The following is a 143,667-nucleotide window of genomic DNA, read 5'->3' as shown; positions in this document are numbered from 1 at the left end:
CCAGGGAGGAGACAAAGGTCCTGCTTCTCCTCCCACCCCTCCACTCCCTCACTCCCAGCTCTCCTGTCCTCCTTCCCTTGTGGCTGCTGGACTCCTCTGTGAGTGCCTTCAGAGAGAAAAATAACTTTGCCAGGAAAAAACACAAGAATAGGGTTTTTTTTCCAATGTCATGAGTCGAACTGGCTCAGCCAAACCTTGCAGAGAAGATCTGGGCTGGGCTGCCTGGTGAGAGCAGTGGAAGAGGATCAGGTGCCCACAAAACCTCATGGAGATTTGCTGCTGTCATCATTGCAGGGCAGGCAGGGGGAAGGCCAGAGACCCTGTGGGTTCATCTCATTGGAGTCTGGTTTTTGTTTCTGCACAGAATTACAGAATGGTTTGGGTTGGAGGGGACTTTAAAGATCACCTAGTTCCAACCCCTGCCATGGGCAGGGACACCGTGCTTCCTGGGATGAAGTTCCTAAAGAAGCTGAAGGAAAGCAGCTTTGCCATAAAGATCCAGAGCCCTGAGTCACTCAGTGTAGTGAGAGCAAGAGAGAACCTGTCCACTCCAAGGCCTCTGAGATCCTCCTCTGCTGAACAACCATGAAATCAATGGTTTTAGCTGGGTATTGATTGGACCCAGTGGGTGTAAATCTGACCTTGACCCTCTTTAATCTTGATGGATTGGCCACAACTTCATCAGCACAGAGCTCCGAGGCTGGACTTTGGGAGCAGTTTGACAGCATGTGCTGCATTCTGGTTTTTTTGATCCAGCTGTACTGGAAACATAAATCACAGCTTTGCACTTCAGATGTCCACATCTCAATATATGTGATAAGTAAAACATATAACAATTATTGCCATATACTCAGACCAGGGTACATAAAAAAGGAGTGATTGCAGCTTCCGGCCCTTCCCCATCAAAAAAAGCTGCAGAATTAGGATTGACTGAATACAGGTGCAGGATTCTGACAGTGTGCAAAGTGGTGAGAGGAGTTTTGTGTGTTTGCTGCATGCACCACACTCCCCACTTGGCCATGGCAGCCACTGCTGCCTCTGGCAGAGCCAATGGAGACCTAAAGATCTGACGCACTTAGACATGGAAAGGGAAATATCTGATGTCTTGTTCTCCCCATGAAATCAGCCCAAGCTTAAAAAAAGAGAAACCAAGCCAGCTACTTTGCTCAAGATAGGCAGCCCCTTCCCTCAGTCTGCTGGCTCTGCGTGCTTCTCACTCCACCTCTGATGTTTACTATCACATTGGGCACAAACATATTTGTTGCTAGGAGGAGTCCTGGGCAAGATTAGCTATCTCTAGAGCCAGAGCACAGCATGCTCCCTGCAGAGATTGCTTCAACTGGAAATTCAGGGCTGATGGGAGTGAGGGCTCAGCAGCAGATCCATGTGGAGGCTCTGAGCAGCGACACCAGCGGAGCAGTGTCAGTGAAGCCTGCAGGCCCTGCTCCTGCAGCTCCCACAGGACCCACAGCAAGACCCGGCCCCATGACACCAACCCGTGCAGGGTCAGGGAGGCAGGAGGAGCCCTGAGGGGGAACAGCCACACAACAGCCTTGGGGAGCTCTCCCAAGGCCGCAGAGGCCCTGCTGAACAAGGTGGACCCGTGCATGGCAGCAGCAGCAGAGGAGGAGCTTGCCTGGCCGCAGCTGGTGTCCCCCAGGCCTCCACATGTGGAGCCCCGTCCCCCGGCCTGTGCTGCCCTCCAGGCTCACCCAGGGATCTTGGTGTGATGCCCTCAGCCCCAGCGTGTGTCTGGCACATCTGGCTTCCCAGGCAGCCCACCTGGGAGCCAGGACTGCGCAGCTCTCCTGGGAGCACAGGGGGCTTTGGATGCCCTGTTCCACACCAGCCTAGTCACGGCCTCTTTGATGCCTGGGCAAATGCTTCAGGGGTGATGTTCTGCATAATGACAGCCAGACCCTTTCTGTGCTGATGTAGGAAGGCTTTAGGACTCAGAAATCATTCCCTTGGCAGTAGGTTCAGGGAGAAAACACACTGAAGGGAAAGGAGGCAGTATGTTGCCTCTTTATTATCTCGTGAAAGAAAATTTATATCATACCCCAGAGGGCCCTAAAGCCCTATGGAACACATTGGCACAAGCTTTCATGGGCTTCTGGCTACATCCAGAGCAATCTGAGCTCGTGGGGGGAGTAACTCTGCCCTGGCACAGCACCTTGGCCTTGGCTTTCACAGGTGCCCAGCCCAGTGATGTGAGATGGTCCTTGCATAGTGCTGTGTTCCCCAGCTGCAAAAACTCCCCGTAACTTCAAAGGCTACAGAAATTCCAGTCTGTGCTCCAAGCGTGTTTGTTTTCTTTGGGTCCCTCTCCCTAACTAATTTGCTGTTGTGTTTATTGGAAATAGGAGACACATTCTTGATGAAGTGGGAAGCGCTGTGTTTAATGGAGCCCTCCGAGAAGGTTAGAGCAGGAGCATTTCTTGAACAAACAAGCCTCACACTGCACCATAATCTTCAGGCTGAAATGAATCACGGGCTCCAGATAGCGGTGGGGACTGTGACACGTGCAATTTGCATCAGACCTTCACTAAACAATCATTTGAGGGCCGATGAATGCAAAAGGAGGCTTGGCTCTTATCAGCTCTGATCACACAAGCGCTCGCAGGAAAAAATTATTAAGCATCTACATGAGCAAAACTCTTTGTCTTCTTCAGCTGAATTGCTACTTTCATTTGTCTTTAATAACATGGTATTTGCTCACTCTCAGACAGCCGTTTGCAAGGTTGTTCAGATCCAAGGCTAATTTGCTCAGGCGCTTGGCTCTCCCAGAGTGATCGCTGAAACTCCTGGTACACACAGTACTTTTCTTGAATGTTAAAACATTTAAAGATTTTTTTTTAAAATTTTTTTTTCCTTGTCCGTGCCTTGAGTAAGTATTTACACCTAGTCAGAGACAGCATATAAACAAGTTAATGTTTCGACTGGGGAATGTTTTATACCTCGTTACACAGGTGGAAAAGGGCCCTGTGCAGAGCAGGGCCAGGCTGTTTCCAGTAGGTCATTTTCTTGTTCTGGTCAGCCCTTATTTTAGGCCAGCCCTGCCCCACAGAGGTATGTGCAACCACGCCGCTGGGTCCTGCCTATTTCTGGGGGCTGCTGCTGAGTTTGGATCACACAAAGCCTGGAGTTATTTTCAACCCAGCTTTGGCCATGGAGCAAAAGCAAACAGCTCTCCATGCACAGACTCCTGTGGGGGCACCAGCTTGGAAGTCCCACCAGAGAAGGTTGTCACAGGTGGGTTAAGGGCCTTCTGACCTGAGATTGCCCACAGTAGAACCAAGACTCATCTGATTTTTGCAGTCTCTCATTGCACAAAGGAGAAGAACACTCGATGTCACACCCCACCACATTTGGGCACCAGCCCTTTGAACATCAGGGTGTGCAGCTGCTGATCAGGCCTTGGGCTGGTATTTTTGGTCAGAGGAAATAAGCCTGCTTTGAATGGTAAATCTGTGGTGTGGGTTGTGGCCACTGAACATCTGCTCTCCTTCTTCCTGCCTTGCTGGGAATGATGAGAAAGCCTTGAGCCAGAAGGGATCATTGTATTCTCTCCTCCGAGCTCCAGGATCCAGCAGACCCCATCTGTCTGAGGTCCAGCACCCAGGATCTGGGGGCATGATGAGAAAATGCTCTGCCTGGATCCCCAGAGATGGAGTCCCCTCCCCAGAGTGGTTTTAACCTTCACAGTTAAGGGGAATGCACAAATCCTTTTCCCTGCCTGGTGTTTGACTGGCTGTGCACTCCAGCACCAATTTCTAGATTAAAGACATACTTAATACCTGGTTTTGCTTTGGTTTTGTTCAAGAGAAGGTACTTATGAGCTACAATGTCCTCTCCATCTTCTTCCTGATAAGCTAAACAGCTCGAGCTGTGCAAATCTCACATCAGCCATTTCTTTCAGCCTGTGTATCATTTTTGTGGCTGTTTTTGGCACCTTCCTCAATTTTTCAACTTCCTTCTGAAAACGTGGGCATCAGAACAGTACTCCATGTTCCAGCTTCAGGCTCAGCAGCTCTGACACTGTCTAATCAGCAGGACCATTTCCAGTGTCAGAGCCTCAGAGGAGGGAGAGGGGGAGGGAGGAGGATTCCTTGGCAGCAAGCTGTGCTTCATCGAGGGCCCTCTGCTTTGGGATTCACACTCTTTTCCCAGCTACAGAAACCAGCCTCTGTCAGAGCAGATCTGTTTCCACAAGCTGTCTCCTCAAAGTGCAAGAAAACTTTGTCTTGTACCCTCCAGGACTCCTCACTGGGCTGCCCTGGGCTTCGGCTGGTTTGGTGTTTGCCTCTGCATCGTGCAAATATGTACACGGAAGGCCTGACAGCCACCTTTCACAAGTATTAAAAATCATCATTCTGGCCTAATCCTGCTCTTCTCTGCTTCCTGGCTCTGTAACAGGTAAGCCTGAACAACCCTGAGTCTGAGGATGCCGGCCCGAGGCAAATTTCTGCCCATCTGCCTGGAGGCTGCACAGCCCACAACGGAGCAGCAGGTTATTTATAGCAGTTCCCATGTCCTCAGCAACTCTCTCTTTCGAGGATGGTGTCACCATTGCTGTGCTGCCCTGTCACCATGCCAGGGCTGAGCTCTCACACCAATTTCAAGCCACCCTGGCAGCAAAGGAGCAGATGACTGCGTGGTTGTTGGCATCCCCGTGCCCATTGGGGAGGCAGGGAGTGCAAAGGTTCCTGTGCAAGCCATCTGCAGCCACAGCCTCTCCATTCCTCGCTGCTCAAGCAGGGTTTTTCATCACAGATGGACAAAATCCCAAGGTCCTGTGCTTTGCTTTGCTTTTGGCCCTGCTGCATTTCTGCAGCTTCTCCTGAACTGTCAGGATCACACCCAGGAGCTGATCCCTCCAGGTAAAAGAGGTGTCGTTGATAAATTGTCTTTTTTTTCCCTGGGCCTAAGACTTCCAGGCTGCCATGCAGAAAATCAGGCTTTCCACAGTGCTACATATTTAATCAGTGCATGAAAAGGCAACTCATCCAGAAAGACAAGCAGAGAAGTTCCTCCCAACTCTGTCCTTGTGGCTGCATCCACAGGCAAGGCTGTACAGCCCTGCAAAGCAATAGATCAACCCAGCAAAGCAAGTGAAGTCATGTCTTATTGCAAGAGCCAGGCTTTTCCAGTGCTTTCCTAGAATGGAAAACACTTTCAAATTTCGTTTCCTGAGCACCACCCTATTCATTAGTAAAGTCATGGATCACCTTCTGCTGCCCACCAACAGGCAGCCACTTTTCCATGAAAGCTTTTTCTCTTTTCACAGTGGTCTTATTCTTTGAGAGCAGAAATAAGGCTTAAAATAGCATGTTTTGGAATAAATTCCCTTCCCAGCTACGTGAATGGGAAGTTCAGGTTTCTCTCCCTTGACACCTTTGCTGTTCAGCCCATGTTTCCAACAGAGCAACCAGACCAAGCAGGGACTCTCAGCCCCACTTCTGTATGAAATGAGAGCTGTGGCTGAGACCTGTCAGGAGAGTCACAGCACTTCAGAGATCCCTAATCATGGAATAAGTAGGGAAAACATCAGATCCAGCCAGCTCCCAGCATGGCCACCAAAGGAAACATTGAAGAAATAAACCAAAAATGGAAAAAATCTTTGGGAATTAATCCAGATTTTAGTGCAGATTTGATATACATAGCTGTGAGTAAAGGCTTTACCCGCTGGAGCAATGTGAGATTTTCCTTTTGCCTCCCATTTTCCCCATCCTCATGCAGCTGAGGAATGTGTTCCCCACGCTTGGTGCCCACAGGTGCTCTGGGAACAATAGCAGCCTGGGCTGGATTCAAGATACGCCCAGAAAAATCATCACTCATCGCTGCTAGACATTTTTATGGAGCTCCTCAACTTATCCCTCGAGTGTCTTACAAATATTAACATACAAATCCTCACACTTCCTTCCTCTAAGAGGCTGTTACTGCCTAGACTTTAAAAGTAAGGAAGCTAAGGCTGAGAGGTGAATGGACTGGCCAAGACCACAGAGGAAATGGGTGATCTTTGTGCTATGGACACTCCTGACCAACAAATCCTTAAACTGGCTTCTTGCCCGTGGCAGATAAGACAGAGTAAAGGTTTGAGTCATGATTTTAAGGGGGAGATTCCGCCAGCTTTACTGTCCCCTGCAGAGACCAGCACAGGGCTGGTGGGACAAGGACCCCATGGGCAAGTGGCAGGATGAGAACTCTCCCCCTGCAGCCGCCCCAGAGTTTTCTTAGGAACCCAGTGGAGAATTCTGCACTTTTATTTTTATTAGGACCATTATAAAGGCAGGTGACTGTGGCCTGCCCTAGCCAGCTGGATAAAATTCAAGGGCAACCCAGTAAACCTCTCTGCATCCTCTGCAATGGCTTTGCTTTGTTTAAAGCTGGCACTGATTTAAAGTTCAATATTTCAGGCTCTGCTGCTGCATCTTCCCTGAGATGACAGTGAAGATGGCAGCACTTAGAGGAATTCCTGGCTGCAGCACAGCTCGGGCTGTATGATTTTCATTAGCACTAACAAGCATTAAGCAGCTGACGTCCTGCTCAGGAAAATGACTGAATCTCCAAGTATTCCTCCCAAATCAACATGCTAGGGGAACAACGGGCTCTGCAGCCTTGGATTTCTCAGCTCTGCAGAGGGATTTACCTCTCCCTGGGTTTTCCTTCCCTTGGTCTCTTTTAGTGCTGCTGACATTTGATAACAAGCCTGTGTACGATTTGGAATCTGCTTTTCCAGCTTCCCCAGCTGCCCCAATCTGTTTGGTTTTTTTATTTAAATGAGCCCACGGATCCTGAAGCTGAAAACTGTGTGACACATCATTTTGGTTTTTAAGATAATTTTATGAGTCTCTCATCCCTGCAAGGAACACTGAAAAAGAGAAAAGCACCACAGCAGCACAGAGCCCAGCCCTACACAGTGCAGCCAGCCAGGCAAAGTATCCCATGTATCTTATATTTTAAAAATTAAATGTGATGGAGGTGTTATTTCCTCAGTTAATCTCAAGAGGCTGTAAAGTCTGACTTAGAATTTTGGGGTGGTTCAAGGCTTCTGGGAGTAGCAAGGCAGCAAGAGGCCTGGGTGAGGCTGGGGAGGTGACAGGATGTTTAAATTGAACAGGGGCTGTTGCTCTGCCCTTGGCTGTGCCCAAGTCCTTTTCTCTGCCTGCAGAGGAAGGGCTGGGGCTGCCCTCACGCCACAGCTGAGACAAGGATGCTCTGCTGACCCTGCCTACTCCTGCAGTGGAAGATCTTTGCCCCTCTCTTAGGTTGAAAGATGTAGCTGGGGCTGTGTATTCTCTTGCCATCTGTTAGAGCTGGGGCAGTTCTCCTCTGTCCATGGGGCAGTTTTCTTTATATCTCCCACAGCCAATCCTCCCTCCAGCAGATCTCTGCTGTCCATGGCCACTGAGTGTCCATGCAGGGCTGATCAAATTCCAGCATCCCATGGGGAGATGCTCCGCCCAGGGCAGGAGCCAAGCATTCCTACCTGGATACAATCTGAGCCTGGAACAGCACAGCAGCCTTTGCCCACTGCATTCCCAGAGGAGCAGCTTTCTCCTGCCCTGCATTCCCAGAGGAAGAGCAGGCCCATCTGCAGCAGCCCTGGAGCTGCAGAGGAAAACTCCAGCCTTGTGCAGGATCCCTGCTCCAGCAGAAGCACAGCTGGCACTGCAGGAGGGCTGAGCCCCCATGGGATGGGACTGTGCCACCACCCTGACCACAGGGCTCAGCTCCTGCTCTCACTCTGGCCGTGGTGTTTTGGTTTTGGTTTTTTTATTGGTTGTTTGTTTTGTTTGTTTGTTTGTTTGTTTTCTCTTTGTACTATTACATTAGTATTTTTCATTTTCCTAGTAAAGAACTGTTATTCCTGCTCCCAGATCTTTGCCTGAGAGGCTCTTAATTTCAAAATTATAATAAGTTGGAGGGAAGGGCTTTACATTTTCCACTTCAAGGGAGACTCCTGCCTTCCTCAGCAGACAATTAGAAAGCCAAGACAGCTCCACAGAGCAAAGTCCTTGGGGAATCACTGCCTGCAGTTTGGCTGATATTCCCCCTGGTCTAGGTGGAAGTACCAAGGAGACAGCTGGGAGACAAAGGGAGGTGGGTCCATCTTCTGATCATGATGTTTGGTCCATACATCTTGCATACTCTGCTGCATGCATTCAGAAATTTATTAATTGAGCTGGGTTGGGTGAGTTTATTGCTGTCATCAGTGAAATTCAAAGCACTGCTGCACAGGATTGAGCACTCACCCTCTTCATGGTCAGTGACCATGGCAGAAATTCCCTCTGGTGCTGCTGCCCATCCCATCACCACCAGCAGCCCTTGCCTCACCCTCAGGGTTAGGGGTGAGTTTGGGAAAGCCTGGTGAGTCTGGGAGAAGCTGGTGAGTTTGGGAGAAGCTGGTGAGTCTGGCATGGTTTGTGCTCACAGCTCATCTCTGCCGTCAGTGCTCGCCACAGCTCAGGCTGGAGTCCTGAGGAACGAGGCCACTGCACCTCTCAGAGCAGCCTGGGAACTGCTTGGGATGGTTTTATCCTCACTGTGGAGAAGCTGGTGAGTCTGGCATGGTTTGTGCTCACAGCTCATCTCTGCTGTCAGTGCTCGCCTCAGCTCCGGCTGGAGTCCTGAGGAACGATGCCACTGCACCTCTCAGAGGAGCCTGGGAACTGCTGGGATGGTTTTATCCTCACTGCAGCCAAGCAAGAGGCAATAAATAACACCTCCATCCAGGGAAAAGGCAGGTGTTATGTGTAACAGGGGAATCCAGCCACGCTGGTGAGTGGGACTGGCTTCCAGGGAGAGATGAATAATAACACATAGATCTCAGCTAAATGGCAGCCCTGAGAGGCAGCACTTGAATCTATGTGCTTTTCAAGAACATACCCTTAGATGAAGAATATTTAGTGGCAGGCCAAGGGGACAGCAGTGAAGAAATGGAAGGGTTTTTTTCAGTCTGTCTTAGTGTGAAGAATAAAGTCCGTGTGGATACACTGGAAATGAGGAGAGTCTGAGCACATGCAGAGCAGCCAGGATGGAAACAGCAAGTTTGCCTCTGTGGGGAGTGGCAGGGCTTATCAAGGCTTTAATCAGTCATGGTAAAGCAATGCCAAAGAAGCAGTCAGAGTAGTACCAGGCTCTCCACATCCTACAAGACCTTCCCTGCAAAAAAAAATCAGTAATTCAAGGTGCTGAATGAAGTTGAGAGATGGAGACAGGCAGACACTGGAGTCTTATGAGGGAAGAGCAAGCTGTGGGCTTTGCTGTCAAAGTATCCCAATTCCCAGCTGTGCTGCTAACTTTTACATGCCCTTGGACATCCTTCACTCCATTTTGCATGTGTGTAGTGAGGGTGAGGATGCCACCTCCCTAAAACTCTGCAGAAACAGGATCTATGCTGTGTAGATCACAGACTTTGTGGGGCAGAGCACGAAGAAATGCTGCTCTGTCCTCCATACCCACTGAGGGTCTCCTTGGAGAAGGTGAAATAATGAAGCAGCAAGCATGGAAGTGAGAGAAATCAAATATAACACATTTTTAAGACAAATATGTGACTTCTAGAAGCCATTAGAGGATGTTTAATGACAGACTGAACATGTCCTCTGTCCCATGCTGATCAAAAGATCTGGAAAAGCTCTAATCAACTGCTTGGGAGCTTTTTTTTTTTTTTTTTTTTTTGCCTTCTGTAAAAATGGAATTTAATTAAAAATGGAGAGACAGAGACTCAGCTGACTCAGTGGGACTTTGGCCCCTGCCTCGCAGAGCACTTGAGGACAGTTTCAAGTCCCAGCTGATGGCTCTGGAGAATCAGTTACTGGCTGCAGGATGGATTCCCCACTACGTTTGAGGGCTGTGCTCTTGGGGGTGGATTTAAGCACATGCTTAATCTTAAGCATGTGCCAAGCACCCTGCTAAATGAGGATTTTTCTGAGAAGGTCCTGATGTTATTGTTTCTCCTTGGAGCCTGTCCCTGTGCACATGTGAGCAGGCACATCACAACAGTCTGGAAAAGCAAAGCATTTCTAAATGTTTTCCCAGACAGTAAACTCAGGACAAATTTATTTGGTTTGAACAATTTGGCACTGGTGAAAGTAAACCTCTCCTGGTTTTTATTTCCCTCTGCTTTCCACTTCGAGCAGTATCAAGGTCAAGCTGCCCATGGACTGAGCTCTCCAGTCCTTGGGCAAAGGAAGGCTGTAAATGGGTAAAGGTGTTTGCAGCAGCCCAGGGGACAGCTGGGCACTGCACATCTTCACACACCTGCACTTCTTCTGGAGCCAGGGTGGGGCCAAATTGTTCTCAAGTATCCCAAAGCACCAGCCCTGGACAGCAGTGACTGATGGCAGAGGGTGCTGTGCTCCTTTGGCTGCTGGAATCCCCCTTCCCAGACCTTTAATGGTTCCTGCCTGTCAGAGGGGGTATAAATGGAATTATATCAACCTCATGAGCGAAGGACGAGCTGCGTGGCTGTGCCTGAGGAGATCACTGGGGCCCTACAGCAGGACAGACAGCCTGAGGGAGAGATGGCAAAGGCTGCAAACAGCCTGCAGGAGTTTCTCCCCAGGGCGGTGGTACTGATGGCCTGGAGGATGCTTTAGTCCACTCTCTTGTGCTGGGATTCTTTCAGTGTGCCAAAGACATGTTTAAATCCCATTTATCCTGCAGGTAGCCAGTGGCTCTAGCACCCAGGGTGGGATACTCTCTTTAGGGGGTCTCTCTCATGCTTTCTGCCTGCCCAGCTTGGCGTTGCTGCCCTCCTGACCCGTGCTGCTGCTGAGCCCAGCACTCAGAGCCAAACCCATCCCCGCTGCCTGTTCGCTGAGGGGCACTGAGCCCTGCTGGTGGGGAATGTTGTAATTAACGCTGCAGTGCAGGCTGAAATGTTAACGCTTCTATTAACACACTTCTGGACTTGCTTTTAACACCACAGGTGGCTTTTCAAGAGCTCAGGCTTGATTTAAATCCCATCCACTGCTTATTGCTTTAATTATGGAAATGGACAGAGCAAGGGAGCATGATTCTAGGTCTGGACCCCCACAAAAAACATGAGGGAAGCAAAGTGGCGTGGTTTTATTTTCTGGGTGAATATATGGAGATCAGGGAAGGGACTGGGCATGGATGGCTCTCCACAGCCTGGCCTGGACCTTCCTCAAGGATTTGCCATGAGCATAAAGAGAATCCACCACTCAGTGTTTTCCAGTGGGGCAAAACTCTGTCTGTGGTGGAGCTGGGGTGAGAAATACAGAAATAATACAGAAATATGGAAATATAGAAATAATACAGAAATACAGAAATTATACAGAAATACAGAAATAATACAGAAATACAGAAAAATACAGAAATAATACAGAAATACAGAAATATAGAAATAATACAGAAATACAGAAATTATACAGAAATACAGAAATATAGAAATACAGAAATAATACAGAAATACAGAAAAATACAGAAATAATACAGAAATACAGAAATATAGAAATAATACAGAAATACAGAAATATAGAAATATGGAAATACAGAAATAATACAGAAATAAATACAGAAATACAAAAAATACAGAAATAATACAGAAATACAGAAATATAGAAATAATACAGAAATACAGAAATTATACAGAAATACAGAAATATAGAAATACAGAAATAATACAGAAATACAGAAAAATACAGAAATAATACAGAAATACAGAAATATAGAAATAATACAGAAATACAGAAATATAGAAATATGGAAATACAGAAATAATACAGAAATAAATACAGAAATACAGAAAAGCCTTATCCTTCCACTCAGAGCAGAGAGCTGTGACTAAGCTCTGGCCCCACTGTTGCTGACAAACCTGGATCCCAGCAGGCTGGGAAGCTGAGGAGCTGCAGGACCTCAGCTCCAGCCCCCAGACACGAGCAGGAGCCTCCTCTGGGTCCGTCTGCAGGGAGATAACCAGTCCCAAGGCTTTGCTGCTCTGCTCCCGACTGGAAATCCCAGGAGGAAACAAATCCTCTGGCATGTCAACAGCCCCTCATGTTACCTCTCCCCTAAATATAGAGATGGAATTGCAGGGGAAGAAGTTCAGGAGGGAGGAGAGGAGCAGGGAAGGCAGAGTTCCCCACTAAAGGATGAAGGAAAGGGACTCGTGTTCACTCTGACCCCCAAGCTGCTGCCATGAAGGGAGGTGTAGGGATGCCTCCTTGCCTTTCCCTGCACAGCATTCAGCTTTCCTGCAGGGTCTCTTCACTTTGCATGGGCTGAGGCTGAAGCAGGTGAGGCCAGAGCAAACCCCTGTGGCTGCACAGAGAGGCTGGACAACGGGACACCCCTGCGTGGCCACCACTGCCTCTGCCCCACCACCCTGGTGCCAAAGGGATTTTCCTGCCCCTCAGTGTCCCTGGGGTTGGGGGACACATCCAGCCCTTGGTTTCCATCACCACTCTGCGTATCTCCCACTGCCTGCTCTAGAGGCATCTCACAGCTCCTCCGGAGCCTCCCCCAGCACGTTCCCCCTCCCTTCCACTCTTCCACCGGCGCTGGACTTTGAAGGAAAGCCTTTCCCCCTGTTTTTATCTGCATACCATTCATGGCACTCAGCCCTTGTGCTGTCATGCAAAACTGTGAGGAATGAACTGGTTGATAAAGCAGAGGGAGCCAAAGCATGAAGGCCGTGAACCCCCTGGTTGTATTTCGGAGCCATAAATTACACCCTTCAGCCACGGGTTAAGCAGGTCATTAAAAAGCAAAAAAACATCGGAAAACGTTCAAAAAGCAGCACCCTTCAGCTCTCCCCTCCCTCACTGCAAGGGAGGTACATCCCAGCCCCCTCACCTGTGCTCTGGGATGCAGCCTGCTATGCCAGGTATTTTTGGCATTGCCTCAGCTGTAAATCTTTATTATCCTGCCTGAGCTGCCACCCTGCCAGAAAAGTTTGTTCTGGGATAAACTGAGTGACCCCACGGTGGGAATGTGGAGGGGGGGATGGCAGGGGCTGTGTGGGGCACATTGGCTGGAGCTGGGGAATATCTCTGCAGTGCCAGGTCCATTCCCTCTGCTCTTCCCAAGGTGAGGCACTGCCAAACTCAGGGAAGCACCTTCCCCCAGCAGGGATGTGGGAGGAAGAGGTGCTGAGCAGAGTTAACACAGGTAAGGACCAGAAAAGGCTGGTCCACGGGTACAGCCTGGTACTTTCCAGTAAGTTAGAGCTTATAAATCATTTTGACAAAATAATTAAAGCATGTATATGCTGTGATTTATAACACTGCCTCTCGCTGCAGTACCCTAGACTGGAGTGATGCTGGATACAGGGATGGATCAAACCAAGGGAAAACCTGGCAGAGGCGCAGCTCAAAAGCTCTTCTTACCCTTGCAGTGTAAAGCTCCAAATCCAGAGTGACTCCAAATCAAAGATTCTGCCCAGAATCAACGTGGGTGTAGTGGGTGACTCCAGCTGAGAATTGCTGAGATCAGTCTCCATCAGGAGTAAAAAAGTGGAGCTTGGTTGCCTGGCTGCACCCTCTGTGCTGCTTGAGGGGGAACAGTGAGGAAGACAGAGTAAAAACTGAAGGCACAAAGAGCCACCTTCTTATTAAAGCAGGTATTAAAGCAGAGAGAAAGCCTTTTGCAGAGGCAATTACACAAATGTACGTCTGGGTTGAGAGCTGAGCCTGACCTGCAGCTCTCAGGGATGGGCAGACATTGTTATTAAAGCTCATCAGGACAGACCCCGTGCTGGGGAGGCCAGCTGAAAACATCTGAAAGATATTTACTATTTGACTTTGCTCCATATGTCATAAAAGGGAGAAATAAAATAACTCAGCATCAGGACAGTCCTTTGGGTGGAAGTTGGGCACTGGCACTGGGGGTTTAATAGGGAGGTGACCCAGGGGGTTTGGGCAGAAGGGAATGGCTCCTTCTTCACATGCAGTGATGAACCACATCATGAGGTTTTATTTTTATTGTGGCTAGCCCAAAAATTAATAATCTAAAATTATTGTAGGAGGTTATTTTACCAGAGAAGAAAGAGGTATGTGGGATTCAGACAAACTGTCAGATCTTCTCTAAGAGAAAAAATGTAATTTCTCAGCAGCTTCATCTCAGCCACCCTTTGAGGATCTTGCTTTTCAAAGTTTCCCTTTTTTTTGTCTAGACTTGATCAGTTCAAGTCACACATTCATTTCCCTCTCCCCTTCCAAATCATCTGCTAGTGACTGACATTTCAGTGGAGTGCCATCTTACTGGCATGTAAATGAAACTTTTCAGCATTCTTAGAAGGGGTGGTCGTTTTCTGAGATTCTTGGAATTCAAGTTGAAGATGAAAAAAAAATATTTTTTTTCAAACCTGCAAAACTTAGGATTTTTTTTTCCCCCTAACAGATGCTCTATGCAAATGTTGAAATAAGTATATTAATATCAAGCTCAGCCATCTGCCTAAATAATTTCTCAGGGAAAAAAAAAATTGCAGCATAAGAAACATGAAAAATTAAAGCTGGGTAGCAGATTTAAACAGGGAATATCCTGTCAGGCTGCATGGATTAATGGATGAGGCAGTCAGGACACAGAGCAGCCCCAAATCCAGCAGAACTGGTGGTTTTCCAGCACATGCTGCACCTTGCAGGATCATCCTCTGTCCCAGTAGTTTCAATTCCTGCAAGGCCAGGGGGCTGCTCAGTTTTCCAGAGCATGAAGGGCCTGATCCAGCAGCCAGAGATGCTCAGTTCAGCTTCCATCCCAGGCTCTCCTGGAGCTGAGGAGGAGATCCAGGTGATGGCAGGATGTGAATCACCTGCCCTGCTTTGGGATGGGCTGAATCATATCCTGGGCCCTTGGGAAGGAGTGGGGGGAAGGAGCCTTCCAAATATCCCAGCCTTGCAGCTCAGTGGGTGCCATGCAGTGCCCTGGAGGATGTGGAGAACAAACCTTCTCCAGGAGTGAGGCTGGAGGCTCTGCTGCCTTTCTCTGTGCCAGGACCCTGCCTTCCTGTAGGGATCCTCCATCCTCAAGTGGGGCATGGCAGTGACCAACCCACAATTTCCATATTTTATCCCCAAACCTGCTGGGGAGTGCAGGGGGGGCAGCCCTGCCTGCAGGGAGGGTGTAGAGCACTGCTCACACCAGGCAAACCTCCAGCAAGGCAGAGCCTCCTTAAAAACAATCCTCTGAGCCCTTTCCAGCTCCAGGAAGGGTAGCTGCTGATGGAGCCCCTTGGAATGAGCTCAGGTGGGGGGAAATCTGCAGAGCCTGGGAGTCTGTGAGCACCCTGGGGCAGCAGATCCCCACGAATGGTGCCTGCACTCCTCAGGGCACCTTTTCCCATCCCTGCCTCTGCTGCTGGTGTGTCCCAGTGGGAAGAGCTGTAGGAGTGTCACTGCACCCCCCAAGCAATGTTTCCTGTTCCCAGTGTGCCTTCCTCCACATCCCAGGGTTCAGCATCAGCCTGAGCTCCTCCTCAAAGTGAGGATGGGGAGAAATGTATCAGGCAAGGCATTAAGGGAGTTGGACTGGCTTCCAAAAATCCCCTCTCTCTCCAGAGATGAGAGGAAGGAACAAATAAACAAATAAGAGGACTTTTCTCCCAGTCCTCTTCCTCTTCAAAATCCTGAGAGAGGATTTAGGGGATGAGCAGTGACCGTGAGCAGCCTGTGAGTTGCAGGGTCTCACCCAGCCCAGTGGGGTGAACCCCTTGCCCACAGTGCCCCAGCAGAGATGCCTGCACATCCCATTGCACCAACCCAACCTGGACCTAAATCAGTTTATTCCAGTCCTTGTTTGGGTTTTTACACTAAAAAATAAAGCTGATTCAGGGGGTGTGTGAGTGGAGCTCAGCACCAGTGACTTAGGACATGGGTGGTGGAGACAAAGCCAGCCTTGGTGGCCAGGGCCCTGCCAGGAGTTTTATGGTTGGTGCTTAATCCAGAGGAGAAATTTTCTGTGCTTTTCTGGGCAGATTGGACACAGCATTCAGGAGGCTAATGAGGCACTAAGGAACCCACTGGGCTTGGCTCCCAACTTGTTTTTTTCCAGCTTATTTTTGCCTTGGATCATAGTTCCCAAAACATCCATCTACTCTCACAGCTCAGGCAATTCTGCAGGGGGATGATGGCCTTGGCTCACTTTGGGGATGATGCTGTTTTCTCATGTAGAGGTGAGTCTGTACCAAACATTTCTACCTGACTGATCTCCCTGCTGTCCCAAACAGGGCTGCAGTGTTGGGAGTGGCACTGGGCACCTCCTGTGTGGGAATGAACTGCTCTGGGACAGCACACATGCTGTGGATGATCACAGGAGCCCAGGCTCCAGCCCTGGTCTTGGTTAGGTGACACAGACTCAGCAGATGTGCTTCTAAGACAGAGACAAAAGCCCTTAAAAGCCAAGATTAAAAGGCTCTTCCAGACTCTCCTAGTGTTAGAGCAATGCAGTGAGCTACAGCACCATCCTCAGCAAAATGAAGCTGTAACTCCTGACCAGTCCCTGCTCCTCAATTCCCAGTGCCAAGGGCAGAGCAGAGACCCCCAGACGTTGTTGAGGTTAGAAGTGACTGGATTTGCAGTCACTCAGCCCATTGATTACCAAAATACCAAGGCACAGTCCTGCCCACGTCTGCGTGATCCTCACCTCAGGTGAGATCTCACCCTCCAGAGGGAGGGGGAAGCTGCTCTCTCCCAAAAAAAAGAAGAAACAAAGAGGGTTTGAGAGATGAGAGCCCACACAGGGCTGTGCCTCCAGCTGGAAAGTGAGTCCCACCCCAGCCACATGTGCTGTCTTTCCCTGTGCCATCTGTCCTTCTGCCCCATCCCACCTTCTCTGCTTTCAGCTGCAGAGCTCTGGGGTGAGGCCAGGGCTGAGAAACACCAGAGATCAGGGAGGTGACAGGAGCAGCAGGGAGCAGCTTTTATTTACTGCAAGCACAGGGAATGGGGAAAAGATGAAGCTTTTCTGCCCAGGGACACTTTTTTATTAATTTTTGGGGGATGTGAGGTGGACGATGAAAGAATCTCCCACCCTGTGTGCAAAGGAGATGAGCACTCATGTCTCACCCTCTGGGCAAATCTCAGTGCAGGCAATCAGTTGCCATTCAAAACCATCCCTGGGGTTTCCCTTGCACCTGGAGCCCCTTCCCTCATTCCAAACTCTTTCTCATTTACCCCAGCATGGACAAGAGTAATTGCTCCAGAGATATCAGCATGACCCAAGAGACTCAGCCTCTGTCTGCAAAGTGATGTAAAAAATCTCCCCTGCACACTGTGGTTAAACCAAATCACCCTGGGCTCATTCAGAACTGCATTTTATCAAATGTTAAGCAAGTGAATATAATTTTTTCCCCTCATTTGGGGCTTTCTTGATCTCTGGCCTACAGATCAGTTTCTCTTCCATTAGAATAGGGAAGAAGATGCTAAAATCAGTGCAAAAAGCCTTGGAAAGGGCTTCCAGGTGAGAAGCCTTGGGAAAGAGAAATATTTCAGTGCCAAAGCTGTCACAGGTTTGTCCCACTCACCCCAGATCCTCGCCATGAAGCCTTACTCAGGGTCAGCATTACTCCCATGAGTCATTTTGACTCCTTTTTCCTGGAGGACAGGCAAAGGCTGCCAGGCTGGAAGCAGGAGAGCACACACAGAGCAGGAACAGCACCAAACATCTCATCTAACATCACCAGCAGGTGACAGATTTTTGGTTGCTGCCTTGTTTTCTCTTTTCCATCACCCATTTTCCAGTCCTTTTGCTGTGTGTTCCATTGCATGAGGGGTTTCTTTAAAAGCAAAATAAAAAAGCACATTTTACGCCACTCCACACATGTAAAAATAGAAAAGGAAGCCTTGAACAGAAGCTGCATTTTGTTTGGAGCAGGTTCCTCCTGCCAGGCGTGACGTGATGCTCCTTTCCAAGCCTTGGCATGTTTTGGGAAGGGTTCATCCTTCCTGCAGGCACTCGGGGGAGCTGGGGCCAGAAATCCAACAGCTCCACTCACAAATTCCTGTGCAAACCTCGTGGGCAGCCAGCCAGGGCATGAATCACAACCCAGGTTCAGGCTTCCGGGGGGATTGAGGCTATTTTTGTCCCCTTTTGGCTAATCCAAAAGAGGAGGTGTCCTACTGCCTCTGGCTTAGCTTCTTGAGGATAGATCCCTTTGTCTGTGGCTTCCAAAGCCTTCAGAGATTCGAGTGGGTGGGTTTATTATCCCCATAAAGGATAGATTAAACCAGGCATGTTTAAATCCAGCCCATCACAAGGTGACCATGGAGACCAGAGGCAGCATAAAATATTTTCTACTTTGGGCTCACAGTCCCTAAAGTGCCCAAGTCCCCAGGGGTGTGACAACCTGCCTGGGTCTGACTGTGGTGCTCAGTGGGTAAGGTCAGGTGCTTCTGGAGGTGTGATTCACCTGGCAGCTTTTGGACACCCTCTTCTTGGCATTCACTGGATCTCCATGGCCTGGCAAAGGGAGTTTGGATGATGAAATCCCACAGGACATCCTCCCTGTGTCTGGGAGAAGCAGATGGGGGTGGCAAGGAGACACCCTGACAGCAGCTGGGGAGCCTGCTCCCTTCCCCAGGCAGAGAACTGACTGACCCACTGACAACACCTTTGCAGAGCCCACTGCAAAGGAGAAAAGGAGGGAAAGGAAACACAGGCAGCAAAACATCTCAGCAGAGCTCTGGACTTTTGAGCATACGAACTGTCAGGATATTCCTGAGCACTTGGGTGCATAAATATTAAATAAGCTGCAGCGAGGAGGAGAGACATGTCTGTGCTGTTGGCAACCTGGGGCAGGGAGCAGGGACTTGGCCATTCCACACATCCCAACACAACCTTGGAGCAGGCAGGGCAGCACTAAGCAGCCCTCGGGGGGCTCTGCTGTCACACAGCAGCTCCACGGCAGAGGCTGGCCCCGAGGTTCTCTCTTGTTGTCGGGGCTGCTGAGACACTTAGCAAATCCCATGTAGCTAATTACACTCTGCTTCGATGCCTCACAGCCTCTGGTGCTGTTTCTTATGTTAATTAGCAGTGCCCAGCAGGGAGAGCACATCCCCACCACATCTTGTTCCCCCCTCCCCAGGAGTGAGGGATGGAGAGAGCTGGTGGGAGCTCTGCTCCACGTCCCTCAGAGATGACAGACAGAGGGGGACAGGCTCCACCACACAGCCAGGCTTGCTGCAGACATTTCTGTGTGGCACCAGAAGAAAGTGGTAGAAAATGTCCCTTGTCAGGACCTTGCACCCAGCAGGAACACTCACGGGAAGGGATATGGTGTGAAGGAGGATCAGACTTCCCTTCTCCTTAGGCCAAGTCCTCTGGCTTGGTTGCCATTACACGTGGCAGTGTTTCCTGTGGGCTGAATTGCTCACAGCAATTTTAGGGACCTATCTGTGCATTAATTTAGCCCAGACCAATCCTCTCCTGGCCCTGTGAGGACCAGCTCAGCTGGCAGCACCTCAAGGGCCTTGACAGCACATGAAATCTAAGCAGCACATATGCAGGCACAGGTGGGGGACTGAGTTTGCTGCAAAACCATTAAATCTTGGCTGGGGAGGAGGAGATTGGAGGCAATCTCCATCTGGCACGATCCCAGCTGTGCCTTGGCACTGAGCACACAGCCAGTGGCACAGGGAGGGTTGCACACAGCTGTGAACCAGAGGTGCCCGGGCCCAGGTGGGATGAAGAGCCAGCAGAGTGAGAGTGGGCCCCAGCTGCTGCAAGCTCACATGCAGGGATGTCTGCTGAACGAGCAGAAGGAGCTGGATGCACCTCGTGGGGCACCTGCAGCCAGCACAGCTCTTCTTTGGGCCAGGGGTGGTCACACACAGGGCTCACACCCAGGTCACTGGGCTGGTCACCTCAGGCTGTGCCTTATTTCCAGGGGAGAGGATGGGAGGGGAAGTGTGTGACAATGGTGCTGAGCCCAGAAAGACCTGGGGAGGCAGAGGGGACTGACTGTGGAGCAGTGTTGGGATGAAAGCTGGAGAGCAGCAGAGCAGGGAGCGCTGGCCTGGACCTTCCTCCCCTCATCAACACAAGAGCATCCCCATTGTGTGAGCCCAAGCTCTCCAGACACCTGTGTGTGTCTCAGTCAGCAAAGGCCAGGCATGGTCTTTCCCTCCAAACCACTCCTCCCATGGGGGTCTGCAGTGACCTGACTGTTTTATACCTGCTAAAATCCAGCCAGCCATCTCTTGCATAGTGAAAAACCCCCCAAATGCAGCCTGGAGCTGGCTGAACCCCACGGACACCCCAGGCACCCAGAACAGGGGGAGCTGCTGGGACACCCCCTCATTGGCAAAGGTGCCAGGTCCTGCCCTGGCTCCCTCTCTGTCTGGCTCAGAAAGCTGCCTCTGTTCACCCCACCCCACCAATTCTTTTCCTTTTCTCCTTGGATTAAACAAACCCCGCGGTGTTTCCAGCATGACTAATTCCATAATGACAGCAATATCCCCTGCCTCCCGTGCAGCCCAGGAAGGTGCCAAGCACCATTAACGTGCTGGTACACATTGCTATTGCATAATCAGCTGGATCTTCCTGGGGGAAAATGAGCTGAATTAGACACTCTCCTTTGCTGGCATAGCAGGGACCAATGGGGATTTCCACGAGAGAGATGGTTATAAAAGGAAAATCCATATGATGCTGCCTTGAAAAACTGCTGTTGTCTGGCAAATGCCAAAAGGGAGCCTGTATCTCTCTCTGACACACATTCATGTGGCTGTGGAAGCGAAGGGGCTCTTTTCTTCAGTCCTCCCATGCTCCATGCCTGCTGCTCTCACCCTCTGTGTGCTTCTGTTCATTTCTTCACTCGGGGGCCGAACCTAGGGCAAAAGCTTCAGCAGGGTTTCTTCAACACTGCTTGTGCTGAGCTGAGCTGACATGTGCCCCATGGATGTGTTCCTCAGCCTGGGGTGCCCAAGGAAAGCCTGGAGAGGCAAGCCACATCTGGAGAGGCTGAGACAAGGCACAGACTTCTGGTGAGATCTCAGCACGGTGCCCTGCCCCTCAGGCACCCCAGCTCTGCCAGGAGGGGTGGTGATGTGATCTGGTGTGTGGCATTTGGCTGTCACATAGCAGAGGAAAGGACTAGCATAGTCTCTATCCCATTACCCCAGAGGGATTTTGGACAAGCAACCCGGTAAAGAATGGAATTAACTATTCTGCTTTGCCGAGGAAGACTCTGCCCATGAAGTCTCATTACTGATGCATTGCCGTGGAAATGCGTGGCAGGAGGGAGGGAATCTCACCTGCAGTACTTCCAATGTAGTTCCCTCCTTTGTGCCCGAAATTAAAAGCCAATGACTGGAAATGCAGCCGAGAAAGGCTTTAACTTGCAGCCGTTAAGTGTTGAAAACTGACACACCTGATGATGGATAGTGAAACATCTCTTTAATTTCATTGCTCTTGCCAGCAATAACAGCCTTTGTTGGCTCTGATCTCTGGGCTGGCTCTGCTGAATCGGGGGCAGGCAATTCCCCATCCCCTCCTCCAGAGATCCAAGCCTCTGGGTCCAACATTCCCGTTTATCCTCGCAGTCCCTCTTTGCTCCTCTGCTAGATTTCCCTGACTTGGAAGCACTAACCCCTACCCGGGATGCAGGAATGTTCCAGACAACTCTGTTTATTATTAATAAGTTTCTATACGTGTATGAAAGTCCCTGCAGCTCCCTTGAAATGAACCTCCAGAGGCAGATTTTATACTGCTTCCCTTGGCTTCCTTCCCCCCCTCTCTGCAGAGCGCAACGCAATCGGGTTTCCAGCAGCACGTAGGGGCTGAGGAGAAAAGAGGAATCAAATCAGCTCTTGGGAGCTTTGTTTGGTTGTGACCAAAGGTGTTTCCTAAGTGATGGCTGAGCTGTGAATTGTAAGTGTTACCTGCATTGTTTCCTGCCCACCACAGCTATTGTTTATAGCCTGAAGCTGGCTCACCTCTGTTTTGTTTGGGAGATGAATGTTGGCTAGGACATCATCCAAGTCAACCCAACGCATCTAATAAGATCATTCTGTGGTTATCAAATGCTTGTTGGAGAACCCTGCAATGTTTTTGTAAGTATGATTCATAGAATCATGGAATGGTTTGGGTTGGAAGGGACCTTAAAGCTCATCCAGTTCCACCCCTGCCATGGGAAGGGACACCTTCCACTATCCCAGGTTGCTCCAAGCCCTGACCAGCCTTGGACACTTCCAGGGATGTGGCTTCAATAACATCCCTCAGCAATGTATTCCAGTTCCTCACCAGCCTCAGAGGGAAGAATTTCTTTCTCACATCCAATTTAAATCTACCCCCTTTCACCCTAAAGCCATCAATGAATCTCCCCACCTTAGAGAGAGGACACAGTGAAAGGCAGAACAAGTGGCCCAAGCTCAGAGCTGGGGTGAGAGCTGCAGTCACAGCTCAGCATGGTGCCTTTCCTGGTGATTCCTGTCAAAAACAGGGCAACAAGAAGGTTTTTAGCAAAATCTTTTGTTTTCCTGGGGAAACAGCAGCCTTCCCAGGTTACCACCAAGGCTTTTATTTTTGATTACTCTTCAGCTCAGCCAGGCTGGGTGAATTGTCCTGCAGTGTAAGCACAGTGCTGCCTGTGCTGCTGGACTGTTGGGCACCTTTGATCTACAGCACAGCAGTTACCCAGCAGGAACCCATTGAAGAGCTCTTGGTTCCCTCTCCCATAACCAGTTTTCCCCAGGTTTTGGCTTAAACACATCCAGAGGGCTGTCACTGTGTGTTCCTGACATTCACTTCCACAGCTCCTGAGCTGGACTTGTGGATGTAAAATTCCAGCTGGGTTTGGGCAGGCATATTTGCACCCCTACCTGTTGAAGGAGGGGATGGTTAACAGGCTGGCTGCCTGGACAACATCAGGGGGTTCTCACACACAGATAAACCCCTTCCCTCTCACAAATGGCCCATGACAGGAAATTGGATTGATCTCCACTTTATTTATCGTCACCATCTCTTGCTCTGCTTTGTCAGAGACTGATGACTGCTCCCAGTGTTGCCATCCACCCAGACCTCAAGGAATACTATAAGGCTCTTCGGAGGGATGCAATCACAGAGCTGTGGGCAGTTGGCCAGATTAATTCCTGATTACAGTGTAGAATATATGGCCAGTGATTTCTCAAATCCCACGATCAGCTGTTTTAGGCTGCCATAAAACATAATACTGCTCATATAATGACTAAAATCCATCTACAACACCAGGAGGATTTAGACCCCTCTCCTAGTGCTGGCTCTCCATTCCTCTGGCCTTCTTCACACTCCTTTGGGTGGAAATCCCCCTCCTTCTACCCAGGGGACCCACATGCAGCATTCAGGATGAAAACTTCCAAGCCCTCCATAAACATGATGGAAACACTCTCCTGATTTTGAAAGCCGGGGTAAATCCGTGGTTTTCTGGCACATTTTTCCACTGTCTCTTGCTGACTTTGTCACACTTTGTGGGCTTGCTTAGATGAGCAATTAATTGGTCGAGGCAGGATTGCCTGGGAAAAGTCAAGTGAGAAATGCCTTTCATAGAACATCAAGCTGGATTGAGTGCTCAGAGTCATGGGAGAAGTGCTGTCACAGGACATATTTGCATGGTAAGCCAAAGGAAAAAAAGAAGTGATGAAGATGAACACTGAAGTGAACTGGTTTATACTGGCCAGCTCTGGTGGTGGGAGATCCTCACCAGGACCGGAAATATCAGTGCTATGGCCACCTCTGCAACCTGCTCTGTGCTGTTGGACCCCTCAAGGTCATGAAGGGGTTAAAGCCCTAAAGTCTCCCTTGGTGACCTGTCCTAGGGGACAAGGCAAACCTGTTCCCAGAGGATTACACCCTGTATCTACCCAGCTCAGCAGCTCCCCCGAGCAGGAGCTGTTACTGCTCTGAGCAACCCATGGTTCTCTCACAGGAGGTCTCCCCCAAAACTGCAGCCACTCAAAGCCCCTCCAAGCATGCTGGCACTGCTCTGTGTCCCCAGTGCAGCCGTGGTGGCACCCTGCCCACTACAGGCATGGTGCTCGTGTCCCCAGCCCCTGCTGCCAGCCTGCTCACCATTGCAGGGGTCCCTTTGTGTCCCCCCCAGCAGGTCTGCATTCCTTGCCAGTGGCAAGAGAGGCTTTCTGAGGCCTCTGCTTCCCTCTCTGCCCCTCTCTCAGCACGCAGGATGCTCCCAAAAAGGAGGAAGCATATGTGTGGTTTGGAGGGAAGCAGCGTGGCAGCTTTTGGACACCTCCCTCGCCCGACACCTTCCCTACCTCTCCTATCCTTTTATTCCCGTGCGTGGTGGAGAGCAAAACCTCTCTGCAAGCCTGGCTTATTTTTAGAAGGCTGCACAGCCAGAGACACCCTTTCACTAGCCAAAGTAAGAGGACACCAAATGGTCCTGACCTTTCTCTCCAAGGCCCCATGTCGGGCCCGTGCATTGAGCGGAGCGCAGGTGGAAGCAGGGAAGGAAGGAAGGAAGGAATTTGTGTTTGCTTGGCCGCCTGCCCTCGCCTGGGGCTTGGGTTTATATAAAGAGGATGAGGACACCGTGCAGGGATGAAGGTTTGCTGGCCATCACAGGGTTCAGAAGCTCTACTGACAAGGTCATGGGCTTGAAAACACTTTCAAAAACCTCCCCAGCAGATCTCTTGGAAATGCTTCTTCTTGTCTCTCCCAGGTGCCAGCCTGAACATTCACAGTGACTCTACCTAGAGCTTGTGATTTTTTCCCTGTGTTCTTATGAGACCCCAGTGCTGCAGCTCTGGGGAGCTTGATGCAGTTCCTCATGTATCTGAGCCACTATTTGAAAATAAAAATAGCAAAATAGCAAGGGGTTGATCCCTGTTTGCAGATGGGACTTCTGAGAGGCAGGCAAAAGGAGTTCCAGATTTGCTCTGCCTTGTGTAGACCCTCAGATGTCTTTCCCCTTATTTAAATCCAGTCTCATCAGTCTTGGTGTTGTGACCATTCCCTGGGGATCCTGTTCAGTGCCCCACCACCCTCTGGGAGAAGAATCTTTTCCTAATATCCAACCTAAAGCTCGCTCCATGCAGCTTCAGGCCATTCCCTCAGGTCCTGCCACTGCCCAGAGAAGAGATCAGTGCCTGCCCCTCCTCTTCTCCTCGGGAGGAAGCTGCAGACCATGATGAGGTCACATCTGGTCCCTGCTTTTGCACTGGATTTTGGAAATGAACCACCTGCCATCCTCTGTCCCTTGGACTCACAGCTGTACAGTGGCACTCGTTCCGTTCAAATGACGCTTCCTGCACGTGGAACAGGGTCCTGCAGTGCTTGCTTCTACAAAAACACTGAAAAAAAGGGAAACTCTGGCTCCAAGAAACTTGCAAGATGATTTTAAGACAGGAGTGAGCACACAAGTGCAGATGAGCAGGGTAATGAGATGCCTGCAGTGCCTTTTTCTCTGGCTTTGTCACCTCTGCACCCATCAAAGCCCAGCAGCAAGCACATGGACCACGGGCACAGCAAAGGGCTCAGACGTGTTCTCAGCTTGGATAATTGATAAAAACAGCCCTCAGCCACACCAAGGAGGCCTTCAAAGTGCTTGGAAGTGCTGCAGACAATAGGGAGGCCAGATTCCTGGGAGGGCAGCAGGAGAAGAGGAGGAGCTGCTGCTTCATGACCCATCAGCTCTCCAGAGCATAAGGATGCCTTTGTTTGCTTCTCCTTCAGCCTCCTGTTACCCAGAGTGGGAGAGGCAGGAGACAGCAGAAACCTGGGATTTTCAAACATTTTGTGAGTCAGATGCAGTGGGAAAGGGGGAGAAAAGCATTCCCACACCCTGCCAGGCTGAAACAAACAGGCAGTGCCTGGCTTGGCCCAGAGCAGACACCTGAAAAACACCAGTCCCTGTGCAAACCCGAAGGGTTATGGAGGTCTGTTTGGTTATCTCCCCCAAAATCCATCAGGCAGCACCTTGCCTGGACACACTAACCTGTCTTAGTGGGGTATTGTGATGGGGGCTGGAAGTTTTCCTCCAGGGATGTGCAAAATACTTGGCTTCCACTCACCCAGCCACAGCCTACCCCAACCACGACCTCAGGGTGTCTCCCCATTGTGCTGCTCATTCCCCAGATGGAAAACTTCTCCAGCCCCAGGATCTCTTCTGAGAGAGACAGATGTGACAGATTCCCCAGTAGGTTTACCCAGAGGTTTATCAACTTGGGGAATTTTTTCCACCCCAAATTATTTCAGAGAGAAGTTTTAAATTCCAGCATCTGCCCTTCCCTCCTTTTCCTCCTGTGCAAATGTTGTATGGGACTGGAATTACCTGAAGGCTGGGTTTCCATCCAAATGTCAGGAGGAAGAAGGCAGAAATGCAATTCAGTATCTCCAATTGATTTTATTTCTCAGATATAAAGGAGCCACTGGAAGGCAAACAGATGTGTGTATAAATATGTTCAAAGGGGCTGCTATCATTTAGTGGGTGAAATGATAAGGAGCTTTAGCATGAGGTGGTGCTGGCACAGAACTCCAGGACTCTTTTCCCAGGTCAGGAGGAAAAGCTGAGGACAACTGCACTGACTTTGGCTCAACCCAGTGAAATATTGCAAGGATTGTTTTTAACTTGCAGTCAGCTTGAAGGCAGCAAAAGCAGCTCCAAACCTGAAGGAAAGGATCACATGCCTGAAATCCTGCCTGATTTTTTTTCCAACTATATCATCTAGTCTAATAAAAGACAATAACTCCTCCTCCCAACCTTGCCTTGCTCAGAGCCTGAAAACACCAGAGCTCCAACAATTCCTCTGTAACAAAGGGAATGAGTCATTCATCAAAGCATGCATTTGGAGAAAAAAAAAATTCTGCATATTCATTTATTCTGGTACTTAGCTAAAAAGATTTGGTTTACCTGTAGAAAATTACATTTAAAAAAAAATAAAATCAAAAAGCCTCATCAATGGCTCTTGAAATTCAAAGTCTGGGTGCAAATGGCTAAAAGATATTTTTGGGCATGAATAACATAATTTTTCAGGCATAGGCAAAATAGTGGGAACAAAGGACTTGCTGAAGGATTGCAGCTAGAGCAAGATCTGGGGAAATCATTTCAGCAGACAGATGGATGGAAGGACACCCAAATGTCAGGAAATGGCACCCAAAACCTGACAATATCCAGATTTCCTGGGCAATGAGGAAGCTGCTGCCATTTCATACTGCACATATGGATTGTCTGCACACAAAAAAAAAAAAAAAAGAAAGCCACGTGGCTTTGAGACATTTTCTGGAGTGACAGAGACGTGGTGACCACAAGGTGGGCACATTGTCAGCTGCAGAGTTTTAACAGCACTCCAAAACCCCTTTTAAAAATGGCCTCTAGTCTGCAAAGCAAGCATAATCTCTGCCTTCAATGACATTTCCCTGCATCTTCATAAAGCTTCTTTTTTTTTTTTTAAGTGGGATCTGTGCTGTTTGTAGCTCTAAGCACTGGGAGGTTCTCCCAGGACCAGCACAGCCTGGAGCACAGCTGCAGCAGTGCAGAACATCCCTCCTCCAAGCTGAGGCTGCTGCTGTCTGAACAAGGTGTCTTTGCCCCAGCACCTGAAGAATAGTGGGGTTTTGGAAGCTTCAGTGAATCTTAATTGCACCCATCCAGAAGCAGTGACCTCAGCTGTGCTAACCATAAAACACTGCTCACTGCTTGGGCTTAATGGTGTGTGGCCTGCCAAGGAATCTTTTTTCTCTCCCTTTCAGAGACAATCTGTGGGAATTTATTGGCTTTTTAAAGCTGTCTGATCTTTCACAGAAGGAAACTAATGGAATATCAATGACACCAGGTATTTGTCACAAGTATCATTTATGGAGGAAATATGGGCCTGGCTCAGAAGGGCTCTCCTGCACATGGTTAACCAATTCCACACACAGGTCCAGGCAGCAGCTGGGATCAAACCCAGGCTTCTCTGTGGCTGCAGGCTTATCAGCCACTACCAAACACAGAAAAGCAAAGAGCATTCCTAATTCAGTTGACTAATTCAATTTAAAAACCCGATGAGGACAAGGCAGCTTGGATTTTCATGGGAGCTTTAATTTAGGATGACACCTTTGCAGCTGGAAGGAAGAGCCTTTGGTTGATTTTAAGCACCTTTTGAAAATAACAGGTTAAAAAAAAAAAACACTTTTAAAAATATGAAAACATTCCTTTTCCTATTTTATATTGGCATCTCCATTTTTTTCGGCTCTGACTTTTCACTTTGCCACACCCTGTTTGGAGAAAGGTCTGCTCTTTTTTCATCTATTTTTCTGACAGGTTAAGAGTTATCTAAAAGAAAATGATGTCTCAGAAGTGTTGTGATAGATGTGAGGCTTCAGCTTTTAACAGGAAAAAAAAGAGCTTTTTACAAAGGCTGCATCCTTATGGGGTCACCTAACCCCTGGGGAGCCTCCTGTGCTGGGTTTCACCCCACAGGGCAGCACCAAGTCCCCAAAACTGAGATGTGCAAACATCCTAAGCTCAAACTCTGTTTTTTAGGACACGGATCTTCTTTCAGGTTTTCTCACCAGCCTTAAATCCAGCTTGGGTTCTCAAGAGCCTGCTAAGGACTGTGCCCAGTGATGAGTCTTCTTCTGCAACATGGTGGAAAAACTCCTCTTAATATATAAAATATGCCAGAAAGCAACAAGCAATATGGCTCATTCCTCAATATTTTTTTTTTGGAACGGGGCTTGAATAACAGAGGGGATGGCGGCAAAGGGGAAAAAAGGCCACTTTTGTGCTCAAAGACTGGAGAAATGTTTAAGTACCCAGAGCTTCGTGTTAAATTAGTGCAAAACACGGTGAGCTGCTGCAGGGTTTGAATTTCAGCTACTGCAAACCTCTCTCAGGGGAGAAGTGAAAGGAAAAGCGAAGGTCCCGGGTCTGAGAGCAGGGAACAAATGAAACCCGGGATCCTTTAGCCCCAGGAGGGTGTCAGGAGAAGCTTCCCCAGGACTGCGAGGGAATTTCCCGCAGAGCTTTGACAGCACAGCCAGCAGCTGGCTTGATCCTGCAGGGAATAGGAGCAGGGACCAGTCGGATTGTTTGTGCCACTGAGTGCAGGAGCTTCTGTTGCCGATATTCTCTCAGACCTCGCTTAAACCATGGTGCTCTGTCCCGCTAATCCAACCAAAAGGTGCTAAAAATCCATCCACCATCCCGCCAGGAATTGCTCCTGTCTTGCTCCGGGAAATCCCGGGGCTTGTCCGCCTTCAGGGGAGATGGGTTAGGGATGGATCAACTCTCCCAGCCCTTTGGTGCCTCTGTTCTGTCAAAGCTTCCCAGAAATGAGCCAGAAATTTGGGTGAAAAGAGGGTTCAAAGTGTCATTTTTTAAAAAAAATGCCGTGACCACATTCCGTGGGTTTCGTGATGTTTGTGCAGCGGTCCCTAAATCCGAGCCCAGTGGTGCTGCGGGCTCACAACTGAGCTGGGTCTGTGCAGAACGTGCTGCAGCTCCTGGGACTCAGAGCAGGAGAGAGGGAGGGAGGGAGAGAGCAAGAGGGAGACATGCTGCAGGTACTTGTACACCAGAACATCACGTGAACATGTTTAGTATTTTTCCAGAGGAAAATATCATCCAAGAGGCATAATTATATCTTAGGTTCCTTTTTTTTTTTTTTTTTTTTTTTTTTTTTTAACAGGGCTTTTAAAGCAGTTGTTTTGTTTCATTCTTCTCCTTTTTCTATTTTCGAATTACAGCGTTTGCAGAAACAGGAGGAGGATGACAGCTAACACAAGAGAGAAGCCACGGGTGCCTGAGAGGGAGAGAGATGCTGCTGTTTCCTTCCCATGCCTGGAAGTGTCCAAGGCCAGGCTGGAAGGGGCTCTGAGCAACCTGGAATGACATGATCTTTAAGGTTCCTTCAAACCTAAACTGTTCTAGGATTCTGTGACTCAAAAGCAGCTAAATTTGGGCCTTGTTCTGCAAGCTGACTCCCCCGTGGTAACTCACAAAGGGATTCTTGCTTGATGCTTGCTCTCAAAGGACAAAACCTTGGGAGGAGAGAACTTCTTTGAGTTCCCACCATCCTAGCATGTCCAGAGCTCAAATTTCCCTGGGAAAACATTGAAGAAGCATCTCTGACAAGCTGGATGTTTTGTACACCTCTATCCTGACAGGTGAGATGCTCGCCCACAGGCACCATTGATGATGCTCACCCTCTTCCCAGTCATCACTTGGAATCATTTTGTGCTGCTCCACTGGCTCAGGGCCACAGCTGGATGCCAGCGGAGCTGGGAACACAGCACATTTTCACACACACAAGTGCCCAAAGGCATTTAAGATAGCAAACTCACTCCTTCTAGGCTGTCACCACAGTAACAGGGGGCTTCCCAAAAATAATCAACAACATGATTCTGAGCCGCTCACTTGTCATCTTGGAATTAACAGCTACTCAATATTTTGGCTGGAAAATGAAATACCCAGCAGGCATTGGTGAGTGGGTGTTTCAGAGGGGAGTTTCACATGAGGCACCTTGTCCTTGGTCACCTGTGGGACCTGTGGCAGTGGAGGAGAGATCCCTTCCTGGCACCAGGATTCCGTCTGTCCTACAGCATGAGAACTGGTGACAGCAGGGAGCCATGAAAGCTCTTATGGGTCATTAAGTCGTTGGGGTGTAAAAACCTCTATTTACTGTTTGAGATCCCAGCTCTAGCCATTGCCTCCTGTGGCACAGACACCTTCCAAGGAGGAATTTCTCACTCTTTACTGTCTAGGCACAGAGAGAGTGAGGTTTCCAGTGATGCTTTTATTGCTCAGCTAACAGTGTTAACCTCTTCAGTGAGGATGTGCACCCATCTAGCAATTGTCATTTACTGAAATTAGCTTTGCACTTCAGGATCTGTCAAGTTGCAATTGTACTAAATGCTTTACTGGCTGCAAAGTGACAGTCCTGACACAGCTAATGCCATGACCCTTTGGCCTCAAAGCAGTGTGAGCAGACCCCTTGGTCCCTTTCCTCTCCTCTCCTCAGGATTTACATCTCCTGAGATGTATGTCACTATCATTTTGTATTTTTTTGTTTTAGCAGTTCTTTTTCACAAAGAAAAAGAATTTCAAGCTGTGCATGGATGATGTTTTCAAAATCTCTTCCATATTTACAAAGCTCAGAAGCCTTTTTTTATGTCTACACCTACTTACTTCAACAAGGATCAGAGCTGGGAGTGGGGAACACAGCAGCAGGTATTTCTGGTCTCACAATAAAGTCAGGTTAAACAAGGTGCAAATCGTGTGCAGGGCTGCAGCAAGGACAAGGGACAGAAGTCTTCTCATGCTGTTCTGTAGAGGAGAAAGAGCCCAGTGAGGGCAGTGCTTTGGGGCCAGTCCTAGCTGGACTGAGGGCTGAAAGAGCAGGATACCAGCTGGTCCCAGAAAATATTTAGTAGAATCAGATCTCCTTGTCCTGCCTGTACAGGTACCTTCTGCTGTCACACAGGGTGGTGTTTAGTGTTTGGAGAAGCCACCAGAAAAAATAAATCCCATTGATCTTAGCTCAGAAGGTTCAGTCCTATTCCTAAACCATGGCACTGTAAATTGCTGGAAGATCCCAGCCCAGAAGCCCAGCAAAGAGATTCTGTTTCCTGGAGCTAGGGCAGCTGTTCCCCAAGTGGCACCTCTGGGACGTGACACCACTGAAGCTCACCTGGCTCATGAACATTTGTGATTAATTAAACCCCCACTGACCTCCTGCTTTTCCTACAGATGTTCCATTAGGACCCAAGCAACAGCCACAGTCAAGAACGCAAAGACAATTACGCAGTGGAATTTAAAGAAACCATTAATTACCAAGATGCTCTGGCAGATGATGGCTCCAACAATGCTTATTACAAGAACCTTCATCAAGTTATCTGCTCTTTCATGTGAGCAGAGGTAACGATCCCCACTGAGATGGGAAAAATAATTAAAAACCATACAACAAGATGTTTTATTAATGACAAACACATCTCCATAGCTCAGACAAAATTGGGCAAGCTGTTCCTACACCACAGCTCTCCATCAAGGGTTTGGATTAACCATCACTTTAATAATGGCTTGCTAAAGTGCTATCTGGTTCCCTTGGGTTGGCTTAAAGGAGGAGAGGACAAAGGGAGGATTTATTTATGAGTGGCATCCATTGAAGAACAGAACTATGGCACAGAGTGGAATAGAAAAAAAGCCTTACAAAGAGAGTCCCTGCTTAACTCATTGGTTTTTAAAGAGGGGGTTCAGCAATGCAATAACAAAACTCAAAGTGCTTGAAAAAACTATCTTTAGGAAAAATACTTCCTCAAAAAAAAAACAAAAAAACCCACTTTGGTTTCCCTCTACAGATCTAGATCTGATCTCAGCTGATCTGGTGTCAATGTTTTCAGTGGGAGCAGGAGCAGATCCATCAGGGGATTCACAAGCTTTGGTGAACCTGAGTTCAGTGATGGGCCAGCAGAGCTCAGCCCTGGGACACGAAACTCCTTTTCATTGCCCTTCAGGGAAAGCATGAGGTTGACATGCATGAAAATTGAAGCCCTCTCTTGGTGTCTGACCAAACCCCCATCAGGACAGGCTTTTCCAGACTGCTCTGCCAGCTCAGCCCGGTGCTGCCTGAGGAGTGCGCATCCGCTCCTCCTCCCGCCCTGGGGCTGGCACCAAGGACATGACTCACCACCGAGCACCTTCCCTCTTCCCACTGAGCCCTCATTTACTTAATCACCACAGATTAAAGCGTGTCTAATTAAGGACAGGCGTTAGATGTGATGAGGACCCGGCTCTTTCCCTGTTCACACACTACGGGGCTGGGCAAGCCCAGTGTCCCTCACATGGTTTCAGGCTTTCAAACGGAAACGTTTTGCTCCTTTCCCAATGGAAGTTCAAAGTTTACATTTCACCTAAAAGAAGAGGGTGTAGAAGAACCTATAAAAACCACTTTAGATCCTGAAAGTATTTTAGAGGAAACTTTTTTGTCTGTCACAGGTATTTACATGCATGGGCTGGGTTGCAGCAGGGATGCAGAAGCTTAAACTGGGCTGAAAAGAGAATAAAATATGGTTCTGAGGGCTACAGAAGGAAGCTCACTGGCCACAGGCTCGCTGCCCAGCATCCCCACAGCTCTGCATGGAGACAAGAAAGGACTAGAACCTTTTCTGCGAAGGTTGCTTTGCCCTCCTCACCTGATCTTCAGTGCAGGCACAGCCTCAAGGGTTGTGGCACTGAAATCAGTCCTGCCTCATCCACATATTGCTGGTAGCCATAAGTGAGTCACAGCCTCACTCAGATGCACACTGCACAGCTAGGGAGGCATGGATACTCCTTTTTACTCCATGGACGTCATTTGGCTGATGGAATTGTCAGGTCTCACTGGCTACAAGGTGTGGACACATTTCTGACATCGGATTAAATAATAATAGCAGTATTTGGCTTTTCTAAGATACTTAGCATAAGCAGATCTTGAAGTGCCTTCTAAAAGGTGTACAAATTCATTATTCTTGGTTGGTAAATAGGATCTTAGCCCAGGCAGGAGTTTCTAGAGACTGCCACAGAGCCTTTCATTCATGTTACTCGTGTTGTCTTTGAAATTCAGTCAGCAACTGAGTTGCCTCACAGGCTCACCCACTGGTGGCTCCTGACTCTCATTCATCAGGGCACACTCACAGACATCTCCCTGACCTCCAGCAGAGCCATGTGCCTGCTTAGGTTACAAACAGGCTTCAGAAGGCATCTGCTGGGCTGGTTCACTGCAGAAGCTCAAGTTTCACTCCCCAAAATGACGAAACACTAAACACTTTTTTAGCTGGACGGAGCCATGCAGTTACTCAACTCTGACGAGGTTTCACCGTGAGAAAAGACCAAACAGTTGAGGACCAGAGGTTTTCTTTGATATTTAAATAATTCCAGCAGAAGAAGCACTTGCCTAAGGCTGAGATGAACCGGGGCATGCCCAGGGCTGTGCAGCACGGTGAGCACAGTTGCCTTTTACAACTGTGTGGCCAGCGCCACGTTGAAGACCTGCAAGGGTCTCCCGTTGTAAAAGGCACATGAGGTGCCAAGGGCTTCCCACGGCTGAGATGAACCGGGGCATGCCCAGGGCTGTGCAGCACGGTGAGCACCACAGCTGCCCACCCCAACACTGTCAGCGTGTGGCCAGCGCCGCGTTGAAGACCTGCAAAGGGTCTCCCGTTGTAAAAGGCCACAACATGAGGTGCCAAGGGCTTCCCATGGGTCTGGCAGCTCCCTCCCAGCACAGGTGGGGTTTGTAAGAGGCAGAGCAACCAGCAGTGTCTTCTGTCTAGTTGGAGAAGAGATGGCTGCAAGGTCAGGCTGGGAAAGAGGGTGCTGCGAGCACCGTCTGTGCTGCCAACGCGGCGACGCCGAGGGAGGGAGGAACGGTCTGTCAGCCAGGGAGAACACCAGCCCAAGGACAAAAGAAGGGATATCTGCCCAGGAAAAGCAGGAACTCTCTTCCCCAGCAGACCCTGCAGGCTCACAGGCCCCAAGAACTGGTGACGTGGACAATGCAGACACCTGCTGCCAGCAGTGTCCCAAGCCGTGCATGCACAGAGGTCAGTATGGGTGCAGTGGGGACATTTGGGCTCACCACAGGTGCAGTGGGGACATCTGGGCCTCCCCAAAGCCCATCACGCCACCCTTGCCATGGAGAGGCCCTGGATCTGTGGGTGGGTGCCTCGCTGGGATGTCAGGCACTGCCAAACCTGCATCCTGGGAGCAGAGATGGGAACAGCAGGGAGCACACGTCTGCATGTGACCTGAGCGACACGAGGCTGCAGGCACAAATTACACACTTTGCAAGTGACATTTGCTGTCACGGGGGAAGGTTAGAATGTGGCTGTTTAAAATTCAACTAAACTCTGCCCAGAAGCAGGGCAGTAAATGGTCTTCTTTTCTTTTCCACCCTCCAGGGTGACACTGTGATGTTTCCAGCAAGGAAGTCCCTCTCCTGCTCACAGATTTGGCAGTGGGTTTTGCCCCAGGGAATGTCTGGCTGCTTTGCAAGCTGCAGGCCAGAATCCCTGTCAGTAAGTACCACAGCAACTGATTTACACCATCAGAGGTCTGAGTTAGACCAGGTAGACTCCCCACAGCTGAGGAGATGCTCAGTAGCATCCTACAGCTCCACTGTGCAGACGGAGAAACTGAGGCACAGCAACTCTGTGCTCCTTCAGGAGAAATTATAGCAGAATCAAGACCTCTGCAGCACAATCCTGTTCTTTTTCTTCCTCTAGAAATGATGAGAAAGAACTGAAGATTGTTTCTGAATTCCCAGCTCCACTCCACTTTCCAGATAACTCAAGATGTGAAAGTAAATGATGAGAAAGAACTGAAGATTGTTTCTGAATTCCCAGCTCCACTCCATTCCAGATAACTCAAGATGTGAAGGTAAAAGGAATTACTGCTCCCCTTCTCTCCCTGTTCTCAGCAAATCCTAACAGCATTCCTGTGACTACATCCTTTGGATATTCTCCCTCCATTTCTCTGGTCCTTCTGACTCTCTTTGGACACATACACACCTTCATATACTTTCCCATCCATGAGTTGCTTGCACAAAGCTTTCCTCTGATTTGTCATAGATGGCTGTACCATGATGATGCTATTAGGGCAGTTATCTCATAACACAGAATTACTTAATAATTTGCTCCATTTGTCCTCATTGACAGAAACAGTGTGCTCAACAATATCTTATCTCACTTCTCAAGGATTCTAAGCACTCTGTCAAAGCCTTGAGCAGCTCCAGCTCTTCATTTTATCAATGGGAATATCAGAATATGTGACTCACTGCAGTGCTGAAGGATCCTTCAATCTGCAGAAGAGGAGCAGGACATAAACTGAGCTGGGCAAATTCAGATGAGACAATTACCAGTCACAGAGAATATCTATCAAAGGAATTGGTGGACTGTCTATGTCCTGAAGGTGCAATTCTTCTGATTAATTCCTGTATCCACAGGGAAAAGCCAACACTAACTCTGTCTTGATGTGCACATTTAGACCCTGGAGAGTTCTAGTCAATGTGCTCAGGAGAGCCAAGGGGTTATTCTGATCTCTCTAGAGGACACTGCTAACTGGGCAGATGAACCGTGCCCTTGGAGTGCACATTTCCTACCACCTATGGCAAAAGGAGCTGGGAGAGGCCATGTTAGATATAACTATACTATAAATGTCTAGTTAGGAGAGATGAACTCCAGTTTTGGTGCTCATCTCCATTTCCAAACTGCCCAGCGCTCTTTGGATGTGTTGGGTATCTGCACACATTTCTGCTGGCTGACATGATAAAGAACCTATGGAGACCTTCATCTCCCTGGAATTTGATGTCATCCAGACTTGGGCGTCCTTTAAGTCCTTTGTCATGTCTGCCACTGCAGATGCCAGAGGAATCCATGGTATGTACTGGCTGGGACAGACTGGAGCATCTCACAAATTAAAAGATGCCAGTGCTCAGAAAGCTGAGTTCCTTGTAACACAGCCAACAGCACTGTTCTTCTGGCCAAAGGAATCACTCCCTGGGGTGCCTGGACAGATGGACAAGCACCCATTGCTCACTGGACACCACCCTGCAGACACTGTAATCCAGCTGGCTCTCCATCTCTGAGCTCTACCCTTCATACCGTGCAGGGAGCTCAGCTCTGCTGACAGCACATCACTATCTCTCACCCCTGGAGGGTCTTGGGGCTATCTTGCCCAGCTTTCAGCAGCTGCTCCAAGAGGGAGGGAGCCTGTTGGCCTCCATCATTTCCTGCCAGATTTGTCTGTATGCCTCAGATTCTCACAGCATCCCAAAAAAACTCCATACAACTCCATTTAGACAAGTGAACAGTGCCCGGTATGTTTTCCAGGAACACACACATTACTCAAGAATGCATTGCACAAATACTGGGGTGAGTTTTTGTGGCGTGTGTACACAAATGCTCAGACTCAAAGACCTTGTTTCTGGCCATAAAATTTCCAAATGATCCTTACCTATCGTCCAGGATGTTTGCTTTGCTCAGTTCATTAGTGCAGGCAAGACACTTTTCCTGTGTTTTATCACAGGATCTCAAAGGGTAAACTATTTATATGAATACCAATGTTTATTCTATCACCAGGAACACTCAGTGAAGTTAAAATACAGTCAAACAAGATGCACTAGGACAGAAAACCACAAGCTACATTTCATGCATGGCCATAAACAAGCTCAGCTTATCAGAAAAACGGGTCCAAATGTGTCAGGAGCCAGAGAAAGGTTTTGATTACACAGCATCGAGCCCGTGGCCAACGGGGCTGTTGGCCTCTTTTCAGAGGAGCAAGTTATAATCCATGTTGGCATGTGTGAAATAAGGAATTGGCAGCACTCATTAAGAAAGAAAAGGAACGGAAAACCATGAAAAGGAAAGTAGCTTTACCAGTATTTCCAGTGTGAATCATTAGCATTCAGGGCTGTGGCCTGGTTAGGGCAAGAAGGCTTCTAATTTGTGTGCCCAACTCTGACAAATCCTACTAGGGAAAAATGCTAACCCTCTTCCCCTGGAAGCAGGGAAGGAGGAGGGTTAGAGCTTTGCTGTTGCTGCAAGGGATTATTTTTCTCCACTCCCCCCAGGAAAGCCATCCCCTTTTCAAGCTCCTCACTCCACCCTGGCCAGATCCCAGCATTCTGTTCCCATCCCCACGAGCTGTCTTCAGCCCTGTCTACAAAGGCTCTAAAGGTGTTCAACCCCTCCTTTCCCAACAGAGAGAGAAGGTCCTGGTTCCTTGAAAACTAATGTCAATATTCTCAGAGACTGCAGGGAAAAATCCAGAGGGCTTTAATGTTTTCACCGTCTTCCTGAGTCTGAGCTCTTACTGGTGCAGACTGGGAGCAAACTCTGGTCCCTCTCACCAACAGTGCTTTCCCTATAAAAATAGGAGTTTCCAACAGAACAAGTTTTCCCTAATTGTTCCTGGCAGGCGTTTCACCATCAGTCTCTCCGTGGGCAAACCTGCTACTGGTCCCTCCACTAAAACCACAGCAAATGAGGTCTGGAGAACAAAACTCAAGATGACAGGGAGATCCTTAAACAAAAAGAAGGGAAGAACAAAACCCACAGCAGGAACATAATCCAGAGAACCAAAGGGTTGTCCAAGCCACCAACAGCTGTGTGACAAATCTGCCTGTCTGGCATGGAAGAGCAGAGAAAGTGGCTCAGCAAACCATGCAGGGGCTGAAAGTCAGCACCCTGTGATGAGTCACTGGGGCCAGGACTTGAATTTTGGGTGTCTGGGAGTGAAGAGGACAACCCAGTGCTGCCTGGAGCACTGAGCTCTCCAGGGAGATGCCTGTCTCCAGCTGGCCCAGCACTAGAGGGTAACAGTGAGTCAGGCTGCTGGGCCAGCTGATGGGATGGGTTGTGTTGATGCTGGTGGAGGGGATGGAGGTGGTTGTTGATGACTCCTCTCTGTGTGTGGAGACACGAGGTTTGACTCCATTTCAGAAGGTTGATTTATTATGTTAAATATTATATTAAAATGCTACATTAAAACTATACTAAAAGAACAGAAAGATCAGAAGGCTACAACAAGAACAGAATAGAATAGAATAACAAAAATCCTGTGACTGCTCACAGCCTTGGCACAGGTGGCTGTGATTGGTCATCAATGGAAAACAATCTACATGGACCAATCATGGATGCACCTGTTGCATTCCACAGCAGCAGATAGTAATTGTTTACATTTCTCTCCTGAGGCTCTTCAGCTTCTCAGGAGCGGAAAAATCCCAGCAAAGGATTTTCATAATATCATGGCTACAGGTGGTGATGCCAGGGAGGTCAGAGCAGGCAAGAGCAAACGAAGGGGCTGGTTGCACTGCCCTCATTGTCCTTGCTATGGGGCACCTGTGGGGCTGGGCTGCCTCAAACAGAGCTATGGGGTGCTGGGAGGGGGTCTCTGTGCACTGGTGGGAGAAGACATGAGGTGACATGAGAAATGGGTCACTGAGGGAGCGCAGGGCCATGGGGTCGGAGCCCAGGGAAGGGAATGAGGAGCCTGGTGGAAGGTGCTTTCTGCCCTCACAGGATGGTTTTAAGCCAGGAGCCAACTCCCTGCTCTGCTTCTGCACCCCTTGAACTCCATGTTTTACTCTCAAAGCCCTGGCTGCTCATCTTCAGCAGCCAGATCGCTCTTGAACACACAACACAACCAAAGCCCAGCGTGAGGTGTGCACACACTGCTTGCTGCTGCTTCAGTTCAGGACCTCATCTCCTGGACACGGAAAGCAGAGCCCTGGCAGCCACCTGAGCAGCCTGTGGTGGCAGGAGCCAGACCTGTGCCAGTGTCTGTTGGCATGGAGCCTGGGACCTCATGTGTATGCAGAGCATCGAGCAGAGCAACTCTTCTTAAAGTGTCTGTGCTCCCAGAGGGGCTGTGCCCAGTCACACATCACTTGGTAAAGTTGTAGTGAATTATTTTTCCTTTAAAGCTTCAATATTTTTTTGAATATTTAATCAAAATTGTAAAGCCTAAGAGCAGGTTCTCTAGCAATTGAAGTTAGGTATCTAGTGGTTAGGAAAGACCGGCAGTCAGGACTCCTGGGTCCCATTTTCAAATCTCCCACTGACTCTTTGACTGACCTTGAAGAAGTCAATTAATTTCTGTGTCATTTTCCAGACAGGTAAAAATGAGGAAATAATTCTTCCCTAGTTCACTGGACGATTTTGAGTGTTAATTGTTTGCAGGGCACTTTTCTCTCCCCAGATGAGAAGTGAAGTGAAGGCTGCAAGAAGGCTGAAGGTTGGCATGGCAGGCCATGAACACTTCAGGACCACAGTGCAGTGCTCAGAGGGCACATCTGTCTTTGCTGCAAGGAGGGGCAACTGCTTGCCTTGCCCTGTACACCTGGATAGAAACCTTCCAGCACTGCACCTGGGGTCCAGCTCTCCCCACAGCTGCCCTGCCCCAGCCTCTCAGCAGCTCTGGAGGCTGGTATCTCCTTGCAGTCATTTTAAGGAGGCAGAGGCAGTGAGAAGGAGCCAGCTGTCTCCATCCAGAGCCTCTCACACGTGTCCATCTCTCATCCCCCCAGGCTCCCAGCCTTGGCACGTTTGCTGATCCTCACCAATAACATGCTGATACCTCACCAACGGGGATGCATCACCAGCTGGCAGGCTCTCAGCAACCAACCACAGCTATGAATTCCCATCTGGGCTATCAGCTGCTTTGTAGACCCTACCAAAAATCCTTTGAGGACTTGGCTTTGTTCTAAAATGGAATATTTTCTTATCTAGAATGAGGTGATGCTTTTTCTGCTCTGGAGAGGCCAGTGGAGCTGTGTCAGGCCACACCAGCCTGCCCTGGGGTGGGAATGACTCCTGTAGGGAAAGATCTCTGAGTTCATAAATGTGGAAGTTTATTTTTGCCTTGAAGGGAGGCTTGTCACTGCCCTGTCTGCAGAGCTGATCACTGCACAGGTTTCCCCAGGCAGGAGAGAGGATGAGGAGCTGCCACCCAGGAACCCCATCCAAATTAACCTACTTACCAGGCTGCTCTCCTGGCTGCTCCAGGAGAGGGTTGTTTGTTTGCTTTAGGCCATTTCTGTACAAGCAGTAACCAGAGATGAGCAAAATTCAGAAAATTTCCCCTCCCATGGGAAATTTCAGCCTTTCAGAGATGGTTTGCATCCCAAATCAGGCCACTTCAGCAAAATGAAATTCTGGTTCAACTCACTTGGAGCAGTCGGATTCTCCCTGGTGAAAAAGTGCAATCTGGAGAAAGAAGGGAGGGCAGAAATGTGGGAGATTTTCTTTTACTTACAGGAAACTTCCATTTATGAAAAAATTGTATTTTTTCACTTGTTCCAGTCCCAAACTGCTCTAGAACTAATGCCAGGAATTCCCTCATCTATTTATACTGTTTTGCTGTCTGGGTCTTATTGTACCTGGCATTTGCTGTGACATATGACTGTGCTGCAAATAATACCAGGAACATTTACCTTGTGGAACTATCATGGAGGGAAGGCATCCAAGGGCTCTTTGTCAGCCTGCTGTCAAAAACCTGCAGGGATCACCCCAGGCCCCCCAGCCCTGCCAGCAAGGGTCCAAAGCCCTGTGGATTTTAGAGCACTGCAGCTGCAACAGTGTGGGCGTGTTTTGGGCGGGATAAATGCTTTTTCTGGTGAAAGAAAGCAGCAACACTGTGAATTTCTGTCAGTTTTGCCAAGTGAATTCATTTAGAGTTAAAAAACATAAGTTGCTTGAGATGGATTTCACTATGAAATGTGTCTTTGTTCAGAGATTTCCTTTCGCTCTGTTTTTCTTCTTAACGTGAAAAATCCTTAAAGAGTGAACTGAAATGTTTTCTCTGGAATGGAGTGAAACTTTTTTATTAGATCAGGAACAATATAGACATGTGCAATTATCTTTCAGCATCGCCAGCAAACCAAAACATCTCTTACTCACCTCATTGTAATTGAAAGCATCGTGGGACACCCTGTTAAAACTGAAGCCGCTCACAATTGGCTTGAATCCAAACAAATAACTCTTAACTGAAACTCTTGTTTTTACAAAAGGAGCCATGAAAACATTACCATAATGAAGATCTGTCAGAGCTTACTTTGGGGGACAACTGCCAAGTGGCAGCTCTGTACCTAATCTCATAAACACTGCTGTAATTACAAGCAAAATCAGGCCCGTGGATTGCTGTTTTCTTGGTATTAAGTTAATGTCAGCGTGAGACAGACCAGATCTGGGATGGAGTTTGGCTGATTGTATGTAAATGTCTAAATTTGAGCTCCCTTCACAGTCACAGAAGTCTAATTATGACAGCCTGTGGTGTTTAGGGAAAAACTCACTGAAGTAGGTGTCTAAAAGAGTTTGGCTAAACCCCACCTTATCAGAACTTATGTCACTGCCACAAAAACAGCCCAGCTCTGATGGAGACAGAGGGTGTAGATGTGCAGGAAGGAAGACAGGTGCCTAAAACAGGCACTTCAAGCCCTTTGGGGTGCCCTGGTGTATCTTACCTGGCCTCTGGCTGCTTCTAGAAGGACACAGGTGTCACACAGGTGACAGCCTCGTGTTCCTGCTAACATGAGGCATCCAAAGCAGCACTTGGTCACTGATTTAATCCCCCTGAAGCTGCATGAGCTGAAAATCATTTCCAAAGTGCCCAGGTCAGCAGGACCTAGGAATACCCCATTTGGAAGCTCTCCTGATGGGCCTCTATTTCCAAAGATGGATCATGTAGCAGCAGCCTGCAGCGTGACAGCCCTGCCCAGAATTTCGGGAGGCTGCCCAGCTGAGCAAGTCAGTCTCTTGTTACCTTACATAAGACACACGGGGAGAGGAGGAATTGCTGTGGAGACTGCATGGGGCTTTCTTGGAAAGTCCTGCATTAACTTCCAAACCTTTTGTCACCTCCTGCAGAATCGCTTCCATGATTTTCCTGCTGACAAGTCACACCTCTTGCTTTGTGGGGGCAGGGCCATGCCAAACTGCCCCCAGTCTTTGCAGAGGCAGAGCTTGCTTGCATCATGCTAGGAAGCAGGAGATTTACACCAGGGGGATTGCACAATCACCCCAGATAAGGGGAATGTAACATGTCAGCAGTGTCCATGTCTTTATCTCTGTAGGAAAGACATACAGGAACACTCAGATCTCTGTGGCATTGATAGAAAAAATATCCTTCCCCTGCATTTCATCTGAACATGAGCACTGAAGAGTGAGCAGCACTGTTTGACCAACAGCCCCAGTGCTGCTTATCTGCTGCTAAAGCAGAGCTGGCACTGCTTTAAATCACGCATTTCCCTTTCCCTGTCATTTTTAATCAATGCAGATAGTTTATGTTTGTGCAGCTTCTTTCATCCCAAGGATCCCTCAGTGTGTTATGGGGCATGGTCCAGATGCTGCCCTCCTGTTCTGCAAATGCATTCACTCATGAGGACATCCCAGAATCATGAAATGGTTTGACTTGAAGGGACCTTAAAGATGACCTCATTCCAATCCCCTGCCTTATGTAGGGACACTTTCACAATCCCAGGTTGCTCAGAGCCCCATCCAACCTGGCCTTGGATACTTCCAGGGATGGGACATCCACAGCTTCTCTGGGCACCCTGTGCCAGGGCCTGCCCACCCTCACAGGGAAGAATTTCTTCCTGACACCTCATCTAAACTTGACCTCTGCCCATTTAGGCTTAGCCCCTCTTGTCCTAACACTACATGCCCTGGTCAAAAGTTCCTCTTACAGGGCGCCTTTAGGGACTGTGGAAGGTTTGGGCTTTCTGCCCTGGTGGCTTCTTTGTTCATGGATGTACTGGTCAGTGGTGGTGTCCCAAACAATGATGGAAAGAAGCATAACCATTCCATTTATATTCCTCTGTTAAAAATACATCCTAGAGGATTGTTGGAGAGACAGGTATGCCCTAGTGCAAGAAACCTGTGAAAGCAGGACTTCTGCAAAGAGCCATATGTGTAAATTTTAGGGACTGAGTTCACATCATGTCTTTAAAAGAAGGAAAATCCATCTCCAAAGGTGACTTACTAAAGTGAAAATAGACTGAACAGATGTTTGTTTTAATATCTGAGATCCAGTAAAAACTAGGCTCTGAACCTGAGGCTCTCCAACCAAATGTGAATGTCTCAGCTGCAGATGTCTGTCCCTGAGCTTATTTGATAGACCCCACTAGAGTACAGGGAGACAACCAGGGGTTTTTAGGGCATAACCCAATAGGGCAAGTGTTGAAAATGTCTAATCCAGGATGAGGTACATTGCTGGACTGTAAAGGGAGTCCAAGATGACTATTCAGAAGTAAATGTCCACGCTACAGATGTCAGAAGTTAGGAGATGAATCTTACCATGTAGCAGCACCTGTGAGCCCAAAACTAAACAAGGGATCTAAGCAGAAAACCAAAGTCCTTCTTTCATCTTGGCCAACACCTTTGTGTTCTATGTTCTACACCTTTCAGAGAAATGGAGAAGAGGTGGCAAACAGCACTGGGCTCTTTGTTGCTTTGGATCAAGGTGAAAAGGCAGTGAAACAGGCCTTACCAGAAAATCCTCTAAAAGTAGCCAAAAGCTTGCTTGGTTTAATTACCAAACCCAGAAGGGGGTATAGAAACAGCAGGGGCAGAATGAGGAATTCACACCCAGAAATAACAACCTTGATATTTAGTCCACTGAAATAAACAGAGTGGAGATGGGATGAGAAACAATAATCTTTGAAACACAACCCATTTTAATGTTTCTTTGGAGATCATAATGAGAACTGTGGAATTACAGGAGGAGATGAAAGTTTCCTATTTAGCAAATTAAAGAGAGGTTTTGAGGCTTTCCAACAGCTTCATCCAGCTTCAAAACAGAGTGGACCAAAACTAAGCATCACCCAGACTAACCACAGCCCTGGTCAGAAGAACAGATCCAAGAATATTCTCTCTGAGCACCTGAGTCACAGTTGATGGAATTATTCCCACTGACTTCCCTGGGTTTTGGACACATGTGGAGTTTTTTCCCCTCAGACAGACGATCTTAGACCCCTGCCTAAAGCTGCTAACAGAGGCAGTGTTTGCCTCTCTGCATTCCAGAGCACATTCCAGCCCCTGCGGAGGACTTTGCCTCACCTCGGATGCACAAGGTCACCTCACCTTTGATCCTCTGCCTTGGTGTCAGGCTACCCAACAAGGGCTGGGGAATGACTCAGCAGCTCACAGCCCGCTCTACTTCTCCCTTTAACCGGATTTTTTGCTCCAGCAGAGCTGTTCCCAGCCTGGCTGGAGATCACATGCCCGATCTTGAAGCGAGCGGGAGCGCAATTACGCAGCAGGTGCAAAGCCAGCGCAGCGCGGCTCGGCCCTGCGTCAGGCACCGAATATGTGTTCACCTGTTAGAAGAGGTGCATAAGCATGTTTTCTTGGAGTCTGCCCTGCTGCTCCCTCTTTTGCATCTCAGTCTTAGCCCCCAGTTTGAACTTGACCTTTAAGCCTTTGCTGCTGTTTGTTTGTTTTGAAATAGGGCACAACCACAGAGCCTCAAAATGTACCCTCAATTCCTGTATCCCAACTCTCCATCATGCCTTGTATTTTCCACAAAAACTCTTTAAAAAAGCAGAATGCTCCAGAAAGTACTAAATTTCAAATCAAGTGGTGTCAAGTCTTCCAAACAGTCTTGTCATTTTTAATGTGGATGATTTGTGTAAGAATTCTCCCACCTTCCCTCTCCCTCTTATATCTTATCCCAGATGTTCTTAGCTGGAGAGGAAACTGAGGAAGGATCTCCCCTGAATGTCTGTTTTGACTTATTGGAGTGGACTAAATTCAACCAGGGGACATTTTATGGTCCAGAAGCCAACTGCCAGAGTCCAGCTGTGTCAGAGTCCTCCAGCCTCCAGAAAAGGGTGACTCCATCCAGACTGCCTGTGGGGAAAGATCCCTCAACCATGTGAACTTCCAAACACCAGCTGGAGACTGTTTGGGACAGGCGTAGGTGGTCTGGGCCAAAAGTTGTGCCAGGGATAATTCTAACAACAGAAAGCAAATTCTATGGGCTCAAAACTATTTCACCATTGTAGATGTATGCTTTAAAATCTTCCCATCAGTATATAATGGAAAACCATACTGGATCTCTTTCGATTACTTACTTTTATCTTATGAGTTTTCTCCTTTTCCCAGAAAGAAAGAGAAGTGTTTACTGCTGATGAAGGCTGTGTTGAAGAGGAGCACATCCACCTCTTTCCTTTCAGATTTCATTCTTACAGCTCGTAAACTGAATTGCCCAAACTTGCTGACTTCAGCAAGACAGACGAGGGTGGGACTTGGGACTGTGAGTGTGGGCTCACATAAACTGCAGCTTTGGAGATGAGGGCTTTCCAAGCAGGAGAAACAGCTCAGTGCCCACCTCCCTCCCAACCCAAAGGTTCTTCCCTGATACAGACAGCACCTCCCAACACTACTCCATGTTCCAGCAAAGATGAATGGGCTGATAACCAGTTTATTATATTTGATCTTTTACCACATCCAAACACAGTCCATTAATTACTTGGATCACAGAAAATAGAGAGCTGATTTGAGATTCTCGTCTACTTAGTCATTTGTTAACTTCTGATAAAACTGAGCTTTGTCTTCTTATCTCTCTTTGCCAAACAAAGAGGCCAAGGCCAGCAAGTGAACCTCATCTTTCACACTACCCTCCTGATTCAATCAGTCACATATTGTAGTTGATCATTAAATTTTTTAGATAACTACTTGCCCTCTATTCTAGGATGTAAGAAACGTTTGGTGCACTAACCAGCTAATAGGAAGGAGGAGGAAATGCAAAGCTCCCCTGATATCACATCTTTGTTATCAATTTATTTGGTGTAAAACTGGCAGTAATTTCACAATTTATTTGGTCCCTAACCAGATGGAATAGCTTATCTGTCTGGAATGAAAAGAGTCTTTATCCTCAATATACATCCATTACACCTCATTCCCCAGGGACCATTCTAATACAAGTTTCTCAGCAAACAAATGTCACCATATTATCTTTTATCATTAAAAAAAGCTAGTCTTTCTTCAGGGAGTTGTGACACCACTTACTACATCTCACAACTCAGGTTTAAGGCCTAGCCCTTACTCATGGATGCCCTGTGAGTATCCAAACTTTCTCTCAAATACAAACATCATCAAGTCCATTCTTCTGGCTAATGCATCTGTTCACATCTGTCAGGCCTCTCATTTGGAGGATATTGGGACTTTCTTGGGAACAAGATGATATCTCTAGCCTACATTCTTTGAAGTAGTAGACAAATTCCTAATTTGTCACCATGTCTAAGGGAAAATGGAAATCTTGAAAATTTTGAAAACCAACTTTAGAAACTTTACCACCAATTCTGAAAACCTCAGCATTGGGCTGATGCCCTAACAGTGGAAAGACCTGACTTCATTTGGTGGCAGTTGATAAAATTTTGCTCTCATTCTGAACTGCATAATTTTGCAGCAGATTTAATTATTCCCTGCAAACATTTCCTTTGGCTAAGGAAGGGCAGATTTACATGTGTGTAACAGATCACGACCTTTCTCCCACCCACCCCAAAGCTCTGGCACCACGTGTGTTCATGGCATGGTGCACACATCACCCTGCAAGAGGAAGGCAACTCTGGAGAGTGAGTCCTTGCCAACAGCAAAGAAGTGGTTGGTTAAAAGGGTGGTTAATGTTCTGACATACTGAGTGGTTAACAACACGTCAAGTGTGTGGAGAGAACACTCATATTTACTCAGAGGTCAATTATTCACTCATAAATTTATTGGTTTAATTTCCTTGTAGTCTATTTCCTCTATTACATATTCATAATCATCTTCTCATAAGTTCTCCTCCTACAGCTACTAATTATTCTCTCTGTTCACCACACACCCTTTTGTGCCATGTAGATGGGGAATATTAATTTCTGTAGAGCAGAGATTTTTTTCTTAATTAAAGCAACGTTCTTTGGAAATAAATGCAACAACCATCAATTAAATTCAACAAATAAGGAAAAGTCATTACACAAAAATGCCAATCAAGATGCTGAGCTGAAATTCAAATGACATCAATCACACTTCTGTCATTCCAAAATGCTGATTTAATCAATGCAAAGTCCACAGGGCTTCAGTAAGGGAACCATTCTCACACATTACTTTTTATTTCTCTGGAAGATGCAGTTACAGCTCTGTATGTGGAGCAATCAAACATCATCTCAGCTACTTTGGGAAAAGGTGTACAAAAGATGTGCTCCATGCTCTGGGTGTCTGAGAAATCAACACAGGACACATCTAGACTCTGCATGGTATCTTCACTCCTCCATGTGAACAAGAGCAAATAACAAAACAGGTACAAATAACTGAAGTATTTTAAATACTCACTGAAAATAAGGGCTCACATCCTCTGGGGACTCAGAACTACTTCTATGGCAAACAATCAGGAGTCACTCCTTTTTCAACGAGGATCTTCCAACATGCTTGAGGCTTTTAAGGTCTGCAAGGCAGTCTTTCTGCATCAACACTTCTCTGTTGTATTTAACCAAAGCAGTAAAGAGGGAAGAACTTGGTCACCAAGAAACTAGAACTAGATTAAGAAAAGTAGTCTGGTGGGTCTTAAAAAATTTAAGGGGACAGGGTGAGAAACTCGCAACTCTGTAACTGGTGATGATGGAGTATTTATTTCATGCAGCTACATGTTACATAGGACAGAGCAGTTTCACACGGTCATTCAAGCTGTAGCTACACAGAACAACAACAACAAAAAAGAGCCCATAATGCACATCTTGCCAATTGTGTTCGGCCCCGAGCTAGAAAAACTTCTGCAGTAGAGGAACCTCTTGGTCCAGAGGCTGGATTGTGTCCTGGAGCTATCTCATAGATCTGTTTTCCAGAGTGGCAGCCAGACGCACACACGTCCCATTAAAGTAATTGATTGCTCTGTGAGCTTAATACTTCAATATCCCGGGATCCATAGATTACGGCACCGTGCGCTGCGTCGTGATATATGGCAAATTGCACTGGAGTCAGTTGGCACTGGCTAAGCAAAGACCAAAGAGAAGATGGATATCAGAGTCCAGGAAGAGGCACCAGGGATATGTTAGAAGCCAGTAGCCAGCTGTGCAGAGTTTAACCTGTCTACGATATTTCTGTGAGGGCTGCACGCAGAAAATCCCATCCCATTATCTCCAGAGAGGGAAGAGGGATCATGAAGAGAGAAGGGTGAATTATTAAAGGATAGGCCGAGTATGACTGAGAGCTTATTAAAAAGGGAGGAGGATGGGTAAGTGGAGAAACAGCTTGCTTGGCTGGTTCTATTAAAATCTAAGGCCAGATCCTCTGTGTAAATTAGCATAGCTCCATTGACTCGGGTCGACTGGTTGACTTCTCTGGCTTTATGGCAGTTTACCAGCTGACATTTTAGCCCATTAACTTGAAGCATTGCATGTTTTCCTGGGAGCTTGGTCTTTGTTCTGTCCCCCACTCTTTTTTTTTTCTGCCAGAACTGACAAAATTCTTCAGCTGAAACATCTGAGGAACGACATCTCATCAAAGATGGACGTTTCCATGGAAATATGTTTCGGATGAAATTTTTTGAGTCTTTCACAGATAAAATATAAATAACTGGTTGGACAAGTTTTCAATAAATCAAAATAGAAACTTTGCTGGAGAAACTGAAATGTTGTTTGGGTTGCATTTTTCCTCTGTTTTCTCAAATAAAGAACATACAATGCCTGAAGAAAAGAAATGGCCAAAATGAAAATTTGCTGAAAAACTTCCAAGAGGAGACAAAACCCTGTATTGGGTTGTTCCCCCACAGATGCCTACATTTATACCCCTGAGGGCAGAAAGAGATGATGAAGAGCTGATGGCACTGAATGCAAGGCAGAGGAGGGAGAGGGAGAGATAAGCACTCCTGGTTTTTCTCTGGATGAGAGCCTTTTATTTTTTCTCACTCTTTTCCCTGCTCCTTCCCTTCCCTTCCCACTCCTTGCAGCTAGTGCATCAAAATGTAATCTGGTGGAAAAAAAATCCAGAGCAAGCTCTGCCTCCCCTGCACCAGGCATTGCTGATAGAGAGATCCTCTGACATGGATCCAGAGGGTTTTTTCTTTCTCATTTTGAACCCCGGTTCACCCACACAAAGGGACCAACATTTAATCATATGGGGAAATACATTCCAGGGGTGAAACTGCTGGGACTGTTTCCTAAAATATGATCCTCAGGAAGCAGAACTGGTTATGGAAGATTATTCCCTGGAAACCATTTTAAAAATGAATATGTAAAATAAAATAAAGAGCTCTGTTCAAACACACAGAGGAGTCTGACCACAATAGAAGTTGGTAACCACATCCCTGAGGGTCTCATGGGGAGTTTCATCCCATGAATATTAGAAGAGTAGGAATGCATTGAGGATCCTGGACATATTATTATACCTCCACATGTGCTGGTAGTGCCATACTCCAAAACAGCACTGGGGAACCTCTCCTGGGGGTCTTAACCTGATACATGCAGTGACAGCCAAGGCTGTGATTTGCAATGCTAAGAGATTACCAGAGATGCAAGACTCAGTTGAATATTTCCATGGCTTTATCTTACATCAACTGCTCAGAAAGCTCTCCATTAATGAAATCATAGAGTTATGGAATCATAGAATGGTTTGGGTGGGAAAGGATCTTAAAGACCATCTCATTCCAACCTCCTGCCATGGGTAGGGACGCCTTCCACAAGACCAGTCCAACCTGGCCTCAAATGCTTCCTGTGATGGGGAATCCACAACTTCTCTGGGCAACCTGTGCCAGAGCCTCACCATCCTCACAGGGAAGAATTTCTTCCTAATATTTAATATAAACCTGTTCTCTTTGAGCTTAAAATCACTTCCCCTTGCCCCATCACTATCTGCCCATGTAAAAAATGTTCCAGCTTAATCAATCCCTGGTTCTGGAAATTAAGTACCAGCTTCCTTGGCACAGCTCAGAATACCAAAAAAATTAAGATGCCTCCTACGACTGGGGAAGAGAGTTTGAGCTACCAGCTGCTGTGAACATTTGTAGAGGAATACTTGGGGACTGGGTTGCAAATACACTGCTATATTCCACTTTCCAGCAGCCTGAAGTGTGTTTGGCAATACACAAGAGAGAACTGATGTTGATGTGAAACACCAACCAGAACAGGGCCTAACCCTACACATGGGTGAATATGGCCATGCCATTTTAATGCTGTGCATGAGGTCCCATAAAGAATATGTCACTCGACTTACTTTCCCCACATAAAGAATAAAAGGTATGATTAAGTCAGTGCTTAACTTTAGGCAGTGCTTAGCTGCTGACCAGCATGGAAATCCCATCTGGAAATGACATGCAGATTCATCATCACTGCCAAAGTTGTTTTCTACAGCAAGTGCTAGTGCAAAATGAGACAAGAACTACTTATTTTGGTGCAGGCAAACTTCAGCTTTTTCTGTGAGCCTGTTGGGTGAGGTCAGCCAGATTTAAAAAAAAAAAAAAAAAAGTTTGCTAAACTCTAAATACAATTAAAACTAAAGAGGGTAAGAGGGTGCATTGGGGGTAGGTTATTCAGAGTGTTTGAGGGGGTGCCAGAATCTGGATCTGAATAGTTTTGATTAACAAACCTGGGTCTGATTTGCTGGAGAACTGTTCATTTCGTTAAGCCATTATTCATGGCCTGTGACTGGTCATAAGTAATGTTCTGCATCCTGATGAGAGGATTGAAGCTTATGCTGGCATGATGAATGCCTGACAGCAGATAATGAATAGTGTACTTCCCTCACAATTCACAAGTGCTCCGGGGTTTCTGAATTGTAAACTACCAGGCCAACTCACTGAACAAGTACATTGAAATAACATTCCCAAAAGCAGCAGGATTTCAGCTCTTTCTCTATGGGGTAGAGTTTAATTTCCTTAAATCAAAGCAGTACAGGTCAAGCAGGTGTCCTAAGAGCTGTTTGTTGGTTTTGTCTCAGGCCCAGGCACCCTGCAAATAAAACCCAACCCCTGAGCCTCAAATCCCTCCTAAGGGAGAGAGCTCAGGGTCCCCACCAGGTCAAAACCCAGCTCTCCCAAAAAGTACCATCCCTTCATGACTCTACCAGTCCCACTTGTAGCTGGAGCTGTTTAAATACTTGCAAACAACAAACCACATAAATAACAGCCACTGGTAGCCCAAGTAATTCATTTATCAGTATATTGGCCAGCGGACTGTCTTAATTATTTAACTATTCTGGTAAAAGCTAATGCATAAAGAACTTAAACAGTGTGTGGATCTTGCACAGGGCCTTCAGCCAAGGGGAAAATTCAGGCTGTTCAAAGCCTCCCCTGCATGCAAATGTGTTGGAGAATGTTCCTGCTGCATGGAGCTGTGGGATGACTGGCCAGGGGCAAAGCCTTGCAAGGGATGCTTGGACCAACACACTGCCATGCTGTTTTCCAGCTTTATCACAGTCTCCAAATACCAGTTTGACTTGTTCCCAAATATATCCCCAACTGAACATAACACAAGTATGCAAGGAAAAATATTTAGTTTACTGACCCAAGGGGAAGTGAGATGTAGGATAGCTGTCCTGTGAAGCCTGGAGAAAATCACCTGGGAACATCAAAATGCAGGTGCTGCAGGTGAACACTTGACAGACAGACATGTGTAGAACACTTTACCCACAGCAGACAAGGAAAAAATTGTTTGGCTTGAGATATTTGTACTTCACAGGCTGATCTCTCAACCAAGCCGAAGAAGCAATTAATTGAATTAACAGGGCATATCAGTCTCTGGAGCACTCAACACTCTGTTGCTGTGACAGGCCTGCTGCCCACACATCTTCATCAGAGAGTGCTGCACCTCTTTCTTCCACTCCAGCCATGTCTTTGCCGTTCATGACAGCCCTGGCACTCATGAAGTTGGTGGCCTGGGACAGGCTTTAGGTTGGGAATGGCTTCTATGGGAATCCCAGTTCAGCGGGATCCTGCTGGCATGGCGAATCCAAAAATAAACAAGTGGAGGCTTCCCACTGACCCACTGACCCAGCATGGGTTACGTTTTCACCCTTGGCACCTTCCTAACAAACGATTGCTCTGGGGCTGCGTGAGGCCATCGTGCACGCTCCGTGAGCCCTTTGTGTCTGCTCACTGCGCCGAGCTCCCACTGATCCCCACGGGGCTTCTCTTCCTCATGGCTGGGGGACAGGACCAGGAATTATGGCCACTGCCTGTCTCCCAGGAGGGGTACACACCTAATCACACCACAGCCTTTCCTGTGCCTTTACCAGGCTGGTTTTCAAGCTATTAAAGGGTAGCTTCAGCCTCAAATAGGAGAAGGAGCAGACTGACTAGTCCCAACCCTGCCAGAAATTCCCTGTGTAATTGCAGTCCAATTACTCTTTCTATGTTTCAGTTTTCCACAGGAAATTATATTTCCTTTGACACTTAAAACTGTAGATCTTTATGCTGTGGGTCACTTCCTACTACTTTTTGTACAGAACCCAGCACAATGAGACTCATTTTGACAGGATTACTGAATTATCTTGATCTCACAATCAAATATTTTTATTAAGCTCAATTTCATCCTGGTCGTCCTACATAAGTGCTTCTTCCTGAGGCTCAGACACTTCTGTTATTTGTAGATATTTATCAGGGAACATTTTTCATGGCCTTTTTAATGGAACACAAATTTTACAGTAAAAAGTGGAGGATATTGCTCCAAACTATTGGTGGGTGGCCAGTGCCTCTGGCTTTGGAATTCTCCAGAAACCAGTCAAGCAGCAGCACCTGTGTTGCCTTACATATTCAGGAAAGCAAAGTTATATGGAGCCCTTGGTGCATTCAGAACTGGATTCCTTTTTATTACACAGGCAGCAACAGAGACAATTGGAGAAGACAAAATTGTGTTTCCAAGGACAGCCACAGAACTCTTTTAAATCATCTCTGCTTTTCCAATATCTAAAGTGCCTTTTCCCAACAAAGGTCACCAGGTTTCTTTGCAGCTCTCCAGCAACCGGGTGCTGAAGACCACCCTAAATTTGAAATTTGAGGGGAAAGACTGGGATTGAAATAATTCCTCAGGAGTTTTTATTCAAGGATTTCCTATTTCCTCCTCTTTCTGTAGTCCATTTTCCTTTCCTCTGCCTTACCATTTCCTCCATCTACACTTTCCCTTCATAGCTTGTGTACAGAATTCACAGACGCATTTCATAAATTTGTCCTCTTTCCTTCACTCAAACCTCCCCACTTTCACTCTGATTTCTCTACTTCCAGCCACACAGACCACACCACATCATGAAAAATGCTCTTTCACATTCCTGACACTCTCAGGTTCCACTAGCAGCCACGTGAATGAAATTTCAATTAGACGAATGGTGCGAGTGGAAGCATCATAGCTCCAAAGGCTTCAAAGAGTGCCTGTGGTTTCCATGCCAGCATTTTTTGTGGTAGTCACTCACTGCTAGTAGGGTCTAGTATCAGCCTTAACCAACCAGGCCACTTCACTTTCCACAGCCAGCCCATAATTTTAAAAGGCCAGTGGACTCTCGATGATGATGCAATGATGTGTTCTCAGGTGCTTCTCCAGGCATGAGGCCAAAAGCTAAGTTACCATTTATGCAATTTGAAATGAAAGGCACAGAATTAAGCAGTGACTAGAATTTCTCATTGCAACTCTTAATCGTTTTGACTTTATTTTTCCAACAGTCAGCAGGTTTTTCCTGTGAGGAGTCCTTTAAAAAATAAATTAGATGGCTACTTACCATGACTATCAGTTGACTCACATGACAGGACATTGCACTTACAAGACCTTTTGTGTTCCTCACTCCTCCTTTTCTGTTTCTCAATTAGGCCAGATTCTACTGCCTTTGTTCATACTATTGCTTTATTCCATAGCTCACACGAATGATTTCAGCAGTGACTCCTGGAAAAAATTACTGCTCCCATGTGCTGAGATGACCTGAAGTCCTTGCCGAGGGCTGTTTCAGGCCTTTGTCATGACTTTCTTATCCCGTTTCATCCTCCACAAAGCCAGGACTTTCTCACAGCTCATCAGCTGGTTTCCCCAGAATCGGTAGACAAAAACCTTCCCATGTTTGCTGTGCCTCATGGGAAACCACAACTGTGTCACTAACATGGCATGTGTCAACCATTGCTCTCATTAACTCAGCAACCCCACCACGTACCTATCAGTAAGAAGGTGTTTGTTGTCCTGTTTTATATGTGACAATGGTCAATGCCTCACTGAATCAGGTATTACAGGAACATTTCCCACATTTGGGGGATAAAACACACTCTTTTAAAAATGGGTACCAGCAGTTGGAATGAGAATGCTGAACATTTAGAAGCACTTAAAAATATTAACCTCTAAGACTTATCAAAGCATCATGGACCCATCCTATTTCCCTCCAGTGAAAGTCCAGTCAATCCCTTTTAAGTGCTATGAAATCCTCACTGGAGCTGGTGCACAAGGTAGAGCCTAATTATGGAGCCTCCTTTAAATCAGTTGGAATCTTTGTAAGCATAAATCATAGAGCAAAATCAATTGTTTCCGAATCATGTCTCAGAATTACCAAGAGCATGCACGAAGTCAAATCCTCAAAAGATAGGGAATGCCAGAGTTAAGATGATCATGACCTAGTCTGGAAAGGACAAGCTGCTACACTTGATGCTACGTAGCCTCAGGGGAATGTGCAGTAACTGGTTACCCCAGTGCCTTATAAAATCCACTCTCAGGCTTTCCACAGTTGCTATTAATAGGAGTTATAAACAGCCACGGAACCATAACATGAGATTAGCTGTTGTTATATCTGTTTCACAGATAAACTCTCTGACAACCAGCGAAACTGAAATGGAAACCAAGTCTCTACAGCCATATTGGCAGGAATGCTGCAGCAGGATACTGGAGAACAGAGTGCTCACAATGGGTAACCAGATAAGGGCAAAGCCACGTTTTATCCTGTCCCACTCTTGTGCTCAAGTGAAACAGCAGAACAATCAAAAGTGAAGCCCTGCTACTGTTGACATGTTCCACTTCTCATATCTCACCAACATCAAATGGTTATAAAATCATGGAATGGCTTGGGCTGAAAAAGACCTTTAAAAGTCACCTAGTCCAACCCCACTGCCATGGGCAGGGGCATCTTCAACTGGATCAGGTTGCTCAGAACCCCATCCAACCTGACCTTGAATGTTGCAAGGGATGGGGCATCCACCACCTCTTTGTAGCATTAATATGGTCTAAGGCTGCAGATAAACAAGAAGTTGCACTACTTGAAGTTGCTGTTGCCTCATAAATGGTTGGGTTGCCCTGTGCTATTGCTTCTGGAGTTTGAAAGATTCAGAGTAATCTCTGATCTGGTCTAGGACAAATTATTTGGGCAAAAGAACTCAACCTGCTGCCTTCATTCACCTAGGTTTGATTGAGAGAGCTTTGTTACAAATGTTTCTGCCAGGTGAATCCTGGCAGCAGCTCCCCTCCAGCTCTAAAAGGTTGAGGAGCACCTTAGGGCAGCAGGAGGCAGTTTAAACTTGACCAGATGAACTAGAAGATGCAATGAGCACATAAATAGGACTTTTCACCAGTCTTTGACAACGCTGGAGGATGATTTGGTTGCTTGCCAAAAAAAAGCAAAAAGCAGGCTTGCAAAGGAGTAGCATTTGCTAGGTAGAACTGGATATGTCATTTGTAGGTCACCTGGTGATGAGCCCTCAGATCCTTCCAGCTGTGGGTCACCAGCTGACTTCAACCCAGAACCAAAATTACAGCCAGGCATTTTAATTATACGTTTGCTTCCCTCTGGGTCGAACACTCTTCAGGCATCGTTTCTCCTGGGGGTGTCTGACATCTGGCACAGTCAGGCTTCATTTTAGTTGGATTCCTTAATCAAAGCTTCTGGATTAGGAGTCTATGGAAATTTGGGATTAAACATAAATTGTTAATGTTAGTAAAAAACCGTTCACCTTGTCTTCGGCACTAATTTAGCCCAAGGTAAGGAACTACATTTTCTATCATGTGCACAGTAAAAATCCCAGGAGAATAAAAAAGTCACAAGAACTCATAATTTCCAATGTTATTTTTCTCCCTAAAAACCTTTATTAGGGAGGAAGAAGAGAGAGACAATTTCTGTTACAGTACTTGAAAGCCAGTTTCATGACTCTTTCTCAGATTGACAGTAATACTGATTCCACCCAAACAACTCAGCCTGAAACAGACAACTCATAATGTTAAAGTTCAGGACAGTTACAGCTGACTGAAAAAGGGACTCAGAATGGAAATTGTTGTACAACTGCTACATTATGACTTGCTGCCAGATCTGGAGATAAAACTAAAAGCAGCCATTTCTTCTGATTGATTTGGTTCTCTCTTATCCTTCTGTGGAATGACAATAGTAACATCCAAATGACAGTACTGCTCGGAGTTTTCTCATTTTTTTTCCACAGGAATAAATGCATTGTATTCAAAGGCACGAAATCCTCAGAATTCACAGCACTCAGTGAAACCAAAAGTGATCAAACAAGCACTAGTTTAATAAATTCTGATATGCACATATATTCCAACAGGGAATATGCTGTGTTTTACTTGGGTAAAAGCAGAGTCCCAGCACACTTAAAGCTCAACTGTTTTCTTATCAGAATCTCTTCTGTCATAGCAAATAGGTCACTGTGTGGAAATCACAGCCAAATTTTGAGTGGATTGAGTTAACTTTATGAATGCATCATAAAATGGGAACTTCATAACTTCCTATTGACACTGTTTTACTGTTGCAATTTACCATTCTAATGGCACTATTTAGGAAACAATGACTGAGCTGCAATGAGATAATTAAGGAATAATGTCCATTACTTCAAAGTATACAAAGCAGTAAACAGCTGCCAAAAGTGATTAATAGCTGAGGTGAAGTTAAGACATTTAATCAATCTAATAAACCATTTATTGCAAGAATATAGCTGCTTACACTAAGTATGAGACATTTATCTTATTGATACAAACTGCAGTATTTTCCTTTCTTTAGGATGTAATATCACGAGACCTTGATTGTTCTCCCATTAAAGTCAAGGATAAAACTCCCATTGTGGGCCCAGGGTCAAGACTTCACAGAGCTGATACCAATGAAAATAAGTGCTTCCTTTTAATGTAGAACAGTTCTGCTAAAAACACCCCCCTCCCCCCATTATAAAACATCCTGTGGCATTGAGACAGGGACACATTTTAGTAGCAAGGACAAATGTCAGAAGTCATGATGAAAACCTGGATCTCCTATTAGCTGGTGCTGCAATTCCCTGCTAAGTATTGCTTTGTCTGTACCTCCACCTCTGATCTGTGACAGGGAGATGAAACCATTCCCTTGTTCCGTGGGATTATTTAGGATTTAGCTCATGTAGCACACAAAGAAACATAGACGGAAGATACTGTACACACTTCAGAGTGTTCCTAAAGTAAAACCAGAAAGGATACAACACGGATTGCTCTTGATTCTGTAACATCTATCTCATAACTGGCACAGGAATGGGAGTGGTGGGGGTGGGAGAGGCTGATCCCACAGCCAGGGAAGGGACCTGTTTCCGAGGTTACAGCAGTGCTGCTGGGATGAGAACAGCTGCATTTCCTCAGCTTCCATTCTGCTTCCCACTGCCCTGCAAGAGTATGGACTTTCTGCAGCTCCTTGTGTGCTGCCAGTATCCTGCTTTTTTGCTTTTCACCTTAGGCTGGATCGCTGAGGGAGCTTCATGGCAGCAGCAAAGGGACATGGGGAAAGACAGCCCCTCCTGGCACATCGTCTCACTCTACTTCCCCCTTTTATATCACCACAAACAGCAGTTCCCCCTCTAAACTGAAGCAAATACCAAATTCCTGATGAAGATGTACACACAGCGAGCTGTTGGACTGGAGTTTTACCACATGAGGTGCAGAAAAAAATCTTACCAGCGTTAAAATCACACAGACCACGTTGGCTCGAGGTGAACATTGTATTTGTCAAGCCTTGCAAAACGTGCTTTTCATCCGACAAGATGTTCTGTCTCCTCATCCCTGCATGGAAAAGAGGCATTGGAATGCTTGTTCTCCCACCACACATTACAATTTCCCTTTCCCTGCAAAGAGGTGGAAGGTGTTAGTGCTGACTGACTCCTGAACTTGCTCTGAAGCAATTCTTTTGTCTTAATGGTAGCAGGAAGCTTCTTTGTTTTTTACCCAAATATAAATATTGATACAGAAACTCATACCAGATAATAACAGAGGTATGAATTTATTGTTTCAGCAAAAGCTCCTATGCAAATTAACCCTCAGATAATTAAAAATGCCTGCAGTGCCTGGGCGGGTAAAAGATCAAGAACTTGTAGGGTTACAACATAACCAGAGCTGTGATAAAGCTGCATAATAGCTCAGGAGCAGCAGCTCCCAGCCTTCACAGGCAGCAGGGCTCATTCCAGCAGCCAACATGTACCAACTCCTGTTCCTCTGTGCCCAATCCAGCCTGTGAGGGACTGTTTGCAACTGCAAGACTCCTGTCTGGAGAAGCCAAAGCCAAGGAGCAGGTTGGAACTTGCACAGCTGGATGCAATGCAAGCAGTGGCATCGCGTTCACTCCCCGTGCAAGTGTTTGTCATAAGAGCAGGACAGGAAAACCTAAAATACGAGTCCCAGAAACCTGCAATACAGGTATCTCTGCCTGTACTGCTCTGTAGGGAGTGTTAGTTTTGGAGACAGAAAGCACAGGTAGATTTGGAATGACTTTTTCTACGTTGAAAAAAACCCGCAGTGATTGGAAAGCTCGCAGCAAAGTGTTTAAATCTGTTGACTGCAGGAATGAAACAAGGCCCCCGAGCTGTTCAGTCATTTTCTCCAGAAACTGGACGTGGCTGTGCTGCAGAGCAGAAATTCCTCAAGGCTGGGCCCATAGTCCTCTTTCACAACAAGCAAGAGCTGCAACAAAAACAGCTGCTTAAATTGCTGGAATTAAACAAAATGGTCATTTCTGCAACCCAGCTTGGCAGCTGAAAGGAATCCCAGAATCCCAGAATGGCTGGGGTTGGGAGGGACCTTAAAGATCAGCCAGTTCCAACGCCCTGCCATGGGCAGGGACACCTTCCACTGTCCCAGGTTACTCCAAGCCCTGTCCAAGCTGGCCTTGGACACTTCCAGGGATGAGGAGTCAATGCCATGGTTTTGTTACTGTTAGGTAAAATTGCTCGTAGATAAATTTATAACTATTTTGCTAATGCAAATGGTCAGTGGTTTCCTGTTTTAGTGCAAAAAGAAGATAATTCATGTTGCCCAGGTCTCTGCTGGCTACAGAAGGATTTTCCCATTTATTTTATTAATTATAAAATTATACCTATCTTTAGTGTAGCAAGGTTACAATAGACGCTTGAATATACATTAAGGGTTTTTTGGTTTTTTTCTAGGAGGTAAAGGAGGTTACAATTCTTTATTTATGTAAAATACACCACCATGCTTTTTAAAAGTTTTTTCTCTTAGTTTTACACTCTGGCAGCCCCACAAAAGAGCCATTATTTGGGGTGGGTTTCCCCATGAACTTTCCCCATCCCCAAGGCCCTGGCTAATGGCTGGTACCAAGGAGGATGGGAGCAGGTCAGGTACACCATAATTTATATCCTCATGCACCAGCCATCAGCAGCTCTGGGAATTCCTGGAGAGCCAGACATGCTTTTTAGGAAAAAGACAGAGGGTATTTGGTGTGAGAGAAGCAGCCACGCCTGCCATCAGTACCTCTGCAGTACAAGAGGGACACGGAGCTCCTGGGGTGGGTCCAGCAGAGGCTACAAGGAAGATTAATGGACTCTTTTATGAGGAAGATCTGAGGGAGCTGAGGCTGTTCAGCCTCGAGAGGATGCACTGAGGGGACCTCACCAATGTCCCTCAGCATCTGCAGGCAGAGCTCAGAGCAGGGACCAGGCCCCCTCCTGTGGGATCCAGCAATGGCACCAGAGGAATGGACAGGAATGATCCCAGGAAGTTCCCCCTGAACATGAGGCAGAACTTCTTTTTGTGCAGTGACCGAGCCCTGAACACATTGTCCAGAGAGGGTGTGTGGTCTCCCTGTGTGGGGATATTCCAGAACCATCCATGTGCTGTGTGCTCTGCTGGGGTCCTCTCTGCTGGAGCAGGGACATGGGACCAGGTGACCCACTGTGGGCGCTTCCAAATGGAGTGATTCTGTGATTTGAGCTGCACACTTGCTTTTGAAAAAGACACCTTACAGACACCTATAAAAAGACTTCACTCCACACATCTTGTAATAGATGGCTTATACCTGCTCATGAATCCATTAACATTCAGATCCAGAGAACGGAGCAGACCTGGGGAAGGGTCTGGAGCCCCAGGAGGGGCTGAGGGAGCTGGGAAGGGGCTCAGCCTGGAGAAAAGGAGGCTCAGGGGGGACCTTGTGGCTCTGCACAGCTCCTGACAGGAGGGGACAGCCAGGGGGGTCGGGCTCTGCTCCCAGAAACAGGGACAGGATGAGAGGGAACAGCCTCGCATTGTGCCAAGGGAGGTTCAGGTTGGACATTAGGAACAATTCCTTCGCAGAAAAGTTGATTAGACATAGGACACTCCAGTGAGGTGATGGAATCACCGTCCCGGGAGGCGCTTGAGGAAAACCTGCACGTGGCACTCAGTGGCTGACACAGCGACGCTGACCCACAGCTCGCACCCACCGATCCCACATCCCTTTTCCCACCTAAACAATTCCGACGCCGTGATTTATTTTTTCCCGCGCAGCCTGAGGCGGGAAATGGCGGCCGGACCCGCCCCGCGCCCTCACGGCTCCCCGGCCCCGCCCTCCGCTGTAAGCCCCGCCCTGCCCCACCCCCTGCTCCACCCGCGGGCGGCGGGGGGGGGTATGTAGGGGCGGCTCAGGTGGATGCGGGGGGCGGCGTGAGGCCGCGGGGGGAGGCGCGGAGCGGAGGGACGGGGGCTCTTCCCCCGCCTCGGGAGGCGGCGGGGGCTCGGGGGGAAGCGCTCGGCGGGCTTCCCGGAAGGGTGAATTGGATTAATTCCCTTTTTTTTAAAAAGGGGGGGGGGTGGGTTTGCGCTCCTTTCCCCCCCCCTTAGCCGTGCAGAATTGGCGCCGGCAAGAGGCCGCGGTGGCATCGCGTTTGGCGTCCTTCCCACCCCCTTCCCCTCGGTTTCGCTCCTGGAGGAGTTGCTTGTTGAGGTTTTGGTTGTTTTGGGGTTTTTTTTTCTGGTAGGTTGTTTTTTGTTTTTTTTTTTTTTTTCTTCAAATACAAACCTGCGCCTTGATTTATTTTTTTTAAAACAAACAAACAAACCCGCTCCCCCCACCACCACCCCCCCGCCCCGCACACAAGCCTGCCTCTGAGAGGGAAATAGCCAGGTGGAATCTCACTCTGTTTCCATGGACAACCCGTCCATTATCACCCAGGTGACTAACCCCAAAGAGGAGGAGATCCTGTCCTGCACTCAGGATAAAGGTGAGCTGCTTTCTATCTTTCTCCGTGATTTTTTTTTTTCCTCCTGTGTTTTAAAATGCACGTAGTAACAACTCGCATTCTTTAGTGGCCGTATAATCCTCTCTAGGCTGCTGGGAATAGAGGAGGGCTTGTTGGGTTTGGGCTGGTTGTTGGTTTTGTTTTTTTTCGTGTGATGAAAGCTGGGAATAGAGGAGGGCTTGTTGGGTTTGGGCTGGTTGTTGGTTTTTTTTTTCGTGTGATGAAGGTATTTGCATGAAGGGTCTCTAAAACTGCTTGTTGGATACAGCTGAGAACTTGTTAAAAGTGTTTAAATACCGAATTTCATTAGTAATTTGAAAAAATACTCTTGTTCCGTGAGGTTTGGGGAGGTAACTTCATAAGGTGGTCACTGTGAAGTTAGTGCCCTGCTTCAGGGAAGGGATACCTGTGCTGGGTGTGTTGGAAGGTTTTGAAATATCCGCTGGAAAGATTTTAAATTCATTCCCCCTCTTCTTTTTTTTTTTTTTTTTTTTTTAAACCAGATTTCTTTCATATATTCCTCCCTGCCTCCCATACCAGAATCTGTGCAGCTTTCGTGTTTGTTTGGAGGTTACTTGTGCTTCCCAGAAAGAGACACAGGCTACTTGTAAAAGCAGGCTCTGTTTAACTCCTTAGATAAATAGTTGTTGCTTGCGTAAGGCATCACACTTGGATTGGGTTTTACTCCCAAATGAGAGGAATCCAGCCTGGCCGAAGGAGCTGCTTCCCTCAGAAGTCTGGATGTTGACGAGTGCCTTTAACCTTGTTTGCTTTTGGAAGCTTGGAGCAGTCTTGGGGCTGTAAGTGGTTGTGTTCTTGTGTCTGGTGGGTGAGCAGGAGGGGTTCAAGTTTTGGGGGCTGGTTCGTGGCTTTGGGAAGTTACTTGGATGTCACTTTTATGCTTTGTTACAGGCAGTGCTGGTAAATAGGGGAGAAAGGGCAGAAATTAGAAATAAAAAGAGTTATGTCTCCGTGTTCCTTGGTAGGTATGGTCAGATCTCTGAGCAGTTGTCTAAAATGGTAGATTGATAAATCTCCCCCTGAAATGGATGGATTTAGTGCCCAAAAAGCTTGTGGTCTTGTGTAGCTCATCTTGGAAATAGTTAGGGCTCCTATATTGTTGGAGAAGTTGCTCCCAGTTACTTTTGACTGTAAGGCCATACATGAAATCTGTGTCTTCTTGCTTCACTAGTGCTGACTGCAGAAATATGGAGGTAGATCAAAAAAAAAAAACAAAACCCAAACCATTGGGCTTGGGGGGGGTGTTTGAACAAAAAATTACTTATTTTCGGCACAGGAGCGTTTATGTAACTCTCTAATTCCTTTTGCTCGTGAGATGGTACTTCCACCACCAGGCCTGGTTTGGCTCAAGAGATTTTTGATGCTTTGGCAGTGTGGAGTATCTACAGTAAAGAAGGTGCTGTGCTCTGCCCACCACTTCTCCTAAGACCTGTTTTGGGGTAGACATATGTGATACTGTGCTCAGATGTTGTGGCTTTAATGGCCTAGATTACTGTATGTCATGGAAGGGCTTCGTTAATATCCGTAGCAACTGCTTGAAATTTCGGTGTAAAAAAGCCAGTTGAGACAAGCAGAGGAAGATTTGACAGCTCGGAAGAAGAGTAGGCATCCACATCAAACAAGTGGCTTCGGAGTCCTCGGCAGAGCGAGTGAAAATATGCATCTAACTTGCATAACTCTGCAGTAACTTGCATAATGTGCATTGTGTTCTTGCCATTGGTTTGTCTTTGGCAGAAAATCGTGATGGTCTTCTTAGCAGAGAAAGAGCTTTTTCAGGCTTCGTGCTAGCAGGGCTGGGCTGGGGGAGAGGGGAAGGAGGGGACCTGGAGTTGGAGATGAGGAAACTCCAGCGTCATCTTCAAGCAGGAGGTGAATTACCATTTTTTTTTCGGCTTTTGGGGTGTGTTTTTTTTTTAAACGTGGTTGGATTGACGATGAGCTCTGTGGTAAGACTTTCACATCACTCCAGAGCAACTTTTGCAGCAGGAGAACCGCGGGTCTGTCCGTCCTGGGCTCTGGAAGGAGAGTGCTGCTTGCTCCAGTCTCTTCCACTACAGCTTTTCCCAGTGCTGGAGGTAGGGAGCTTGTGGGAAGCCGTGTCTCTGCCTGCCTCCCTGGCGTGGCTGCACATGGTCACCCAAATTTCTGTCGGATTTCAGAGCGGTTTTAGCAGAGCCTTTAGGTCCAGTGAGCTGAGAGAGAAAGAGCCCGGAGTGCGGAGATGGGGAGTCCAGATAAAGCTCCTGGCAGGAGGCTGTGCTGAGTCTTTGCTGCTGGTTCAGTGTATTGGTACAAAATGGCTCACAAATGTGTTAAGGCATAATGAATTAACTCTCTGTTTCATGAAATCCAGAATCAGCTGAGGCTGGATTCTGGAATTCTGTGATAAGGTGAAATACAGCAGCACTGTGCTGTGTGAGGCAAGGCTGTTCAGTTTAATGAAAAGCTTTTTTTTTTTTCCCCTCTGAGTTTAGCATTTGGCTGCAGAAGTAAATTCCAGGGTACTAAGTGGCATGTGTTGGCTCTCGGAATTAGGATTTTCTTAGGGTTGTTGAGACCTTGTGTTGGTGTTTCTCGTGGAAAAAAAAAAATTACTGTTGTTCAGCTGGAGAGAGGCAGCTCTAGAGTAACTGAGCAGCTGCTAAATAATGCATGTGTATACCTTCAAGGTTTTGATTTTTTCCCAAGATTTTTTTTAAGCTTTTAATCAGATGTGAGACCAGCATTTAGCTTGATTTATTTTAAATGTATTTATGTTTTAAGAGGAATTAGGTGTGCAGCATAGGCTTTTGCCAGATTTCTCCTGTGCAAGGGAGCGAGGTTGGAAAGAAACAGAGCTGGTTCTCTGGTCCTGGGGCAGTTGTGTTTTTAGGTAAATAATGTGTTTTACAAATAAAAATGCTCAAGCTTTTTCTTGCTAGTCCAGGTGTATTAAAAAATAGCCTTTGAGATGAGTGAAGCTGTGGCAACTTGTTAAGGGGGATCTATTAAACACTAAGAAGGATTTGTTAGCATTTATTTTTTAAGAAATAGCAAAACATTTTGAAGGTGGAAAAATCCAGGTCTTGGTATGTGAACCATTCCCTAATATGTTGCCACATGGTGGTGCACTGGATTTAGTTGTCTGTCAAGATGAAAGCTGAGCATGGAAGGTTTTCTACAATCATATTTTATTATTATTATTATGTTTGTAATGTTCTCAAATGCCTGTGGTGCTGCTGGAGGATTTTGGTCCCTATTTGTGTTGTTAAATTAGTTCTGGGAAATAGGAACTTGGATTCTCCCAACTGGAGGTGATTCGTTGGTGCCTGGAAATACTTTGGACACTAAATTTACAGAGAATTCAATTCTCTGTTAGTTTTTTAAGTAACAGAAATAATAGTTCTTTGCAGAAATATTTTATGTTGTGGTCATCTGGCACTTTGGAAACTGGGGACAGTAACGAACTTGAAGCTAAAATGGACACCTAAGTATGTGAAAAGGAGGTTTTTTTATTGGGGTAAATGTGAGCAACTAAGAAAAATATAAATAAAAAGTATGAAGAAAAAGTGAAAATCTGGATCTCTGTGAATCAGTACAGATAAAATCAACCGGTTAATTTATTTTTAAATTTGTATTAATTCATATTACTCACAGACCTCTAACGTAAAATCTGTATTTTTAAATGCATAGCAAACTGAGCAGTGCTGACAGAGCTGCTCTGGGTGTCGTGTTGAGAGTGTGGTCATGGATGGGCAACAGGCATTCAGTCCAAGGAAATGAATTTCCTTTTTTTACCTGCCTGCAGTAATTTGATCTTCATAAATGATGCAGATTCTTGGCTGTTTCCAAATGCCAGGTTCAATAGTAGTAAAAAACAGTCCAGTCCTTCTGGTACCTCCTTCAGGCTGTGGTGGTTTGTTTTCTGTCTTCAGCTACATCTTTCCTGACTTCTCTAACATTTTCCTGTCAGCTGAGTGTCTATTTTCAGTTATTTAGAGTAACAGAATGTTTTGGTGTCCCTACAGATGTGAATTGTCTTCTGTCATAAATTATATGAAAAAGGTTCACAATGGAACCTGAACCATTAGAGTTTTTTTTTTAAATCACAGTGTGAGTGAGTCTCTGGGGATGTTTTCACAAACTTTACCTTCTTTTCTTTTAAACAGAGTTGGAAAAAACCAGCAATGAGAGCAATACTCATTATAATTTTAAATAAGGATTTCTGAAGATCTCGAGTTAAAAGCCAAAATAAATGTCTTTAATTGTGTCTTCAATAAAAAAACCCATTTTGAATATAGCTGAAAATATTTTGAATGTACTTTTTTGCCATTACATCACCAGGATTCAGAGTACTCAAACACTTGAACATATGTTAATGATCCTGAGACATTGTCTCAACAGATTTTTATAATATTGACTTCAGAATTTTAACACTAAAGTAGCATTTAAAGGGGAGGAAAAAAAAAAAAGTGAAAACCACTCCAACAGTCCACTGGAATGTGAATTGCTTGCAGAGGGTAAAATTTTAAATCATTAACTAATGACATAGTTGTTATATGAAACCAGAGTAGCCATACAGTAGGTTTTATGTTCCAGGGAGACTGTAGTAACCTGTAGTAACCCAAGATTTGATTTAGGGTCACAGTTAACAGGCAGAAGTGCACTGGCAGATGGGAATGATCATTTTCCTGAATATCAAATATTCAGTCAGTCTGTAACCTGCAGTGTGATCATTTCTTCACAGTGCTTGTTGTCACCTGAAATTCATACTGGTTTCAATGTGGTGATTTAACTGAAGTGTTCAGAAGTTTAACTTGCCTTAAAAAAAAAGAAACCCTACCCAGCAAAGTTGACCTACATTTTGTTAATTCAGTATTCAGAAATGCAAACAGCATTTTCTGACATAATCAGTAAAATGCAGTGTGATCGATGCCACGCTTCAGCTTTCAGAGTTTAAGCTGAACATTCCAAATAAGCCTCTGGATAACGGCCCCATTTGTGTTTCTTTAAAGGGATAAAAACTGAAATGCTGAGAAGGCAAAAGGCCAGGAGAAATGAAACTCCCTGCCTTGGTCATTGTTGTGAAGGACGTTCCTGTTGCCCTCATAGATAGGTTTGACTGTGGGAAGTTTGCTTTCCCATCATGGAATGCTTCATTTATGGGTTTGACTGTCCTGTAAAAGTCATCATTCCAACGTGAAAGTGGCTGCAAATTAGGTCTATCCCACAATTTTATGTATATGTCAAATCTTAGCTCTTCTCTCTGTAAACAAATGTGCTTTTGATACTTTTTGAATTTTGAGTTGTCAGCAATGACCACCGTGGTTGGGGTCAGTATTACATTTTCAATTAAAAATGCAGTTTCAGGCAATCCTGGCTATGGAAATGGTAACTTAGGGGTTGAATTTGTCCATTACTCATGCCCAGCCAACAGAGCATTAGACAATTTGAAGTTTTTCTGTCAACAAGAGCTAACATTTTCTTTGGGAAAAAAAAAAAAGCAGGAAAAGGAAAGACAGCTAACATTTTCTTTGGGGAAAAAAAAAAAAAGGCAGGAAAAGGAAAGACATGTCTAATTATCTACATTCTTGCTTAGGTTTTGCCCTACTGTGTGAATCAGTAAGGGAAAATGTGGCTCATCCTTCTTTCTCCTCCCTGCCTGGGGGATATATCTTGCTGGGAGGGCAGAGGAATGTGCATGTCTGTAGGACCAGGAAGGAGCAGAGGGCTGCCAGAGTGCTCCAGCCTGTTTTGGGGGATGGAACAGGGAATGAAATCCTGCCTTTGGAGGCTGTGGAGCCCGGGCAGAGGCTGCTGGTGGGACAGGAAATAGTTTTGGTGTTTGGGCTGGGCTCCCGGCCTGCCCTGACCACTCTTGGGCAATGGGTGCTCCCCTGATGAAGTCTGAGGGTCTCTGCCCACACATTGGGGTGGTTTTGTGTGTCCCTTATCCCAGCTCGGAATAATTTCCAGAAAGGGATGGAATCTTCCAAGCTGAAACAGGAGAAGGGCTGATAAAACTACAACGGAAGCCTGTTTAGATGTTTATACAGATCACATCTGGATCATGCTGGTGAGGATTGTCAACCATCTCATGCCTCTCAGCAGTGGAAACCTGGCTGGAAAAATCTCCCAGAAACATTCAGCAAAGTCTCCTAAATCTCCATGAGTAGGTTCTAGTGGATGTTCCTGATCTAAGCTCTGTTTCCAGTGCTCAGCTCAAACATCTCACTGGGTTTAAATGATTTGCTGGACTCCCAGAGCTGCAGGCAGGCACAGAGGAAGAGCCTTTTGTGCTTTAATCACAGACACTTTCTAGAGTTTCACGTTGGAAATGTTAATCTTCTGTAAATTCTGCTTTTGCTGGAGTTTGAGGGGAGCTTGCTTTATTTTTACTTGGAGAGGTTGAGGCATGAAACAGACATGGATGGGATGAATATGGAAAGCATAAGTAGCATCTAAATAGATCTCAGTGAAAATATGTTCCACGTGCTCTGCCATGGTATAATTTTGGCCTTTTTTTTGTATTTCTGGGATGTTTGCTGTAAGAAAAGAAAAAAAAAAAGTCTAAGAGTCTTATACAGTTCAGTCCTTTCAGTGCCAGCTGCTTTATTTCTGCTATTTCTGCTACTGTGTAACACAGATACAGGCAGTAAAAATATCAACTTTAACCGAATGAGCAGAGAAAGTCCTGTTCTAAAGCTTGTAGGCTTTATTCAGCCTGTTATCAAAATGATCACTTGCAAAGTGCCACTTATTGTTTTCTTTGTACAAGATAATAAAGTATGATTTGTAAAAAGAAGAACCCAGTTATTAGAAGTGATTGGCTGCACTAGAAATGAGAATTCTATTATCTAGAAAATTTATGGCGAGTTAAAGATGAATAAATATATGATAGACTTGGATTCTAAGGGTGTTTGGGGTTGAAATGAGATTTTTTTTCTTTATTTATGTTTTCAAGAAGCTGTTAGTCTCTTCTGAATGTTTATTAATATATTTAAAGCCTGACAGATGGGAAAATAAGACTCTGCAGGACCTATTTTGTACAGAGGAGCAGCCCCAAATAATGGATGCCTGATCTGTCAAAATCTAAAGCGTATGTAACTTTTAAAATGTTCCTAAAATATCAGAACAGGTCTGTAGGAGGCAAATATTTCCTGAACCTCAGCCTGCAGTTACAGTTTGCATATTGATGATATTGTTTAAAGTCAAGTCCTCTCTGCTCAGTAACTGGCCAGTTGTTTGCTGCCACTGTTGCAAACCTTATTTTCCTGGTAGCAAGAGAAGTATTGATTTTTATTCGCTGCCGTGCTCTCCCCACCCCCTCAGCTCTCTGCTTCCTGACTTGTCCTCCAGGATTCCCAGCGGAATTGGCAGTAAAACGAATCTTGCTGTTTCCTGGCCTGCTGTAATCAGCAGTAAAATTTGAAACTTTCTTGTTTATTTGATGATTTGCAAAGCTTGGCTGTTCCCTTGGTGTGTGGGACTCCTCCCCTGGCGTCCGGGAGCCAGAGGGAGGGATGTGCTTCCAGCTCTTGAGGATGAATTCTGCCTTTGGGAACATTTTGGGGTAGATAAATCAGTTTGCATCCTCATAATCACCATAAAGAAATTGTGCCACGAGGGTGCTGTTACAGTGGACACGTGTAGAAAAATTCAGGTGTGATTTTTGGTTTTTTTTTAAGCAATGTTAGTAAAGAGTTTTTTTAAAAGACACAAATTTTATACAAAGTCATTCTGAGTATGCATTTAACAATTGGCAGACAGTGCTGCTTTATTTCTGTCCACAAAAGCTGTCTTGTATTTTCATGCCTGAATATTTACATGCTTGCATTCGTTACCCATGAGTGCACGTACATGTGGTTACCAAGGGATCTGATTACAGGAAAGCTTTCACAGGATCACATAAGGCTTTGGGTTGGAAGGAACCTTAAAAGCCATCCAGTTCCACCCCCTGCCATGGGCAGGGACACCTTCCACCATCCCAGGTTTCTCCAAGCCCCATCCAGCCTGGCCTGGGACACTTGCAGGGATCCAGGGGCAGCCACACCTTCTCTGGGAAAGCTGTGCCAGGGCCTCCCCACTGTCACAGGGAAGAATTTCTTCCTAGTATCCCACCTACCCCGACCTCTGTCAGTTCTAAACCATTCTCCTTTATCCTGTCTTTCCAGTCCCTTGTCCCAAGTCCCTCTCCAGCTCTCTTGGACCACTTCAGGCCCTGGAAGGGGCTCTGAGGTCTTCCAGAGCTTTTTCTTCTCCAGGCTAACACCTGCGACCCTCTGTCTCTGTGCCAGAGGTGCTCCAGCTCTCTGAGCTTTTTTTGTGGCTTCCTGGTGTTTCTGCAGCAGGTCCACCTCAGTGAAGCTCAGAATGGTGGGGGTAGATTTTGAAGTTGGTTTGCAGTGTGAGCTTTGCCAGTTTTTTCCTTGTGATAGTCAGATAGAGGCATTCTGCAGAGGAGAGGTCAATAGTGACACATTCCTAGAAAATATTTAATCATTTATATACTGGCTTCAGCCAAGCACAAAGAAAGGTCTAACATTTACCACCTGGAGAGAAGGGTACAATTATAAAGTATCTTGTTATGCCTTCACAAAACTTCTAAAAATTTTTACAAATGGGCTTCTGGGACTTCTTTCAACTAAAATTGGTTAAAGATGCACATTAACAATTTGATAAATGCAGTGTAAAGTGAAACATTTCAGGGAAAACACTTCAAGTAAGTATTTCACAGGGATTTTTGGAATTAATCTTTGACCTTTTGGGGTTTTTTAAAATTCTCTCCCTTGCCTTGTTTTGCTTTCTTGCCTTTTTATCTTCTCCTCAGAAGATCTGGACTGCAGCAGCTGTCTCTTTGTGCTCTGATGCTGTTGGAGCTCCAGGGGCTGAGGTGTTTGGTGGCTGTGTCCAGGGGTAATTCTGGTGTGTCCATGCTGGGTTAAAGGTTGGACTCTACCTCAGAGATCTTTTCCAAGCTTTGTGATTCCCTGAGAAGTTGAAGTGGATGTTTGGGGCTGAGGAGGTGCAGTGAGAAGGAACCCTGGACAATACTGTAGGGACAGATTGTCTCCTGGGAAGTTGGTGATATAGGAGCAGTCTTATAAGGAGAGATGTTCTCTGTGTTGAAATTTAGGAAGATAAAAGTCTTTTATCACCTCTAGTGGATGTTGTGCTGTATTTAAAGGGAGGAGATGCATGAAAAATAACCAGAGTAATAGAGTAAATATGCCAGGGCTCTTCCCAAGGTACAGCATGGCTTCAGAGTGAAAGGCAGATTGTTCCATTTGGATTAAAGGAAATATTTGCTCATGCCTCATACACATGACCTGCATAACCTGTGAAGAAATGGTTTCCAAAACTGTTTATCTGGGAGTTCCTAAACAGGATTAACTGGCAGCAATTTGCATTTGTTATAACTGATGCAACCTTTTAAAGGTACTGAAAACCAGTATTATAAAGATACTGACTGTGTTTCAGCATATGAATTGTGTGTCATCAGTCATAGAATGGTTTGGATTGTCAAGGACATTAAACATCATCCAGTTCCACCCTCTGCCCTTCCACTAGATCAGGTTGCTCCAAGCCCCATCCAGCCTGGCATTGAACATTTCCAGGGATGGGGCAGTAGAGGCAGGAAGGGTAAAATTTCATTACGACTGAACGCATCAAGTGTTTGTGCTTCTATTTATCCTGAACTCACTGACACTTTTCCTGTGCTGGGTTATGGGTGCTGCAAGATGATTACCTTTGCCAAGTCATTTGTTGGCCAGCTGCCAATTCTCATTCCTTTTTATGATGTGAAGCTGATTTTTGTTGAGAATCCACAAGTTGAAAGTGATTTTGAGAGTTTTGGAAGTGGGGAAAGGGGGGAAGGTTATGTTAGTTGGGGAATTAAGAAAAGAGAAGGAAAAGAATACTGAATGCAATCTGCAGAGCAATTCATTTGCTAATTACACATTGACATAAATTGGAAAGCCCCAGAAGGAGGGGGTTTACAGCATAACTGGAAAACAATTTGCATCTGTGTAGAGGTCTTTGCTTATCCACAAAGGAATGAGATTTTAACTGGATTTGTTTAATCGGGTTTATCGTGAGCGCATAGTTATGGCCTCCCTTTTTCCTCACATTGCAGGATCTCCTGTCTTTCTGGAAGATTCCCTCTTGTGTTGAGATTAAATATGTCACAGAAGGATGTATGGTGAAGTTTAATGGAGATTGAAAGTGAAACCTAAGAAAAACCAGGAAGTGTCCTTCTGAATTTTAGGGTGGATTGAATACATGAATGTTTCTGGCTCCAGATTACCATGATAAAACTGACAGCTTAATGCAAACTTGGCCCTGAAATTCAAAGGCTTTATTTTTTTTTTCCCTGCCCTCTAAGAAATCTGAAACACTCCAGCAAATTCTTGCTGTCTCTGCTGGGAAAGTTGCTAATAATTAATTGTACACACTAATTACATGCTAACTAGTATTGCTACAAAGAGCATTCAGTGTTGCTATTATGATAGTTTGGGGTATTTTTCCCTATAAATCTTTCATATTTGTTGGTGCTCAACATGTTACCCTACAGTTGCCTCCACTTTCCCTTTGGTAAACACGTCATGATGAAGAAAAGACAAAAATTTGAACAAAACTAGACAGTTTTGAAGTAGGAATCTGTTCAGGTCTCATGCCTGTATTTACTTGTGCTGTTGCTGCTGCACATCATTATAAATTACCTGTTTAGCATCGTTCTGGCAGGCAGGGGAGCTCTGAGAGCAGAATGTTTTTAAAAATGTCACTTGTGGCAGTGATGGATTCTTTTCAGTACCTTTAAATCAATCAGTTGTTTATCCTAAACATAAGAGCTAAATACTGTTACTAGCTCATGATACAAAACTGTAATAGTATTAAAAGGAGAAAAATGAGCTTTCAGAGCAAACCTGGCCCAGATGCAGGGAACAACCTCAGCAGATTCCTGAGGACCACGTGTCCCTGGATCCCTCAGCCAGGTGCCATTCCACGGGGTGCAGAGTAGTGTTTAGTAACTAAAAACAAGAAATCACAAGGAGGTTTTGCTTTATAATTGTTCTAAGTGTCCTTTCAGGAAAAGTCCTAAATAGCATGAAACTCTGCCATTTCATTTTGTGTGATATGCTGGATTAAGCCCTGAAGTACAAAACTTTTTGTTGGCCATGTGCAGTTGTGGTTCTGTTCAAATACAGTTTCCACAGTGGTGAATTTCTGATGTCCCAGATGGTTCTGGCTCTTTCCCTCATCACACAAAATTATTTGTTTCACCAAACTCTCCTCAAATAACACTTGCAATCTTCTTAAATTGTAAATCTAAAAATATTGATTATGGCTTTGCAACATAAAGAAGAATTACCTGTGCTCCTAAAGCCAGGAAAATAAAAAACCAACACAAACCCCAGCTGAGACTGAAATCAAGCAAACCAGACTGAAGCACAGAAAGAATTCCCAGTAATATTAGCAGGGGTTTAAGCTGTGAATGTGAAACTACTGGAAATGTGGAAGGTGACCTTGTGGTGGTGACCAGGAGGACACAGCAGTACAATTTTTAGCAAGGTGACCTGGCACTCAGCCTGAACAAACCACTCTGCAGCCCCTTGAGAAAGGGGGATGCTGGTGCACAAGGGAGTACATTTGTCTGAGTATTGTTTATACTAAAACATAGAAGTAACTCTGGTTTTATTTTGGAAATGCCTTTGATGGGCACTGAAAGACAGATAAGAGTGAAATAAATCTGGGCTGACTCATTGCAGAATGTGCTGAGATAATCCTGAGTTCCTGTTAAGGTTAATATCTATTTAGTTTAGACTTTGTTTATCCTTGTACTGTGGATAGGGGGTGTTGGAATTCACTTGAAATAATTCTAGAAATTCATAGGTAAAAGTTCATTATTTTTTCAGCAAACAATGCACATAGTAATTAACAAAAAAAAAACTTGATTTTTTTTTTCTGTTGCTGATGGTGAAAGGCTGAAGTAAAGTGTTTCCAATGGCCACTTAAAATACCAGGTGGAGTCAGTGGGAAAACAAAACTTTATGGTGCTGTTTTTAAATGGTTTTCCAGTAATTGTCAGCCCGATACACACTGCTCTTAAAAAAAAAAAACTGCAATTTTTGTTATGAAGATGATTTCTGAAGTCCCACTGTAGGTGGTCCTTGTATGAAAGCCTTCAAGTAATAAATGGCTGTATCTTCTCTTCTGCTAATAAGGTCAGTAAAGGTTTCTCTTTTGGATAATAATAACAAGTTTCAAAGGCATAAGAATCCTGAGTGGAAAACACGTTCAGAGTTATCAGGTGATTGGCAGCTGCTGCTGCTGCTAGGAAGTGTTGAACAGGAATAAACTCCTTTTCTTGCTTTAATTAGGACCATATGTGTACAGCAACTGTGATTGTCTGGGAAGCTGCATCCTGTATTTTCTAATAGCTGATAAAATGGTGCAGTTGTGGAAATCACTACTAAGTCCAGCAGGCAGATGTCTTTGAAAACTCTTTTGGTTTTGCTGTTTATTCATTCAAAGCAATCAGACATTGATTGAGGTTTGATGGTCTTTTGCTATAGGTACAGAATATTTTCCTCAGGTGATGAAGTAACTGTTTGGGCCCAGTATCCAAAAGCACATTTAAAAAACCCACCAAATTCCAGGTTTACTAAGCAACTAAAACACCTGTAAATTGTTTTCTTTGCAGAGTCTGCATGGATTAACTTCTCTGTAATCAGTTGTGTTGCATGGTAAATAATAGCAAAAAAATAACAAGAAATGAACAAGAGAAATTAATATGAACACATTAAATTCTTGATTTGTGTTCTAGTGAAAGGGACCATCAAGTATTTGCTAGAATTTTTAATTCTAGAAAATTTTAGTTTTAATTCTGGAATTAAAATTAAAATTTAATTCTAGGATTTTTAATTCTAGAAACAAAACCTGTCAGCTGAAGGGAGGGCTTGGATGCTGGACCTAAAGATACTTCTTTGGCAATGTTTGGGTAGAAGTGACCACTAACGCCCTTCCCTCTGGAAAACATCCCATCTATTTATAGCACTTCCCAGAGGATAAATGCAGCCCTTGGAACGCTCACAGGAAATAATAGCAATGTGCTTCTAGACCATGAGCTGCCTTTTGGTCCAAGTGGCCAAATATGCCACTCTTTTTGATGACTGGGGTGACCACATCTCGTTGTTCCTGCCCTGTGTGGAGCCAGGAGATGCCAGGAGATGTCCCAGGGCACTCCCTGCCCATCACTAACTCCCCTCTCTGCTGGGGAGAGTTTTTTGTTGGTTTGGTTTGGGCTTTTTCTGTGTTTATTGACAAACACCACTGTGTTTTCGCCATCCATTTCAGCCTTTTTCAGGAGAAGCTGAACCAGATGTTCTGTTGTCTCTCAGCTGTGGGTGTGTGACTGAAAGAGGCAGTGTCCTGCTCATCTCTGCTCATCCTAATTTGGCAATAATTGTCTCCCAGACAAGGCTTTCTTCCATCCTTGGTGTTTTCAGTTCAGTCATTTGTCTTGCTTAGAGGGGTCCTAAAAAATGCAGTACTTAAAAATCTGGTAGGATGGGACCATTTCCGTATCTGAAAAAAGGAAATATTACTGTGCCTGTTCTTTACCAGGTGGTGAGGAACAGAATTTTCCTTCTTTTTGGTTGATGAAAGTTTGAAGTGAGGGTATCTTCCAGTTTGTTCCACGTGTTTGAATAGTTTTTGGTTTTGGTAGGGTTTTTTTTGATAAAATAATACTTGATACTAAAAATTTTAAGTGTGGCTTTGTCCTGTGTGCATGTAAATAAATTGGGTTTGTCTTAAAACTTGGAGGAGGAATCACAGGTGCTGTACACAGCTGATCCCAGTTGTCTGCTGTAGGATGACATGAATCTTGGGGACTCCATTAACAGTGAAGAAGCCTGTACAGATTTTCACTGACTTCTGTGCAGAGATAAGTTAAATGGAGTTCAAAGTCCTCATTTGACAGCTTTGCCACCAGCTTTGTCACCTTGTGTTGTCACCACTGGGGTTTGGCTCCATCGCAGTGGCACTGGGGATACAGACCTGCAGGGTTCCACCATTTAGCTCCTCTTCACGGGAGAAAGGAGAAGAAGAGGGGAAAACTTGGCAGAAGAAATTCAGTGGTTGGTGGTGGTGTTCTGCTTCTCTAAGTTTAGCAGCCTTGGGGGTGGTTGTTAAAATGAACTTTCAGATTTTGAAACCAGTGTTGGGAGCAGCGTTAGGTAACGCGATGCTTCAGCCTGCTGGAAGCCCATCAGTGCTGCCAAACCCCCAACACCTGGGTGCATTTACAGTAAATCAGTAAAAATGGAAGAGATTTAAAAGCTCTCCCCGTTGCAGGCAAGAATTGTGTGGTTTTGTCACGGATGAGCTCGAGGCAGAGTATTTAAATTGGGATTTGTGGAAGTTTCATGTCACAGCGAAGTCCTGTAGAGGCAAACCTGAACCCAGCATCAGCAAGGGCTTGTTGTTTTGCCACTGTAGAGAAACTTCTTGTGTCTGTTACACAGCCAGGAGAACAATATAGAGGCTTATGGAAAGGCTGTGTTATCCCAGGGGCCTTTTGGAGGGATGTCACTGTTTCTATAGGATGGTAGCAAATCGCCCATTGCAAAAAGCTGCAAGTGAATTAGATAAAATATCACCTCTCCTAATTCTTTCTCTGATGGATTTTGTCAGCTGCCTTCCTGAGTGAGTACCACCAATTTTTTTTATGTTTATCCTTCAGCATTGCTATGAAATCTTTTCTTAATTGCCTGTTTCTGAATTAAATTATTTTTGCAAGATCAGGAGCTTTGCATGATTATTCAGGAGAAGTCTTTGTAAGAAATTTTTTCATTTCTTGCTTTTTTGAAGGAAGAGCATTTCCTGCTCTTTTTCCCATGCATCGAAGGGAAATCAATACTCGGGTCTGAAAAGGGACGTGGATTCATCTGAGATAATGACTTAACACTGGTTGTAATGGGAAATGGGATGCTGTTGGGAAGTGAGAGATCACATGAACACTGGATTCTGACTGGATTTATCTTCCATAAATTTTGATAGTCCAGGGAACTGCTAATAAAAAAGTCCAAAGCCTGCATCCCACTAGAAGAATTCCATACTGTCCTATTCTGTGCTGTATTTCTTTTAATGTATTCAGGAAGCATAAATTTGCTGCACTCACAGTGAAATGAAGTTTTCATAGCTGTTTAGAACTTAGACTTTATGTTATTTTTAAGGAATTTCATTGGATTTTCAGTGATTTTGGTCTTCAAGGTGCTCTTGTCAGTGGAGAGAAAGATGCAGCAATGGGGAATCCTTGGCAGAGCTGTGCATGGCTTCTGTCTCCCTCATACCCACCCTTCTCCTCTTGTGAACTTAGAGCTGAGGTATTTTGGAATCTTGTCTCATCCTGCAGGTATTTGTGCCTTGGCTCCTGTACAGGACTTTGTGAGAGCTTAGCTCTGGTTCAAGGGGAGGCATTAACACAGGTATTTGTGTTTTGGGTTGGGAGGGGGTTGAATTTACAGCCAACTTTAAACTCCTGCCCTGAAATTCTCCCTTAGGACCAGATTAAATCATTCTGCAGACTCAGCTGTGAGCTCAGTGGTGTGATGTTAGAGGGGCTGGTGTGTGGCACTAAGGATAAAATTCAGCTCACTGCTGGAGCTTGGCAGGGTGAGATTCATGATCAAAGTTTGCAATTTAGGAAATATTTACGGGGCATTTAACAGAGAGTGAAACTCTTAACACTGTTCACCCTTCTTCTGTGATCACTGATCAGCAAGGTGGTATTTTATTTCCACTGGCAGACTGTGAGATTGCTTGCTCTACCTCTACTGTTAATGTCCCAGAAAGTAATTTAAGGGAATGGGGATGCCTGAAAAGTTAGGATCTAGAAAAAGAAGATAGGCCAATATTTCTACAGTAAATAGAAACCTGAGAAAAAGGAGAGCATGGTAACTAAGAGAAAACTGGAGGAAAGATGGAGGAAAGCTTTAAGGAGTTCAGTGTGATGTAAATGTCAGTTTGAAAAAAAAGTCACCTTTCAGGTGTCACACAAGCCCCTTTAAGGTTTTCTTCCTTGGCAGTATACGTTTTCAAGATAAAAATACTAAGCTTTAATTTTCTGCTGCAGAAAAGAATTTAAAAGAAAAGGCTTATTGTTCATACAAGACTGGCAGACTAATGTTAGGGAAGGATTTTTTTTAAAAAAGCAGTGGGAGGGTTTTTAACCCATTAATGTTATTTCAACCATTCTAAATAGTTCTTTGAGTAGCTGAGGGTTAGTTTGTGCTCCTGTAATCAAGTGGAAGAACTGTAGATAAATACCTGTTGCCTACCTTTAGTTAGTTACTGTGAGAGGAGGTTCCAGGCTCATGGCACTGCCCAAGAATTCAGGTTGGAAGGGATTTCTGGAGATCCTTGTTCAAAGCAGGGCTGAGGATGCTCTGAGCATTCTCCTGTCAAATTTGGAGCATCTCCAAGGATGGAGATTTCACAGCCTGTCTGGAACCCTATTTGAGTGTTTGACCACAGTAATTGTTAATATTTAGGGGAAATTTATCCTGCTGCAGCTAGGATCTGTTGCTTCTTGTACTGCTCCTGTGTCTGTAGCTCCACTAATCTCAGTCCATGTTCTGCATAACCTCCTCAGAATCTGTACCTGCCTAAACTGTTAACCTAGTTATTAAAGGACTAATAAAATGCTTGTTTGTCCAGTGTTGCCCTCTTACTCAGGCAGTTCTGTGTTTACTTAAATATAATTAAGTTGCACAGATCCTTCTGTTTGTGGTGGTTTTCAGTTCATTTTAAAGCCAGTGCTTCATTCTGTCCTCACACCTGCCTTGGCTGTATGTGTTTCCTGAAGATACTGTGGCTATAGATTCCTCCTTAAAAAATAATAACAATTTCATTATGCTCTCATCTAAGTCATATTTTTTGTATAGTATAATTATCTGTTGGAAGTAGCTGCCCTGTTGTGCAGGCACAGCTTTTCAGGTTTTCTAGAGTAAATCCCACTTTCAGCTAAGTCATACTACATGTCAAAACCTCCTCAGAATTGTTAAGTCACTTCTTTTGAAAGGGATGTTCCTGTTTTCCAGCCCTCTTCTGATAAAGATTTAAGGTGCTGCTTCTTGAGATGCTCTACTCAAATTACAGAGTTTTTCAGAAAAATACCAACTGTTCATCTACCAACTTTTTAAATTTGCCCAGTGATGTATCCAGAAAAATGAATAATGTATATTCATCCTCATTCTTGAATTCAGCTGAAGTTTGGATTCAAAATTTATATGTCATTCTTTACCTCTGCAATTCTACTTTCTCTGCTTTAAAATTCAGCAGTTCTTAATATCCTGCAGCAGTTTTGTGTGGCACTTTGATACATTTTCTGTAGAGCACAAAGAATCTGAGTTTTTTTAATTTCAGTAAGTATGAGAATGGCTCTTCCATAGTGTAGAGTGAATGTGAGGAGGCTTTGGGCAAAAGTGTTCCTGCTCTACAGAAAATTGGTGATTATGGCCTCCTCCAGAAATGAGATGATGATCCATAAACAGCTCAGTGAAGAAGCTTAAATGATGGGTTACTTCTAAATAAATTTATATCTGACAATTGTTTCCATTTTTTAATGGTGTTTGTGGGGTTTTTTTTTCCTAAATGTATAACAGTTTAAAATAGAATTTGAGGTTCTGCTGTAAGGTGTTGTCTGTGGGGGCTTCATGTAGAGAAGGTTGGGTTTTGAGGGAATGGCAGCATAGGAGACCTTGGTGCTTTGGGTTTGGGGTGCATTTTCAACCCTTCTTCCCTTCTGTCTGTTCTTATTTGCTGAAGCTGCCAGTCACATCTTCCTTCTGAGGTTACAGAAAATAACTGTTGAGATTAAGTAGGGAATTATTTTGTGGCATTAATTCTGGGGGCTCTTAGTATTTTTTTTTTTTCTGGGTAGGATACTTTTCCTCCTGCTTGACTTTCCTAAGACATGTAGGACAGCAATGTTCTAGGTACTGTTTTTCACCTATAAGACCCTGTGGTCTTATTTTACCACAGGTCCTGCAGAGGTGGAGTAACTTAATGCTTCATACAGCCTGCTATTCTCACAGCCTCAAAAAGAATTTTAATAATTATTATTAGCATTAATCAGAATACCATGAACATTATTTATTCAATGCAGAAGATTGAGAAAAACTAGAGGCTAGATATCCCTGTTGAAAATCTGTACCTCATTTTACAAATCCCTGTGAATTGTCTTCAAAGAAAAAAAAGAAAATATAAAATTCCCTTTGTATCTCCCAATAAAATTCTGACATCTCCTTTTTTTAGCTTCAGCTTTACATTTTGCAGTTCCCTTTGTTTTATTGCTGTAACACCAGCTAGTCCATAAGAAGCCAAGCTCAAACTGCATCATGATGGCAGGTTGCTTATACTCTGTTAATTCTCTCAAATAAAACAATTTGTGTTAATTACTGCTTGGGTTTCTCACATTATTTGTGCAAACAGCTCTGTTACACTCAATGGCACATTTTCTGATTGTTTGTTTGTTTGGGGAGAGTATTAGTGCTTCCCTTCAGTGTTTTGCTTTAAGATTAACATATCATTAAGCTGCATAATAAGACACAGTCTTTATTCTCGTGCAGTGAAATGGCAAGGGAAGGCAGGGCATAGTCTTGCAGTTCAGTCAAGAGAAGTGAAAAAAAACCCAAACCAACAAACAACCAAAAAAAAAATCTCTGGAAGTGTTTTAGGGGCTCTCTGTTACGGGATAGCAGTGCCCAAACTGAAGCATCTACAGTAAAACTCAAGTTTGTGGAGGTGGATTATTTGTCCATTTTTACCAGTGTTTCAGAACATGAACTTCCAGTGCCAAATGAATCCATGCAGCCAGGTTTTGCATCATTTGGGGAAAAGTATTCTCTGATTTATCAGCATTATTTAGTGTATTTTATAATAGACTGTGCTCTGTGTCTCTGGTTTGGACTAATAGAGGTCCCTCTAATAAGTGCAGTTTGGGAGATTACCAGTTAAAGGAGTCTTTGCTTTTGGAGCAAGAAGTTAATCTTTGACAGTGTATTTTTGACATGTTACTGGAAATCATTCTGTGCACTCACTCTGCTCTCATTTTCAGCAAAACTGCTGTCAGTGGAGCCTCATGAAGTAAAAAAAACCCAGCTAATCCACATGTGTTGTATCCATGGAGTTAAGCACCTCACCTAAGTGGAACAGACTTCTATGCACAGAAAACCTCTTTTTAGTGGGTTGCTGCACCTCAAATCCCGTCTTCAGTTTGGGGTCCCTTGATACAAGAAAGACTTTGAGGGGCTGGAGTGTGTTCAGAAAAGGGAATGGAGCTGGGAATGGGTCTGGAGCAGCTGGAAAAGGAGGTTTGGGGGGGGACCTTCTTCTCCTCTATGACTACCTGAAAGGAGGGTGTAGCAAGGTAGGGATCAAGCTGTTCTCCCAGGGGTCAAGTGACAGAATCAAAAGAAATTACCTCAGGCTGCACCAGGGAAGGTTGAAATTGGATATTAGGAAAAATTTCTTCACCAAAAGGGTTATCAGGCATTGGAGCAGGCTGCTCAGGGCAGTGGTGGGGTCACCAGCCCTGGAGGGATTTAAAAGGGGTGTAGATGTGGCCCTTGGGGAGAGGGTTTGGTGGCTGGGTTGGTGGTTGAACTCCTTGATCTTGGAGGTCTTTTCCAAACTAAATGATTCTGTGCTTCAGTGATTCTGTGATGTGACAGCCTGCTGCAGCCACATCTGTTCCTTCATGAGTTTGGCTCCCTTTATAACCCAAGTTTAAACAGGAGTTGTATTAGGGAGAAGAAAGACAAACTTAAACCACACAAGTTTTCTTTTTTTCTTTATGCTCCATAGGGCTTTGCCTTCAAAACGTGATTCCACGTGGAACAGATGGTGGTTGTTCCTCTTCTGGCTTTTCTCTTCAGCTCCTTTATTGACTAGTACCAAAAAATGTAGGACACTGGGCTGTCTACTAACAGTGCTCCACTTAAAGTTCAATGAGTAAAAGCATTTGGCAATCCTGTGCTCTGAAGTGTTTCAGAAAAGCTGCTTCAGAAGCTCTTGAAACATGTGGGGTTCTTCTCTCAGCGTGGAGCCTTGTGGTGCAGTCCTGGTAGTTGTCCATCCTTGTCTGCCACTGATAGTTGGTGGCTTCTCATTTCCTAAAGCAAATGGTGTGTTTGGAGTGAGGTTTAGATGTATTTTTACACCTCTGTTCACAAAAAAACCTGAGTTATTAATGTGCAGTTACGTCTTCTTAAAAGGGGTTACGCACACACAGCCCTGTTGCTTACAAAAGGGATCATCAGGCTGGAGGTTTCTCAAGTCTGACCCCTTACCATCACCTTCACCAGTGCCACTAGTTTTCCTTAGGATTCATCCTTTTCTCCCCACTCTTTTTGACTTCATGACCCACTTGTAGAGACAAATATGCCAAACAGGCTGTTAATTGTTGTGGTTGCTTTAACTGGGGTCTATAATAAGACATCTCATGATGGAAAGGTGGTTGCCTCTGTTGAAAACCTGATAGATGAACATGTCACCAGTGACACAGAACACGACAAATGTGCCTCCAGTCATTTCATTCATCACTAAAAATGTGATTCTCTTCATCTGCTTGGCATGAATATATACGCAGAACAGATTTGAGCATTCCTGTGTCGAGTGGCAGTGTAGAGTGAGTGTGGTGGTAGAAACATTTGTTGTTACAAGAGCCTCTCTCAAGTTTGGGGACCTCCAATGTCAGCTGTGCTGTGTGGTGACAGTGGTTATTGCTTGAGACATGATGGGAACCCACTGGTGTCCCTCTGAGGTGTCATCATTGGCCTGGAACATTGTTTCTTCTTTATTTTGCACTCCTTGAACTCTCCAGGTCTTAATTTTTTAATGTTACAAACAGTTGAACATACAAAGTAATGTTCAGAAATAGTGTGTTTTAAAAAAAATCAGCCTGGGACAACCACAAAATAATTTTGATCTTTTCTTCTAAGCGTGTTTAATACTGATTAAAGTGTTGGTGACCAGTTTAAAGCCTACCTATAAGGAAGTGCATAGGTGTTGTACAGACCTGTGTGTTTTACCAATACCACACTGTTCTCAAAAGTTCATTTAAAAATACTGCAAAATTGCACAAAGGTTGTTTGTGTGTTTTTTTTTAATCTTCTCTCAAAGGCATTTAAGTTAAGAATTAATTTTTAAAAATGCTTAAACAAGCCAAAAAAAAAAAGGCATTGAAAAAGCACCCACCAAACAAAACCAGTTGGATTTGGTATGGTGAAGGGGAGCCTTGGTCCCTTTGACAGCTTCCTTAAAAGCAGCAGGGCAGAGCTGGTCCATGTTGAATCAGAGGGGAAATGTACCCTGTCAAGAGGTGCTTTTGTGGGGACCTGAGCTGAATTCCAGATCACTTCTGTGGGCTGCTCTGCCTCTCTGGCAATTCTTAAACTCTGAAAAATACAACCTAAAATTGTCTTGGTAGGAAAGTAAGTTTCATCCCTTAAGGATTAATGTGCTTCTCTCAGAAATGACTTGCATATTTCATCTGGACATGGAGATGTGTTACAGCACTTAGGTTTTTAAATGTCTGAGCTGTGCACTGGTGAGAAAGGATCAGAGTGAGCCACATGCTGTGCTTGGTAAAAGCTGTGGTTGTGAAAGGAAGGGATCAGGAAAATGCAGGGTCTGTCACAGGAGGGGATTTTGGTGGGGACAGTCCTTCACCTGTGACAGGGACACCTCTTCAGTCACAGCCTCACAGAAGGCTTTGGTTGGAAAGGACCTTGCAGCCCATCCAATGCCACCCCCTGCAAGGGCAGGGGCAGGGACAACTTCCACAGTCCCAGGCTGCTCCAGGCCCTGTCCAACCTGGCCTTGGACACTTCCAAGGATCCAGGCTAGTCACAGCTTCTCTGGGAACCCAGAGGGCCTGCCTACCCTCCCAGGGAAAAATTCCTTCCTAATATCCCTTTTAATCCTGCCTCTGGCAGTGTAAAGCCATTCCCCCTTGTCTGTCACTCCATTCCCTTGTCCCCAGTCCCTCTCCAGCTCTCTTGGAGCTCCTTCAGGCCCTGGAAGAGGCTCTGCGCTCTCCCTGGAACCTCCTCTTCTACAGGTGAGCACTCCCAGCTTTCCCAGCCTGGTTCCATCCCTTGGAGCATCTTTCTGCCTCTTCTGGACTCATTCCAGCAGGTCCTTGCCCTTCTTACGCTGTGGCTGTTGTTTAAGCCACATGAGGACTTTGGAGATGCTGGAAGAGACTGTCCATGGTCTGTGTTCAGACTCATGCACGTGCTGAAGGGCACCAAGATGTGCTTGGTGTGGAGAGGAGCAGTGATGAGGATCCAGGGCACATCAGTGACTTCTGCATTTGCTGTTTGAAAGCTGCTGCCCTGTACTGTGAACATCATAGCAATGTATCCTAATTCTGACCTTGCTCACCTTCAGGATCGTGCTCTTGTTGAGTGCTGAGGCACCCAGCAGCCCTGTGAAGGGTCTCTGTGACACAGTAATTAATATTGAGTTTCATTTAGGGGTTATCAATAAAGGAGGATGGAGATGAAATGTTAGAAATAACAAAACTGACAAATGGTAGCACCAGAAAACTGCAGCAGTGGGCAAGTTTCATTAAAGCTTGTGTGTCCCAGCAGAACAGGTGTAAAATGACCACTGCTGGTGTCACTACAGTCACATTGGAGTGGAGAGTTTTCCTTGGAAAACCTTTTAAAACTTTCACTGTGCCTTCTCTCAAGTACCTGCCCTTAGTGGGTGCCCTGTGGTGGGTGAGAGTTTACATTTTTTTTGGGAGCAAGGCAACCTTACAGAAACGCCACTACTATGGTAGAATTGTGCCTAAGGGCAAAAAGGCCTCTGCTCTTTGCTGCAGCTTTTTAGATACTCAAGGCACTTAGTATAAGTTTCTACTAAAAGCTAAAAATCTGTATTCTAAATCTATATTTCTGTTTTACTTTGTGGCTTCATATATCTCAGTTTCTCCAGGGGTTTCAGTTCAATCCCTGTGCCCTGAGGGGCTTGCGTTCCAACAGCTGAGTGCTGAAAAGATTCCAACCACAAAAGGTGCTGGTAAAGTGATTTATTTTTGCAATAGATACCTGGGGAAGGAGTACAGCAGGGAATGATGTCCAGCACATCCTTCTCATATTCCAGCAGGTTTTGATGCAGGAAAGGCAGCTGAGAGAGATCCCAAAAGGCATCACAGGTGAGGAGGCACCACAGGACAGAAGTGGGATGTGGCTCAGAAAGGGTGGCTGAAATGGGGACATTTACCTGAGGTTCAGAAGGAGAAAGAGCAAAAACATGAAAATCAGTGAGCTGCAGGGTGGCAAACTTCAGTAAGCTCTGAGAAGATGGAGACATGACTCGGTTCCTTCAGATGCAAACCTGAAAGGAATATTTGATTTAAGATGATGTAGCAGTTTAACAGGTTTTTTTTATTGTGGAGACGGGCACAGGCTGTGCCAGTTCAAATGAAGCATAGGAAATATAGTAGTTCACTAACTTGATAAGTTTTTCCAGTGCAAGAGGAAGGAAGGAAGCCTGCAAAAAGTCTGCCCTAGTTTCCAACAAGGATGGTTTGAGCAAGAATATTTTTGCTTCCCTGATATTTTTGATGTTGTTTTTAATTTTTCCTTAATAACTTTTTTATGTTCTCTGTCTTTTGCTTGCCAGAACATGCACCTGGCTGTGGAGAAGGCAAAGGATTGGCAAAGTATTGTAGTAATGAAAGGAAGACAAAGGATTTGGTGTGGTGCTTAGCAGGAAAGGGAAGTCACCAACTTCTGACACTGAAATATTGTATTAAATTGGGGGGAGGGAAGCTTGTATCAGTCTTTGGATATGACTTTAATTGGGAGCAGATGGTAAATTAAATCACTGAATGCCTAGTGGCTGGTGTGAAACTGTACAGCTTCAGAACTGTGAGCTGTTACCTTTGACACCTTGGGAAGAGTAAATAAGCTTCTAAAAAAACCCCTAAGAACTAAAATAGTGCTTAGGCTGCCTTATTCATAATTTCCAGTTTCAGTTTTCAGAAAGGAACACAGAAACTTGAGAAATATTGCAAGAAACCAAGGAAGCCCATAATACCCAGCAGATTTTTCTTCTCAAAAATAAACTATGCCACAGAGACTGAACTTAATTCTGTAATGTGCTAACATGGGGAGGAAAAAGGAGTCGATTGCCACGAGCTGAAAAGAAGCTTTTTAAGCATAAACTAGAAGAATGATTGGTCTGCATGTAAGCTGCTATAAAATGGGTGCAGAAATCTTTGCTGATTTATCAACAGCTCACAGCCTTTAGAGGGATGTGGCAGCTGGGAGTGTCCAGGTCTGGTCACTCATTGGTGACCTGGCTGGTGCAGGGGAGCAGACTCTGAATCTGCAGGTACTGAAATCTGAGCCATACTGGGTGTTTCCACTAAAAACAGAAAGGGACTGGAGGAACAAAACATAAATCATGTGGTTTTCATATTACTTAATCAGATTATTTCAAGTTTTTGTGGAATAAATCACTGCAAAAATTGAGAGCAAGAAGACAACTGGTAGTGTTGGTAGACCTTAGAAAATCCTGAGGTATTTGTAGTAGTCAGATCTGACGCTTAGCAGTAAGAAAAAAAATATATGTCTGTTTACACATTCCAGTGTGACAGCTGATTTGTAGGAATGGTAAAGTTGTCCTGCTGTACCCTGTTTTGCAAAGACTTCTCCTTCCCTGAGCTGCTGTGTAGAGCTTTGTCCTCTGGGTTTGGAGTTGGGAGCTTTCCAAGAAGCTGGGAGAAAGCAGAGTAGAAAATCTGACCTGCAATAAAAGGCTGAACAAACTGAAAATTTCTTCTTTTCGTCCTGTGAAGGGGTATCCTGATTTTTATTTATTTATTTACATATCTGCACCTGGTTTCTGTGACTGATGTGACTACAGCATTTCATCAGTGAGTTTGCCAGTAGAAATCACAGTAGTGTGATACTAGCACACAGATATTTGTGTAGAAAAGGTGTGTTGGTGTGGTTAACTCTGCACATAGGAAAAGAAGTGACTATACCTGGATCAACTTTCTTCCCACCTCTTGTTGCTATTCCGTTGTTAACCATTACATCTGTAGTTGAACACAAAATAAAGTGTGAGGATTTGAAAACATCAGGTTTATTCATATCATGGGAAGCACCTTGAATCAGCACTTCAGGCAACCTGGAATAAATCACTTCAGCTGGTGCTTTAAGCACGGCCTGTTCTTCCCTCCCTTTTCAGAAAGCACCTTTTTTCTTAGCCATCATATTAAATGCTTTTTGCACAGTATCTCCATTTTAAGGAGAGTACTTGATTTGTGGTACCCTTTGCACATCCCCTGGTGTTTCCATGAGTAGCTGCTGTTCCTCAGCCAACCACGGGCATCAAAGAGGCTTCAGCTTCTTTGGATGAGGCTCTTGATACAACAGTAAACAGCAATTTGCTGCTGTACATCTTAAATGGTGTAAAATTATTTAGTGTAAAGCCTGTAAAAATTGTGGTGGAGTTGTGCTGATCCCAGTTGAAGGAAGGGTGAGTCTGGGTCCAGGCAGTCCTGCCCTTCCAAAGTGCCATGGATGCATTTAAGCAAATTGCAGATGTCTTTTATTTGTGGTGTAGGAGTTTTACCCGCACTCAGTAATTGAGGAAGCACCAGAATAATTGGAAAGGATGACAGGAAGGCTTTTTTACTCTATTTTAGGCTGTGAGGTTCAGGAAGAAGGAATTGAGGAAGCTGCTGGGAGGGGACACACACCCACAAATAACATTACAAAACACTGTTTCAATATATGATGCTTGTTTGGTTTTTTCCCCCCTTGAACATACTGGGGTGAGCCTGGCAATGTTGTACTGGCCAAGAGACAGGAGAAGAAGGTTCACCCTTTTAAGCTGAGAAGAAAACTGTTCTGAGGAGGTGATGGTGCAGTCCAGGCTGGCATGGAGCAAGCAGGCAGAGAAACTCAGCAGCTTTCAGAGAAAAAGGAGATGAGTTAGAGTTGTAGATGACTCCTTCGTCATTTTACTTCCTTGATCTGATGCTCTGGGTTCCCAGACTGCTGTGGCCAAGCTCAGTCTTCTTTCAACCACATCTTCTCCATCTTCCTCCTCATCTCCCACAAGTGCTGTTGCTGCTGCTTCCCCAACCCCACAGGAGTGAAAGTGCCTGCTGAGTAACACTGAAACCTGTGAATAAAGACCTTGGGACGTTCCAGATTTTCTGGCTGTAGTGGTGTTGCAAAGTTTGTTTGTACCTTTTAGATTTGGATTATCTGCTTTCTGTCTTGATGTGTAACGTTCAGCGTGTTTGTTCAGCTGCAGGAATTTGTTAATCTTTCCTTTAGTTTTCTCCCTGTAAAGAAAAAATAGAAAAAATGAGAAATAATCTCACCATGGAGAATTTTAGCAAAGATTGGATTGCGGGATTGCGAGAGCTTTCTGTGCCTTTTTTTTTTTTTTTTTTTTTTCTGGGAGAGTACATTTGTAGTGGTAGCTGGAAGAGCAGAGAACTGAATGTGCAGGATTAAGTTTGAGGCCCCAGCTTCCTGTATAAGGGGAGAGGAGCTCACGAAGCTGAGGCAGCAGCCAAAAGGAAAAGGGTAATGGACAAACATCATCTGTGTGGATCAGGGCACTGCTTGCCAGCTGCTCCTGGGGGGATTTCCTGCTCTGGAACACCAGGGACCTTGGGGACAGTCACTGGCAGTGCAGAGCTGAGCACAGGAGCTGGCTGAGGGAGCTCCTCGTGGGTTTAACAGCTCAGAAGGCAACAGCAGTAATTTCTGAGAGGTGCAGGAGCTCCTTATGGATTTTGTATTTAAGATTATGGCAGAGAAGGAGGAAGACAGAAGTTCGTGGGGAAAAAAGTAGCACAGGAAATTTACAGGTCTTTAGTGGAAGAGACATGGGTTTTTAGGAGCTTTTTTGTGGATACTGCAAAACCAAGCAACTTCACAGCGCAGATTCAAAACCTTGCTTGGAATTCACTTCCCTTTGAAAGCTGGGTTAGAAATGTGTTTGTGACAGGGTTTACAGCTCACTTCCACAATCTGTGATCTGGGAACAGATCAACAAACTGTGCCTGTAGATAATTCTCTGCAGAAGAGGCATGAGAAAGTCTCTGATTCCCATGTCTTGCGCCTTAAATCTGCTTTTTTTGGGGGAATGTAAAGAGCCTCCTAAAAATCCAACCCAGAGTGAAATCGTTGAATGCCAGTCGCTAATGATAATTTTAAAAATTGTGATCAATTAGGTGAAGAAGAACATTTTGTTTCCTACTGTTTTGCTGTAGTAATGAGCGGAGTATCCCAACTCATGTGGAACACGATTCCTTAAAGAGAAATTAGAAGTTATTTTGGAAGAGTGTTGGGGTTGGTGATGGTTGGCTGAAGTCTGTAGCTGAAGCCACACACTCAAGCTTGTAACATTTCTTCCAGTCACCTTAATAAAAATAACTCTTTGCCATTTCTTCTCTCCCATTTGACTCATCCTTCCACCAGGCAATACATGGAAATCCTAGAATCATTTAGGCTGGAACAAACCTTTAAAACCATTGAATCCAACCATTAGTCCCGCTCTGTGCTGAGCCTGCCCTGGTGGCCCAGCCCTAAACAGTGAAAGCAAAGTTTCTGCTGCTTAAATTTGTCCTTTGTGCTGCAGATTGCAGCGTGTGTGCTCTTTCTCAGAGGACACCTTGTCCAGTTCCTCAGAGTGTCGTGAACTTGCTGCTGGCTTCCTGGAGAAGATGCTTGAAGCCTCCAGGGAGCTGAGCCCCGGCGGTGCCGCCTCCCGACGCGCCAGACGCGAGCGCTTAAAAATACATCTCCCTTAGCAGCACGATTGGACTCCTGCTTTCTGATCCCTGAAACATCTGGGTTCGTGCTCTGCAGTGTGTTTATTTTTGTTTATTTTTGTACAAGCCTGAGAAGGGCTGGGAGCCTGAGGCCGTGGCAGAGCCCTCAGCCTGCGGAGTCGGGGCTGGAACAAGTGGCACGGGATCGATGTGGTTGCTGTTCTTAGAAGGACTCTCCTCTTCCTAGAAGTTTTCATCCTTTCACCAGGCACTTGTTTCCCTCCCTCTCCTCCCTTACATCATTCTTGCAGCTGTTTTTTTCTTGTGGGGTTGGGTTTAACTAACGTCTCCTGTTAGTACCGTGGACTGTAGACACCTCCTTGAAATCAGGATTCTCCTCCGTGTAAAAAAACTGGGTTTTGTGAATGGCTGAAAAAAATCTGTTCCACTTCAGATTGTAACACTGAGTTATGGAACAAAATGTCTTACACTCCTTATTGTGGATACGGTAAGGGATTATCTTTTTTAATGACAGTTACAAAGCTTTACAGAATTGTTTCAGAATTGGGCTGATAAATGGTGAAATATTTTGTTGCAGCTTAATTATGGAGAACAGGAGCTTATGGTTTACCCTTATTTAAATACGTACATGAATCTTTTCAAAGTAATAGGGCAAATATAGTACTGTTTCTGGAGGCTTAAAAAGAAGATTTGTGCTCTAATATTAAATTTTTAATGTATTATTCATGAGGAGAGCCAAGCTGAAAGCTTTTTTTCTTCCCCTCGGTGGAAATAAGCTTGAAGAATACATAATCTGTATAGAAAAAGGAAAAAATGTAAAGGATTCTAGCTCTTGCTAATATTGGTGTGGTGCATGCAATTTCCAATGCTGGAATTTCCTCAGGGAAACAGAATTTGGTTGAAAATAAGCTGATACAATCATTGAATAATTCATACAACGTTACTGGAATTCAATTCCTAAAATAAGTCAGGGTAATTCCAGTTAGAATGTGCTTTTTAGAATGACGGAGTGATTGTTTATTGAAGTTGCCTTAAACTCCATGTCTAAGAATTATTGCCTCTGGTTTGGATACAGGGCTGGGCTGCATATTTTTGTTACTTGTGCCACTTCCAAGCTGGCTTTTGCAGATGTGTGTATGTGCACACCATGTATTCCTGCAGATCTGTGTGTACTTTTGAGTTGTTAAGGCAGGAAATATGTGTGTGAGCTTTGGAATTTGGAGAAACTATATAGTATTATGTAATATATTGCATCTTTTCAATATGGAATATTTTATACCCGGTACAGACTGATGTTTGTAATTATATTTCCTGCTGTGGTATAACTATAAACAAGAAGTATAAGCCAAGGGACATAATTTTTGGTGTTCTTTTTCCTTTGTACTTTCTCATTCCTAGATCATGCTTGGTTTAGTTGCCTGAGATGACTCCAGAAAAAAAAAAAAAAAAAGTTGCATGTTTAAGCAGCTCTAGAGATACTTTTTCCATTGCCTTGCTAGAATCTTACACAACAATTAGTTTATTAATAAGAAAAATGTCAGTAATTAGTAATATCCAAACACCACAATTATATCTTATTGAAGGCCTAACTTGAAATGTTACTTAGATGCTGAGACTCATCTAGCAGGATTTCCTAGATATGGTTAATGTCATTTCTAGACAGTGGATAAAGCAGGAATATTTGCTCTGTGTGATAAGGGAATAAAGTTAGGATGTTACAAACTAAATGTTCCTCTAGAACCTACTGTTAAATTATATGAGAACCTCTCAGTTTTTAATATATATTCTGCCCCAAGGTCCTACTCAAAGGCTGTGTGTGTGCCTTACCTAAGAATAAAACTGAAGCAGAAAATGTTCTGCAGTTGGTTTTTACACTGGGTTTAAAAAATATGAGCAAGGAACTGTTGCACAGAGACTTGGGAGCTGCTTGTCCAAAAAATGGAAATTTGGAGTGGAGTAGAAAAGTGGATCAAGGTTCTCTTTGGACTTTTAACTGGTTTTCATGGGTGGGGCTGACCAAATTCCCTGTGCTTTGCAGGACATACATCCTATTAAGAAGTACAGTGCAGTGTTGTCTTTTTGCCACTTGAGCCAGAGTTTAGAAAGCCTCAATTCTGCGTCCCCAGCTGTCATTTGGTACAGTTAATGCCTTCTGGCATTACTTGGAACTGTTGAATTGTCTTTCCTTTGGATGGGAGTGTCCAAAACTTGGGGTTGCAAGAGAAAATACCTGTTTGATACATACTTGGAGCCACATTCCTTCAATATTTGCTGTGAAACTTTCAGTGGTGTAAATTATAAACTGATACAGGCGTACCATAAGCAAAAGAACAGGAGGAATGTCTCAGATTTATAGAAATTGCCATTTTTTTAATGTTAACCCTGAATACAATAATATTTGGGACTGAAGAGAAAATGCAAGGTAGTGGTGGGAAATTTAAAACCTGTGCCCAGAGAGCAGGTACAAACATCCCAGAGTGTTGCAATCATCTCATGGTATTATCAGGTGGTGCTGGAAGCATGTTTTGACATGTGGCTTGTCACAGGTGTTTGGAAATTTTGCTCATCCTTCATTGGAGGCTGGGCTGAAACAGCTTCCTCAGTGCTTGGGCTCAGCTGTAGGTGTGCACCAGCTGATTAAATAAGGCCTTTGAACAATCTGATTTCTTAAAATGAGAGAGGAAAAAAACCCCAAGTTTTGTGGATAATGTGTTTGCTTAAGTGCTCAGTGGCCAAGGCATCCTCTGCCTGAGAAAACTTCCACTTTCACCTCTGGGCAAAAGGAGGAAGGAAGAGTGTTCAAAAAAAAAACAGAACTGTGAAATCCTATCCAGAAGCTTCGCCCTGTTTGTGTAAGCTCTCTCCTTTGGGAATTGTGTTGTGGTCTTTCAGCTGGTACAAAAAATACTTGGAGCAAACAATCTTCCACTAAATGTTCCGCCATCAGAATTTTCTGTATGGTGGCATTTTTCGCAGCACCTCCTGGAGAACTCACAGGATTCCTCAGGAATCCTGGAAGCAGCACCTGAGAGGAGCAGGAAAATGTGTCCAGAGCTCCCAGGTCAGCCTTGCTGAGGAACTTCACGTTAAGCCCTAGTCCTGTGTTTTGTTTTCCTTATGAACAACATTTTCCATTTTGGATGTGCCGATCAGTAGTGTGGAGTGGTCAGGAAATAGTAGCACTGGGCACAGAAGCAGGAGGATTAAATGAAGGGGTTATTTTGCAGCATTTTTAGGATAAGCAAGTTTTGCTGGACTGTTCCTGGTCTTGGCCACCTCCGGTGACTTACAGGAAGGACTGAAGCAGTGATGTGGGGATGGTGATCTTTCCCTTAACTGTAAATGTTTGCAATATAAACAGCTGAGCTGTTCATCAGGGGTTCCCAGGGGAGAGAAGAAAAACAATATTGGCATTTTTAGGGTGGGTTCTGGTGTAGACAAACGAGATGCATTGTGCCCTACAAGTGCTTATCAGCTTGGCTTTGTGAGCTCTGCTGTGGTCAGCTGGGCCGAGCTGCCTGGAGGGTGAGGGGAAAATTAACAGAAACTACTTGGGAGCTGTAATGATGTAGTTAGAACAAGAAAATAAACCAATTTTTTTTCAGTGTCAAGACCCATTACTACCCAGAGACTTCCCCCCACCAGCTGGCTGGGTCTTGGCAGAAGGTTTTGGCAGTGAGTGTCTCAAACACACTGGACCTTACTTTGTTTTTTTTGTAGGGCTGGAATTCCTTGTGTGTGTGTGGGGACCCGTGGGAGGGGACTCAGGCCTTGATTTCTGCTCATGTGTCACTGGAGTTCAGTTCTTCAGCAGAAAGGAGAATGTCCCTGCAGCACTGCAGGAGTTATGTCAAGAGTACAAATCTGGATGTTTGTTAGATTTTGATCTGGGAAAATCCTGTTGGGTCATGGATTTCACAGAATCCCAGAACGGTTTGGGTTAGAAGGGACATTAAAGATCATCCAGTTCCACCTCCCATGCCATGCAGGACACCTTCCCCTAGACCAGGTTGCTCCAGGCCCCTTCCAACACTTCCAGGGCCTTGGGCACTTCCAGGGATGGGCCATTCACTGCTTCCTTTGGCAACCTTTTCCAGTATCTCCCTTGTCATGTTTTTCTATATCAGCAGGAGAAATAAGATCTAAGACAGGCCCTAATGAAGCCAATAATGCAGCTATTTGTCCTAGTTCTGGTTATGTAGGAGCGGGAGAGGTGCCAGATATTTATCTTGCTTTGCAGCAGGCGTGCCAGAGCATACAGAGCTTTCCTGCTGCAGCTCTGTAGAGCTTTGGGAGGGCAATTGAATGAATTGTTTAGATTTGAGTAATTCATTGAATGTGCTGGGGCTGGGCAGAAGGAGCCAAGTGGGCTCTGCCCAAACTGATAGCACTCAGCCAGTAGCCAGAAAAAAGCCTTTCAAATTGCTTGTGCTGTGGTATGGTACGGAACATAATACTTACTGTAGGTGCCAAAAGGGATTTTTAAAGCTATCAGGATAAACAACACACCCAGTTGTGCAGGTGTGACTGTCTTAGGCACTGCTTTTCTCAGTGCAGCTTTGCTGCACACAGCTGGGGGGGGTCCTGGAGGGTTTTCAGTTAGAAATTGTTGGTTTTGTAGCCCTGTTTCCCTCAGTCTGACTTACAGCCCACGTGGCAGGGGGTGGTTGTGTGAACACCTGTGTGTGGGGACAGTGCAGCCACCTGAACTGCAGAGGGGCACGGGCTGGGGTGGTGAGAGCAGCACGGAGAGCTGGAAGTAGCTGAAGGGGAGCGATGCTGGTGGCAGTGCTGGCTGGGGTCCCTCGACTTGGACCTTGTTACCTGCTGGGAGAGGAGGAGCAGCAAGAACTCAGTGTGGCTCTCTGAGTGCATGGGTATTTCTGTAAGTATAGAAGTGATGTGATCCAGCATTTATGGGTCCTCATGCCTGGGGTTTCCCATCTGAGCTAAGTGCAGGAAATGTGCTGGATTCGTCCTCTTCTTGGGGCTCCTGCCTGAGCTCATCGGCCCTGAACCAGAGTGGGACCTTTGAGAAGCCCTCATCTGCTTCTCTGTCCTGAGCCAAAGTGGAACCTTTGAGAAGCCCTCATCTGCTTCTCTGTCCTGAGCCAAAGTGGGACCTTTGAGAAGCCCTCATCTGCTTCTCTGTCCTGAGCCAGAGTGGGACCTTTGAGAAGCCCTCATCTGCTTCTTTGTCCTGAGCCAGAGTGGGACCTTTGAGTAGCCCTCATCTGCTTCTTTGTCCTGAGCCAGAGTGGGACCTCTGCTGCTGAAAGTGCTGGTGGTTAGGCAAGGCTCCTGCCTCCCTAGGAGATGAAATGTGCTTCCTTCACCTCTGAGAACAACGGGGTGGAAGATCTCTCACTCCATCCCTGGAAGTGTCCAAGGCCATGTTGGACAGGGTTTGGAGCAGCCTGGCATAGTGGAAGGTGTCCCTGCACATGGCAGGGGGTGGAACCAGCTGATCTTTCAGGTCCCTTCCAGCCCACACCATGCAGTGCTGCTGTGATCTGTTTAATGTAAATGGTGGAAATCTGGGTCTTCCATGCCAAGAAAGAAAAGGATGCAAAGTAGTGGGGATAGTATTGCATCATTATGTACTAAATACACAGCTCACCCTTGCCTCTGCATCAGTGCTGGAGGAGAGCAGCAGGGTTTTTTGCCAGATTGGGCAGAGACCAGCTGATCTGTAGTGTTCTGCATAAACAGCTTGGGCAGGAATGTAGGCTAAGAGAGGCTGCTTGGACAAGATGCAGAATTAGAACAATTTCTCTTGCCTCATGCCTGGATTCTCTCTTAAAATAAGCACAAAGGCACATGCTGCAGAAGTAAGCTAGGGAAGGGTTTCTGCCTTGTTAATAGGGTCAGGTGTAAGTTTTTTACCTCCTTTTAGTCTGCCTTTGGTAAGATCAATATGTGGTCTTTGTTTGGGGATAACAGGAGTGGGGTTTGTAGAATGAATCAACGTAGTTAAAATTATAATAATTTTTGCTCTAGTAAGCATTGAAAAATCACTGTACTGCTTTTGTTGGGGTTTTTTTCCTCCAATATAATTAAGGAAACAGTTTATTTTTAAAGTTTCTAAATTTGTAGCCCTAAAGACACTGGTTATTTAATATCCTCAGTTACACAGCACTCAGTTATTCATACTTTCTCATGCCTCCTCTGTGAAATAGCAAGTGGGCTGCTCTCAGTGCTACAGGATGGTCAGGAGTTGAAGCATGGCCATTAAATCTTGTGCATTCCTTTAGTACAAAGTTTAGGATATTTCAAATAGGTCAGAAGAGAGGCAGTTAAACGTGTCTGCAGCTGTTCCAACCTGCAGCTGAATTGTCAGTGTGGTGGAGGCATCTGAGTGCTTGTTTAAGACACCAAAATGCTTTTTAAAAAAATCCCCTCCTTGTAAAACTTTTTTTAAAAAATATTTTTCCTTACAGCTGGATTTCTCAACAGGCAGTGAACTGTGGCTTTGTTCTAGAAAGGAATTGCTGGAAGTTCATCAAGTTTCACTGCTTTTATTTTTTGTCAAAACTGTAGTCACTTTATCATACAGAGCTTTCAGTTTCCTGTATCTTTTGTTTCATTCTTAATCTAGTTTTAGCTTTCTAAATATCATATTTCCAGGTGGGAATGTGCTGCTTTTAATGGCCTGGGAATGCTGAATGGATAAAATACTCATGACTCCAAAGTACAAGGTCAGAACAGCTAGGGTTGAATATTTTCCAGCTTATTTCTTGGGATCAGTTGAAAACACAGTTAATATTAAAAAAAAAAAAAAAAAGAAAAAAGAAAAAGAGTTTGAAAAGTGAAGGAGAGATGCAGCACCAGGGCAATGTGAGATATTTTAGCAAATTATTAATGAGACTTTGCAGTGTGCTTCTGTGGGGGATTTTTCCTTACTTCTTTACTTAGTGTATAACAATAGATGCTCTGTTACAGCTTCAATTTTTTGTCAGAGATACCTGGCAGAGCTGCTGTTCTGCAGGTGACACTTCAATTGAACTGAAAACCCACAGTGGTTGATATTGTAATTACTTTAGATCTAAAATAGTTACAGAAGATGTGTAGGTTTTACTGAAAACGTAAATTGATCAAAATCCTTTCCAGCTTAACTGGTGAGGGTGGATTCAACAGCTTGAAGAAGAAGGCAGCAAATAAAATTACATTTTTCTCTCTGTAATAGGCATTTTTATTACATGTCTATAAATATTGTAATTATCTTTAAAAAAGAATTTATGAAGAGTAATCCAAGATAGGGTAAAACCTGCTTCATGAAAGCTAAAGCTGGAGAAGAAATTACCTTGGCAACAATTTCTTCAAGTGAGATTCTGTCCCAGCAGATACACTCCAGTGTAACCCAGACCTCTTATTGAGAAATCCCTGCAACAAATAAGTTTATAATCAAAACCTGATGTTTTTATTTTGCTCCCAGAAGGGCTGGATTCCAGTAACCTGCTAAGTAATACTTGCTGTATGATGCCTGTAAATTGATTTTAAGAGCATTTTTAGTTGTTAGAAACAGCTGTTACTTTCCGATTCTATTAATGACTGAAGCACTGAAGATAATACAGTGATTCAGAGAAAGCTTCCTCTTCCAGGGGAGTGGGATTCCTCTTTATTCCTTTGTATCTGGGTTTCATAATACAGAGAAATTTGAGGAGGGGCATGGAGGAATGGGGAAAAACAGTAATGACACCAAATAAATCGACATCTCTGTTTAAGTCTGTGTCTTTTTGAAGCTAAGCCACCTCTGTTTTTCTTCCAAAGAAACGAGGTAAATATTTCAAATATGGTCACACATTGTTCCCTGCTCCATTAAGAACCTTTTCCAGAACTTACATGATATAAGTGGCTTTGGTTCTGTAGAACTTGTCACCAGAAGCAGCATCGTTTTAGATGTGTATTTTCTTACAGGGTGAATGTTTTGTGAGACCAGCACTCAATATCCACAAAATACCAGTGGGTGAGATAAATAAATGGGGTTTAGAAAGAGAAGTCAAAGGGACTGCAGAAAAGATGTCCCAGTTTGATTTTTTCCTATTAGGGATGTGTCTTTTGGGGAGCAAGCTTTGGATGAGTGAATTTCACTAGCAGGAATTAAACTTGTAGCCTGGCCCAAAAATATCCCCAGGGAGGGAATGAAAAATTCATAAGGCAAAATGGAGAAACAAAACTCTTCTTTGCAGAGGAGCACCCTTTAACATATTTTTGCAAGATGAATTTGTTGGAGAAGAGCTGTTCCTAGGAAAGAGAGGAGAAAGCTTGCAAAAATAGACTAATGCTTTGGATTTGATGTCTTGCTGAAGTATTTGCTGCAAAAAGTACCATATAGAATGTTGCTGTCTCTATGGGAACATCTTTGGGTTATATTTAGGAAAATTAAATTAAACTTATTCTCCTCAGATGAGAAAGGTTTTGATAAGTCTTTCGTTATAGGTGTAATGGTATTTTTTGGGGGAGAGAGTAGAGGAATTTCTTCGACCTTTGTGTTGGGTGAACCACTTGTCTTACACTTTTCAAGTCAAATAAAAGAACTAAAACTGTCACTTAAATTTGAGTCAACCTGCGTGTGGTGAGAGGCAGGAAGAAGCTCTGCTTAATTTCACAACGCCAGGCTCTGAATTTGGTCACTGGGGGGAAAGAAAACCCTATTAAAATCCATATAAAGACCAGTTTATTAAACTGACTCAATCTGATCAGGAAACAAGCTGATTATAGGTACCATATCCTGCAATATTCTTCAGGTTTGGATCTCTCTTAAAAAATCAGTGATTGGGTAAAAGCTGTGTGGGAAGCACAGAAAAAAGAGGTTTTTGCAGCTCTTCAATAACTTCACACTAATTTCATGGCATAAATTCTTCAGGAAAATGTGGCCTGGGGCTGCAGAGGCTCTGTGTGTGTCCATCCTTCTGTCTGTTCATACCCGGAGCAATAAGAAAATACTCTCCCAAACAAGCTCATGAAAAACTTGTTTATCCCTCTTTCATCTATCAGCATTGGTTCTAAGACTTTTTAAAATATGATGATGATGGTGATGATGATGCCAGCTGTGAGTTAAGTTAATGTGTGGGGCAGCAGTTACTGCCTGGGCTGTGTTACGGCTCCAGGTGCCGCCGGTTCCTCGCCTGTTCCTGCTTTTCCCTTGAGTTTGAGCTGCTGGGGATGGAGCAAATTGTTCTTCCCTGCCTTTCCCAGAGTGTCCCACGTCAGCAGAGGCTGGAGCGGAGCGGATGCTGGACATAGTTCTGCTCTATAAACACGTGCTTGTTTACATTCACTTCCCTGCGTTCCCACTTGGATCCTCTCCCCATGCCAGAGGGGATCAGCCCTGACTGACAGGCGCCAAGATCCGGCCATTTTGACCCCATGTGCTGCTCCTGTTCCTATTTGTTTGTTTCTCCTTTGTCTTCCTTCCCAAGTATTTAACAAATCATTATTAAATATTTTCCAGATTTTTTTTTTCAAACAGTGATTCGAAATCGAGTTGAGATTTGCAAACATCTGATCTGGTTGCTGTGTGTGGTTGATGGTGGAAAACAAACTTAAGTGCTGAATAAAATAGAAATAAAACAATCCTTTTTATTGTAAGCTGCTACTAATATTTGGCAAACCCTCCTCAAGAGAAAACCTCTGCCGTGGGTGCAGCAGCTCAGGGAACCACAGCAGTGCAGATTTTGCAGCTTTAAACAGCCAGGTCTTTGCTGATCCAGCTCCACCAAAGCGTGACGTTACACCAACATTGCAAATACATCAAATTCTTTTTATCAGCAGAAAAGGCTGGGTTGGATTCACAGGCCACATCTGCTTGTGAACTTTGTGCAGTGTATTTTTTTTCTCTCTCTCTCTTTTACTAGAAGAAAGGTTTGTTTGTTGGCGGCTGCCCGGGGCGGGACAGGAATGTAATGCATGCACAGACTGCGCAGTATTTCCTGTTCAACTGCCGCTCCAAACCTCAGCGCTGGGAAAATATCCAGATCCAGCAGCTCCAGCCTTGCTCAAACAGCAGAGAAACAGCACAGAGGCTGAAATGTTTTGTTTTTTAGAAAAAATACCATTTTTGAAGGGAACCTTCATGATGTGCTGGTGCTGTAAATGTATCAGTGTGTGGCTGTTGCTCTGTAATATTTATAAATTATTGGGCTCAGACAAAACACTTGAAGTGCTGCAGGGACAGGAAAATGGCTCCATAATGCCCCTGCAGAAAGTTCTGTTTATTTTGTATCATAATACATCGCCATAGCATTGCTTGCATAGTTCAGTTAGCTTGGTTTACCACCCAGTTACAAACCATGGCAATCTTGTGGCACTGCAGCTGCTTTCTCATTATTTGCTGTGTTTTACTTGGCCCTTAAACTGGTTTAAGGCATCACTTTTACACTACATGAATTTTGTTCCAGGAGTGAAAGATTTCAAGGCAAAAAGCTTGGAGTTGAATCGCTTCTGCCAGCTAGCACTGAACTCCAGTGCTGCAAACCTGGCCTTGAGTGTAGTGTGAAAAGTGTAGTGTCAGATGAGTGCATTATTTCTTTTAATTTTTCATCTTTTTTTTTCTTAAGCGGTTCTCTTCCTTTATACGTGTTTCAGACTATCAGCTGATGGAAGGGTGATTGTGAGGTGTGATCACTTACTTACTTATTTCATTTAATCATTTACTTCTTTAAGCATATGTATATTTTGAGCATGTGTGTTCACAGGCTGCTCTGGAAGCTATGAAATGCTATCACGCTTCTCAAAGCAAATACTAGGAAAACATTTTACTGTGAACACTGTATGTGTGCATTAAAAATTGTTGTATATCCTTGTAGCAACTTTTTCACTCTGCTCAGTAGTTTTTCAGCCCTGTGTGAAAAGGAGGTGTGCACAGATAATCCTTAAAGAATGGGGCACATCCCTCCTGGCTGCTCCAGGGAGAGCAAGGCTGGATGGGCACGTTCAGCTCCTCTTCAAGAACTGTCCAGGTATTTGTGTCAAAGGCAAAGGTACAGCAGCTCCCTGGCTCCTCTTGCTGGGGGAGTTACTGGAGTGAGCATCTCCTAACTCCTCCTTTGTATCCTCATCCATCTTCTGATCCCAGTGGCTGTTTCAGTGGCAAGCAATACAGGCACAAGAATGAAAGTGCTGCTTGTTAATTAGTTCCTTCCTGGATTACAGGAGCCCTACTTTTCAGTCCTTTGGAGATACAGATCTGCATGTGCTGCTTCTCAGAATTGGAAGTGGTCTCAGTGTAGCCCTGTCAGCTTGTCAGACACTGGAGCAGGGGAGAGGGCGGCCAAAATCTGCTCTGTTTAATTTGAGTTTGAAGGTATTTTACTCAGAACATGGTTCAGCAGGTTAATTGGGTTCTTAAAGCAGTATTTAACTTTTGAGCTTTGCTCTGAAATGTGGATATCCCTGAAGCCATGGATCTGCCTTTGGTTTTAGGGCTGAATAAATGCCAGAGGTGGGCTCTGACAGATGAATTTATTTTTACATGATCTTGCCTAGTAGCAACTCTCCTCACTTGTGGAATACTGCAAAAGATGTTTAAATCATGGCTTATATGAGAAGCTGATGCATCTATGAAAGTTATACCATCATATATATATGTGTCCAGCCAAACCACAGTGTGAAGTCTGAAGTGTAGCAACAGTTTTAAAAGGTTTTGGAATTTGCCTTGAGATCCATCAGCTTCTTGTGCTGTTTTGTGCCTTTTCATGGTTTCTTATCCCTCCTTGTCATTTAAGAGGCTTCTGTGTGCAGTTGGTGTTTTTAACATTTACTGGCTACATTTCGTGAAGCATCACAGCCCTTACAGAGACAGCAGTGCTGAGTTCTCAGTTGTGTCTTTTAAAAGTGACTTCAGAATTTCACTACCTTTGATCCTTAAAATATGAGCGTCCAATAACCAACATCAGATATTTAATCTACCCAGATTTGAGGACTGTAATAAATAATTTATGTAGGGTGAAATAAGGGGGTTTTTTTAGCTTTAAGCTGCTGCAACAGAAACATTTCCAAAGCTTTGTTTGGTTAGGTAGAGCTCTTTTTTCTTCATAGAGCTTTAGCTGAGTAGATGGATGAATTAACATCCATCCTGATGATTTTTGTCCTAGGTATTTTGTGAAATTGTATTTTAGAGGACTTTGGGAGGGATGGAAGTGAAACTGTAGTTTCTGATATCCACTGGATAGCTTCTGTTAGAGTAAGTAGATAGAAGGATAGGTTATAGGAAAAGCAGTTCTTGTGTAGCTATTTCATCCTAGCTTATGAGATGCAACTCATAATCTTGTTTTCCAAAGCATCGTGAAATCATTTACTAAGAGTAATGTTCAGTTTTTTCCTAAAATTCCCCTAGAAGTTCCTAAATCATGTTGACTTTTTTTTTTCCAATCCAAGGGCACTGACCTAAAGAAATTCTCTCAAAAAGAAAAATAAGTTACTTGATTATTTTTCCTTCCTATCCCCACCTGCCTTATGTATTCAAGTTTTTTTCTTTGCCCATCAACTCCATCCAGAGTAATCTACTAATGGAAGGCCTGGGAAACAGGTTGGTGGAGAGGGAGAGTCAAATGTTTTGGAAAGATTTTTATTTCAGTAAACGAATCTGGGATCTCTCCCTTCAAAGTAATAATTTCCGTGGAAAACCCAAAGCCTTACTTCTACTTAATTGTGCTGCTGGGGGGAGAAAGGTTGCCAGTTTCAGTTGAAATTAATGTACTTCTGGAGTATCACATGCTGAATTTAAACAGAGCAATTTGCTTGGGCTTTACATGCTTGAAGGTTAAACCAGTTGTGGGTGGTTATTTCAGGTATGTGACAGTGCTTTTGTTGCTGTGTTTGCTGCAAAGTTTAGAGAGGAGATGAAACCTTTCAATGATAAACTGCAAATGGCATTTTAAAACCAAAGTTATGAGAGCATCACATGCAGATTTGGCACCAGGTGTTGTAAAACAATTTCTATCCTGGTCACATCACAGAGGAGGAGCTGTGTCAGCAAGTTGGTGATTTTCTACTTAATTCTTTCTATCTTGAGGCATGTGGGATATAAAATTTCTTTTTTTTTGAGAAGATCAGGTACAGCCTCTTAAGCAGTTGGAGAAATTAGGCATTTCTAATTGTGTATAGATTTTAAAACTACTTCCTTTGAAGAAAGGCTTTGTTTAATACCACTTAATTCTGACTTGCCTCTTCCCGTCCTGTGTTATAAACAAACTCATGGTGAGAGCTCACCATACCCAGATGTTCATTTTATTGCATTTAATGAGTTCATCTGTAAGCAGAGAAGTGTCATTACCCGGTTTATATTATTGGGAAGAACTGGATATTGCATTCATTTAATTAGGACAAGTTCAGCAGTAATTAGCTCACTCCTGACTGCAGAGAGGTGGGCTTGGAGCCTTCCAGTCATCCGAGGTGGCTTCTTGCAGCAGCGAGGGCTTTGTGATGCTGTGGCTGTTCACAAGAATCTGCTTTTGTAATTTCACACCACCACAGCAAAATCTGATTGGGGAAGCCCTCAACTAAACTTATTTAGAGTACAGTGCATGAGAGGAAAATCTTCTTCTTGGCTGTGTAACTTGTGCTGCTGCTGGAAGTGTCCTGGTGGCAGAGCAGCACAGCCCTTCTGCCTCCTCTTTCCTGTGTGTGAAAGGAGCTTGGAGAAGATGCTGTAGATTACTTCCATTAGCACCTCTTGTATTAATTTCTGTTCTGACATTTGAGTTATTATACCTCTGTGTGTTAATACTTGGGGTTTGTTATGGCCTTTGTCTCCCTGTTCACTTGGAAACCACCCAGTATGGCTCCATACCTCTCATTTAAGGTTATGTGATTGTAGTAATTTATTTTAAAAATTGTCTTTATCTTTCCTTGAGCTCCTCCCCAGCCTTAGCAGTGATGTGGTTTTGTTAAGACTTGCTAGAAGACTTCCTAGAGCACAGTTCTGGGACTGTCTTTGGATCCCAGACGATTCAGGGATTAACATGCCCTCAAACTGTGTGTGGCACAGGGGTCCTGGGCAGTGAGGCTTCTCCTTAGAAATGGCATCTGGAAATTACAGGTGAGAGCCTGAATTGGGGGCAGAGTTACTTCCCTTCTAGACATGAAGAACTGTGCTCCTGTTTCTGACTCTGGCTGCAAATAATGTTTTACAAATTCAGGTCATTTGACCAAATTTTTCACTGAAGGCTCTTGCAGACCCCCAGGAGTGAAGCAGTGCTGGATCTGTGCACTCTGCTCTTCAGCATGGCCTTAATCCACATGGAAAAATAAATAAAATTATCAGAGTTAGTGAGGGAAACGGTTATGTATTTGTTGGTGCATGTAAATAGATGTGTGTGTTTATGTGTGCATCTGTGTATACATTTAAAATTTAACTGTGAAAAATTGTAGGAAGGCAGCTTGACTTCAAATGACTGGCCTTTAAAATAGCAGATGGAATTAAATGTAGATACATGTGACATTTTCTGCATGGAAAGATATAAGAATTCTTGATTTATGTTTGCAGTGATGCTTGAAATCCCTTCTAATGAAGAGATCTTGGTGTTATAATCAGATCTGAAAAATCACATTAGCCCAATGCTCACTTGTTGTAAAACTCAAGTAAGATGTTAAGAATTATTAGAAAAGCAAGAGAACAAAGCACTGTGTGTGTGTATAAATTCAAGGTGGAATTTCTTCCTTTCATCCTGGATACTGTGTGTGCTTCCAGTCCCTCTCTTCCTGCTTCAAAAATACCAATTAGAGCCTGCAGAAAGGTAAGAAACAAGGATGCTCGGAGTTCTGAAGCAGCTGAACTCTTGGCTGAGCTGTGGACTTCGCTGCCATGTGATATTGTGGACTCTGAAAGTTGGTGTAGGCTCAAAAAGCGATGGGGCAAGGCCTTGAAAGGGGAATTTGTGGATGATTATTGCACACACACATTTGGTGTGTTCAGGTGAGGAGGTCCTTAAACTGCACTTGGAGTGAACCTGGGGTGGTGGGAGGGGAGAGCAGCTCTCCAGCTCACCCTGAGCCTTTCTTCAACCCTCCTGCAGACACCTGCTGCTCTCAGTCTTCTCTGCTTTCACAGATAACACATTTCCATGTTGTGGGGTTGTTCTGCCTGGCTTTTTTGGGCTGTGGTGTTGACGTGTTCCATGTGCAGGGTTTGAGATGGAAAACGTCACTGAAGTGTGTTCGGTGTGCTGGGGTAGTGATGGTTCAGTGTCTGGGGAGGAAATCAGCTCCAGAAACTGAGGTTGTAACTTCTAACAGATGGAGGGGGGAGAAGAGAAAATCTTAATTTATTTTTTTTTTAGACTCCATATGCTGGATGCTGCTCAGACCTGCAGTTTGGATAACTCAGTTTACCCTTCCATTATTGTTAGTACCTGCTCTCACCTGTTAACTATTTAAGGAATGCCAGGTTTTATCCTCAGCTTTTTTTTCTCTTTAAAGTTTGCTGCCATCCGGAATGCCTAAATTTGTGTTGGTAATTCAACATCAATGCTTCTTTTGCACCTTTATAATTGTTATATTTATGCTGTCACTGCTTCAAGGAGAAGAAATCCAGTAAACAGAACACAGATTGCAGGTGGCTCAGGGTAACTGAGGAAGGAGGAACTATTTTCCATGATGCACAACACTGTCAGAGGAGCTAAAAATGAGATATTGGGTGCAAACATTTTCTGTGTGCAGTACTTGTATTTTAATGTAACACAGCTCATAAAGCCACTGAAAATTTCTGCTCCTTACTGCATCCAAAATTATCATTAAGTCACTGTAAAGCCTCTATAATAGCTTATTAAAGAAAATCCTGTTGAAATAACGTTTAAATTAGTGCAGAGACCTTTTTTAAACAGCACTGTGTTATGAATGGCAGAATTGTCAAGACTCAAAACCAACGTGAAGGATTTTTTTTCCCTAGTAAAATGTTTCACTAAGTGAAGGGAGTGGCCAGATTTCAAATGTATGATTTGATCCAAGTATTCTTAGAAGACTTGGACCAATCAGCATTTTTTGTCTAGAGATTTTTGACTGTTTATTTAGACAATTTATTGTCTCTTTCTATAGGAAGTAGATGATACAAGTATAATTCTGGAGTGGGTTTGGTGTTCCCATTGATCTGTTGTACAGCTGAGGCTGTGAGTTAGGAATTTAAGCACCCTGCTGTAATTGATACCTGCACTCAAATGAGATAATTTGCCCTCATATTTTTAAGTAGAGGCTGAAAACAAACCAGAAATTCTTAGCAGGGTTTCTGTGGCAGTAGCTGTAGGCAGCAGGACACACAGCATTGTTCTTCCCGTTCTAATTTCAGCATATTTCAATTTTTAATGTCGGAAAGGAGTTCTTCTTGCCCGGATTGTATTGCAACTAACTTGCTTGTTCTTGCAATATCATTTTTTCTGAGTGCTTTGAAAATGTCCTTCCCAAATGCCCAGGTATCCTTTGGGGATTTCTAAAACTGTGTTGTTGCAAACAGAATATGACATTTTGAGAATTAGTCTTTGACTGTAACTTGTAGCACTGGTGGCCACAGTTCTTCATGTGTTTTCTGTTTGACTGGAGTATTGATAAGTGATGCTGGGTTGGTTTCAGTTTACAAATGTTTTTTAAAGTAATGAAACACTTCCTTAAGCACACAAATCTCGGCACAGTTCCGACTTCATCCTGTTATGGGAGCACTATTTAAATTGGGGAATGTCTATAAAACCCATTTAGTTTTTTTATTGGTACACATTGCTCTTAATAGCAATTAATAACTAAACTTGGGCAGTGCTCACTGCCTTAAAGTGGAAAAGTATTTTGGCAAATATGGGAATGATGGGACTTACTGAGAATTTTACTCACCCTCTAACTTTGGGATTGGAGGGGGTTGATTTCCTACCCAAAGCAGGAAAGAAATACTTCTAAATAAGCATTATCTACAAGCATGATAATAAATCATTAAAATATTTGCTGAACACATCAAGTATTACTTAAAACATTCTAAAACTGTTCTACAAGTCTTCTGTTTTAATATTTTTTTTATTTTAATGTGTGTTCAGGGTTTTTTTTTCCTTAGGGCCATCCCTAGATGCCTTGGGTGCATTTCTTCTCTCTAAACTGTTGCTTTCAACTACAGTTTTCATTCCTTAAAAATGCTACACTTGCTTTCATTCAGCTGTATGTAATTTTTTTTTTACCACTTTAGGGTTATTTTTATCCTGGTAGACCAGTAAACAAACTGAAAGTCAAAGCCAGGGCTCCTGTTTACTACCACCCTTGTTCTTGTAGCCTCTGTGATGTGTCTTCTGTCCTCCAGCAATGCTGTCAAACAGTAACAGAGAAAGCTCAGAAAAATCTCAGAAATTTTCTTGACCTTTGCAGGACTTGTAAAAATGTTCCACACATGATTGTGTAGTTGTGTAGAAACACTACAGCAGTCATTTAGTGCTGTCTCTGGTTTTTAGGTCTCTTTGCTTCCTGGGTCCAGAGATGAATTTTAGTAGTGAGTTATTTTGTGTAATTACAGTATCCACCTTGGATGTTACTGGGAAAACTCTCTGTGTTGTCTCAGTGTGATTATGCAGAGTTCCAGGATGTCACTATACGAGTCTGGCAAGGAAAAAATGTGTTAAAAAAGAAGAAGAGCAGTCTCAATCTGCTGGAAAATCTCAGTAATCTTAAGACTTGATAAACATTTCTGGGTATAGAAACCTTACATCTTCAATTCAGTTGTTGTAATCTGGAAAACCAGGTCTGTACCACATGAATTTATTTTTCTGCTGTGTGTTTTTTTTTTTATCCAGTGTCCCAATGTAATATCAGCTTGAAGAAGCAGAGGAGTCGAAGTATCTTTAGCACCTTATTCTGCTGCTTTCGTGACTACAATGTCGAGCCACCATCCACCAACAGCACCAGTGCTCTGCCTCCTTTGGTGGAGGAGAATGGAGGACTTCAGAAGGTCAGGATTTTGTCTTATTTTGCTGTCATGTGGGTGTTTTGTAAGCAAGGATTGATTCTGCTTCCAAAGGTTTGTCCTAACAGATTTCCCTCGTGGGGAACAGCTGTTAGGTACAGGGAAAAAATTACTGGTTTGATGGTGGATTGCTCATACTGTCTGTTCATCTGTAATAGAAAAGTAACATTTCTGTTGTGGGTGTTGGTACTTTACATTCTGTAAACAACCAACATTTAAAACCTAAGACACTAAAAAAAATGGAGACTTCTCATAAAATTTCAACTGCTGAGCTGTCCCCAGCTTTGGTTCCTTTTCCTGATTACAGGAAGGTTAAAATGTGTCCCACTGGAGCATAGTGGAACCTTCCAAGCATCATTTTAAAGGGTTTTCAGTGACATAAAAGCAAATCAAAAGAACCATTATTATTACTTAGACCTTTTTTTTCCCTAAGAAGTCCACTTACATTCAATACATGCTGAGTTCAGGGGTAGCAGCTTTTGGCCATTTTTCTAGGTTATTAAGTTTTGTTTCATGAGTCAAATGAATGTATGGAGATGTTGGATGCAAATACAGATGGAATACAAACAGTGCAACACAAATTTCTTCTTTATAGATCTGATAACACTGAGAGCATTTGTGTTATGATCTGAAGAATTTTAGTTCAATATGGCAAATTATGCCAAGTTTTCCATACAGTTTCCATGAGACTGAGATTGCAAATACAGGTGAATCCATAGTGGAGAATAATGGCAGAAATGGAGATATCTCTATGGGCTTTTTATCCTTCTGCTTTTCACACAGTTTTTCATGTCTGATGCAGCTGATTCCTTCCTTCCCTTGTCCATTTTATTCTGGTTTGAGTTCTGATGGTTGTGTTTTGAATTCTGAAAAGCTCAGGAGAAAGAGCAAGGAACTGTTTGGTGGGAGAGAGGGAAGGAGAGCAGATGAAAGTGATGGAGATTTCTGTGTGGAGGTAAAGTCTGAACTGTAACAGTTCCTGCTGAAGCTGCTCTCACAGAGGTAAAATGCCCTGAAAATCCTGCCAAGAGGAGGGATTGTACATGTATTTTTAGACTTCTTCTGCTAGCCAAGGTACATTTTGAGTGAAAGGAGGGAAATCTAGCCTGGATGTGCTGAAGGGAAAGCTGAGGAGTGTGTAACATGTATGCACACATTCATCTGAGGGAAAAAAAAAGGGATGGAAAGCTACTAAAATTTCCTTTCCACTGTGCTGGGGAATGGAAAGCAAAAAGAAGTGAGGCTACTGGCAAAACTACAGCTGAGAGAAAATGGGACTTCTACTTTTAGTAGAAACTAAAACATAAAACCAAGTTTGTTTTTTTCTGTAGAAAAATGTGAGTTAAAATGGTCTGGAGTCAGTAGTGTCCAGATTTTGCATTTTGCAAAACAATTCTTTTTGAAATATATCTTATGCCTTGAGAGGTTGCATAGGTGTCCTCACTCTGTGCTGCCTCATTGAGCAATTCTGGAGTTGTGCAATACTTGCACACAAGACCAGGACACAAATCACAGCATTCCTAAAATGACCAGATCAAAATGTACAAGATTTTAAAAAAATCAAAGAATATATTGAAGATAATTTAATTAAAGAGTGTTTTCTTCAACTGAATGAAAGGCACTCAGATATTCATATCTTTGTAGAAGAAATCAATAGAGCTGAACTTCCAGGTGGTTCATGAGGTAAAATTAATCTGTGAGATTGCTATTTTAAATGCTGTGTTAAAGATTAATGTGTTTATACTGTTTTTATTTTGAGTGCTAACACAGTAAGTAAGAAAATCTTCTAAGGAAATCAAAAGAGCATTGAAGACTTTTGAATATGTTTGAATATTGTTACACTGTTGGACTGGTGATTTTTACCAGGAGAGCTGTTTCAGAGCTCTGCAGGCTGCTTGAATTTGGTGGAGTTACACTGAGCATCTTGCCTAGATTCAGAAATAAAGTAAGGTGGGAGAAGCACCAGTGGGCCTTGGATTCTAAATTGGTGAAATGAAATGTCCAGGAGTGACAAAATTGCCTCTCAGGAAAGAAAATGAAACCTGACAACCCACTGCTTAAATTCCTCTGCTGTTTCATTAAAGCTCTTTTTTTTGCATTAGTTTCACTGCCAGGTAGGAATTGTTTAAATTCTGTTAAACTGCTGCTCGGATGGTCACTTGGTTAAATCTGCTCTCTCTTTTATGTTTTATTAATTATTTATCACATCACTGTTCACTTTTGGCTGGGCCCAGTCAGTTCATGTGTTGTGACCCTTTCCTTAAAAAATGGACAAGGAAAATTGCACAATAATGTCAAGCAGTTACCACTAGAAATGAGTATAAAATGGCTTGGAGGTACTTCCCTTATGTCTGTGCTGTTCAGTGGAGTTGGTACATGAAAACTGGTGATAGACTCCAGAGGAAGGGAAGGAATGGGGGAAGCTTCTGCTGGTTTCACTGGAATTCAGTGTTGTGTGTTGCTTCAGGCACGTTCTGAAGCTGATGTGATAAGCTAACTTCCTTCTCACTAGGCATCTTGATTTTTGTAAATGCTGACCTGTTCAAAAGGAGGGAAAGAGTATTTTATGGGGTAGTTTAAAACACAGCACTGAAATTTTGTTCAGAGTAATTGTGATATGTGAGAAAATTCTTAGTATTATTTGGCTCTGGTAGAAAAAATGAAATCAGTGCTTCAGATTAATCAGTGCTTCATGATGTGACTTGATGTGCTTGACACGTCAAGTGTTCTGTCACTTCTTCATGGGGTTGGAAGAAACACCAAATTGAGCATGGTTTTGATTAAACAGTTACTTTCAGTGCTGAATTCTATTCTATAAGTGAAAAAAAAAGAAAAAGCCCAAAAACTTCTTTAAAGTATTGAGTTCTCTTTTAAACCTTCTACTCACAGAGCAGCTGCTTGTCCAAGTGTGACTCTAATACTGGTAATGAATGGTCCATTCTGTCTCTAAAGTTTCAATACAACATTTTTTTCAATAATAACTTGTATTTACTGAAACTGTGGCATATTTGTTTTCCTTCAAATGCAGCAGCTATTCAGCCCAGCAGAAGATGCATTGTAAGATGTGATATTTGTGGGTATATCAGCCTGCCTGCAGCTTGGATGCTGAGCCAGATGTGTCACTGGGAGCACAAAATATTCAGCCTCATGAACTCTTTTATAATTTTTTCCTGCCTCCTCTGCAGCAGGCAGCTCCCCAACACCTTCCAGCCACTTTTTTTTATTCTTTAGAGTGTTGTGAGAGAGAATTATGTTTTATTTTCTTTGGGATAAATTCAAATCTCAATTTCCATTCTTCAGTTAGCAACTTGACTCAATTTTTGTGTTTTCTGCATGTAAGTTTTTTCTTCTGGGTAAGTTTGTTACCTGACTTTTGAGGTGTTTGTGAGTACAGATTTCATTCATTCAGACTTGAAGGGGGAGTCCACGTAGAGAAAGGTGAGAAAAGCAAGATACAAACTCTTTTTTTCCCTTTGCTTTTATTCGTGGTGGGTGAGGGAGCCCTGACAAGTCTGTGGGCACTTTGCCATTTCACTCCCAACCCACTTCCACTGGAGTCATCCTTGCTTTTGTTTCACAGCAAGATCCAGATCAGGCAGATGGCTCCAGTTAATGAGGTGAAGCATGAATGAGGAACAGGATTTCTGTACTTGCTGGGTTAGAGGAGAAGCTCTTGATCAACATGCAACAGAGAAGAAGACAGAATTAGGAGGAGGATTTTTCTGGGGGCAACAGCTGCTCCCTCTGCTTTTCCTGTCACTGAATTCCACCTCACTCCAAAAGTTATGGCTTGTTCTCCCCACTGCATGATGCCATCATCTCCCAGGTGAATTCCTGTCACTGAATTTCCACCTCACTTCAAAATTTGTGGCTCGTTCTCCCCACTGCATGATGCCATCGTCTCCCAGGTGATGTTGGGAAGCTGAGTAGATGCCCTGTGGTCGTGTCTCCAGCACTCTTCTCCACTTCAGGGATCTCTATTTATAGCACAGTACAGGGGAAAGGATCTTCTGTCTGTCCCACATGAATAGGGCCCAGCAAAATGAGGAAAACAGCTTGGAGGGAGCACGTTCTTGAGGTCAAAGTAGCATCTGCTTCATGCTGGAGGAGCAGCAGGAGTGTGGGCTCTGTGGTGAGGACATCATTAATGGCAGGCTTTCTGAGAGGTGGGAATCCTTCTCCATGTGGAGGCAGATAGTTGAGATCGGTGTAAATCATTGTGCTTTGTCTCCTGCTTAACCTTTGCTGATCAGGGCAGGAAAATTCCATGTGTTTGGTTCTGTTGGTCGCCATGGAGATGTGGTGAGGAAGGTGTGTTTAGAAAACAAGACCTCCTCTCCAAAACTATTCCCAGAATGCCCAGGTTGGAAGAGACCTTCAAGGCCGTTGAGTCCAACCCAGCCCCAACAGCTCAACTGAACCCTGGCCCCCAGTGCCACATCCAGGCTTTGTTAAACACACCCAGGGATGGTGACTGCACCACCTCCCCGGGCAGCCATTCCACAACTTGATCACCCTTTCTGGGAAAATCTTTTTCCTGCTATCCAGCCTGTATTTCCCTTGGTGCAGCTGGAGGCTGTGTGCTCTGGTTGTGTCAGTGCTGCTGGAGAAAGAGCCCAGCCCCAGCTGAGCACAGGCACCTTTCAGGAGCTGTGCAGAGTGATGAGGTTCCTCTCTTTGCCGACTCATTCTGATCTTCTTTGCTTCCCAAAAAGTCTTCTTTATTAAGAGCCAGCTTAGGAGTTTGTAAAATCACTTAAAGTGTAAAATAATAACTGTACTGCTGTTGTAAAAGAACAGCATGGTCATGGTCTAGAGCAAGCTTTGTGCTAAAGAAACTAATAGGATAAATCTGTTATTTTGGTGAGCTTCTTCTCTAAAATGAAAAAGCTCCTTATCTTTCAATACAGGCTACTCTGAAAAAAAGCAAAATATTGTGGCCTGTCACTTGGTGCTCATTGAGGCCACACGTGACCATAGGCATTGTCAGTGAGGAACACTATGCTGGAAATTGTTGTTTCAAACTACAAATTATGCAGCTAAAGGAAAAGATAGGATTTATCATTCCATCTGTATATAGCATGGAAAAATAAAACCCATTAAAAAAACCCCTGATTTCAATGGCTGGGGACAAATCAGTTCCTGGGTTGTCTTAGGGATACAATAGGGAAATTTTGGCATTCTAGGAATAGCTTTGTTCTGTTACCAACATCAGGAGCTCGTGGAAAGCCTTCAACAAATGCAGTCATCTGTCATCTCTTTCAAACTCTGCTGTTGTGACCCATTTCCCTTCCTGTTCCAAGGCATTAGGAAATGAGGCAGGACCTTGTAAGAAGTTTCCCAGAGCAGACTTGCTTTTAAGAAGCATTTGCCTGTTCATGAACATTTTTGCTTTCCCAGCAGACTCTTGCACTTCTTTCTGCTTGTTTTTCCTGTTCTCATCTCTCTTACTACTGTTTTGATTTTTCCATAGGTGTTTTCAGGGTTCCTCTTAAGAAATTTGCTTGTTTCCCCTTTTTTTTTTAAATTTAATTCAAGAAATTCTTTAAGAAAAATTAGGCAAACAGTAATGCAAGCCCTTTAGCAACTTTGGTTTTGGGTTCCCATGAAAGTCAGTTCCACTAACATGACACTAATGTACTGAATTATATTTTTTTTTCTATTCTTATTGCTGTTACCCTGAGGAAAACTTGTATTCTTACCAACTTTTGTGTGTGTTTTTTTCTAGAAATCAGGTACTTTTTACTAGTGGCAAGTTTTTGATATTTCATGGTAGTTGCTGCTCTCTAGTTGCTCCTTCAGCTTCTCAGGATTTTGGGCAAACTTCAGTAAAAATTTCTGATGAGCAGCACTAAAAAGAACACTTTAAAAATAATACAGAGTTATTTCTGTTTGTCAGTGATGTGTCAACACTGGTAGTCTTGAAAACAAATAAGCAGGAGGCTTCTTCAGCTGGAAGAGGCTGTTCCAAAGTTGAAAACAGCCCTTTCAACAGTTTCTCTGCTGGAGATCAGAGCCTGTGTTGCCCAAATATTAAAGAATAAAATAATCTACCCTAGCAACATCTATGCTAGAAGGATCAGCTTCCTTTTTTTATGTGCTGTGCCCACCAGGAGATAAAGTTGGTTTTGAAGGAAATAGAATTCTAGCTTCAAAAATCTCTTAAATGTTTGAGTGAGAGTTTGAGTTGAGTGAGAGTTAACCCATTTGAGCCAGGGTTTGTTCATTTTGGAGCTGTCCTTGTTTCTGGATGTCCAGAGATGAGAAGGAAAAATCAGGTTGGCCAAGAATTTCCTGCCTTCTCCCAAGTGTAGTGCAAAAGTGAGACCATGGGAACAGAACTGTCACTGCTGGATGGAGAAATGCAATTCCTTGGATTAGTTTTAACATCATCATGTCCTTCTCAGGCATTCTGCTGTTGCCTCAGTGAAAATGCTGGTTTTTCAAGTCAGTTGTCTCAAATGAAGTTGGGTTCAAGGAATGGGGTTCTGCCCTCTGCCAGCCTCTGGCTCAGCCTCCTGCTGCTGCAGTGCAAATTGTCAAATATACCCATTAGCAGATCTTAAAGCTGAAAAAGTTCCAGTAAATACAGGTACTTTCTTATTGTCATCTCTTATTAATCATAGCATGGGTTTTATCAGTCCAGTCTCCTAAAAATCATAAATGCCAGTATACTAACAGATCATTTCAGCAACTAAAATGCAAAATCCTATTTTTATTTTTTTTTTACCCTGGTTTCTTGAATACTTTGAACTTTTGGTTTAAAATGTTTGAGTGCTACATTTACTGCTCCAGACCTTTGTTCTACCCTTTAAAAGCCATTACCCTTACAGTGATTTTTTTTTTCTTTTTCCCCAGGGTGACCAGATGCAGGTCATGCCTATACCAAGTGTATGTATTTTTATCCCTTTTTCTTTTAATAATTTTCATGACTTTTGCTTTGATTCATTTTATGTTGCAGTCTAACAGGTCTGGTTTGTGTTGCATGTTAACAAAAGGATTTTATGTTCTGTCTGTAATGTTGTATCCCCAGAGGTGAATTGAGCTGCATGTCTTCTACAGGGACTGAAAGAAGAGTTTGGGTTTTATCTGGGTTTCTTCTGAATTTTTACCATTTTGAAAACACATGAGGTAGTCTGAAAATTATTTATTCTAATAGAGGCAAAAGGTGACTCATCATCATTATGTGAGACACAATTACAAAAACCTTTTCCTCTCATTTTCCCCTATATTCCAGTTGAAAAGAAGAGTTGGAAACTGCATCATTTATTTGAAATAAGTCATGTTAAGAAAACAGAGCACACTGACTGTTGCTCATTACTGCACTTGTTTGAGATGATGCTCTTGGTATCAGCTGCTGCTTTATGAGCCTCAATATTTCTCTTTATCTTCCCTGGATTAAACTTGGAATGCTGTTTGGCATCTGAATTATTTTTCAAAGCTAAATAAAAGAAAGAAAAAAATCAAGTCCTTCAAACTGAAGCTTTTAATTTGTTTTAACCTTTTTTGGTCAAAAAGCTGCTCTTTTTTTTTACAAGGATGAAAGCTTAGGCTTTGTAAAGCTGAAAGTACTTTTTTTTTTTTTTTTTTTTTTTTTTGAGCTCCTCTGTTGTTTACAATACTTCATCATTGCAGAGTTTCCCAGAAAACAGCAGTGCTGATGTGTGGAGATTGTGACCCAGCCCTCTTGTTTGAGATATTTGGTAGCTTTTAAAGACCTGGATATTCCCCAAAATGCCATTCTTTTTCTTCTTTCCCTTCCTTCTCACGTAGCCCAGCATTCCAAATCCTCCTGTAAGAATCCCCCTGTCTGTGCTGCAGTGCAACAGTGCCAGGAGATCCCTGGGACTGTGCACATCTTCCCTCTTCCAACAGCTCCTCTTGGGTTTGAGAACTGTTGGAAATTCCTCTTTATTGCTTACCTGTTATTTCTGGTATGGCTCATGCATGGTGTGTATGCAGGCAGGCATGGACATGCATGTGATTTGTATTTCTGCAAGTCTAGGAATAGAAAAACCTCAAATGTAAATCAGAAAATACTGATTTCCAAACTACTTTTCTTTTTTACATACCTGCCAAATTCTGTTAGGTGACTGTAGTTGCTCCACTAGGAATTATTTGAACATGAAATATGTTCTGGCTGTGCTCTGACCTGGAATAAAAACCTTTCCCAAGAGTAACTGTAGGTACTAACAGAATAAGATTCAAACAGAAGAAAATTTTGGAAGGAAAATGAGTAGAGCTTTGACAGGTACATAAATTAAATCAGGTGCTTTGTTAGAACACTGCCTTTGCAATGTTAAAGCAGTGCTCTGTTAGATTTGGACAGTGGTAGGAAAATGAATGATTCAAGAAGGGATATCTCTTTTTTTTTCCCCCTCCTTTGTTTTTTTTGGATTTTTTTTTTCCTTAAGCTCAGCTGTAATTTTGCAGACATATATTCCCAGCACTAACAAGGCAGTAAAATTAACTTATCCCTGCAGTCGTGATGTAGAGTTCTGAGCAAGCAGGTGACTTTAAACACTCCTTCCCCTTCTCCAGTGCCATCTGATGCTTCTTCTTGCAGCAGGACACGGGAGTGTTGTCAGGCAACCATGGCCCTTGGGCACTGGTGTGACATTTACTCCCAGTATCAAAGTGCTGCTGGCTCTCAGGAACCAGCCAGCAGCACTGTGTCATCATCTAAATAAAGGCACAAGGGAGCTGCACATGCAGGGAGTGCTAGGAAGGAAAATGCAGGGTTGTTTTGGGAAAAACACCTAAAACTGTGTTTGTGTTGCTCTGCTGGTCTTAGGAGGGGTGTTGGTCCAAGACAGCTCTAATTTTGTGTTTCAGACCCATTAAGGCAGAAGTTCTTGATTCTCTGCTAGCTAGGGATGAGAACTGGGGCTGTGAACTGCAGTGTCTTGTACAAACCAGGAGAGAAATCTTCTAAACAGACACAGAGCTTGGTCACAATTCAGTGGACATTCACTTTTTACAGGGCTGGTTGCAAATGTCATCAGTTCAAGTGTTCACAGATTTCCTGAGTGGCTCTAAAAAGAGCTCTGCCCACTCCCCACTTTCAATTTGAAGCCTCCAGTCAAAATATGAGGATTTCTGGAGCTTTATTGTGCTTTTTATCGTGTATTAAACCTGGCAGTGTGCTGAGGTCACCTGTTTGAAAGCTTCCATTGCTTTATGTGCGTTTTTGCATTGCTTTTATTTGCATTTATGTGTGCAGTTCAGTGAAATGGATCTTCTGCTCAATCAGATTTGTCCTGTATTAATTGCACTGAATTGAAAAGTTTGACTTAATATGAATTTTCACTTGGTTATTGATAAAGATGGCTGCTAAACAAATATTCCAGCTTCAGGTTAGGTGCTTCAGAAAATAGAAGCAGCATTACTTTGGAGTTTTTTTAAAATATGAAATTTACTGTGTTTGTAACTCATATTTTGAAACTGTTCCAAGATAAGGCATAGGTTAAAGAGCAGCATAATTTATTATTTTCCTTATACTGCAAAATTAATTATTTTTAGGGCTGAAATAAACACAAAAGTTTTAAAACGGCAAACCCATAATATCCCCAGTTGACACATTTTGATGGACGTGATGAAAAATATAAATGTAGCTCAGGATGCCTGTGTTTTCATGGATTTTATTCAGCTTTGTTTGGAAAGGATATGGTAGAGAAATCATAAAATCATACAATAGTTTGGGTTGGAAGGAACTTTAAAAGATTATCTCCTTCCAACCCCCAAATCGAAGTAGACCCAAAGCACCTTCACTATTTTATATTCTTTTGAATGAAGATGGAATTCTTTTGAATGTAGATGGAAATACAAAGCCATGCTTATGCAACAAATTAAATGAGATGTTGTCCAACTTCAGCTCTTAAATGAGTTGGAGTGTCCACTTTTGTTCAGCTTAAAATTCCATTGTTAATGAACGGTATCAAAATTATCCCTCAGAATCCCTGCAGAAGTTAAATCTTAGCACAGGGATATTGGGGTTTTTTACCACTTGTCCTCACCTACACTAGCTAAATCCTTATTAAAACTTTTTTCTAGAAGAAATTTTGGGAGCTGCCTGCTCCACAAGAGGAGCTGGCATCTTCTGGCAGCTGTGTTTTAAGTAGGAATAATTTATCTTCTGTGAGAGTATTCTGCACATAGCTGCTGGGAGAAGCTGTTAGCCCTGCACGTGCTGCCCAAAGTGTGAGCAGAGGAGGGCACAAACAGTAAATTAATGTACTGCTCTTGGGCTTGACAACGCTGCCAGTACAGAGAGAGGGGAAAAAAAGGGCTTATTAATTCTGATACCTGTGAGAAATCCAGGCCTGCAGGGAGGAAAGCTGATGGTTGTTCTGTACAGTGAATTGCTGCAAGATTTGTGTTGACCAGCTGTTTATGCTTCAACTAAAAGTCCTGTTCTCTTGCCGCCACCATCCCCTTTTTTTTTTGTTTTTTTCTTAGGGAATTTACTATTTCCACGGGACTGAAGCAGTGCAGCAGTCGTTTCACTACAAGGTCTGTTGAGCTGATCAGCCATGAGACCTGGCTGGAATGCATAAATCCCAAACAGTGACTAGTTTAACTTGTGTACAGTTTGTGTCTTGTTGGAATTGAAGAGCAAACCAGTGAGATACCACGTGTCATTTTTCTGCTGAGTTCTGTGGAAGGCTGCAGCCTTTGGGGGAGTGTTGCATAGTAAATATGAGTTGCTGTAAGCCACAATTAAATATTCTTAATCATCTGAGATGTCTTTAAGTGATGTGTGTAAAAAAAAAAAAAAAAAAGACACTGTCAAACTTCCATAACTACTCACTGTTAAATGTAATGGAAATCTGGTATTTAGAACTCTTCTTGGGTATGTCTCCATTAGTGAGAAAATTAAAACACAGTGTTGAGTAATGCTTGTTTCTGACTAAAAGCTTTGCTGCCTTTGGCAGGTGGAAATTGCTTTAGATCAGAAAGCTTGAACAGCAAAACAAATGGGCTGATACTTTGCATACAAATCCTTTCAAGTTCCTAAAAGCCTCAAAAATGCCACCCTTGCTCCCAAGTCCTTCACCAGCAATTTAGCAGCCTCACAACTTGTAGTGGCTTCAGCTGCAGAAAATTTCCTTCTCCCTATTATCAAAAGGTGAATATTTTCACAGTTGAGGGCAACAGAATTGCAATTTGTGAAATGGAAAATTCATTTATTCTGATCTTCAAAGGTGTGAACTTAAGGAAACAAGATCAGGTTGAACTCAAGATGCCAAAGCTTGTGGGAGAGTTGGTTGTGCCCTTGTTAGATCAAGCTAGGTCAGTAACTGCACATGATCTCCTAAATCAGTGCTGAAGAGAGAGAGGAGCTCCAGCAGTAACCAGAACCTCTGTGTGGGTACCACAGGTGAACTGTGCCTCTCCCAGCCACTGCTTTTGAGAAGGCAGAGGTGCAGGTGGGTGAGAAAAACCAGGTGCAGGTCACCTCACTGTGCATTCAGGGAATTTGGACTCTCAAAGATGAAAGTTCTTGCATTTTGTAGTCTTTGGTGTGTGTCCATCCTTTTCTTGATGACAAATGCAACAGTTTACAGCTAAAAAAATTCAGATACCTATGTAAGACACTGCTCATGTTTTTCATATATGCATTTTGATGTGGAAGAATATATAGTTCCATATATTTTCCATAGATACGGATATTTTCAGTTTGATAAGGAATTCACATAGCAGAGGGAATTTCTGGCTTTGAACTGCCTGTGCAGATTAATGTAGTCAAAAACTCAAAGGGGATAAGAGTTTTCAGTACAACAATAAACTGAACTATTTTAATTTTTTTTAAGTATGTTTGAGGTTTCTTGGGATGTTCCTACCTTTTTTTCATCTTCAAAGACAGGAAGTATTGGAACATGTGTTCTGAATATTACTGTTTTTAAATGGGTTGGATTTTGCTTTCAAAAAGATTTTACTTTCTTTAGGTTGCAAGTTTGGATCCTTCTTAATATGAAAAAACTGAGGTGGAGTGCTAAATACCTTTTTGGCTTTGAATAGGAGGGAAAAACCAAAATTCTTTAGGTCTGGTCCTAGTTGCCAACAAACAGAGGTGGAACTGAAGCAGCTGTGGGGCTGTCCATAACCTAGCCAGGTGTTGTATAAATTCCAGCCTGGCTGGGGGGCTGTGCAGCCTTTGCAGGCATTGGGCAGAAGCTGTTTTAATTGGAAGGTCCTTGTCAGGTGTGTGCTGAGAGGAACTGCACTGAGACAAGTGGTTTGTAGGCAGGGCAGCTTCCAGTTTGGTAGCTGAGGGAAAGCTGTTGTCGATGTTAATTGTGAGGAACTTAATCAATTTCACTGAATGCTCCTAAAAATCCCCCGAGAACTCCTGCTTCAGCTAAAAACACTTAATTTAGGTCCAGAATCTGATTTCGATGTTAATTGTGAGGAACTTAATCTAATTTCACTGAATGCTCCTACAAATCCCCCGAGAACTCCTGCTTTAGCTAAAAAACACTTAATTTAAGTCCAGAATCTGATTTGTTAGGTGCTTCATTTAAGAGTTTATTAGGCATCATGGGCCAGTATCTATCAAGGTGACACTTGAATTCAGCCAGTGGTTGATGATTGATCTGTCCTGGCTGCTGGAGAGTGTCCTTGCCTCACCTGTGTCCCCCCTGCCTGCACAGGGGTGGCCTCAGATCTCTGCCAGCACCTCTGCAAAGGGCTACTGAAAAGAACAAACCCATAAATAAATATAAATGATGAATCCTTACCAGAGCAACAGTGAACAGAAAAAAAAAAGGAAAAGAATAGAGTTCGAGTTGTGTACCCAAGTCTAAATTAATTTAATTTCCTCTCTGTCTTAAGCTTCTCCCTACTGATGCTTTTCTATAAAGCTAATTCTTTTCTTTCATCAAAAAACCCCCGAGTGGCAGCAGTGTTTCAGCTCCAAATGGAAGCATTCTCTCCCATTTCTGTGATTTCAGAAAGTATCCAGTACCAAAATCTAAAGCTACACATTTCTATTGCAAACTGGGGTGTTGAAGTGGGAAATGATCCAAAGAATATGAGACTGTCTGCCTGGCTTTCAGAAAAATTGTCAATTCATGGGATTGGTGCCATTTTTAGTAAGGGCAGTGTGCTGTAGAAGAGCCCAGTTCAGGTTCTTCACTGCAGTTTTAACACCTTGACTGGGAGCATAATTCACATGGAAGTTGATCACCACCCTCCTAAGTGGTAAAAGCAAGAGTGAAGATGTGTCCTGGAAGATAAAATTAGTAATGCTGTCTTTCATCAGGGTGGATTCCTCAGTTTCAGCATTTTTCATGGCAAACAGAAATAATGATTTGTGTAAATGTCCATCAGCCTGATATGGCTGCAAATGACATTGACTGGAAATAGAATAACAACAGCCACCAAACCAGGCATTGGGAAAAGAGCCACTGGAAAAAGATGTTGTATCAAATATCCTGGTTTTATGATTTTTTTTTTTTTTTTTTTTTTTTGTTTAGACAGTGGTGGTGTTTTACCATTTTCATTTCCAGCACTTTGAAGGTCATTCTAAACAAGTCTCTAATTTAAAAAAGAAAAGTCTGTATGGGTATTGCAATTGCATGAGCCATTAATATCCATACATAAACTTGGGATGAGTCCAGAAAATCATTTGATTTCAAGTCATGTATTCCAGCTCCCAGTAGTTACTAGAATAGTAATGTTGACAGAAGGGTGCCCCTTCCATAGAGGTTTTACTTTTTTTTTTTGTTGTCTTCCTCTTTTCTTTTTATTTATAGCCACCAGCTAAATACCTCCTGCCAGAACTGACAGCATCAGACTATGGGAAGAAGTGTGTGGTCATTGATTTAGATGAAACTTTAGTGCACAGTTCATTTAAGGTAAGTAAATTCAAAAGGGATCTCTTGCAGCTTGAATCTGTCAGTGAATGCTGCAGGAACTGTTAAACCTCTTAACACCTGAACTCCTCTTCCATCCTCTGCCTGGGAGTCCTCATTCCCTCTCCTGTGATTATTCATCCTAATTTAGCTCTCAGGGGAGTAACAACAGAGATTGCTTTTTAAATTTTATTTTATTTTTTTGAGAAAATCCCGCTGACTGCAGCAATGCCTGGAATAGATACTGACTTCATGGCTTTAAGTATTCCACTAAAAGACCTGTGTTTCGGACAGGTCCAGAGCTTGTTGCTTTGAAAATAAGGGCTTGTTTTTGCAGTTTAAATGATGGCATAGTTAATGTAGGAGAATGGAGAATCAGCACAGCTTTGTGCTGGGTTAGATGTACCTTAAACAGGAGATTTTGGGCACAAGTGGTGGCTCTTCTCTCTTGCTGGAGGATGTTGTTGTCCAGGTCAGGCTTCTGTCCTGATCACAGCAATTGTTTTTAGGTATTTAGTTTTCAGAGCAGAGAGCAAATACCATTTAGTTGTTGGTGGTGTGAGTCAGTCATGTTCAGGAAGCAGCTTCTGTAACCCTTCAGAGCTCAGCATGTGCTGAAGGTACTGCTGTTTTTTCTGTTCTTTAAGTAGGGCTGAAATTAGGAGACTTGAGAAATACAAAGAGTCTAAATTAGCTTAGGGTACTGATAGCATTTCTGATTAGTACAGCTAATACTGATAAAGCATCTGCTGGTTTTGTACATTGATGGGAGAATTTATAAGAATTAATAATGGTACCTTAATACTCCCAAACCAAATTAACGACCCTTACAGTCTTCTAGGTGCTTGCACTCCATTTTTCACTGGAAGCATCAGCTCCACTTTTTAATCCTTCACTTGTTCCTTGCCAGTATTTGAAATGCAAACTCGTAATTCATGTTGTGGTTAGAATTTGGCAGCAGCCTCTCTTTATTGACTTAAAGAAAACCTTATATGGAAATATTAGAACAAATATTCCTGTGCCTCAGACTGAAATGAAGAATTTTTTTCTCTGTCTTTGTTGTGCCTGATGGTACAGAATAATTTCTGGTGTGCAGGAGCCTCCAAGCCTCAGTGCCATATTTGTCTTCTGTAGCCAGACTGAGCTTGCTCTAGAGAACTTTTCAGGGAGATAAAAACCACAGCTGGATTGGGAAGGGAGGAGCCATGCCTTCCTATTTAAACAAGAGCCAAAAACAAGAAGGGAAAGCTGAATTTAAAAGTCTAATTGTGTATAATAAAATTGAAGTGTTAGGCTTATTGTTACCTGGAAGGTAAAAATACAATTTTGCTTTCTGAGTGCTGTGGGTAATTTTGTACTGTGATTTTTTTTCTGGTTTTGAAACAAAATGAGATTCAGTTTAGGTGGTTATCAGTTATTTTTTAAACCATTGTAGAGAAATGCATGTTTAATGGTTGACACAGTTGCAAATCTCCCTTGTAGGACTGAGATTTGCAGAGTGTTTCTTAGAGGGCTCCTTTTAATCCTCCCACATTCAAATGATATTTAATGGGTATTTAAATGATGTGGAGTAGATATTTAAGAAAAACCAAAAGATTTTTCTGCTTGATGATGAGCACTGAATAATGTTTTGTGTGAGGGAAAGAAAACTTGTCCTTTTTTGTGTGAGGTCAGTAGAGTTGGGCAGATGTTGGAGTTTCTGCAGAATTGGAGTTTTAGGGTGACAGTGGTGTTATTTCAATATGAAACCCTGTGACTGGGGGTATGTAAGAGAAAACCAAGGGCTGGAGGAAATTAATGTAGTTGTTCAGTGGCTGGCACTGTCAGTGGTGCTGTCTGGGTTTTGTTTCATGAAGAGAAATTCTTCAGCTGAATTAAGACCATTAATTGTCATCAAAAATAATGGTACATTCCATCAGAGCAGGGGTTTGAACACCTGGGTGCACCCTGCTCTGCCTGGATAGTCAAGTTACTTTTCTAGCTTTTTGTTTTGTAGGGGTTTGGGGTTATTTTGGGGGTTTTTCTTCCATTAAAACATGTCTGCTCTAACCAGGTAGGTCCCCACTTAAAAGCTAGAAAAGCATACATAAATTTGAGAGTTTTAGTACAAAAGGCTTTATTTAAAACACCTGATACTTTCGAATTTGTAATTCTGTTATGAAATAGGCTTCATATTTCAAATGCAGATTACATGTTTTTTTGACACAACCAGAGAGGCAGAGTATTTAAAGTGCTCTTTATGAAAGCAGCAACATCTGAGGGAGGGTAATTCTCATCTTTTTATGCCCCTGCATATTTGTGAAGCTTTAAGGAGGTACTGGTCTTTCATGTTAGGTGCATATTAAAGGAATGAAGTTTGGGGTTCTTTGGCAAGAGTAAAAAAGGAACAGATAGACAGGGTAGTTATCATTCCCATCATAAAACAATAATAGAAGCAAAAAATAATAAATTATTAAATCAAGGAGATGTAAACACGGTTTTGTATAAAATGTATTAAACCACATGCAAGGCTGGAATGTAGTCTTATTCAAAACTGGCAGTGAAACACCTTTAGAACATCTAAAATGCTGAAAGTTTGGGGATTTTTTAATACAAAAGTTCTAACTGAGCTGAAGATTTTCAGTGGAAATGCATTGCCTTCTTCCAGGCTCTGTCTCTGTGCTTCCCACCGGAGGCACGGACGTGCTTCATGTGCCCACAAACCTTTACCCAGCAAATTGCTGCAGACTTTTCTCCTCTTTTCCCTCCCTGAGGAGCACAGAACTCCAGTCTGTGCTCCTTTCCTTATCACCAGTGCCAACAAGAAAGCAACATAACACCTGAAGTATAAGTGGGAGAAGCAAATTGGGAGTAGTTTGTGACAAAGTCTGAGGCTGAGTTTTATTTGTTAGAAAAAACCAAAGTTGCTCACACTGAATGTGTTTTTCTCTGGCATCTGGTTGATGTTGCTCCTGTTGGGATTAAATTCTGTAAAAGCTGTAGTTTTTATCAGTGGATTTCAAAACCTCTGCAGCTTGCAGTGACCTATTCTTTTCCTGCTGCTGCTGCAGAGTGTTTCTCTTGCTGAAGGGAGTCATGCATATATAAATCCTTCAAGTGTGTGCAAGCCTTTTCAAAGTCTGCAGGGAGCTGGCACCCACTGGAAAACTGGTGGCTGAGGCTTCTTGACAATTCATTTGGGGTTGTTTTGTTTTTTTTTTAAGGTGAAGCATCAGAAATTTTGTGTAGCTGTTCTGTGGCTGTTAGAGCTGCACAGTATCTTCTTTATCTGAGGGGCTTCATGCAGGGAGCAGGTGGGAGCCTCCCCTCTGTCTTTTCCCACGGCAGAAAGGGGAAATTGCTCAGTGTTAGATAAGAAAAATATAGATTGATCTGTGTGTATTTGAGGAATTATTCAGATCACATCAGCACAGGGGTCAGCAAGAGGTCTGTTGCCAATCCTGGCTGGTCAGGATGAGAGGATTCCATGTAGCCTCTCCTGTGCCCTCAGACCCAGCACTTGCAGGTGTCAGATCAAACCATCTTCTTTATTTCTTTTCTCCTGAGAAAGGGTGTTTCCCTCCACAGAAATTCTTGTGGTCATTTTGCTCTCCTGGCAGGGAGGTTGTCTGGCAGGGGAATTAGAATCTGGTTTACCCAGGGAGTGGGATCAAAGTGCTGCTGGCAGGTTCATACTGCAGGATCCTCTTTTCCCACCATTTTTTCACAGAGCACCTGTTTAGACTCCCCAGTTTGTGATCTGCTTCTTAAGTCACTTTACCTCAGCTGCTTCTCTGCTTTCTTGGCACACCTTTGCCCCCCTGAATGAGTTTAAAGTCTGTTTCCAGTCCCACAGATATTCCAGGGACATCTTCTTGGTGGTTCCTGAGATCAGCCTGCTGGCTGATCCAGAAAAGCAGGTGGGACCATCTGTACAAATCTCACAGAGCTGAGTGAAGATGTTCTCCAGCCTTAGCTTGCTAATACCAGTTCCAGCCTGGGCAGTATCCATGAGAGATACTGGCTGGTAATCAGTCATGTTAAAACTGTCTTTGGCAGCTCTGTCTCAGCCATTTCCAGGCTGCACTTGATGGAATGAGCCCCAGGCATATTTACATGACTTTTTTAGAATGGACACAGTGCATGAGCTGTACCTAAGTGTGGTGTCCGCTTGAACCAGTAAACATTGGCAGCAGCCTGTTCCCAACTACCTCTGCTGTCTAGCCAAGATTAGATTATGAACTCCTGAACTATCTACAAGGCCACTTTGCTGCTTTCCAAGGCAATTGTACTTGACCAGCAGTTTTTCACAGTAAGTCTGGAGAATTAAGTTGTGTTCGACAGGCTGGAAAAACAGATTCAAGGACTTGGGCAGAGTGTGCCTGCTCTTCCTTTTGGAATTAAAATGCAATTTTACATGATTAGGTTGATTGAATTGGCATATTTAGAATCCTTTAACTGTACAACTTAAGTCTTGCTGCAGCTGCTGATTCAAATATGACCATTAGGTATTACTTTTACCACTGTCTTTATTTTTAATTTGGTCACCAGTTGCTACCCTCAATGTGTGCAATACACAGTTGATTTTCTTGATGGTCATTTATACATAAAGATTGGATGGAAGAGTTTATCCAAAGAGATTGTTTTCCTGATCAGCACACTCAGTGGTAGTGGGGGTTATTCAAGCAGTGAAGCATGCTAAGTTTTATGAAGCTTAAAAATGGGAGAGAAAAGGGAAGTGCAGCATCTGAAATTACAATTGTGAGATTCTGACTCGTGTAAGAGCACACACAGAGTGGATATGTGTAGTCAGTAATGATTATTAATTTGTTTCTCAGAAGTTGGTACTCTTCCCTTTTATGCCCCTGAAATTTTCCCTCTAACCGTTTTATTTTTAATGCTGATGATTTCCTTGTCATTCTTTCTAGCCAATTAGCAACGCTGATTTCATCGTTCCTGTTGAAATTGATGGAACCATACATCAGGTAAGGGCTGTTTTTTTCCTTCAGCATTGTGTCCTGAGTCCCAGAATGTTCTCTTCCTCCATTTGCTGCTTTATATCTAGTAATTTCTCTTGCAGAGCATGGAAGCTGTGTATTCTGGAATGCAGACAGGCATCCCTGTGTGCTCAGGTGGAGTCTCTCTCTCAGGACTTATACTTAGCTCTTTGTCAATTTTAAAACATTTTCAAACAGGAAATTATGTAAGGATGGAGTTTTAAACATTGCTGGGCCCACAAAAAGCTGCTTGAACACTGCATTTTTCATTCCCTCCAACACAAATAGGACATAGGTTGGCTTTAATATATGTTGGTAGCTCATATGCTAAAGGTCATTTGTATTTTATAAAAGTATAAAGGAAGAATAGACATTTATTCTGTTTTTGTGGCAATCTGTGTTCAGTTTCTGCCCCCTTTTACTCCTGTAAGTAATTCAAGTTCCTCTGATAAGAGTTATTATATACTTCAGCATATTTGAAAGGTCTGGACAAAATCATGAGGAGACTGATTTCTGTGTCTTGTTCTTTAAGAGCTTCACTTAAGGCTCTAAGAAATGGTTTTGAGTAAATGCAAAACGCCCATAATTTGAAAATCAGTCCCCTCCATGTATCTTGGATTGGTGTCTTTAATCAGTGATCATTTCTGAAGGGTTGAATAAAACAAATTACAGTGCTGTTACTTTCCCTCTTCAGGCAGACAGTGAAGTTCTTGCTGGAGATGAATTAAAGAGGTTAATGTCAAGCTGAGCCTTTCTGATACATGAACTCTGTAAATTGTTTGAAACATATTCTGTTGGGTGTTACAGTTAGCAAACCTTCCCTCTATCTGATTTAACAGAAATTTTAAGTACTTTAAGTTCTGAAATGTTGTTTATATGTTATCTTTATGGATTATTTCTACTTGGACAAAGAAGTTTGTATATTTTAAGAGGGTTTATATTTTACTTGTATATTATTTCTTGTACTAATTGGTGGGTCATAAAGATAGTTCATCATTTTGTCTGATTTCCTGTGATGGAAGCTCTCCATGTATTTGTCACTCTTAAAATGATTACTGAATATCAGTCAGTGGACTAAAACGTGCTTTAAAGCAATAGTTGTTTTGACAGTTCTTACATTGAGCCTGTTTTATATAGAAAAAAATCAATATCTGTGGTACTTCCACCTGTAATGTTCACCAGAGCTGGTGCTTAAAACATTTAAGTGATGTTTTGGAGATTTGTGATTTTTAATCCTGATTTGATTTGGGCTTTAGCTGTGTTTGGTGCTGTGGAACAGACAAATTCTCTCTCCTGAAACTTTACAGAATGCTTTTGGAAAGTGAATTTTTGAGTGGCTTAGAGTTGTGATCACTTAGCTTGTCAGGCTGCCATATTTACATTTGGAAACAAATCCCAATAAAAGGCTTGGGCTTTATAGTCAAACATTTCAAAAGCCTGTTGCTTTTCCATTCCCTGCTGCAAACTCTGAGATTCTTCACCAAAAATGATGCAGTTTGGCACTTGGAGATGACTCCATGTGGAGAAAAGAGAAAATAGCAACAAAAAAAAACCCCTGAAAACAAACAAAAACCCCACAGGTGGGTCCAAAGGGAGTGGATTTGTGCATCTCTTTCTCCCCTGACAGAGGTGGTCAGGTGAAATTGGTCCCTGAGCTTTGCTGGAAAAGTCCCTGCATGATTTTCAAGGAAATTGCTTCACTCTTGGAATTTCAAGTTCTTAACCTCTAAAATAAGTAAATACCTCAAGCATATTAGGATGGTAAAAATGAAGGTAATAGTAAGGAATTTGTGATTCTTGAAATAAAGGTCATTTGTGTGGCACACAGGATAGGCAAAGCCTGTGTGTGTAATACCTCTTGTGATGTTGCTGACATTCAGGAATCTTTCCTTTTTGTTTTGCACTGTGATAAAGGGCAAAAATGGGTATTCTGGCTGAGTGTGATGTGCATTAACACAGCCTGTAGAGCTCTGACAACCTGTTCCCACTTCAAACCTGTAATTCTGTAGTCACTTAAAGCATAAATGAACTGATCTGAGCAATTTCTGTCATTTAGCAGGATTTGTCATCTGTGTAATGCGTGTCCATTTTCTTAAGCAGTTTATAAACTCCAACATTAATCACTGACATTGAGAAGTATTTGCACCTGTGCAAAATATCCCAGGAGATGGGAAATATTGTGGAGCAACACTGTCCATAGTGCATATCCCTGTTTTACCAGTGGGCCTGGTACCTTATCAAGCAGGAGGTTGACAGATTTTTATTGTCCTTGACCTCTGCCTTAGGCAGAACCCCCGTGGAAAGGAAGTTTCCTTGCTGAGAAACACCATTTCAGAGGTGCCCATTTGTACAGAAACTTGGAATTGTAGGAGATTGTTCAGATCTCCTATATCAAAAAATACAAGTTGTGGCAAATGGAATTGCTGTACTCCTCAAAGAGTTTTGAGATTGACTTATCTACCAAGTTTTTTTATTGTAAATGCTGGTTGGATTGTTTTGGGGTTTTTTTTGCAGCTCAGCAGAGGTCTTTAAAAAATCATGTCTTTAGGGAGTTTGCTTTCCCTTATATAATTTATAATCCAAAGGTCAGAAATACTCTTGGGGTTTTTTTTATAGGGAGGACAATTCATCATCTTAAAGGGTTCTTGGGTAAACTAGCTTCCCTAGATTAAAAACCAGCTTTTCTTAACGTCCCTTCTCCCTTACCCATCTTTCTTTCTCCAGCCTAAATTACCTCATCTTTTGAAAAAATTTGTCATTTTATTTTAAGAAAGAAGTAAATCAAGTGTGAAGGAACCTCATTTCTTTCTGCTGTGGGTGTCTGGATGCCTGCAGAGCTGCCCATCCTGAGGCAGCTGAAGTTCCAGGGGAGAATCCCACATTTTCACAGAATGACCAGGTTGGAAGAGACCTTCAAAACCATCGAGTCCAACCCAGCCCCAACACCTCAGCTCAACCCTGGCCCCCAGTGCCACATCCAGGCTTTGTTAAACACACCCAGGGATGGTGACTGCACCGCCTCCCCGGGCAGCCATTCCACAACTTTATCACCCTTTCTGGGCAATATTTTTTCCTGCTATCCAGCCTGGATTTTCCTTGGTGCAGCTGGAGGCTGTGTGCTCTGGCTGTGTCAGTGCTGCTGGAGAAAGAGCCCAGCCCCAGCTGAGCACAGGCACCTTTCAGGAGCTGTGCAGAGTGAGGAGGGCCCCCCTGAGTCTCCTTTTCTCCAGGGGAGCACCCCCAGCTCCCTCAGGGGTTCCTCTCAGGGTTTGTGTTCCAGCCCCTCCCCAGCCTCGCTGTCCCCTCTGGCCGTGCTCAGTGTCCCAAGGTCCTTCCCAAACTGAGGGGCCAGAGCTGGGCACAGCACTCCAGGTGTGACCCCAGCAGAGCAGGGACAGGGGCAGAGTGACCTCCCTGCTCCTGCTGCCACCCCATTCCTGACCCAGGCCAGCAGCCATTGGCCTCCTTGGCCACCAGGGCACTCTGCTCTGTGCTGGGAGTGATGGCCTGGGTGCAGAAGGGGTTCTGGTACAAACTGACCCTTCTGGCCACTCCTCTCATTCCACTCTGGTTCTCTGGGTGAAAGGAGATCAGAGCAGGTCCTGCTCTCCCAAATGACAAGTGGGAAATCCAGTGGAATGTGTTGGAGCTGCGAGGAGGCTCGTTGGGGGTGGAGGTGGTGGCTGGAGGAAGATGTTCCACCTTGATTTAACTCTGCAGGAACACATCCTCTCCTTTGGACCCACTGACCAAGAGCAGTGTGACCACAGCCCCCAGTCCAGAAATACAGCTTTAATTCCCAATAATCCCCAAAGGGTGAAGGTTTTTAGGGAATGCTTGTCCTTCATCTTTCATCCAAATTGAATTCCAGTGGCTTTGTGCCTTGCTTTTGGTATTCAAGAGTAAAGAGTTTGGTTTGGTGTTACTTCGAATTTTATTTTTAAATACAATTTGTTTATTGAGTAAAGCTAATTCTTAAGTGTTTGTTTGGGGTGAGGGAAATTAATTCAATTAATTGCTTGTTTTTAATTGTTGAAAGCCGAATGAACATTTGGCATATATACTTTGAATATAATAAGCAAATTTTTTTCTTTCTATGGTGATGGGGGGAAAGGCTGTTTGAATAATAAATTTCCTTCCTGTAAAGCACAGAATTCATGGATTTTCTTGCAGAAGGCTGTGGCCTGGTTCAAGTAATCCAGGATAGGCTGTATCCATTCTAACTGGCCTATTCTTGGTTACTTGCACTGGGACACAGCCACAGCTGTGTGACCCAGGACCACGAGGGACACATGGGATTTTCTGCTCACTGCTCAGAAGAGACATGAAACAGGAGATTACAGGAGTTGGAGTTGTCATGGGCAGATTTTTTGGCCATTACTTGCAGATTTCCTCATTGTAAAGCTGGTTTTGAAAGGCAATTCTGTGTGTCCTGTTAAATTGGTTGAAAATGAGCTGGGTTTGTCTTTGGGTTTCACAAATACTGAGTCTCAGTAGGCTGAAGCTGCTTTGAGGTATAGAAAATTCATGTGGAAGTATGAAATGCTTGAAAACAATTAAAGATAATTGCTTGATAATTGCCATTAGCAGCTGTAAGAATCCTGTGGAAACATGCCTAGTGCTTGATTTGTACTTAAAATATTGAGTAGGGTTCATTTTAAATAATTAAAAAAATACTATATTCTTCTAAATTCTTGCTGTGATAGGGAGAAAAATTGAGTAATATACAAAAAAAAAAAAAAAAAAAAAGGATTTTTTTTTTAATGCCCTGAAGACAGTATATAAATCTCAGAAAAATGCCAGGAGCCAGTTAGTCTAGAGATTTCAACTGAAGACATCAGGCAGTGGAGGAAAAAGCCAAGCCACAAATAACCATGCAGCATTGAGATTCAAGTCCAGCCACTAACAAAGTAAAGGGGGAAAAAATTCCAAATGAGAAGGAAGAGGAGAAAAGAGCTGCACTGTCAGCTGAAGAAAGCTTTCTATGTGGAGTAAACCAAAGAGATGTTGTAGCCCAGGATACCAGTACATTTTGGAGTTGCTTCCAGGCTCTAAGTAGGACTTCTCAAAGAAATCTTCAACTCTGGAGAATAACTATCCAGAGTGTTAAGATACGTTCTGCCAAAAAAAAAAAAAGAAAAAAGAAAGGCTGAAGGAACTGGGGCTTTTTACAGAGGGAAATAATTAAGGGAAAAATTTGGTGAGACTTCATCTTAAGAGATGACATTTATTATTAATTAGCCGTTTAACATGAGAAGCAAATCTGTTGGCCAGATCCCAGTAGGGAAAGATTTAAGGCAAAGCAGCAGGAGAAACTGAAGTAGAGAAGGCTGTGAGTGCCCTGTGGTGGATCAGGAGCCCTGAACTGCAGAAGGGAGACCATCCAGCTAAAATTGCTGTGTATTCACAGCTAATCCTGAATTAGGGGCAGAATTAGGAGCTCTAAAAACAGCCAGAGGAGATTTTATTGCCAAGGCTAGCCAGTGCAGCCCAGGCTGTGGCTCTGGGGCTGCAGCTCTGGGGTTGATTTACTGAGTGCTCCTGATGGAGGAGGTGGCTTGTGTTGCAAGCAGCAAAGTTCAGATCCTTGGCAGGGAGTTTGTGATTACATTCCAAGTGGAAATACTTCACTGACAGGGGTAGAGATAGGGATGGAGAGCAAAGAGGAGACTTCTTCTGCTGAGGCTGGAAGCACTGAGCTTTAAAAGGGAAATTAATATTAAATTCCAGCACTAACTCTCCAAGAATGATGTTAAGACTCTGGGGTGCCCCTTTTGTGCCCTCAAAAATAAGTTTAGGAATAAAATTAAGGCTAAAGAATCAAGAATTTCCCAAAAAAAAAAAAAAAAAAAGAAAAGGGTAAAGGAATTGGGGCTTTTTACAGAGGGAAATAATTAAGGGAAAAATTTGGTGAGACTTCATCTTAAGAGATGACATTTATTATTAATTAGCCGTTTAACATGAGAAGCAAATCTGTTGGCCAGATCCCAGTAGGGAAAGATTTAAGGCAAAGCAGCAGGAGAAACTGAAGTAGAGAAGGCTGTGAGTGCCCTGTGGTGGATCAGGAGCCCTGAACTGCAGAAGGGAGACCATCCAGCTAAAATTGCTGTGTATTCACAGCTAATCCTGAATTAGGGGCAGAATTAGGAGCTCTAAAAACAGCCAGAGGAGATTTTATTGCCAAGGCTAGCCAGTGCAGCCCAGGCTGTGGCTCTGGGGCTGCAGCTCTGGGGTTGATTTACTGAGTGCTCCTGATGGAGGAGGTGGCTTGTGTTGCAAGCAGCAAAGTTCAGATCCTTGGCAGGGAGTTTGTGATTACATTCCAAGTGGAAATACTTCACTGACAGGGGTAGAGATAGGGATGGAGAGCAAAGAGGAGACTTCTTCTGCTGAGGCTGGAAGCACTGAGCTTTAAAAGGGAAATTAATATTAAATTCCAGCACTAACTCTCCAAGAATGATGTTAAGACTCTGGGGTGCCCCTTTTGTGCCCTCAAAAATAAGTTTAGGAATAAAATTAAGGCTAAAGAATCAAGAACTGAATAATTAACTTGGATCCTGATGTCTTTCGTCTCACATCTGGGAAGTTGGAAACTCTCAGGAAACTCTCAGAGGGACTGCAGCTGTCTTTCTGTCTTTTAAAAAAATTAAAAGGTAGAATCTGGAGAGGAAATACTACAGCACTACTTTGTGTAGAAAGAATTAAATGAAAAATTAATTGTGTTGTTATAGGAGAGGAAATTACTTGGTTTATGCCTGGTGAAATACAGGAAACATTGTTGTAATTATCTGGGAAGAGAGTGGTGGTGAAGTACATCTGTTAACTGTCTTAAATCCATAAAATGTCACCATTATTTGATGTGTTAGGTGCTGCTGTGGTTGTTAAAAAAATCTGGGTTATAAATTGTTATCTGTATCAAAGTTTGAATGTAATGTTTATGGGGTCAGAAATAGTTTAGATAAATTTCATAGAAATAACTTAAAAGAGATAAAGACTTCATGGTATGATCTGTATGCTGCATAAAGGGGAAAATTAACATTTCTGCTTTAGTCATTAAGGTACAACTCCATCATATGTGTTTTTAAAAAAGCTTTACTTTCAAATTTAGGTCTTCAATTTCAATTACACAGTTTCTTTTTTCTTCTTTTGCTGAAGGCTTTAATTGTTACACTTGAGTTCAAGCTGCTGTTTCCATATTTTTCTCCTTCAGGCTTTTTCTCTGAGTACCTTGATTTTTTTTTTTTTTACCTCTTATTAATAGAAATCTAGTAAAATACATTCAATTAATCTAGTTTTACATATCAAAGAATTACATTCCTGAAATAGCATCAGTCTTGCAATTCTTCCTGAACTCAGCTCTATGCCAGACTTCTCCACTTGAAATTTCCATTATTAGGGATTATTTGCCAAACAAAAGAAGATAAAATGCTGCCAATATTTTCTCTCAAACTTTTAATCTCACTGCAAACAAGACAGATAAATATTTTTCAAGCAGACTCCCCTCTTCAGCTTCCCAATATATTGTGAGCTGTTTCCAAGCTTTCTGAGCAGCACTTCCCTTGTTTTGGTATTTTCTGTGAGCACAAAATCATCTTGTGTGCTCTGCAAGGAGAAGCAGGGAGGTTTTAATAATCTGCTAATCAGGTTGTTGACAGCAGGCAGCCAAGGCCGTGCTAAAGGCAGCAGAGCACTGCTGAAGGCAGGATGCTGAAGAGGAGAGAAATCCTGGGAATTTGCCATCTTTTGGCAAGGTCCTCTTTAGAAGATGCTGTAGACTCTGTCACATTTCAAACCCAGCATTTTTAGATGTTCTGCGTGGTGCTGGGAAGACTTTTGGTGAAAAAAGTTCCCTGTAGAGCTGGAGGGCTTGATCACTCTCCATAGGGAGCTGTGGTACTTAGCACCTGGAATTTCAGAAATGACACAGCCAGCCACAGAAGGAAAACAGGTCCCTCTTGAGCAATTCCTGCTGTCAGAGAGGCTTCATCAGATTTATTCCTTCTGTGGAGCTCCTCAGCTTCCCAGCACCAGAATGGGTTTGGTGGAGAGATCTGAATCCTCACTTCCTGAGAAGCCCTCCTGTCTCCCTTTGCCTTTAATGAGATTTTTTTGAGGAGCACACTCCTGATGATGCTCAGTGTTTGCAGTTCCATAACCAGCAGGGGCTTGGCAGCCCGTGTGTGCCAATCTCTCATTATTGGATCTCTACTTTCATCTTGCATACTTTCCCCAGCATTTCATTTGAACTGCTTCCCTGTTAACTTTTGTTTCAAGTGCTGGCATTGCAGGAGTGGTTTTGGTTTTTTTTTTTGGTTTTTTTTCCTTTCCTTGAGCACCATCTGACCTAAATGCTGTTATCATTCCAGGTTTATGTATTGAAACGACCACATGTGGATGAGTTTCTTCAGAGGATGGGAGAGCTCTTTGAATGTGTACTCTTCACAGCCAGTCTAGCCAAGGTTTGTTCCTCCTTTCATCTCTTTAACCCTTATGGTGCTGGTCAGTGGACTTTTGGTTGGGTTTTCTATGGATAATTATTTCCACAGTTGGTACTATCTTAATTTTTCCCCTTCTTTTCTGCTTCTTTGTCTGACAGTGTGTACTTTGTCTGCTAGTGTGTGGGTAAGTGTTTCCATGGTAACACCATCACATATGGGCTTGTCTCATAATGTAGCCTCCATGCATTGCTCATGATGCCAATATGAAAGGCTCACAAGTTACCATGGTTATAGTGAGAAATTAGAACAAATAGCGTGCCAGTGAAGCAGCACATGAAAGCTGGGCATGAAATAAAACACCGAATTAAACCCTGTCTACACCATCAACCAGTGACTCAGAAACTCCCTGAAAATTGGGAGCAAGAAGCTTCTTGCTCTCTTGAGGTGCAATTTCAACCTGGGGTTAAAAAATGAGGCCTTTTTGCAAAGCTTGAAACGTCCCCAGGAATATTTTGTGCCCTCTGGTCCTGCAGTAGCAGTAGTGGCTCGTAGGTAGTTTTTGTGGTAGATGTTACAGTAGTAGAGTGATCTGGAATTCTTCACTTCCTTCAGTGTATTGTATTTGTGGTGTCTTGTTTGTAAAATGATACTGGTTATTTCTAAGTAGTGCTCTAGCATGGCAAGCTTTTGCTCCAGCCTGGTGTAGAGATGGTGGCAGGGGACAGGGCCCTGATCTTCTATAAAGCCTTTTTCCCTACATTCTCTTTACCACATACTGTTCAGTCATGTTGAAAAAATCCTAAATACTGCCCCAATTTCATACTGAAATTATGTGCCTTATTTCATAATCAAAAGGTGATTGATTTCAACATAAAGTTTTTTTCTTGGTTTAAAATATAGGAAAATGGTAACTCCTGTTGTGCAATAATAAGATGTAACTATCATTTTCAACTATGTGGTTATTCATGTTCAAGTTTATTTGGCTGCTTCTTCTTGGCCAGTTTAGATAAATGGTTGGATTCTAAGCTGTGCTTCACTTAAAATATCATCTTATGTATAAAATGAGAATTTCCCTGGTATTGTACATGAGCATTTTTATTAATAACATCTTTGGCTGATCTTTTTTGGCCCAATTATGCAATTTGATAATCTTAAGAGTCTTGCTGACCCATTTGCTCCAAGGGCATCATTTGGCTGAGCCACATCAGGCTCAGATTTGTTCCATGCAGTTTATCTTCAGAGGCACATGGAAACAAATCAGCTGGGGAAAAGTTTCATATTGATTTTCTAGTAGCATTGGCTGGTTTTATGGTAATGATAGGTGAGATACCTGGATCCATCAACCTCTAGAAAACTCTCAGGTTAACTCTAAGTTGGCCCTGAGAATAAAACCTGATTAATAAATCACAGAAAACATTTAGAGTGCAAGTTAGCCTTCTCTAGAAAGATAATTGTCCTACTTTTGCTTTATCTCTTTATTAATCACTTCAGGTTTGCAGGCAGTTGAGTTAATTAACAAGGAGCGGGGAACAAAATGGAGAAAAAGGGCATTTTATCTGAAATTATTTCGTGTCCCTTCTTTGTCTGGCTTTATGAATCAGCCTTATGTGCTTGTTGCTAACTTGATGTTTCTGACTTGTATTTTTAAGTATGCAGACCCAGTAGCTGACTTACTGGATCGCTGGGGTGTGTTCAGGGCAAGGCTCTTTAGAGAATCCTGTGTTTTCCACCGAGGGAATTATGTGAAGGACCTGAGTCGACTGGGCCGTGAGCTGAGTAAAGTTATTATAGTAGATAATTCTCCTGCATCTTACATCTTCCATCCTGAAAATGCAGTAAGTATTCAGAATACTCCAGCCTAACTTCATCTCTCTGGCCCTTGCCCACGTTTTGTGATTCAGAAAATAGACTTTTCAGAGCACTGGCTTGTGTCAGGTTCTGTGTTTTCTTAGGCTGCAGCGGGTTCTGGGGTTCGCTGCCAAGTGGTGAAGGACATGGGCAAAGTGATCTTGACAGAGTGTCACAGCCATGACTGCTCGTGTGCACTGAGCTTTGGCTGCTGGCTTGAGGTCCAGCAGTTCTCAGAAATACCAAGTGGTGTGGAACCTGAAAAACCAACCTAGCTCTAAGAAACAAAGCTGCCCTGCAGCACAGATTTTGTTCTTTGGAGTAATGACTGCAGAAAGAATGTTTTGCTTGTATTGTATTTTCAGGCACCCCTGACGAAGGCAGGAATGATGAATCTGACTCCATGTTCTCAGAAGGCTAATTTATTACTTTATAATACTATATCATATTAAAGAATACTATACTATACTAAAGAATACAGAAAGGATACTTACTGAATGCTAAAAAGATAATAATGAAAACTCATGACTCTCTCCAGAGTCTCGACACAGCTTGGCACTGTTTGGCCAGAGAGTGAAAACAACTCATACTGGAATCCAGTGAAACAATCACCTGTGGGTAAACAATCTCCAAACACATTCCAAAGCAGCAAAACACAGGAGAAGCAAATGAGATAAGAATTGTTTTCCTTTTCTCTGAGGCTTCTCAGCTTCCCAAGAGAAAAATCCTGGGCAAAGGGATTTTTTCAGAGAATGTGAATGCCACATGCTTGAACTTCTTTTTAGGTACTCCAATCTTTTTTCGTTGTGTGAATAATATTTTATTAGGCAAGATAATTAATGATTTACTGGTTGCTACTGAGATCTGCATTTGTGGGTAAGGGAAACAAAAGAAAAAACCAAGATCCTGTTGTGCTGCTATGTTCCTCTCTCAATTATTTTTGTCATACCTCCATAATTAGAACTGTTAGTCAACAAGTTAATCAAGGTTTAGGAATAAGGATGAAGGGCAGGCAGCAGTTCTGTAGGGGAGAACAATGAGGAGTAGTGTGCATTTTCACTGTGTGTTTGTACTGGCTCCAGGAGCTCTGATGGAGAAGTCTGGGGTGCTCCATCCAGCACAGCTGCTCACATCTGCTTTAGCTGCCAGGGGAGAAGCTGGAACTCTTAGATCTGCTGACTTTTAGACAACCAGGCTGTGCACTGTTTGCTTTGATGTTTTTAGGCTGCCTTCTTTGTGAACTGTTCAAAATCAGTGTAGGAAATCTTTTATTAAGAGCACTGCTTTGCACAGTCCTGCCTCTCCAGAATAGCTTTTTTTCTTTCTTTCTTTTAGTAACATGAGCTATTTATCTTCCAGCAGTCAGCTTTCAAGTTCAGATCCTAATATTGTGATGCCCTAAGTGATGGGGTGAAAACATTTTCCTGGTTGGTGCCACACATGGTTTAAAGCTGCCATTTATAGTAACCAGGACCTGTAGCTCTAATTTATATTCATGGTTAAAATTAAAAACCTGATCCAAGATAATAATTTGGTATCTCAGAAATCAGTGCCAAGGAAATAATGAGCTGTAGAAATTTGGGAGATGAAATTGAGGGCCTTGTCAGAGTGGTTTAATCATGGATAGAAAAGTGCTGCTGGCTGACTGATACTGGAGTCTCTGCAGAAACCAGAGCTTGTAATAAGATCCAAGATAGTCTTGGAAAGACCTCAGTGTGCTGAAGATACACAGAACACCTTCCCCAAATCCAGCCTGCATGTTTAAGAAGGATTATTATCCGTGTTGTTTTCTGAACCCACTCACTAGATCTAACATTTTTACTGAACAATGTTCTGCCCTTGCAGTTAAACATTTCCTCCAAACCCCATGCTGGAAGGGGATGGTGCTGCCTGCCTGTGCCTGGTGACTCACTCTGATCATTCTTAGAGGGGGAAAAAAAAAATTCCTGTAAATAAAGTGTCATTGCAGCTTCATAACCTGTGTGTGCCTTCCAGTCTGTTCTGGATGCCAAGGAGGCAGAGCGAGGAGAGCTGCCCAGGGTGGGGTCATGTGGGTCACCTGGACATGCAGGTGAAGCTCAGCTGTCCTGGTTGGGCTTGGGGTTGACCCTGCTGCTCCACCTGAATGCCAATGAGTAGCTAATTGCCATGATTATTCTAGCATGATGATGATGGTTACAGAACACCTACACAGACAGAACTCACGTGTCTTTCACATCATGAAACCCTCTCAGTGTTTATTGGTTGCTTTGTTTCAGGTGCCTGTGCAGTCCTGGTTTGATGACATGACAGACACAGAGCTGCTAGATCTTATTCCTTTCTTTGAAGGACTAAGCAAAGAGGAAGAAGTTTACAGTATGCTTCATAAACTCTGCAACAGGTAGCCCTTAACTCTGACTGAGTCCTGCTCCTAGATTGCAGTTGCTAGAGGCTGTCTCCATCTCTTTCAGCTCTTTCAAATGTAAGCTTGGGGAGGTCACCCCAGTCAGAAGTGCTACTCTTGATCTTCCTGTTACATTGGACACGAAGGACAATCATGAGTGATGCTATTAAGCCTTCAGAAGCCTGACTCCTAAGGTCATGTGTTCAGACTACTTTTTTAAAGGAAAAAAAAAAAAGCTATTTTGAATGGGACTCTTTTAATTAATTTCATAAATGGACATCTTTTACTGGATCAGCTTTTCTTAAAACATGCCAAAAAAAAAAAAGAAGCTTGTATTTCAGCAGTTGAATTTCTCTCCCTTTCTTCCCCTCCCACTATGCAGACAATTTTACCCCCCTGCTTAGAGCAGTTGACCTGACTCTGAATTTTTTCTTACAGAATGAAGTGCCTTTTTGAATGTTATTTTAAGATAAAAATTCATTTTTGTATAAGACGTATTTCCAGACATCTTTTAGTCTTGTATTGTCTAAATGCTTTAAAAGGAAAAAGGAAAAAAAAAATTTATAGAGCACTGTAATATATAACAAAGGAAAAAGTTGAAACCAAGATGCTGGGTTCCTGTCTCCACGATGACAATGAGTTGTGTTACACTTTGTCATGCTCAGAAGGTTCAGGCGGTCGTGGGAGGGGTGAACTGGGGTCATTAACATGGTTGTTTCACTGATGAGGATTTTGGGCACAGTTTTAAAACATATCTGCAGTTGTTTGAGTATTTAGGGAGTGATGGAGTTGAGGAAACGAGGTGGCTGATAGACCTAAAGCACCTTTAATTCCAGACAGATGAAGTTCTGCTGTCTCTGCTTACGCACAACTGCCATGCCTCTTCTTTTTTGGAAAACCATTATCTTGGAGAACAGCAAGGAGATCTATTTATTAGCTTAAGATTCTTTTCTCAAAACAACCCATCTGGGGAAGCTGGATCTACATTGAGCTGTTTGGAGTACTTTTTTCTTTTCATTGCTGCTACTGTATACTCACCAAATGGAGTTGACCATCGGCTGTTATACTGTTTTTGCCACTGTGCCTGTGCTATGAGACATTTTCTGTAAGCTGCAAACTTGGGCAATAAATAAAATGCAGGCTTCATAACCCACCCCCATGGATTAATCCATTGGTATCTCATATACCAGTTAAAGGTGACCTGTAAAGGATTTTTTTTTTCAATTTTTTCAATTAAGATGAAGCCCTCTCCTTTCTTTGATACATGAAAACGCAGGAAGTTTGCTGCCCACACCTTTGATTTGTATTTCTTTTTCCCCAAGGTGTAAGGTGCAGATTATGAGCTGTATCAAGTCTTGCTGGAAGGGCAGAAGTTACTAGCCTAGACTAAAATTGGTCCTCTGGCTTTGGAGTTGGGTTACACTCATCTCTGAATCTGAGAGACTGCTTAACATCTTCTGCAGTGCCATAGGTATTTCAGATGAATGATTTTTAAACATTTTATGCCTTTGAAGAACAAGGCACACCTTTTTTTCCCTCCCCCTTTCCAGTGTCACCTTTCAGTTATTGTCCACAGCAGAAATCTGCAAACATAAAAAGTGCAGCTGCCTTTGGCTGTCATCAGAGAAGACTAAATGGATTATTTGGTGCTTCTAATTAGCCTCGTGCTAAACTCTGAATTGTAGACCCCCTTTGCCTTTTCTCTTTTCCTCAAAAAGTCCCGGTGGCTTGGGAAAAAAACAAATTCCTTTGCGATGGACCTGGGGCTTGTGATCCTTGTCTCAAAAACGTTGGTGAAGCAGCTTAACAAATCCACCTGAGAGGGGCAGGCCAGTCTGCACAGGCAGCGAGTGGGAGGTGGTGGGTGCAGCACCAAACTGAGCCCCCCTTGCAGTGCAGCTGTGCTCCAGCTGTGCTCCAGCTGTGGCTGGGCCCAGGGGTGCTGGAGGCAGTCCCATCACACCCATGAGTCTGTAAGGCATCACACTTTTGTTTCTGTACCAGCTGGCATCACCTTAGTACTGTATAAATCTGTGCCACAACAAAAAGACAAAGTGTCGAGCTTAAAAATGAAAAATCTAAAAAAAAAAAAAAAACCTACTCTGTTTAAAATATAACAAAAAATTTAAACAAGGAGAAGGACGTATGGATTCTGGTTAGTCCATTAACGTTTACTTTCAGTTTAAGATGGTTTAATTTTGTATTTGACTCCAGAGTAATGAAACTGTAAGCTGCCAAAAAAAAAAAAAAGTTGTTCTCTGAGCAGTATTTTCAACTGTGCCTGTGGCTCCTGGGCCCCAGTGCAGTTTGCAGGGAAGTATTCAGGTTGTAGTTAGTCGTGCAGGTATGAGAGGAATGGCTGAAGAAATGCAAAGACTTTTTCTCGTTAGCATTAGACCAAACAATCAGACAAGGAGTAAATAACCCACGAGACAGGGCCGTGTGACAGTTGTGACCTGTTGGACGTGAGACAAACCGTGTCACCCGTTTGCATCTCTGGAAACAGTGATTTCATGAACCAGTTGCCTTAAGTCTGTGAATGAATGTTGATTATATTATTAAAGTGTCTTGTATTGTTTTCAAATCCACATAGAATGGGCAACTGAACTTCTGCACCAGCCTCTGGAGGAACGGTTCTGATGATGTTCTGTACAACCATACTTGTGCTGTGGAATTTTGGCTCTTAAAACCCCACCAAATTTTGAAAAACCCAACTTACTGTAACTTAGTACAGCATTAAAATGACACTTGGTGACAATACAAAGACAAAAAACGTAGCACAGCTTTGATCTCTGTTAGTATTAAGAGTATTTTCTATAAGTTCTGGTCAGTTCTATTTTTCTTAACCCACCCAACTCATATGGGAATAAAACTCAGAGTGCTCTGCAATCAGGTTTGGACTCCCCTGAGTATTCAGATTTGGCCAACAACTGTCACAGTTGTTTATTTTGACACTATCATCATACTTGAAATTTCAAGTGTTGAGTTTGTGTGGATATACATACACTATATACTTAGAGTTTCTAGATTCTAAAAAAGCAATAGAGTTCTGTCCATAAAGTCAGAGAACGAGTGGAATGTTTGTAAAATTTGCAATACGGGTATTTGATTGTATTTTCAATACAAGATTTTAAAAAAAAAATCAAATAGGAAAAAAAAAAAAACCTTGTTTCCTAAATCTCTTGCATATTTTGAAGTTCATTTACTGCATGCAGGTTACCAGGGCTGTTATAAACCCTGGATTTCAGTTCTATTTCTGAATATTATAGAAATATTAAAAAGTCTTTCCCAGTTGATCATTCTAAAGACAATGCTGCCTGGCCTGAAGTTCTGTTGTCCTTTTTATGTTGGGTTAAAAAAACGGTTTTTTGCCTGTATGGGTATTTTTAAATTAAGCTGTAAGGCAGAATGCCTTAGACCCTTGAAACCCAGTGGAAGTATTAACAAAGAAATTGCCATTTGTAACCTTAGGGCTGTGCACAGAATCCTTGTTCACACCACGAGGCGTGGCAGGCTGGGCATGGGGAGATGGTGGCAAATGTACAATATTGCTCTGTTCATTTAGGTAGCTTTGGAAGAATAATTTGTCTCTTTGTTTCGCCCTTTTGATCTTTATTAAAACAGCAAAAGTTATGCGTGGAAGAAACTCAACACCTGGAGGCGTTTTTGGTTGTCGGTGTACGCAATCACTTTTCTTACAGCATGATTTTGATTAGACTGGTTGGGGACAATAAAGTATCTAAATGACACTGGTGTGTGCTGATGTTGCAGCTTTTGAAATTTCAATGTTAAAAAAAAAAGAAAAAAAAAAACCAAGAAAAAGAATCTGTAGCTGTGTGACTTCCGAAGGCGTAACCCTCTGTTGGACAGATTGTTTTTAACCTAATAAACCACAGTTCCGCACAGCCCTATTTGTAAAAGAAAAACAAGTTTGTGCCTCTGATTCCAAGGTGCTGTGATGTTTTTTGCCTTTGTGGGGCGAGGAGGGGCAGGTGAGACTGGCGTGGGGCAATTGCTTCAAAATCTCTGGGCTAACTATGCAAAACCAGCTGTCAGTTTTCTGTTTCACATGATGTTGTAAAATCCCAGCTGACTCTCTCTTATTTCTTGTTAAAGATCTATTGGGAGCTCCTCAACAGAGGAGTAAGCAATGGAAATGTTTCTTTCTTTCTTTCTTTTTTTCCTTTTTTTTTTTTTTTTCCTTATGATGGAGCTGTTTACACTTTGATGCAATGAACAATCCAGCAATACTTGAGAAACACTACAGATACCATATGAGTGTTTGCAGGAGAGAGAAGTATTGTCAATCAGGTATTGAATGGTTTCTTTACTGTCACAAATAAAAAATTTTAACAATATAGTTACTTGTGCATGTAATACTTCTCTGGGAAAAAAAAAGCATTTCTGCACTTCTCTTTCAGTAACAGGCACTGATTCAGCAGGGACTTCACTGCTGCTAATGCACATCCATGTTAGAGGGTAAAATCACCCATCCCTGTCCCACCCTCCTCCCTCTCTCCTCTCAGTCACGTGCAGGACTCCTCAGTGGCTGCCCTGGCACCTGCTTGTGCAGACAGAGCTGGTGAACTACTGAT

General features: G+C 43.7%; 1 protein-coding gene across 6 annotated transcripts; it reads left to right on the top strand.

The window, feature by feature from the left end:
• The first annotated feature begins 61,180 nt into the window (after nt 1-61,180).
• CTDSPL (CTD small phosphatase like) lies at nt 61,181-143,430 on the top strand. 6 transcript variants are annotated; one of them, XM_041408688.1, is made up of 9 exons: nt 61,181-61,780; nt 107,402-107,556; nt 114,430-114,462; nt 118,030-118,083; nt 121,329-121,430; nt 126,335-126,391; nt 134,770-134,862; nt 136,491-136,676; nt 138,948-143,430. In XM_041408688.1, the coding sequence occupies exons 1-9, from the start codon at nt 61,705-61,707 to the stop codon at nt 139,071-139,073; spliced, it is 882 nt and encodes a 293-aa protein (XP_041264622.1). In that variant the 5' UTR covers nt 61,181-61,704; the 3' UTR covers nt 139,074-143,430. The 6 variants fall into 6 exon arrangements, with proteins under 6 accessions (XP_041264622.1, XP_041264623.1, XP_041264625.1 ...); XM_041408690.1 differs by lacking the exon at nt 61,181-61,780 and adding an exon at nt 89,692-90,132; XM_041408689.1 differs by lacking the exon at nt 114,430-114,462.
• Nucleotides 143,431-143,667: the final 237 nt, after the last annotated feature.

Source organism: Onychostruthus taczanowskii, unplaced genomic scaffold, assembly GCF_017590055.1.
Source record: "Onychostruthus taczanowskii isolate IOZ18803 unplaced genomic scaffold, ASM1759005v1 scaffold3, whole genome shotgun sequence".
NCBI lineage: Eukaryota > Metazoa > Chordata > Aves > Passeriformes > Passeridae > Onychostruthus > Onychostruthus taczanowskii.
This window is presented reverse-complemented; position numbering and strand designations above follow the sequence as displayed.

Excerpts from the sequence above, each read along its gene's own strand:
- CTDSPL (XM_041408688.1), top strand. The coding sequence starts at position 61,705 with ATGGACAACCCGTCCATTATCACCCAGGTGACTAACCCCAAAGAGGAG. Across the intron at positions 114,463-118,029 it reads AGGTCATGCCTATACCAAGT|GGAATTTACTATTTCCACGG; the intron begins GTATGTATTTTT and ends TTTTTTTCTTAG. Across the intron at positions 136,677-138,947 it reads TCTTCCATCCTGAAAATGCA|GTGCCTGTGCAGTCCTGGTT; the intron begins GTAAGTATTCAG and ends GCTTTGTTTCAG.